The sequence below is a fragment of the Macaca nemestrina genome, chromosome 2, assembly GCF_043159975.1.
Source record: "Macaca nemestrina isolate mMacNem1 chromosome 2, mMacNem.hap1, whole genome shotgun sequence".
NCBI classification, from domain to species: domain Eukaryota; kingdom Metazoa; phylum Chordata; class Mammalia; order Primates; family Cercopithecidae; genus Macaca; species Macaca nemestrina.
Window position 1 is genome coordinate 11,316,794 of NC_092126.1, and position 142,543 is coordinate 11,459,336.

The 142,543-nt window shown below is 43.6% G+C and overlaps 4 protein-coding genes, 6 non-coding genes and 1 pseudogene across 15 annotated transcripts; 3 read left to right on the forward strand and 8 right to left on the reverse strand.

Annotated features, from left to right (window-relative positions):
* The first annotated feature begins 4,741 nt into the window (after positions 1-4,741).
* On the forward strand, positions 4,742-16,947 carry LOC105470990 (uncharacterized). The gene is made up of 4 exons (XM_071089651.1): positions 4,742-4,747; positions 13,780-14,098; positions 14,209-14,476; positions 15,117-16,947. Exons 1-4 carry the CDS (start codon positions 4,742-4,744, stop codon positions 15,196-15,198), a joined length of 675 nt encoding a protein of 224 aa, XP_070945752.1. The 3' UTR covers positions 15,199-16,947.
* A 13,565-nt stretch (positions 16,948-30,512) lies between these two features.
* Positions 30,513-46,729, forward strand: LOC105470900 (replication factor C subunit 4). 4 transcript variants are annotated; one of them, XR_011619553.1, is made up of 12 exons: positions 30,517-30,599; positions 30,681-30,734; positions 32,307-32,449; positions 35,639-35,717; positions 39,385-39,464; positions 42,256-42,375; positions 43,857-44,000; positions 44,194-44,314; positions 44,955-45,080; positions 46,226-46,306; positions 46,387-46,490; positions 46,568-46,729. XR_011619553.1 is itself a non-coding variant. In XM_011723195.3 (12 exons), exons 3-12 carry the CDS (start codon positions 32,319-32,321, stop codon positions 46,661-46,663), a joined length of 1,092 nt encoding a protein of 363 aa, XP_011721497.1. In that variant the 5' UTR covers positions 30,517-30,599; positions 30,681-30,734; positions 32,307-32,318; the 3' UTR covers positions 46,664-46,729. The 4 variants fall into 4 exon arrangements, 3 of the variants coding, with proteins under 3 accessions (XP_011721498.1, XP_011721497.1, XP_070946785.1); XM_011723195.3 differs by having other exon boundaries at positions 46,377-46,490; XM_011723196.3 differs by lacking the exon at positions 30,681-30,734 and having other exon boundaries at positions 30,513-30,599; positions 46,377-46,490.
* Positions 46,730-46,731: 2 nt separating this feature from the next.
* Positions 46,732-53,135, reverse strand: LOC105470899 (eukaryotic translation initiation factor 4A2). 3 transcript variants are annotated; one of them, XR_003015715.2, is made up of 12 exons: positions 52,996-53,085; positions 52,156-52,204; positions 51,937-52,069; positions 51,524-51,663; positions 50,573-50,741; positions 50,342-50,451; positions 49,970-50,113; positions 49,372-49,509; positions 49,056-49,145; positions 48,756-48,835; positions 48,214-48,324; positions 47,370-47,507 (listed from the first exon to the last, which is right to left on the reverse strand). XR_003015715.2 is itself a non-coding variant. In XM_011723193.2 (11 exons), exons 1-11 carry the CDS (start codon positions 53,022-53,024, stop codon positions 47,363-47,365), a joined length of 1,224 nt encoding a protein of 407 aa, XP_011721495.1. In that variant the 5' UTR covers positions 53,025-53,135; the 3' UTR covers positions 46,732-47,362. The 3 variants fall into 3 exon arrangements, 2 of the variants coding, with proteins under 2 accessions (XP_011721495.1, XP_011721494.1); XM_011723193.2 differs by lacking the exon at positions 48,214-48,324 and having other exon boundaries at positions 46,732-47,507; positions 52,156-52,201; positions 52,996-53,135; XM_011723192.2 differs by lacking the exon at positions 48,214-48,324 and having other exon boundaries at positions 46,732-47,507.
* On the reverse strand, positions 48,890-49,028 carry LOC112424799 (small nucleolar RNA SNORA4). Its single transcript, XR_003015737.1, has one exon. It is a non-coding gene; the product is annotated as a small nucleolar RNA SNORA4 (small nucleolar RNA).
* On the reverse strand, positions 49,205-49,336 carry LOC112424797 (small nucleolar RNA SNORA63). The gene has a single exon (XR_003015735.1). It is a non-coding gene; the product is annotated as a small nucleolar RNA SNORA63 (small nucleolar RNA).
* Positions 49,767-49,944, reverse strand: LOC112424807 (small nucleolar RNA SNORA81). Its single transcript, XR_003015743.1, has one exon. It is a non-coding gene; the product is annotated as a small nucleolar RNA SNORA81 (small nucleolar RNA).
* LOC112424798 (small nucleolar RNA SNORA63) lies at positions 50,170-50,296 on the reverse strand. Its single transcript, XR_003015736.2, has one exon. It is a non-coding gene; the product is annotated as a small nucleolar RNA SNORA63 (small nucleolar RNA).
* LOC112424808 (small nucleolar RNA SNORD2) lies at positions 51,764-51,832 on the reverse strand. The gene has a single exon (XR_003015744.1). It is a non-coding gene; the product is annotated as a small nucleolar RNA SNORD2 (small nucleolar RNA).
* Positions 53,136-63,842: 10,707 nt separating the features above from the next.
* Positions 63,843-63,949, forward strand: LOC112424793 (U6 spliceosomal RNA). The gene has a single exon (XR_003015732.2). It is a non-coding gene; the product is annotated as a U6 spliceosomal RNA (small nuclear RNA).
* Positions 63,950-73,261: 9,312 nt separating this feature from the next.
* Positions 73,262-73,937, reverse strand: LOC105470897 (26S proteasome non-ATPase regulatory subunit 10 pseudogene; annotated as a pseudogene).
* Positions 73,938-99,857: 25,920 nt separating this feature from the next.
* On the reverse strand, positions 99,858-124,722 carry LOC105470991 (kininogen 1). The gene is made up of 10 exons (XM_071090683.1): positions 124,331-124,722; positions 122,352-122,462; positions 120,376-120,460; positions 117,675-117,847; positions 115,801-115,908; positions 111,297-111,381; positions 110,241-110,413; positions 103,701-103,808; positions 103,494-103,580; positions 99,858-100,723 (listed from the first exon to the last, which is right to left on the reverse strand). Exons 1-10 carry the CDS (start codon positions 124,523-124,525, stop codon positions 99,914-99,916), a joined length of 1,935 nt encoding a protein of 644 aa, XP_070946784.1. The 5' UTR covers positions 124,526-124,722; the 3' UTR covers positions 99,858-99,913.
* Positions 124,723-142,543: the final 17,821 nt, after the last annotated feature.

Sequence of the window (142,543 nt, forward strand, 5' to 3'; positions counted from 1 at the left end):
ATAAAAAGTATTTTCTTTGGCTGGGCACAGTAGCTCATGCCTGTAATCCCAGCACTTTGGGAGGCTGAGGCGGGCGGATCACTTGAGGTCAGGAGTTTGAGACCAGCCTGACCAACATGGTGAAACCCCGTCTCCACTAAAAATACAAAAAAAAAATTAGCCGGGTATGGTGGCAGGCACTCGTAATCCCAGCCACTCGGGGGGGGCTGAGGCATTAGAATCGTTTGAACCCGGGAGGCGGAAGTTGTGGTGAGCTGGAGATCGCGCACTCCAATCTGGGTGACAGAGCAAGAATCCATCTCAAAAAAAAAAATTTTTTTCTTCTAACCTTATAAGAAAGGAGCTGGTTAGAGAAAGCTTTAGCTATTGCACAAGGTGGAATAACTTTAGCCCCACAATCCCATCAAGACTGTGCTGGGCCTGGCTGTCGGTCAGCGACATTGTGAAAGCCTAGCATTTTGTGAGGCCTCAGGGAAATCTGCCATACACCACAAAGGCCGTCGTATGGAAAGAAGCAGTTCTGTGGCATACTGGTTTAAAGACTGTAATTGAAAAACATTCAATCAGAAATGCCCTGAGGCTAGTCTTTTTCCCAGGACAGAATTATTACTACCTAGACCAAAAAAAACAAATAAATGCAATCTTTTCCTCCAGGGTACTGTAGCTACAGGTCAAGCCCCTGTTAGCATGTGAGTTGGGATACTGAAACAGGCCAAATCACTTAGTTTATCTTAAGTATGGTTAAGTATTGCCATATATTTTTGCCTAATTATGATTTTTAAAAACAATCTTTTTTTCTTTCTTTCTTTTTTCTTTTCTGAGACGGAGTCTCACTCTGTCCCCCAGGCTGAAGTACAGTGGCGCAATCTCGGCTCACTGCAACCTCCGCCTCCCGGGTTCACGCCATTCTCCTGCCTCAGCCTCCCGAGTAGCTAGGACTACAGGCGCCCACCACCACTCCTGGCTAATTTTTTGTATTTTCAGTAGAGACGGAGTTTCGCCGTGTTAGCCAGGATGGTCTCGATCTCCAGACCTCATGATCCACCAGCCTCGGTTTCCCAAAGTGCTGGGATTACAGGTGTGAGCCACTGCGCCCTGGCAGAAATAATCTTAACTGAAGTAACCAAGCATAAGCACTGTATTTTGAAAAATAAAAATTGGAGCAAGATGGTAGAGTGAGCATGTCCTGCAGCAATGTACGCAATCCCCAAACCCCTAGAAATGGCAAGAAACGAGAACATTTTCTTTTTCTTTTTTTCTTTTTCTTTTTTTTTTGAGACGAGGTTTCACTCTTGTTGTCCAGACTGGAGTACAATGGCATGATCTCAGCTCACCACAACCTCTGCCTCTCTGGTTCAAGCAATTCTTCTGCCTCAGCCTCCCAAGTAGCTGGGATTATGGGCATGTGCCACCATGACTGGCTAATTTTGTATTTTTAGTAGAGACGGGGTTTCTCCATGTTGGTCAGGCTGGTCTCGAACTCCCAACCTCAGGTGATCTGCCCGCCTCAGTCCCTCAAAGTGCTGGGATTACAGGTGTGAGCCACCACTCCTGGCCAGGAGAATATTTCTTTATCTCTTCTGAAGACATAGCTACAGCTGTACTTCCTCCAAAGTACCTCAGATGATAATTTAAGTATCTAGTTTACTACTGCATGCTTTGGACTGTCACCTCCTGCCACCAGCCAGAAGGCCATCATGATTCAGGCCCAGTCAATGCAGGCTGGCACCCCTGCATTCATACTTTTTAAAGCCTGTGTCCTTGGACCACTCCCGATACTAAAAAATTGTACTAGGCAAGGGATTTGTTATAATAATTTTAGAAAGGCTAGAGAAACAAAGAGAGATGGTATTGCCTAAAGACCAGGAATTGGTGACTGTCCCTGGGCCACAGCCTATGAGCCTGCACTTACTGCGTGTCTTGCTAGCTGCTCCACCATTGCCACTGAACAGGAGCCACTGTCACCGCCGTTGCCAAGGGCACCCACTGAAACACAAGAGCTCCTCTCTTCTTCCCCACTTCAATCTTTTCATGGTTGTCTCCCATGATAACAAGCTAACTGGTACCCATCTGACAAAGGAATGTAGGATGTATCATTTTAGTCATCAAGCTCCAGGAATACAAAAGGGATTATGGAGAGGTGAATGGATGGCTAAGTACTAATCGACATGATCTGGCATAGGTCACAATGTCAAAAAAAAAAAGAAGTGACACCCAAGGAAACAAAGCTAATAGAAAAAAGGGGGAAGCTTAAGAATAACTATAATTATTATATTCAAAAAGGTGTGATAGGAATAACATACATTAAAATAATTAATGTCTAGTCTGCCCACAGTAGGAGGCGAAAATAAATTTCTGACTTTTTGTCACTAAATTCGTGGTGCTTTGCTATGGCAACCTTAGGAAACCAGTACAAGGATCTAGGGCCAGTGAAGAGTTCTTATATATGACAACAAAAGCACGATCCACTAAAGAAAAAAATGAAAGATGAAATTTCAACAAAACTAAAACTTTTGCTCTGTGAAACATCCTGTTAAGAGGAGGAAAAGGCAATCTATGAATTAGAGGAAAGTATTTGCAAACCATATTTGAGACAAGAGATCTGGATCTAGATTGTATAAAGAAATCTCAAAACTAAATGGTAAAAAAAATTCAATTAGAAAATGGACAAAGGACATGAACAATTATTTCACTGAGTAGGAAACACAAATGACAAACAAGCACATGCAAAGATGTTTAGCATTATTAACCATTATGGAAGTGCAAATTAAAATCACCGTGAGATATCACTACATGCCTACTAGAATGGCTAAAATTAAAAATAGGAATACTATAATGGTAGATACGTGTGGATACATACAATCGTCAAAACCCATAGAATGTACAACACTAGGCCAGGCACGGTGGCTCATGCCTGTAATCACAGCACTTTGGGAGGCTGAGGCAGGCAGATCACTTGAGGTCAGGAGTTGGAGACCAGCCTGGCCAAAATGGTGAAACCCTATCTCTACTAAAAATACAAAATTAGCTGGGTGTGGTGGCATGCGCCTGTAATCCCAGCTACCTGGGAGGCTGAGGCAGGAGAATCACTTGAACCCAGGAGGTGACGATTTTGGTGAGCCAAGATCGCGCCATTGCACTCAGCCTGGGCAAAAAAGAGAGAAACTCCGTCTCATTAAAAAAAAAAAAAAAGAGAGAGAGAGAAATTGTAAAACACTAAGTTAATCCTAATACAAACTAGGGACTTTAGATGATTAAAAAGAACAAAAAGATGTGGAGAATAGAGAACACAAACTTTTTTTGAACTAAAAATAGTGAGACTGGCCAGGCACAGTGGTGCACGCCTGTAACCCCAGCACTTTGGGAGGCAGAGGCAGGTGGATCGGTTGAGGTCAAGAGTTTGAGACCAGCCTGGGCAACATGGTGGAACTCCACCTCTATTAAGAATACAAAAAAAATTAGCCACGGGTGGTAGCACTCACCTGTAGTCTCAGCTACTCAGGACGCTGAGATGTGAGGATCGCTTGAGCCTGGGAGTCAGGGGTTGCAGTGAGCCGAGATAGTGCCACTTCCAGCCTGGGCAACTGAACGAGACTCTGCCTAAAAAAAAAAAAAAAAAAAGGGTGAAAATACTAAATTTGGGAAAGAATGCATAAAAATAGATTACTCATATTTTGCTGATGGGAATGGAAAATAATGCAGCCACTCTGAAAAATAGTTTGGCAGTTTATTTGAAGATTAAATAGCAGTAACACTCCTGGGCATTTATCCCAAAGAACTAAAAATTATATCCATATGGCCGGGCTCGGTGGCACACGCCTGTAATCCCAGCACTTTGGGAGGCCGAGACGGGCAAATCACCTGAGGCCAGGAGTTCGAGACCAGCCTGGCCAACATGGTGAAACTCTGTCTCTACTAAAAATATAAAAACGACTCGGGTGTGGTGGTGCATGCCTGTAATCCCAGCTACTTGAGTCTGAGGCAGGAGAATTGCTTGAACCCGGGAGGCAGAGGTTGCAGTGAGCCGAGATCACGCCACTGCACTCCAGCCTGGGCGACAGAGTGAGACTCCATCTAAAAAAAAACAAAAAAAAAACCACAAAAAACTACGTCCATACAAAAATCTGTACATAAAAATCTGAACATCCCTGTACATAAATGTCTCTGCTCATTTGTAAGTAAATATTTATGATAAATTTCTAGAAGTGGCATTGCAGGGTAAAGAGATATGCACATCTTAAATTGATACTGAATCTCAAGAATCCACTGTTGATTTATATTTCTCCCAGTGTAGGATGAGAGTACACATTTCTCTATATCCTCACCAATACCCGATTCTGTCAAACTTAAATATATGGTATTCTAATAGATGTGTTAAAAGTGCCTCATTTTTATTTGTATTTCTTCTATTATATGTGATTAAATGCATCACATATTTATTGATTATTTGTATTTTTTTCCTGGAATTCTGTGTTTCTATCCTTGTCCATTTTCCTTATTGAATTATTCTTATTAATTTTGAAAATCTTTTTATTAACACATAATGTACATATTTTTGGGATACATGTAATAATTTGGCATATTCATATAATGTGTAAAGATCTAAAAAAGTCAGGTACGGTGGCTAACGCTTGTCATCCCAGCACTTTGGGAGGCCGAGGTGGGTGGATCACCTGAGATCAGGAGTTCCAGACCAGTCTGACCAACATGGTGAAACCCCATTCCTGCTAAAAATACCGGCATGGCGGTGGGCACCTGTAATCCCAGCTACTCGGGAGGGTGAGACAGGAGAATCACTGGAACCCAGGAGGCGGAGGTTGCAGTGAGCCAAAATTACACCACTGCACTTTAGCCTGGGCAACAGAATGAGACTCTGTCTGGGAAAAAATAAAAAAGTAATTAGGATATTCATCACCTGCAATATTTATCTTGTTTAATGCTAGGAACATTTGAATTGTTCTCTTCTAGCTATTTTGACAGGTACAATAGATGATCTTGAACTATGGTCACCCTACTGATCTACAAAACACTAGGTCTTATTCTTCTACCTAACTATATTTGTACCCATTTCAACCTCTCATTGAATTATTCTTATTAATTTTTAAAAGATCATTGTATACCAAGGAAATTAATTCTTTGTGATTTGTTTTGAAAATGTTTCTGTCTGTTCACTTTTAAAAATGTTTCATATAAAATTTTTGGCTTGCTATGCAGCCTAACTTATTAACATTTTACTTTTGTCTTCTGGATCTCATGTTTTGTCTGAAAAGACTCCTCCCATTGCAAGGGTTTGGTTTGTTTTTTTTTTCAACTTTTATTTTAGATTTGGGGCGGGGTACATGTGCAGGTTTGTTACAAGGGTATATTGCATGATGCTGAAGTTTGGATACGATTGGACCCATCACTCAAGTACTGAGCATAGCACCCAACAGGTAGTTTTTCAGTCCTTGTCCCCCTCCCTTCTCTTGTAGTCCCCAGTGTCTATTGTTCCCATTTTATGTCCATGTGTACTCACTTGGTTCCCACTTATAAGTGAGAACATGTGGTATTTGCTTTTCTGTTTCTGCGTTAGTTTACTTAAGATAATGGTCCTAGCTGCATCCATGTTGCTGCAAAGGCCATGATTTCATTCTTTTTTCTGACTGCGTACTATTCCATGGTGTATATGTACCACATTTTCTTTATCCACTCCTCTGTTGATTAACACCTTGGTTGTTTCCATGTATTTGCTATTGTGAATAGTGCTGTGATGAACCTACAGGTGCATGTGTCTTTTTGATAGAACAATTTATTTTCCTTTGGATGTATATCTAGTAATGGGATTGTTGGTTTGAATGATACTTTTAGTTCTTTGAGAAATCTCCTGCTTTCCACAGTAGCTAAATGAATTTACATTCCCCCCAACAGTGCATAAGCAATCCCTTTTCTCTGCAGCACTGCCAACATCTGTTATTTTTAGTAATAGCCATTTTGAATGGTGTGTGATGATGTTTCATTGTGGTTTTGACTTGCTTGTCTCTGATGATTAGTGATGATAAGCATTTTTTCATATGATCGTTTGTCACTTGGATGTCTTCTTTTGAGAATTGTCCAAAAAGTAAGCAAAGGACATAAATGGGGTTATTTGTTTTTTTGCTTGTTTATTTAAGTTCCTTATAGATTCTGAATATTAGACCTTAGTCAGATACATAGTTTGTGCATGTTGTCTTCCATTCTGTAGGTTGTCTGCTTACTCTGTTGATAGTTTCTTTTGCTGTGCAGTCAAGGTTACTTTTTAAAATATGTTTTCTTTTTCAGCAGTAAAGCTCAAACAAAAGTTTTCTTCTAGAATGTCCATGATTTCTTTTTCTTTTAATTATCTTACTTGACCAAGCTTTAATTATTTTCTTTGACAGAAAAAATAGAATTAATCAAAGGCTGTTTATTCAAAACTTGCTGTTACAAGGTAGTCAGCTACCATCACAGCAGAGGTTGGAAGGGATTTGAAAGAAGAGTAAGTTTTTTTTGTTTTATTGTTTGTTTGTTTGTTTGTTTGTTTTGAGATAGAATCTCACTCTGTTGCCCAGGCTGGAGTGCAGTGGCACGATCTCAGCTTACTACAAGCTCCGCCTCCCAGGTTGAAGCGATTCTCCTGCCTCAGCCTCCCGAGTAGCTGGGACTACAGGCGCCCACCACCACTCCCAGCTAACTTTTGTATTTTTAGTAGAGACGGGGTTTCACCATGTTTGCCAGGCTGGTCTCAAACTCCTGACCTCAGGTGATCCACCTGCCTTGGCCTCCCAAAGTGCTGGGATTACAGGCATGAGCCACTGTGCCCAATCTATAAGAGTAAGTTTTACAGACTACAAGGAGGAAGACTTAAGCCAATCTTTGGTGAGTGTTCTTTTAGGGTGAGATATTCTAGTTCCAATAGGGTAAAAGATACTTGGAATGAGGGAGTCTTTCTGGTTGCCTTTAAAGTGTATATAGTAGTCTTTGATTGCTTCACAATCTATTGGTACATAAGTGAGGGGCTTTCCAGGCTGCATGATGACTGAAAGACAATCTGCTTCTCAGCTTTGGAGTCTTGCATAAGCAATTCCTTGTTCAAGAGGAAACTGAAGGGAAATCTAGCATTATTTGATTAGTTAGTTAGTGGACCCAACACCCTCCTTTTTAATGCATATTTAGCTTTTTGGTTATATTTTTTAAATGACCCTTTTATATACCCATTTTTCAAATGCATTGGGATCTCTTTCAGGATTCTCTACTCTGTTCATCATATGTGTTAATCCCTCACCAAGAATATGTATGTTCTTGGCAAATGAAAGGAGCATCATGCAAAGCTATCAGATAATTTGGGATAGCTTTACGAAACTATCTGAACGTTTATCCACTAACAAAGCTTGATACTAGAGTAAATATGTAATTAGGGGGTTCTGTTTTGTAAGACTTTCCACTCTCATACTGACATAGAGCTTGGCACACAGGAGGACCCCATATATGTCGGCTGAACACAGTCAGTCAGTCCTCACTTAATGTCATCAATAGGTTCTTGGAAATTTGGACTTCAAGCAAAACTATGTAAGCAGGTCCTCAAATAATGTTACTTAGTTACAACACTGATGAGAAATTTCAAAATTGATTTCATTATACATGATTTCACTTAAAATTGCAGTTTCCAAGAACCTGCTGATAACATTGAGGACTTACTGTACAGAAATACTAGTGTGGTAATGGGAACTCTGAACTAGGAGTTGGAAGACCTGGCTTCTAGCCCCTGCTCTGTTGCAGGCTGCTGGGGCAACCATGATACACATTAACAGACTTGTAGCTGTCAGAAATCATGTAGAAATACCTCCCCATTAGGGACCATAATTCCTACTCCTCCTTGATAATTCCCACCCCTCCTTGAAGTGAGGAGTGGTCACATGACTAAGTTTTCACTAATGGAATGTGAGAGAAGGTGATGTGTGCCACTTCCAGGTTGAGTCTTAAAATACTGCACATGTAATCCTCAGTCTCTTTCCCCTACCTGTGAACACAGATATGCACGTAACTCAGTTTGGACCATACAGATAAAGACATTGTTCTAGGACATGATGGAAAACCCAGATGGAAGAAGTTTGCAAATCCTGAATAACTGTGTGGAGCAAGCAGCTTCCTATCTGCCCTGGACTGTGACATGAGACAGAAGTAAACTTATTATTTAAGTCATTATATGGCTGAGTCTCTGGTGTAGCACCTTACTAACATACATGCCATGTGGCATTCCACCATGATTTCTGGGTTCAAAGAGTTTGGGAAATGATGTGGTTATCATAAGTATGCAGACTTTCTTCCTGTAGAATTTCTTTGAGCCTGGGTAATTTTTTTTTTTCCTATAGAACAACTTGAGGGAGAAAACTGCTGATCTCTTGCATTATCTTGCTTGGTCTGAAAAACACTCTGGAAATGCTGATTTGGATGATTTCTACTTCCTTTAAATATTGCATAATGCACAGCTAGTGTTTAGCTTGTTTCAGAACACCACCAAATAGTACAGAATCAAAGCTGCCTTTAGTCCCACCATTCCATCCAAAGCATGGTACCTGAGCCCCTTTGGGGGACAATAGCAAAATTATAACACTATAGAGGACATGAACAATTTTTCCAAAAGTTTTTGGAGACTTTAATCTCATTATTCCGTGTTCTTTCTCATGTAAACAAGTGGAAAGATGACCAAAGCTTTACCCACAGAAGAGTCATTCTTTTTTTTTCTCATTTTCAAAGAGTTTTAAGAATGTACCACAACAATTCATTTCGCAACTATTTCCTGAGCAGCTACAGTGAACAAGGGCCTGAAGAAGAAGACACAATATCCACTGGACTGGAATGGAAAGACAGAGTAGACAGAGTAGATATGGTCCATAGCACCTGAGGACAACACCCCAGAAACATCCAGCAATGACTGGTATTGGAATGGCTCCTCTGGTCACCCACTTGCCATCTAAGATTTGCAGAGGGTTCATCCTATGAAGCCTGGGAGGTTTGGGCACTTCACACTCTGCCAGCATCATCCAGTATGGACATTTTCATAGATCCAGAAAAGGGCTGAGGTCCAAAAGGTTGAGAATGCTTTGGGCTGTGTTTCCATAGTGAGTGGCTGGCTATTCAGTGGTCAAATGTGTTTGACAGGATCCAAGTGATGTGCTTCCTGAGGCAAGTGGCTAGAACCCAGGAGACTCCTCTGTTCAGCTACAGCATGAAACATCTGAAATTCTTACATATTCTCACACAGAAATAGATTATCATAGAGAAATGGATATATTGTGATAGGATAATCAGAGATGCTGTCGTAGCCCATTTGAGCTGCTATAAGAAAATACTATAAACTGGGTGGTTTATAAACAACAGAAACTGGCCAGGCACAGTGGCTCACGCTGGTAATCCCAGCACTTTGGGAGGCCAAGGTGGGCAGACCACTTGAGATCAGGAGTTCAAGACCAGCCTGGCCAACATGGTAAAACCTTGTCTTTACTAAAAATACAAAAATTAGCCAGGCGTGGTAGCATGCACCTGTAATCCCAGCTAACTGGGAGGCTGAGGCACGAGAATCACTTGAACCCGGGAGGCAGAGGTTGCAGTGAGCCGAGATTGCACCACTGCACTCCAGCCTGGGTGATAAAGTGAGACTCAGTCTCAGAAAAAGAAAAACAAACAGGCCGGGCGCGGTGGCTCAAGCCTGTAATCCCAGCACTTTGGGAGGCCGAGACGGGCAGATCACAAGGTCAGGAGATCGAGACCATCCTGGCTAACACGGCGAAACCCCGTCTCTACTAAAAACACAAAAAATTAGCCGGGCGGGCGGGCGGCGCCTGTGGTCCCAGCTACTCGGGAGACTGAGGCAGGAGAATGGCGGGAACCCGGGAGGCGGAGCTTGCAGTGAGCTGAGATCAGCCTGGGCGACAGAGCGAGACTCCGTCTCAAAAACAAACAAACAAACAAACAAACAAACAAACAAAAACCCCAGAAACTTATTGCTTACAGTTCTGGAGGCTGGGAAGTCCAAGATCAAGACACCAGGAGATTTGGCATCTAGCAAGGGCCTTTTTTCTGGTCCATAGGTGGTGCCTTCTCACTGTGTCCTTACACAGTGGAAGGGGCAAGGGAGTCTCTCTCTCAGGCCCCCTTTATAAGGATAATAATCCCATTCATGAAATCTCTGCCCTCATGACCCGATCACCTCCCTATGTCCCCACCTTCTAACACCATCATCACCCGGGGGGTTAGGATTTCAACAAGTGAATTTGGGGGGAACATAAACAATCAGACCATAGCAGAGGCCAAAACAGAGAAGTCTGCTGGAAAACTTTTTAATGCATTGTAATGCATTCAGTGTGTTAAGTTAGTCTCACACACACACACACACACAAGACTGAATGCATAGATGTGTATTATAAAAAGTGTGAAAACATACCACCGCGGATTGTGTAGGACCATATGTGTGTGTGTGTGTGTGTGTGTGTGTGTTTACTTGGTAGACATGTCCATTGTTGTTAGTGCAGTGAAGGGCTCTGTGTGCTTTTAAAAATTCCAGTCTGTTACATTCACAAGCCTGGGTTGGATCTAAAGCAGTTTCCCCCTTTGGGAAAGGCATCCTCGTGACCTTACAATGGTTGCTGAATACAGTTGGAGGCAGTCATGGTTGGTGATGTCCGCAGCCCACTCCCCACCGTGTTGGTCTGAAGAACTTCTGCACACCATTCCCACAAGCAGGTCTCCTCTGCTCTGCTCTTCTCCACCTCCCTTTTCAGCTAAAGTCTCCTGTGCTTCACACCTTGCTGGTCTCAACCCTCCTCCATCTCTACATATGTTTAAGAAGCAGGAATCAAAAGGTGAAGGAAGGAGGAACTCATCTTCAATAGACAAATGAAAATAAGGATGGGAGAAGGAGAAAGTTGGGAAGGCGCTTAAGATATCCAGAAATGGGCCAGGCGCGGTGGCTCAAGCCTGTAATCCCAGCACTTTGGGAGGCCGAGACGGGCGGATCACGAGGTCAGGAGATCGAGACCATCCTGGTTAACACGGTGAAACCCCGTCTCTACTAAAAAATACAAAAAACTAGCCGGCCGAGGTGGCGGACGCCTGTAGTCCCAGCTACTTGGGAGGCGGAGGCAGGAGAATGGCGTGAACCCGGGAGGCGGAGCTTGCAGTGAGCTGAGATCCGGCCACTGCACTCCAGCCTGGGTGACAGCGCGAGACTCCGTCTCAAAAAAAAAAAAAAAAAAAAAAAAAGATACCCAGAAATGTAAACTGTGTTAGGAGAAGCATGGGACTCCTGAGGTTGCTCCCTACTATCTTGCAGACTTGCTGCAGGAACAAATGAGGCAGGATCTGTCAAGCAACAGGGTCAGCCCTTAAGCTTAGTGCCTTTCTGAACCCTGTGACCCAGCAGTCCCCATCAACTCGTCCCACCTGCCATGCACAGCTCCTCTGTGCCCCTGTACCTGAGCTCATGCTATTCCCTCTGCCAGGGTGCCCTTCTCCTTCTCCACCGGGAGAAGACACTTGCCTGTAAGACCCAGTTCCAGTGTCACCCCTTTCTGACTGTATCAGGAAGAGTCAGTGACGGTGTTTTGTGCTCCCAGAGAATTTGCCACATTGTGTTGTGATTCTGTTTCCACATCTGCCTCCCCCACTGGACTGAATGCTTCACTCACCTTCATACCTCCCTGGTCTCTACCTGGTGCCAGACCCATCCTCAGGGCAGGGGAGTGCTCAGGAAATAGGTGTTGAATAAAGGGAGTGCATACATACATACATACATACATATGTACATACATATGTAAATGTTCTGATGGTCAAATGGAACAATGTGGGCTGAAGGATAATGCAGGTAGAAGAACCTAAGATTACACATTATTGATTTGGGAGGAACTTTGTTTTATTGCACAAACAATCTACAGCTTCAAAACAAGAAAGGCACTGTGTAGTTAGGAAGGACAGTGGGAGAGGGTGGCCCCACAAAACAGCGTCAAGTTTTAAGAATTTGAAAGAGGAACACTCTGCAGGACACTGTTCCAAGGGCCCCTCCCTAAGAGTCTGTCGCTTAGGCTCTGCCCCTTTTTGGCCACTTTGTCAAAGGGCTTCTTTATGAACCAAGTGAAACACGTTATTTTTGTTTTCTTGAATTCTAAAGTGATCGTCTTAAGTTTCCTGGGACAGACTCCTATGGGGTGTTCGTGACCCACTCCATTCCAGAAACAAGACCAGGAGACTAAAGGCTCCGCCAGATCCCGCATGTAGTGAAAAAGTGAAATCAAATCACCCCTAACAATTCCAAAACTAACTGAATCCTAACGGAGCTCTAAGTAACTCCAAAGCTAAGTGTGCTGGATAGTTAAGCCATGGTCCTCAGCTTTTACACCCCCTACCCCCCACCCCTGCCCCTGCTCTGTGGTGCAGGGTCACGATGGGCTCCTTCTTGTGCTCCTGGGCTCCTGTCAGCATTCTTTTAGCAATGGGTCTCCAGCCTGAGAATGACAGTTGGTGTCAGTAGCAGCAGTTGGTTCCAGCTTGCCTTTTCCCAACACTTCCATAACCAGCCTGATGATGCCCATTCAGAGACACCAGCATGGGCTGGGCACGTTCCCGTCCGAGTTCTGCATCCAGCTCCCAGACCCGGGCTCTGAGCAGTGTCTCCTCCTCAGAGAACAACCCCCAGCCCTGGGCCATCTTCAGACTTCTGAGTTTTGATCATTTCAACTTCTTCTTGTTCCCTTAGCTCTTGAGGTGGTAGCTGCTTCTTGCAGTTGAAATCTTCATGACATCTCAACATCATCCTTTTCTTTTTTCTTTTTTCTCTTTTTCTTTTTTTTTTCTTTTGCCTTTTTAGTTTTCCAATAGTTGGGTAACAATTCCTTACATTAAATTTCTGTTAAAATAATTGGTGTGGAGTCCATTTCAGTGATTGGACCCTGACATTGGACCCTGACTGACAGCAATGTTAAACCTAAGAAATTCTGAAAATAAATACACCTTAAAACTACATAAGTAAAAATTAAAATCAGAAAAGTTAATTTGCAACTTAAAAAAAAAAAAAAAAGGAAACCTGACAAGTTAAGTCTGAAAATAAATAAAAAACTAAATAGGTGCAAACCTCTGACGAAAATTTCTGAAAATCGGCAGGCCCCGGTGGCTCACACCTGTAATCACAGCACTTTGGGAAGCCGAGGCGGGCGGATTACCTGAGGTCAGTAGTTCGAGACCAGCCTGGTCAACATGGTGAAACCCTGACTCTACTAAAAATACAAAAATCAGCCGGGCGTGGTGGCACATGCCTGTAATCCCAGCTTCTCGGGAGGCTGAGGCAGGAGAATTGCGTGAACATGTGAGGAGGAGGTTGCAGTGAACCAAGATCATGCCACTACACTCCAGCCTGGGCGACAGGTAGAGACTGTCTCAAAAAAAATAAACAAACAACTGGAAAACTAATTTTTAAACTAACAAATCTAAACGTAAATCTCTCAGCAGTTACCTTAGAACTACCCCCTTTGAATTAACCTGTCAGGTGCTAAGTGGCTCCCGCACCCGGTCCACTGCGAGGCTGGGCCCCGGCGCTGGAGGGTAGGAGCAGCCCCGAGCCAGCTCCGGAGCTCCGGCTCCTCCTAGGCTCGGCCGAGCCCCAGGGGGCGTGGCCTCCGCGAGCGTCTGCCTCCGCCCGCCGCGCTCGCGCAGGCGCACTGGGGGTCCCGGTCCCGCGAGGTCCTTCGCTGGCAGGTGGGCGGGGGAAGAGTGGGCTCTGCAGGCCGGAGCTAGACGAGCATCCAGCGCACCCCTCGGACTCCCGGGAGGTGGCCCTGGGCGTCCCCTTTCTGCCACCGCCGCGGCGCCGGCTGCTTTCTGCGTAGCTGGGCAGGCCCCGGGCCCCCACACCGCCTCTCCCGGGAATGCGGGCGCTCTGGAGCCGAGGAGCGGGGGCGTCCGCAAGGAGGTCAGCTCTCCGGGGCGGAGTTCCTCGGGCGCAGCGCCCTCGCCTGGAAACCAGCCGTCGCCCCCGCAGGAGCCAGCCGGCCCGTGGACGCCCCAGAGCGCTCCTTTTCGGTGCTGCCGGTAGTCCTGCAGTTCCGCGAGGAAGGTCAGAGACGCGGTGGCCCACAGAGGCGCTTAGTCTTTCCTCGCTCACACTCACGTTTCCTCCTCATCGCGTTCTTCTTTTTCTCCCTGCGTTCTTTCTCCCCTCTCCAGGAAAGCGGATTTGGAGGAACAGGTTTCGTGACTGTCATCAGACTGGAAAAGGCCCCGCGAGCTGGAAGGGAGGGGACGGGGGCACCCTCAGAGTTACTGCTGGAGGCTGTGGCCAGGCCGGGCAAGGTGGTGACTCCCGCTGGCAGGCTGCAGCCCCCCCCAACCCTCCCACCTGCGCCACGGGGCTCCAGGCGGGAACCCCAGTTATGACCGGACACCAGCGCACCGCCAAGGAGACAGCCACGTGGGGACACGCCGGGCTAGCAGGGTCAGAGCCACTTTGAGGACTTGTGACCTCGGCTCCCTGGCTTAGCCAGGTCCTTCTGGGGGAGAATCCTGAGGAGGGGGAGAGGGGTTGGGGGAGAGGGACAGGAGGCAGGAGGAGATGATGAGTAGGAAGGAGGAAGAAGATGAAAGAAACAAGAAAGAAATTACATTCAGAGCGCTGCTCACCTTTTACATGTCTTCTGCACCCTCATAACCTTCAAAGGTGTCCATGGAGCCAAACTCCCTGCGGGAGCAGCCTTGGGGAGAGAAAGGGAAGGATGGGGCCTCTGTGGGGTGGGAGCACAGCCCCTCTGCCCGTGGCAGGGTGTAGCAGGCAGTGCCTGTTGCAGGCACGGTCCTCTCTAACTCCTGCTCTCCCAGGGCCTGTACGTCCCTGGTCTGTGAAGGGGATCTGTGATTTTCAGGCTTATTCCAGCGCTGAAATGCCATAATTCACTGAGAAGAAGCGTCCACTTGCTGTTCATGGCCCTACGTCCTTGTTCCTCCAAGAAAACAGTCGTCTTTATTGCTTGCCAGTCTTCTAACCATGCCTCCTTCCTTTCTTCCTCCCCTGTCTCTTTCTCACCCTCTTCTTGCTTCACTTTCCCGTAATTAATGTCAATTTCCCATCTCCCTGGCAGCCTTTGCCAAGTGTCACTGCTCCGCTTAAGGGAAAATCAGAGGAACAAGCAAGTGCATCCATCCTGCCTCTCTCCCCAGTGAACTGATAAACCCATCAGTCTTGTCCGTGGTGCACCTGTTACATCCCCGGGCGATGTTGGAGACTGTGGGGAACAGCGGCCACTGCCAAATACTCAGCGACTGCCCTGTGCCTGGTGGGATGGTAGGCGTTTGTCAGACTTTAAGCCTCACAAGCCTGTAAGGGTCTCAGCCCCCTTTACAGTTGGGGAAACAGACAGCAATGGTCACTTGACCAAGTCTTCTTGGCCTGTGGCAGGGCAGCTGGCATCTCCAGCACCCCTGCTCTTTACCCTCGCTCTGAGTGAGATGCAGTTTCTGCACTACACGGCTCACAGGCCAGGGTAGGGAGCCGAGCATCTGCATAAAGGTGCCAGCACAGGGCAGCCCCAGACTGAGGCTCAACTGAGTCATCCACGCTGCGGGAATCGTGCAGGAGAGTGTCTGCTCAGGCGAGAATTCAGGGAGATTTGGGCAGGCCTTGAGGGGCGGGCAGAACTGGAGAGGGAGGGCATTCTGGGCAGAGGCATGGCCGGAGGGTGATAGGCGGCAGTGGAAGAAGCTGCAGTTATCTGGGTGAGCAGGCGGTGAACAAGTGATATCTCCCGGCCTGCTGCCCCAGGCCCCCCTAGAAGCCGCGTTCTGGGCCCCCAGCCCTCCCCAGAGTAGATCAGTGGGGGCTGTGTGAGCAACACGGGGGGCAATTGGGCAGCGCCTCCCTGGAGGTCCCTCTGAAATCCCGCCGGACGCTGGCAGGCTCCAAGGGGGCTGGACACCATCCTCTCAGGTTGAAGCAAGTCCTGGCTGAGTTCCTAGTCCAGGAACTCAGGAGGGGCAAGGGGTGGAGGGCAGAGGAGAAACTGCGTCAGCGATGTGCCCCCCGCCTTCATCCTCCAGACAGGACTTGGCAGCGTCTGCGGGACCCCAATAGATTCCTCTTTAGGGAAGTCATCCAGCCCTGGGGTCCCCTTATGCCAAGAGCAAACAGTGAGGACAGAAGAATGACCATCTATCTTGTTGAAAGCTCTGTGAGGGAGGAACGGAAGGAGCTGTGTCCTTGACCATCCCCTGAGTGTCCATGGCCTCTGTGCCCCGGATGATGCTGGGGCTGCCAGGGACCACAGAGCCACCCACTGGGAGGCGGGGGGGTTGGCCTGGCTCAGGGGCCTTGGTCAGCCATGGACACCCACAGCATGTGATGGGAAGGGCTGGGAGGTAACACAGGAACTGAAAAACCTGAGAAGTTCCAGCCACTCTGTAGGGTAAGTTGCTCCTGGGGTAAAATGATTATCTGGTTCCAGCCCCTCTGCAGGGTAAGTGGCACCTGGGGTAAAATAACTGCCTGGAGCGGGCAGCTGCTTTCTCTGCTCTCCCCAAGGCCCTACGGGAAGGTGGCACAGGGCTGGACCCAGAGGAGCTCTCACATGCTGAACTGGACTGTTTCAGGGGTCATCTAGTCCATTCTCTGCCTCCAGGTGAGGATTTGCCTGAGCCTGAAGGATCCTCCCAGCACTGTCAAGCCCCAGATTCCACCTCCCTGTGGGTGGACTGTCAGCGCAGGCCCTGACAACACAGAGAAAGACACAGGACCCAGCTGGGCCAGTAGCTCCTGCAGTAGCTCCTGGTGCCACAGGTGAGGGTGGGGATGCCTGGAGCACCATGGGGGTCCTTGTTTAGTCTACAGCAGGGCCTTGAAATAGGTTATAAGTGTTACATCTTGACACAGTGTACACATGCTGACACACATATTAAAACAAATTTTACACAACAGTATTATCCTGAGTATGAGTGATGCCTTTTAGTGAGTTTATATTCTATTCACTTTTTAAAATGCTGGTCTACATCCACTGAATTGATTTTATGACCTACTAATAATATGTTATAACCCACAATTAGAAAGGCATCGTTCTAGGGCAGGACAGAGGAAGATAGAAAAGAAAGAGAAGCAGAAAGGAAATAATAAGGACAAAGGGAAGGAAGAACAGAGAAAGGACAGAGTGGAGGAGGGTGTTTTGTGGGAGGTCACACAAATGCCTGCCATGATGTCCCTTCAGGCTTCTCCTAACATAAACTACATCCCATTCTGTGTCTGCCCTTAAGTCTTTTCCATTGGACCCTGGATTTATATTCTATTAATATAAAAGAACATATTTTTGGTGGAAGGGATATATAATAGAATATATAATATAGATAAGATATACATAATAGAATATATGTTTGGTGGAAGGACTATCTTTTCCACCTCTGTAAACCCACAGCTTCTAGCAGAAGAATTAGAATCAGGCAGAAAGCTTAGCGAACACCCCACCCCTAAGTCAAAAAATTCTCCATTTTGCAGGAATGGAAATTGTGACTCATAATGGTCAGCCAGACAGTCAATGATTATCCCCACCAGGCCCTGGTGCATCAAGATTTGCTAGTAGGTGGTCATAAGCATCTGTTTTTTTAAATCTAAAGTGAAGACAATGATATCTACTTTGGAGATTTGGTGGAAGGATTAGCAAAATGTACACCAAGAACAGGGTCTGGCCCGGGCAGGGTGGCTCACGCCTGTAATCCCAGCCTTGGGAGGCTGAGGCAAATGGATCACCAGAGGTTAGGAGTTCAAGACCAGCCTGGCCAACATGGTGAAACCATGTGTCTACTAAAAAAATACAAAAATTAGCTGGGCGCAGTGGTGGGAACCTATAAATCTAGCTACTTGGGAAGCTGAGACAGGAGAATCGCTTGAACCTGGGAGGTGGAGGTTGCAATGAGCCGAGATCGTGCCGTTGCACTCCAGTCTGGGAGATAGAGCGAGACTCCATCTTGGGAAAAAAAAAAAAAAAACAAAAAGCACCGGGTCTGGTACACCATAGAAGCTCAATAAATAACATTTGCTAGTAATAAGAGTAATAACCAGCCAGGTATGTTGGCTCACACCTGTAATCCTAACACTTTGGGAGGTCAAGGCAAGAGGATCTCTTGAGCCCAGGAGTTTGAGACCAGCCTGGGTAACATAGGGAGACCCCGTGTCTAAAAAAACTTTAAAAATTAGCTGGGTATGGTGGCCCATGCTGTAATCCTAGCACATTGGGAGGCCGAGCCAGGAGGATTGCTTGAGCCTGGGACGTCGAGGCTGCAGTGAGCCAAAATCATGTCATCACACTCAGCCTGGGTGACAGAGCAAGACTCTGTTTCAAAAAAAGAGTAACAGCCTCAGAATAAAACCAGTAACTTCAGGTATGCTGCTGTTATTAACTTTTCAGGGAGTTTTGGCTGCCAATGTCTTCATCCTAGACAATGGAAATCATCACAAATACCCAGATAATGTCCACGGAAATCAAAACAAAGGAAACACATGCATACATACACCAGCAAAAAATGAATTCAAGCACACAGGCCTTAACAAATGCCTTGGTTACATAAACTTTTTTGTTGAGACGAAGTCTCACTCTGTGTCACCAGACTGGAGTGCAGTGGCACGATCTCAGCTCACAGCAACCTCCGCCTCCCCGGTTCAAGTAATTCTCTTGCTTCAGCCTCCTGAGTAGCTGGGACTACAGGCATGCACCACCATGCCCAGCTAATTTTTGTATTTTTAGTAGAGACAGGGTTTCACCATGTTAGCCAGGATAGTCTCAATCTCTTGACCTTGTGATCCACCTGCCTCAGCCTCCCAAAGTGCTGGGATTACAGGCTTGAGCCACCGCACCTGGATACATCAACATTTCAAGTGAGTGTACGTTTTTGAAAAATGAATGGAATGATCTTATTCCTCCACTGATTTTGCTCAGTATTTTGGGAAAGACATAATCCTCAGGGACTTTGGGCTACTCCCAGGCTATGTGCCAAAATAAGCATAAAGAGTATGTGGAGAAATGGATAATATAAGCGGAAAAGGGAGGGGCAGGAAAATTATGATAATAAGAACTCAAGAACGTTCTCTCTTTCCTCTGCAGATCTTTGAAATTCATAGTTTATAAATATAAATATTTTGGAAAATTTAGTTTTAGTGCTTAGTGTTTAGAATACTGTGTGGTTTTTTTCTTTACAAAGTGAATCTATTAACAAGCAAATTTAGTAGATAATTTAAATTATGCTAATCAGAAAACACAGCCTGCTGCCGCGGTTCATGCCTGTAATCCCAGTGACTGGAAGGTTGAAGCGGGAGGATCACTTCAGCCCAGGAGCTCCAGGCTGTTGAGCTATGACCACGCTGCTTGCACTCCAGCCTAGGTAACAGAGCAAGACCCTAACTTTAAAACACAAAAAACAAAAGAACACACTTTTTTGTAAATTAAAGATGGAAGTATTTTGGTCTAAATTTGTCTTTTCCCTTCCACTAGATGGCAGAATGGAGCCACTCTAGATAGTGCTAGCAAGGCAGCAGCTCTTCTCCCAACATTTTTTTTTTTTTTTTTTTTTTTTTTTTTTTTTTTTTTTGTGGCGGAGTCTCGCTCTGTCGCCCAGGCTGGAGTGCAGTGGCGCGATCTCGGCTCACTGCAAGCTCCGCCTCCCGGGTTCCCGCCATTCTCCTGCCTCAGCCTCCCGAGTAGCTGGGACTACAGGCGCCGCCACCACGCCCGGCTAATTTTTTTTGTATTTTTAGTGGAGACGGGGTTTCATTGTGTTAGCCAGGATGGTCTCGATCTCCTGACCTCGTGATCCGCCCGTCTCGGCCTCCCAAAGTGCTGGGATTACAGGCTTGAGCCACCGCGCCCGGCCCCTTCTCCCAACATTTTAAATGGTCAAACTGTATTTTTGTTTTGGTTCCCTCTCTCGTTTAATGAAAAAGAAAGGTAAACATTGCGTATGCAAATTTCAGGACCATTTCATTTTCACTGAAAGAGCTGGAGTTGCCTTAAGGAAACTTCGTGGTCCACGCGGTGGCTCACGCCTGTAATCCCAGCACTTTGGGAGGCCCAGGCGGGCGGATCAGGAGGTCAGGAGAACGAGACCATCCTGGCTAACACAGTGAAACCCCGTCTCTTCTAAAAAATACAAAAAATTAGCTGGGCGTGGTGGTGGGCGCCTGTAGTCCCAGCTACTCGGGAGGCTGAGGAAGGAGAATGGCGTGAAACTGGGAGGCTGAGCTTGCAGTGAGGCTGAGCTTGCAGTGACCCGAGATTGTGCCACTGCACTCCAGCCTGGGTGTCAGAGTGAGACCGTTTCTCAAAAAGAAAAAAACTTAAATTAAAAAAAATTTAAAAATACCTTGTAGTAAGCTTAGAAAATCAGTAATCTGCTTGAACTCTCAAAACATTTTGCTGAGGCAGGAGGGTTGCCTGAGCTCAGGAGTTCGAGGCTGTAATACGCTATGATTGTATCACTGCACTGGGCAACAGAGTAAGACCCTGTCTCTAAAATGTGTGTGTGTGTGTGTACTGTCTACCCAAGCCAGCAATTTTTGCATGTTTCACACAAAGACTGATTTCAGGTTGAAAGGAAAAAATCAGCATTCAAATGGAAAACAATTTTAACTTATTTTATATATACACCTATTTGAGTAAGCAAGTATTAAAGGAATTAGGCCACCACACATAAAATGCTGTTACCACGTATTTACATGTATATATTTGGTCTTCTTTTCTCTTTCATACATTCAGAAAAAGTTGCTTCAGTCCCTGGCTCACTTGGTTCTGGCATCCTCTCCCACTTCTCCAGCCCATCCTGGTGAGTTCCCTGCATGCCTTGATTAGGGGCCAACCAAGTTTTAACAGCCAGTTCCGTTAATATTGAGTTAGGCAGTATCAGTATGCCCACCAAATTCTCCAATCTTCTATGTGGCAAAGGGAACAGAGATGAGCCCAAACCATGTAAGTTTGTGGAGGAAAACTCACACATCCCCAGAACAGTGATCATATTCTTTGTTCGCGTTTTCGTGTGTTGTCTCAGGTCTACAAAGAAAGCCATGTGTGAGCTCAGCCTCCTGCAACATTGCCTGCAACAGCACAAAAGCCAAACCCTTCAGCCCAACATTTGAGGCCTACCTGCCCCCAGTCTTATTTCCATCCACCCTATCCCTGACTCTCCCAGACTGGGCTCCAGATCATCACTGAATGTGCTCATTTCGAGGCAGCTCTGTGATTTTCAAGGTTCCTGGGCCCACCTTTTACTACCAATGTGACTGGCACGTGTTGCCCAGTTGCTAGGATGGGACAGTGGCCTTGATTTCTGCCAGGACTGGGGCTTTGCCTTGTTTCCCACCCTCTCTGCTGCCTGCCCTGCACTCTTCTGGGTGGGGTCTGACCTTTCCCCACAGTCTCCCTGCGCCTCCTGATCACAGGTAGTCATGCCACAGCTGAGGAGCTTGTCCCAAACCTCAGTGCCTGCCTCTCTCCTCGACTTCTTGTGCTGCTGTGTCTCGCCCATCAGTGACACTCTTCTCTTCCCTGCCCAAGCCCTAGCTGACTCCATACACCTGGTACAATGTCCTCTTCTGCCTGGTTGTCTCCGAGAGGCCCTCTCTCTACACCCCTCATTGGCTCCCAGTGTCCTTCTTCTCACCCATGGCCCTGAGGTCCCTGTATGCTTTGCCCAGTGATAGGATTATTATGCTTAACAATTCCCAAAGGTTAATAGGTATTGTAGAGTGGTGTAAGAATGAACTGAGGTGATAATATTTATATGTTAGAGCTTTGTAAAGTGCTAGACAGATGTGAGGTACTGCTATTCCCCGTATTTCTAATCTTGGAATCTTGGACACCACCCTCCCACCATTGCCTGGATACCCCTGAGTCTGCATTCTGCTCCTAGAGTCTCATCCCCTTTTAGGCACTGGCTCCTGCTCCCTCACCATCCACTGTGGATCCTGGCTGAGTTCTTAGAGCCCTCGCTGTTTGCATCACTCACCATGACATATCATCAGACCCTGCTAGTGCACCAGGCACAGGAGACTCAGCTCTGCTGTCAACAAGTTGTATGAAGTTGACGCCCTGTCTGCACTTCTGTAAAAGAAAGGGACTGGGACAATACCTCTGGGCCTTTTAGTTACAATGATTTATGTGCAGTAGCCCCCTCTTATCCGCAGTTCACTTTCTGCAGATTTAATTACCCTCAGTGAACTGCAGTTCAAAAATATTAAATTACAGGCAGTGGCTCATGCCTGTAATTCCAGCACTTTGGGAGGCCGAAGCGGGTGGATCATCTGAGGTCAGGAGTTCAAGACCAGCCTGGCCAACATGGTGAAACCCCATTTCTACTAAAAATACAAAAATTAGCCTGGTGTGATAGTGCACACCTGTAATTCCAGCTTCTAGGGAGGCTGAGGCAGGAGAATTTCTTGAAACCAGGAGGTAGAGGTTGCAGTGAGCCAAGGTCACGCCATTGCACTCCAGCCTGGGCAACAGAGCGAAACTCCATCTCAAAACAAACAAACAAAAAATATTAACTGGACGGTACAGTAAAGATATTTTGAGAGAGAGGCCACATTCACAGAACTTTTATTACAGGATGTTATTATGATTGTTCTGTTTTATTGTTGTTGTTAATCTGTTACTGTGCCTAATTTCTAAATTACACTTTATCAGAGGTATGTATGTATAGGAAACAACATAGCATATGCAGCGTTCAGTACTAGCCACGGTTTCAGCATCCACTGAGGGTCTTGGAACACATCCCCCACAGATAATGGGGGACTACCATGTATCGATTTTTATTTTCCTCTTCATCTAAACGTCATGCTGTTGATTTCTACCCACAACCTAGAGCACAATGCCAGGCTCACATGGGACCCTGTAAATGAGGTTCTGTGTTGGTAACGGAACAGTGGATTTGTGCAACTGATGCAGTTTGGATATTTGTCCCTGCCCACATCTGATGTTGAAATGTAATCCCCAGCGTCGGAGGTGGGGCCAGGCCGGAAGTGTCTGGGTCATGGGGGCAGATTCCTCCTGGCTTGGTGCTGTCTTCACAATAGCGAGTGAGTTCTCATAAAATCTAGTTGTGTGGCACCTCCCCCCCCAACCCAATCCCCTTGCTGCTGCTTTCACCACGTGAGATGCCAGCTTTCCCTTTGCCTTCTGCCATGAGGAAAAGCTCCCTGAGGCTTCCCCAGAAGTGAAACAAATCCTGGTGCCATGCTTCCTGTATAGCCTGCAGAACTGTGAGCCAGTTCACCTCTTTTCTTTATAAATTACTCCATCTCAGCTATTTCTTACGGCAATGCAAGCATATCACCTACTGATGTGGTGATTTTTCAACACACCTACTGATATGTAAGGTGATTTTTCAACACACCAACTGATATGATAAGGTGATTTTTCAACACACCTACTGATATGTAAGGTGATTTTTCCATTTGCCTGCACCTAACTTATATTTTCATTTTCTATCTCGTAACAACCGAATTGTTTTCTGGGAGAAATTTAGTTAGAATATTGAATAGCGTTGTGAAAGGCCACTCTCTTAGTCCATTTTGTGCTGCTATAAGAGATCAGATTCTGATTCATTTTGTCTAGGCGGGAACTGGAAATCCGCACTTGTAACAAGCCCCGGAAGTGTTCTGTTGCGGTGGCCCTAAACCATTATTTGAGAAACACTAGGAAGTGAGGATTTTTTAAAACAATCTGGAGAGCAGAATTTTGTTTTCGGAGGAAACAACTAAACTTTTCTTTCTCTGTGGAAGAGGTTGGTTGATCTCGTTGAGGGGTGATGCCACAGAGGGAGAGGAGTGCTTGTCACTGGCTTCTGTATATGTTACAATTTTCAGCAGTGAAAGTTCTTTTTTTTTTTTTTTGAGATGCTCTGTCGCCCAGGCTAGAGTTCAGTGGCGTGATCTCGGCTCACTGTGACGTCCGTCTCCTGGGTTCAGGTAATTCTCTTGCCTCAGCTTCCCTAGTGGCTGGGATTACAGGCGTGTGCTACCATGCCCAGCTAATTTTTTTTTCTTTTTTTCTTTTTTGAGACGGAGTTTCACTCTTGTTGCCCAGGCTGGAGTGCAATAACACGATCTCAGCTCACCGCAACCTTTGCTTCCCAGGTTCAAGCGATTCTCCTGCCTCAGCCTCCCGAGTAGCTGGGATTACAGGGGTCTGCCACCATACTCGGCTAATTTTGTAATTTTAGTAGGGAAGGGGTTTCTCTATGTTGGTCAGGCTGGTCTCGAACACCCAACCTCAGGTGATCCACCCACTTCAGCCTTCCAAAGTGCTGGGATTACAGGTGTGAACCATTGCACCTGACCATATTTTTGTATTTTTAGTAGAGACGGGGTTTCACCATGTTGGCCAGGCTGGTCTCAAACTCCTGACCTCAAGTGATCCACCCACCTCGGCCTCTCAAAGTTCTGGGATTGCAGGTATGAGCCACCGTGCCTGGCTAGCAGTGAAAGTTCTAACATATACAGTCTAACCTTTTGTCAGGTTAGACTATCAGTAGTGCAGTAGCTATAACAATTCATGCTGTTGGATTCATGTATAGTGTCCATCTTTGCCACCATGACTACCGTGTTCATGAACTTATTATGCCAACACTAGGGCAGCTGAGGGAAGAAGGTGGTTGAGAATAACTGGAAAAGTCATTCTGTTTCATTGCTTGATGAGTGTCTCCTTATAGGAAATGCTGTCTGCTGGGTGTTAACATATGTTACAAAGATGTTCACATTCCATTCCCGCTGCCTTAGTACACTTGCCACGCACCTCTTCCCCAGACACCTTCATCCCTGATCTTCCAATCTTCCTCCTTTCAAGTCCCTGACCAACTGGCCAAGTTACTCACTCTGCCCATAAGTCTTCTGTATGTCCTTGCCTCAGGCCCCTTCTCTGCCTTCACAAAGTGTATGAATAGATGCACTGTGTGATGCTCTGTCCATTAGGAGGACATTCCTTCACTGCTGTCCCTGAGGTCTACCCTTAAGTGAAGCTGTAGCACAGCAGCTGCCCATTTTTGTCTGATACCTACGTACCAACGGACCCATCCATGAACCAGGCTTAGCCTTTTTCTCCTCTGTCAGCCGGTCATAGGAATCCTCCATGTATTCTGCACCAGGCGGACTCTACAGTGGCTCCCATGGTCCCTACCTCCAGGTGTTCACACTTGTGGGTAATCACCTCCCCTTCAGTGGTGGTGGAGTGGAGAAGAGGGTGAAAAGATGGCAGATGACTGGAGATATGTGTTGTCTTACAAAGCAGAAGCTTGTACATATATCCTTAAGAGAGGAACATCAGCACTTAACATAGAGAAATGGGCTACTTCTGTAGATCGACAGCATTCAGAGGAATCTGGAAATTTAAGATTTTCTTTTTTTTTTTTTTTTTTTTTTTTTTTTTTTTTTTTTTTGAGACGGAGTCTCACGCTGTTGCCCAGGCTGGAGTGCAGTGGCGCGATCTCGGCTCACTGCAAGCTCCGCCTCCCGGGTTCACGCCATTCTCCTGCCTCAGCCTCCTGAGTAGCTGGGACTACAGGCGCCCGCCACCGCGCCCGGCTAATTTTTTGTATTTTTAGTAGAGACGAGGTTTCACTGTGGTCTCCATCTCCTGACCTTGTGATCCGCCCGCCTCGGCCTCCCAAAGTGCTGGGATTACAGGCTTGAGCCACCGCGCCTGGCCGAAATTTAAGATTTTCAAATGCATTGACCCAGCTGGCCCCATTTCAAATCTCAGCATCTCAGTTTTTGTTTTTTTTTTCCCCCCAATCAGGGTCTTGAACTTGGTGTGGTAGATTTACTGGAGTTGAGAATTTAACCTTCTCTCAAACCCTGCCACTAATATAATTGATTTTTGGGGTCTGGCTCATAAATTGTTTTCCCCTCTGGTTGTAGGATATGTTATTAAGTTTATATGCTGCCAAGTTTATATGCTGACTTTTTCTTTTTCTTCCTTTCTTTTTTTTTTTTTTTTTTTTCTTGAGACAGTTTCGCTCGTCGCCCAGGCTGGAGTGCAATAGCGTGATCTCGGCTCACTGCATCCTCCGCCTCCCAGGTTCTAGTGATTCTCATGCCTCAGCCTCCTGAGTAGCTGGGATTACAGGCACACGCCACCACACCAGGCTAATTTTTGTGTTTTTAGTAGAGTCAAGGTTTCACCAGGTTGGCCAGGGTGGTCTCAAACTCCTGACCTCAGGTGATCCACCCACTTCAGCCTCCCAAAGTGCTGGGATTACAAGTGTAAGCCACCACTCCTTGCCAGACCCTCTGGATTTCATCCTTGGTCTCATTGGCAATTGGTGACACTCGACCCTTCATTATCTTTAAGGAATTAATAACATCCCCACCAGCCATGTCCACCCAATTCCAAAGTTCTTATAATTACTCTTTCTTACAACCCCTGAGATATTACATCTGCTATGCATTTCCTTCCACTGGCACCCCCTTCCAGTTTGCCACTGATGAACGTTTTAACAATTGCCGTAGGATGCCAGGGGCTATGGGGGCTCTACCACCACCAGTGATGGGGTTTCCCTTGCCAACAGGTTGGGAGGGGATACAGCTTCACAAATCCCATCTTAGAGCCTTTTTCAAGGACCACTTCTGCATTGGATTCCTTAGGAAACAGATTTTGCGATTTGCCTGCAGGCTTTTAACGGTGTGGTACTCTAAGAAACAATGCATGAGAGGGATGAGGGAGGCAGGACTGGGCAGAAGTTGTATTGTGATGCAGGTGCAGTGAAGATCTGGAGCTGGAATAACGCATAAGAACGGTGCCACCTTAAGACAAGGGCTAAACCTTTATACCCCTCTGTCTTTGTCCATTTTGTCGCTATTACAGACTGTTAGGCCGGGTCATTTATTAAGAACAGAGATTTCTTTAGCTCACAATTCTGGTAGCTGCAAAGTCCAAGAGCATGGTGCCAGGCTGTTCAGCTTCTGGTGAGGGCCTCAGGCTGCCTCGTAACATGGAGGAGAAGCAGAAAGGTGAGCCGGCATGTGCTGAGTGAGGGGACCCAGGAGGCTGACCCACTTCATAACAACTTGCTTTCTCAGGAGCTAATCCATTTCCGTGAGAACGAATCCAGTCTCCCAGGAACAAGAACTCACTACCTTGAGAATGACACCAATCTATTCATGAGGGATCCACCCCAGGGAGCCAAACACCTCGCACTAGGCCCCGCCTCCAACACTACCACACTGGCCATTAAACTTCAACATGAGTTTGGGCGGGAACAAACCACATCCAAACTATAGCATCCTCCTAGACTAGCCCTTGGATGTGGGCTGCCTCCACGAAAGGAATGCAATTTTTGATAAAGTGGTTTTGTTGGCTGAAGACAGTTGCTGGACAGGGACTCGTTCAGGGGTTGTTGGCTGGCAATGCTCCCAGCAGCTGGGGGAGTGAATATGTCAGTCCTGAAAGGTAGCATACCAGAGCATCCAGTACACCTGCAGTTTCTGATTTTTTTTCTATTTTATTTATTTGTTATTTTTGTAGAGATGGGGGTCTCAGGTGTGTTGCCCAGACTGGTCTCAAACTCCTGCGCTCAAGTTATCCTCCCACCTTGGCCTATCAAAGGATTATAGGCCTGAACTACTGTACGCAGCCTGCATTTTCTGATTTCAAAATGACACTATCATCCACTATCTGATCTTTCCCACTTCTGGCAGCTCCCTTTTTTCATTTGCTACCCAAGTCTTTTCCTTTCCTAGTGACCTTATAAAATATCATCCAGGCCAGGCACAGTGGCTCAAGCCTATAATCCCAGCACTTTAGGAGGCTGAGGTGGGAGAATCACTTGAGGTCAGGAGTTTTGAGACCAGCCTGAACAACGTGGTAAAACCCTGTCTCCACTAAAAATACAAAAGTTAGCCGTGTGTGGCGGCACGTGTCTGTAATTGAGTGGCTGAGGCACGAGAATCACTTGAATCCAAAAGGTGGAGGTTGCAGTGAGCTGAGTTAGTGCCACCGCACCCAGCCTGAGCAACAGGGTGAGACTCTGTCTCAAAAAATTTTAAAGAAAACATAATCCAGGGCTGGAGGCAGTGGCTCACACCTGTAACCCCAGCACTTTGGGAGGCTGAGGTGGGCGGATCCCTTGAGCCAAGGAGTTCAAGACTAAACATAGGGAGATCTCTCTCTCTCTCTCATTCTCTCTCTCCCTTCAATTCTTCAACTACCTGGCTTAGGATGCTGCCTATAGTTGTGTACAATAACGGCGTAGTCAGCTGAGGGGGCAAGTGGAGATAGAAATCCAGCCCAATCTCTTATCAAGTCTTTCATCCCACCAAGGGCTGAATGTACCTGGAGAAAGATGGCACTTTTTAAAAACCAATTGCCAACACAAGACACCAGTCAGGTCTCTCTTTTCTATCTAACATTAAGGCATCTCTATGCCAGCCCTGAACCTGCCCAGTGACTGAGCACAAGCTATGAGTCTGGAGTCAGACAGTTCAGAGTCTGGATTATGGCTTTGCCACTTATTTGCTATTAACCTTTGTTGTAGTCTGAATGTTTGTCCCCATACCCCCAAGTTATAGTTATTGAAATTATAACTCCCAAGGTGATGATATCAGGAGGTGGAGCCTTTGGGAGGTGACTGAGTCATTAGAGTAGAACCCTCATGAATGGGAGAAATGCCTTTATAAAGGAGATAGATGGAGAAAACTAGTTAGCCCTTTCCACCACATGAGGTTACAGCAGTAAGACAGCTGTCAGTGAGGAAGTGAACCCTCACCAGTCAATGAATCTTACGGTGCCTTGATCTTGGACTTCCCAGCCACTAAAACTGTGAGAAATAAATTTATGATGTTTATAAGCCACCCAATCTATGGTATTTTGCTATAGCAGCCAAAATGGACAAAGACCACTTATCCATCAGCTTGTCTGTTTTGTTTGTTTTTGAGACGGAGTTTTGCTCTGTCACCCAGGCTGGAATGCAATGGCGCAATCTTGGCTCCACCTCCCGTGTTCAAGTGATTCTCCTGCCTCAGCCTCCCAAGTAGCTGAGATTATAGGCCCCCGCCATCATACCTGGCTAATTTTTGTATTTTTGTAGAGATGGAATTTCACCATGTTGTCCAGGCTGGTCTTGAACTCCTGACCTCAGGTGATCTGCTGGCCTTGACCTCCCAAAGTGCTGTGATTACAGGCGGGAGCCACCGCACCCAGCCCAGCTTGTCTGTTAAATGAGATCATAACATCCCCCTCTCTGTGATTGTGCTGTTCGTTCAGGTAGCAAATGAATACTATCTGTTTTCACAGATCTTTGTTTTATCAACTGTATTGTGGTATAATTTACATAAAATGTACAAGCATTAAGTATACAGTTTGATGAGTTATGGTAATGTAAACCAGTGACCAGATAGGTAACCTGTGTGCTTTTTATACTGTCCAGAGATTGTATCAGACCCTGCGGAAGTTACAAAGTAGCATAAAGCATCCTTACTCTGGTTAAACCCTTGATTGGGTTAGGCCTGGGATGTAAGTTCTCACAGCCCCCTACTTCCTCTGCATAACCACACATCACGTTGTCTGTCACTTTCCTAGTCTGTAAAGCTACTTGAGGGCATCTTCTAGCGTTTTCCCTGCTGTATCTGCAGGCATCTAGCACAGTGCGTGGACATTCCGTAAGCATTTGTTGCAAGATAAATGAAAAAAACGTGCAGTTAACAATGGATATCATGCTGAGTTTGTGCCAAACAAAACAGTCATTTGAAGAAGACCCGGATCAACCTTATGGGTTAGTAATTAGTAAAGGCCTGTAGAGAAGGCGGCCTTTGAGAAGGGTCAGGTTTCAATAGGATTAAGAAGCATTTCAGACTAAACCAAGTACTTGGAAGAGAGAAAAGCAGTGGTGTCAGACACCTGCCTAGAAGCCACAGTGCATGAACCTTGGTGGGGCTAAACATGATTATCGATCTTTTAACTTTTATTGAACGCCTGCACTTCCAGATTTCTAAGTGGGGCTCAGGAATTATAATAGATGTCCACAGCTGCATGGTCTTCCCTCTCCACAACAGGCAGACACTATTAGAAGTAAAAGCCACGTGCCCTCAAGAGGGCAAGGCAAGGCATCTTCAGATGTCTCTGCCCTTAAAGCACATGCGTTCTGCTCTGCGACGAAGCAGGACAAGGATAGGGACCTGCACCTCCGGAGGCCCGCACCTACGAAGATAGCGGGCTCGGGACCTTCGGTGGACCCGCAGGGCTCCAGAGGCCCGCGCGCCGCTGCCCCGCCCCCATTGCTGAGCCTGCCAGGTAAGCGGCCCCAGCGCCGTGCCCGCGCGACCTTCGGGGAGGGTCGCGCTCACGTCTCAAGTGGGAGCAATGCACCGGGACAGGGACACCTCTTAGGTCATGCCTGTTCCAGTCCAGTTCTCCCTGAAAGTCCGGCTGGCTCATTACCTGCTTAAATAAAACCATATACGTGCAAACTCTCCCCGAGGGCAGCGCCCCCCAGGACCGGAAGTGACGCGTTACGTGCCCGCGTATTCCTACCGGCGTATTCCCGGCCTGCTTTTCGCTTGCCGTTCCGTGGCGGGAACTGAGGCGACTGTGGGGACGGCGGTGATCGTAAGTCTCCTGGGCCCGTTATTCTCAGATTAGGGAACGGAACTAAGACTTTGAGACCATCTTGTCCTTTTTGTATCCCAGAAACCTCGGGAACTAGCCGGCGGCGGTGACCTGCACGAGAAGCCAGGCTGACCGGTAACCGGCTGGAGGAATTGCAAGCCCGCTTCGCCTTCCCCACTCCTGCTCTTGATGCCCCTGTGAGGGCTTCCACGTCCTTCGGGGCCCCAACCTAGCCGCGCTTTCATGCCCTGGCCTCGCCCTTTGGTGAAATGGTGGTTCCGGACAGCATCCTGCAGACCCCGGCTTTGGGCTGTATTCGTGTTTAACAGCCCGAGGCAGGGATGGACTAATCCAATAACGTTATAAAAACCTTGGCTGCCAATAGATATTAACAATTTATTTTATTTTATTGAGTATATCACCATATGCCAAGCAAGGAACTATGTATTTGCATACATTATTTTATTTAACTCGGTTGTCCTATGGAATAGGCCTTAGCTCCTTTAACAGAAAAGGAAACCGGGTGTCATGGATGGTAATTCATTCACCAAATATTATGGGGCATCTACCATGTACCAGGCACTGTTCTCGGCACCAGGGCTTGTAGCAATGAAAAAAAATAGAATTAACTGGGGATTTTTCAGGCAAGCTAATGATGCTTTTTATCCCTGAAAACACCCTGGAAGAATGTTTACCTGCATGTTAGAAATAGTTACCTTCTGGGTGGGATTTTGTATTACTCTTTAAAATCCCTGATGCTTTTCTGCATTGTTTTGATTTCTTCAAGTGAGTGTGTTATGAGAAAAACAGCTGTTTCTATTTTAACAACAGAGTCCCCCACCTTCCTTTCCCCACAGAAAGTCTCTGAAGGTAGGTGGGCATTGACTCTGCCATTAAAATAGGTCCCTGGCCAGGCGTGATGGCTCACACTTGTAATCCCAGCACTTTGGGAGGCCGGGGCAAGAGGATTACTTGAGCCCAGGAGTTCCAGACTAGCCTGGGCAACATGGTGAAACCCTGTCTCTACCAAAAATTAAAAAAATTAGCTGGGGATGGTGGCGTGCACCTGTTGTCCTAGCTACTGGGGAGGCTGAAATGGGAAGATCACAGGAGCCTGGGATGTCCAGGCTGCAGTGAGCCATGATTGTGACACTGCACTCCATCCTAGGCAAAACAGTGAGACCCTGTCTCAAAAAAAACAACAACCAAAAAAGGTCTTCGAGTGAGTTCTGACAAGGAAAGGAGTGAAGGTTCTCATTTGTGGTGCAAGCACAGCACTTTTAATTGCTGAAGAGTCCATTTCAGGGTCTGAGCTAAAGCTAGGCCCATGACTGTGAAAGAAGCCATGGAGGCCCATGTGGTTTGGTCATTAGCGACATCATATTTATCAATGCATTTGGAACTCATTAAACATTTTTGTGACATATGATCTTTGTTCTATAACTCCTGCACTATAAATAGATTCTAAGTTCCTTAAGGACTTTGACCACTTTTCTGTCCTCGTAGCCCTCAGTACAGTGCATTCAGAGTGTTCTAGGTCATGGGGTGATGTCCTTTATTATGTAACACCTTTGCACAAGGCTAAGTGTGTTTTCAGGCTGTACTTTCTCATAATGGTTCTCCCCCCACCCCACTTTCCTATGGTGCTGATTCTGAAAATGGTTTTGATAAAAGCTTTTTTTTTTTTTCTGTCTTGCACCTGACCAGGGTGAAGTAACCATGCAGGCATTTCTTAAAGGCACATCCATCAGTACTAAATCCCTGCTGACCAAGGATCGAGGAGTAGCTGCCACTGCGGGAAGTAGTGGAGAGAACAAGAAAGCCAAACCCGTTCCCTGGGTGGAAAAATAGTAAGAACACTTGTGTCTTTGTTAAAATAATTAATAAATTCTCTCTCTAACCAGTTCTGATCACTTTTTTTTTTAAACTTATGGAGGAATACTGTGTTCTGTTTAGAAGTTGTCTTTGAAAAAATCACCTGATTATATAAGTCATAGAACCCTGGAACTGAAGTTACTTGAGAATAATCTAGTTTAATTCCTTTATTTTGTAGATAAACTGAGATCTCTACAAGCAGAGGCTTCCATTGTAGGGACTGGGATACAAAAGTGAAGAAAACAAGTTTCAGTAAACTGGCTATAAATACTTGGTTAGGAGTTCTTTTTTTTTTGAGTCGGAGTCTCACTCTGTCACTCAGGCTGGAGTGCAATGGCACAATCTCTGGCTCAATGTAACCTCTGCCTCCCGGGTTCAAGCAGTTCTCCTGCCTCAGCCTCCTGAGTAGCTGGGATTACAGGCACCCACCACCATACCTGGCTATTTTTGTATTTTTAGTGGAGACAGGTTTTCACCATATTGGCCAGGCTGGTCTCAAACTCCTGACCTCATGATCCACCCGCCTCAGCCTCCCAAAGTGCTGGGATTACAGGCTTGAGCCACTATGCCCAGCCAGGAGTTCTACTTAAATCCAAATATGTAATCTGTTTCCCATTTTCATTACAATAGGTGGAGATTATTACTATTATTACTATTTTTGAGATGGAGTCTCACTCTGTTGCCCAGGCTGGAGTACAGTGGCATGATCTTGACTCACTGCACCCTCTGCCTCCTGGGTTCAGGCGATTATCCTGCCTCAGCCTCCCGAGTAGCTGGGATTACAGGTGCCCACCACCACACCTGGCTAATTTTTTGTATTTTTAGTAGAGAGGGGGTTTCAGCCAGCCCTGGAAATTCAGTTTTGGTTAGCTCATACATTTTTGTCCAAACAACACTTGAATTGGCATTTAAATTGTCAGTCACTACCTAGCACGGTGGCTTACGCCTGTAGTCCTGTAATCCCAGCAATTTGGGAGGCCAAGGTGGGAGGATCACTTGAGGCCAGGAGTTCCAGACCAGCCTGGCCAACATGGTGAAAGCCCCTCTCTACTAAAAAAAAAAAAAAAAAAATTAGCCAGGTGTGTTGGCAGGCACCTGTAATCCCAGCTACCTAGGAGGCTGAGGCACGAGAATCACTTGAACCTGGGAGGCAGAAATTGCAGTGAGCTGAGGTCACGCCACTGCATTCCAGCCTGGGTGACAGAGCAAGACTCTGTTTCAAATAAATAATGTCAGTCATCTAAGTGATACTACCACAAATAATTGTAACTATTGGTTGAATGTAGCCTCAGTAATTACCAATGTTTACAGATTATCTATAGGCCGAGTAAGGCCTTCCTATGTTTTTTGTGTTTTTGTTTGTTTTTTTTTTTTTCTTGAGACTGATTCTCGCTTTGTCGCCCAGGCTGGAGTGCAGCAGCGTTACCTCAGCTCACTGCAACCTCTGCCTCCCAGGTTCAAGTGATTCTCCTGCCTCAGCCTCCCGAGTAGCTGGGATTACAGACATGCGCCACCACACTGAACTAATTTTTGTATTTTTAGTAGAGATGAGGTTTTACCATGTTGGCCAGGCTGGTCTTCACTCCTGACCTCAGGTGATCTGCCTGCCTTGGCCTCCCAAAGTGCTGGGATTACAGGTGTGAGCTACGCATCCAACCAATATTAATGCTTTCTAAGCAGTTGTTCACTTTAATTTTTTTTTTTTTTTTTTTTTTTGAGATGAAGTTTCGCTCTTGTTGCCCAGGTTGGAGTGCAGTGATACGATCTCGGCTCACTGCAACCTCTGCATCTGGGATTCAAGCGATTCTCCTGCGTCAGCCTCCTGAGTAACTGGGATTACAGGCATGCGCCACCATGCCCAGCTAATTTTGTATTTTTAGTAGAGACAGGGTTTCTCCATGTTGGTCAGTCTGATCTCGAACTCCTGACCTCAGGTGATCCACCTGCTTTAGCCTCCCTAAGTGTTGGTATTACAGGTGTGAGCCATCACACTCAGCCCCACTTTAGTTTCTTTTTTTTTTTTTTTTTTTTGAGATGGAGTCTCTCTCTGTCGCCCAGGCTGGAGTGCAGTGGCGCAGTCTCGGCTCACTGCAAGCTCTGCCTCCTGGGTTCACATTGTTCTCCTGCCTCAGCCTCCTGAGTAGCTGGAACTACAGGCGCCTGCCACCATGCCCAGCTAATTTTTTTTTTTTTTTTTTTCGAGACAGAGTCTTGCTGTGTCGCCCAGGCTGGAGTGTAGTGGCGCAATCTCAGCTCACTGCAAGCTCTGGTTCCTGGGTTCACACATTCTCCTGCCTCAGCCTCCCAAGTAGCTGGGACAACAGGCACCCGCCACCACGCCCAGCTAATTTTTTGTATTTTTTAGTAGAGAAAGTTTCACCATGCTAGCCAGGATGGTCTCGATCTCCTGACCTCGTGATCCACCCGCCTCGGCCTCCCAAAGTGCTGGGATTACAGGCGTGAGCCGCCGTGCCCGGCCTGGCCTAGCTAATTTTTTATATTTTCATTAAGATGGGGTTTCAGGACGGGCGTGGTGGCTCAAGCCTGTAATCCCAGCACTTTGGGAGGCCGAGATGGGTGGATCACGAGGTCAGGAGATCGAGACCATCCTGGCTAACATGGTGAAACCGCGTCTCTACTAAAAAATGCAAAAAATTAGCCGGGCGAGGTGGCGGGCGCCTGTAGTCCCAGCTACTCGGGAGGCTGAGGCTGGAGAATGGCATGAACCCGGGAGGCGGAGCTTGCAGTGAGCTGAGATCCGGCCACTGCACTCCAGCCTGGGCGACAGAGCGAGACTCCGTCTCAAAAAAAAAAAAAAAAGATGGGGTTTCACCGTGTTAGCCAGGATGTCTCGATCCCCCACTTTAATTTCTAATTAGTGTTTGTAGTGTATAAAATAAAATCCTTTTGCTTAATTTTTGTGGGTATAACAGAGTCAAGTAATGCAGATAGGAAGTAAAACATTATTTCACTCTTTCAGGGTGTGTTTGCTTATGGTAACAACAAATGGGGTTTCCACCTATTTCCAATTATGAAAAAGTTTCTCATTTCATTGCTGATGTTTGAGAATTGTCATTAGTATTTTAGTAGAAAGAACACTTGAGAGTTTTCTGTGGTTACTATAATATGCTAAATAACCTCTTTCCTCCTCCCCACCCTGCAAGTCGCCCGAAATGTGTGGATGAAGTTGCTTTCCAGGAAGAAGTGGTTGCAGTGCTGAAAAAGTCTTTAGAAGGAGCCGACGTGAGTTGCAAATGGTGTTTAATGTCATTGGGATATTTAAGACTTAATTGATTCACCCTCTTTCTTCCTTTGTAACTTCTAGCCTTCATTAAATATCATGCTCTATGTACAGTAGGTCCTTGATAACTATGATACTTAGTACTTATGATAATTACTACAATGATAATTAGTTCAAATATTTATTGAGCATCTCCTATTTAATCTTACATAGCAGTGTTACATAGTATTCAAGTAAAAGTCATAGTAATTAAGGCAGGCTATGAAACATAGACGTAGAACAAGACATAAAACATAGAACAAGACGAACTATGCCCCTTTTTCATGGGTTTTTATTGGTAAGAGGGAATAAACAAGTAAACCAATAAATAATTCTAGGTAGTAATATGTGCTATAAAGAAGAGCCAGAGATTCCTCTAAAGTATAATTGCTTACTAACTTTAGGATTTGGATTGACCTATAATATAAAAAAAAAAAAAAACAGAGCTTTGAATTCTGCTTATAGCACTCTCTTCTGCTGTGATATGGAGGATAAAATATCCATGAATGGTTTGCACTGTAAATTATTCTGAGATAAGATAAACCCATGTGGAGAATTGGCAACTTAAAGTTGTGTTACGATGAATGCCCAAAGTGCTTCAACAGCTCAGTAAAGTGGTGAAGTGGGATGTAGTTTTTGCTTTAGTTTCAAGATTTGCTTCCTTCCTCTCAATCTGGCTGCTTTTAATTAGAGGTTCTTTTGGGTTTTGCTGCCATCATTCTCTTGCTGAAATTATATTACTACAGGACACATTTTGAAAGAAGTTAAATTTATAAAACTATTTAGAATCTTTTTCTTTACCAGTATGTGTTTTGATTTGATTGGTATACTCATACCTTTTTGGCCAGGCACAGTGGCTTACGCCTGTAATCCCAGCGCTTTGGGAGGCTGAGATGGGAAGATCACTTGAGGTCAGGAGTTTGAGACCAGCCTGGCCAACATGGTGAAACCCCATCTCTACCAAAAATTAGAAAAAGCAGCCAGGCGTGGTGGCACACACCTGTAGTCCCAGCTACTCAGGATGCTAAAGCGGGAGAATCACTTGAAACTGGGAGGCAGAGGTTGCAGTGAGCCAAGATCGTGCCACTGTATTCCAGCCTGGGTGACAGAGTGAGACTCTGGTCTCAAAAATAAATAAATAAATAATAAAAAAATAAGTAACACAAATACTCTTACACCTTTTAATTCTATCATAGTATGCCATTTTATTTTTTGATATATTCTGCTTGTATATCTTGGTAACAGTATATACCATTTTAATTGCAGTTGCGTAGTAATTACACAGATTGCAGGATAATACCTAATTTAATTACTAGTATCTTCAGCAAATGTAGTGAGATTAAGATCCAGTTCTTTTTTTTTTTTTCAATTGAGACAGAGTCTTGATCTGTCACCCAGGCTGGAGTGCAGTGGTGTGGTATCAACTCAGTGCACCCTCTGCCTCCCAGGCTCAAGTGATCCTCCCACCTCAGCCTCCCGAGTAGCTGGGACTACAGGCATGCACTACCACACACAGCTCATTTTTGTGTTTTTAATAGAGACAGTATTTAGCCATGTCAAGTGACCTGCCCACTTTGGCCTCCTAAAATGCTGGGATTACAGGTGTGAGCCATCATGCCCAACCTAAGATCTAGTTCTTGACTTTATGCCATGTAATTTATGAGGCTGAAGTAAGAACTTCAGTTTAATATTTTGTGCATCTTTTCAGACTAACTTTTGTAAAGAGGTGAAATAGTTTTTTTAATTCAAAAGAGTAAAGGAAAACAATTCATTCAATTTACTTTGAAAGGTTTTACTGTAGTCCCAGCTACTTGGGAGGCTGAGGTAGGAGAATGGCATGAACCTGGGAGGCGGAGCTTGCAGTGAGCCGAGATGGTGCCACTGCACTCCAGCCTGGGCAACAGAGCAAGACTCGTCTCAAAAAAAAAAAAAAAAAAGAAAAAGAAAGGTTTGAAAGAATTATAAGAAGATAATTTTTTCAGAAATTGATTTTCTTTTAAGAACTGGTATTCCACATACAGTTCTTGAATGTACTATATATATTAGACTAGTGTATAATGTAAGGTTTAGTAAGTTTACTCTGTTTCAAAGAATTTAAATTATTGTATCTGATAGTTAACCTGGATGAATTACTACATTGTTAAGGGACGCACAGGTCAAAATAATAGTTGTAGACCTTAATTACTAAGAAGCCTAGGAGGTTTTTAGGTTATGAATCTCATAGTTTGTACTATAAGCTATATGTTATGAATGTAACAGTAATAGTCTTCTAATTAACATATTTGTCTATGTATTGGTTTATTCATTCATTTGGCCAACATTGACTACTGTAGTAGATGCTAGGATACAGATGTGAATAGAACAAATAAGTTTCTTGGTCTTTTAATGAAGTAGGCAGGCATTTTACAATTAAGCCCCACAGTTAAATAGCAATAAACCAATGCAAAATGCAACAAATACTAATGAGATAATAGGAGAGACCTGCTTTAGACTGAATGGTTTCTGATTTGTAATGCATTAGGAGTTGGCCAGGCAGAAAGAAGAGGATCAGACTCCAGGTCATGGGAACAACATATGTTAGGGCCAGAAAGTGCCAGGCTGTTAGAGGCCATTGTAAGCTGGAGCCTGGAAGGTGAAGGGGCTGGTAGGCAGATCATGGAAGTCCTTTAGGCCGTGGTAAAAAGCTGAGGGTTTTTTTGTTTGTTTTTGTTTTTCTAAGTGGAATAGTTTTAAGTAGCAAGCAGAGTGGTATCTGATTTAGGTGAAGAATGAATGGGCGGGAAGAGGGAAGGTTAGGCAAGAGTGGAAATAAACTCTAATGCCTAGTTTCCTGTGTACAGTGATTTCCTTATGTGAAAGGACATACTGAAGAATGTACAGTTTCATAGCAGAGCTCATTAGAATTTAGTTGACTTATTAATTTTCACCTCAGATCAGTCAACTGCTTGATAGGAGCCAAACTATCTAGATATAAGGTATAAAAGAAGGTAGCTAGTTATTTAATCTTATCCTTTCCTCTTCTAATGAATTGTCCCTGATACATGCAAGCATCCTTACAGAGTACATAATCATGATGTGGGACAGTGCCTAGCACTTAATGTATGTCTAGTTTTGTATTTTTTGTTACTATTTCTGTTCTTGGTACTTCTGCTCATTCAAAGCCCTGATTATGTCTTTTTTAGTCCTTTTTCCTCAGTTTTGGCCAAATCCCATTACTCTTTTGATCTGCTTCCCCTTTGAAGCAGCTGATGTTTTGTGTAATATAAAGTCTTACCTAATCTTGAGCATAGAGGTGTGATAGGAAACTGAGATTCCCTTTAGAAATAAAAGGTTTCTCATTCCAGCTTTGAAAATTTCACCTAAGTGGATTAGCTATAGAGCAAACATAAATATTGGTTCAGCTTAAGAGATTAAAAAGACACTTGGGGAAAAAAGTGGTAGTATATGAAAAAGCAGGATTTAGATCTGTCAACACTATGATGTCAGTTATATTAAGAAATCTTTATACTTAGAAGTTACGTGCCCTATTAGAGAAGTTGTTGCACTGTTCCACAGACAGTTTTTTCAATCTTCCTTTTCATCTATTTGTGCCAGAAAACCATTTATTAAAAACAAATTTAATTTCTACAGCTTCCTAATCTCTTGTTTTATGGACCACCTGGAACTGGAAAAACATCCACTATTTTGGCAGCAGCTAGAGAACTCTTTGGGTACGTTGAAATCAGTCTGTTTTTCTTTTTTAAAAGATTTGACACCAAAATTCTCTGATACTGCTTTTTTTTCCTCTAAAAATTTGCATTTCATTTTCTGTAGGACAGTTTTCTTTCTATTTCTGATTTTTTAAAATCCCATGAGCCCATTTTGTTCCTCCCTCACTCCCCTGAAGAAATCAGCTTGCCTGCATCTTTTGTAACCTTCATTCTGAATCTTGTTCACGTGTTTGAATGTACTACAACACTGGGAGCCTATGATTTTTTCCATCACTTTCTTTAAATTTTCCATTATAATTTTGGAGTCCAGAGGGTCCAACTTAATGTTCAATTGTGCTGATAGTTTTATAACCCTCTTAATGATTGTGTTCACATCTGTGTGGCTGTATGATAGAATCTGCTGTTTCTGATGGTACTATTTGTACCATCCATTCTTGAGTCCTGCTCTAGACTTCCTAGGCTGTGACTCTGGAGTGGCCAGGCCAGCTCCTTGCCTCAGGTCTCCTGAGCATAAGTGGTATTTGATGTAGTATGATTCCAGGTACACCAGAAAATCTTCCTGTGAGTCACCTTCTTAGGTTCCTCTTCCTAGATTGACCATCTTGGCTTAACCAGCCATTCTAGAGGAGCCCTTTACCTAGAGTTGAAAGATGTGTAGTGGGCTGGGTCTGATATACATGAAACATGCACCAACATAACAAAGGCTGTCTTGAGTTTTTCCAGAATTAATATTAGACATACAACTGATAAAAATATCTGAAATCCTATATATGAAAATAGGCCAGGCGCGGTGGCTCACATCTGTAATCCCAGCACTTTGGGAGGCCAAGGTGGGTGAATCACCTAGGGTGAGGAGTTCCAATCCAGCCTGGCCAACATGGTGAAACCCCATCTCTACTAAAAATACAAAAATTTGCCAGGCATGGTGGCATGCGTCTGTAGTCCCAGCTACTCGGGAGGCTGAGGCAGGAGAATTGCTTGAACCTGGGAGGTGGAGGTTGCAGTGAGCCGAGATCACGCCACTGCACTCCAGCCTGGGTGACAGAGTGAGACTCGGTCTCAAAAAAAAAAAAAAGGATGCCACTGAAATCACCAAATGTGTAAGGATTATTAGTTATGTCAAAATGTAAAAGACAAACGGAGAAGCTGCTGTGTGCCTAATATTTTATTTGACAGCAACTTTTGATGCTCAGTAAAATTATAAAAGAACTTTTTTGATTATTCCTCAACTCAGTCAGATAGAACCAATCTGAATCAGCCTTAACAGTTGTTTATTATTACTTAGAGTAGGTCAGTCCAGATTATACAACTTTTTCTATATTCTTTGTAAAATAATGTTTGTCTTTAAAGAACTTACTTTAACAGTGAATTTCATATTTAATATTGTGATTTTAAAATAGAAAATAGATGCATGTAAATGTTTATGTCCATAAGCATGCTTAGGATACCATGCTGATTAGGAAAAATAGAGATGAAACTAAATCACAACTCTTGTTTTTTATTTAAAAATGTGTGTGTGTGTGTGTGTGTGTGTGTGTGTAAAAGACTAGAGGGAAGTTTCAAAACAGTGCTTTGACAGTGTGCCCTTTTTTTTTCTTTTGATTTATCAGATTTCTCTATAGTAAGCATATATTACTTTTAGTAATTTTTATTAAAACTCACTTTAAAAACCTGCTCATGTTTTAATCTATTAATTTTCCTTAATCTAGTAAGTTTCCTTATAGCAAACTACCCTTTGGAATTTATTTATTTGTTTGTTTGTTTATTTACTTATTTTTGAGATGGTGTCTTGCTCTGTCGCCCAGGCTGGAGTGCAGTGGTGCGATCTTGACTCACTGCAATCTCTGCATCCCGGGTTCAAGTGATTCTCTTGCCTCAGCCTCCTGAGTAGCTGGGACTGCAGGCGCCTGTCACCACGCCCAGCTAATTTTTGTATTTTTAGTAGAGACAGGGTTTCACCATGTTGGTCAGGCTGGTCTCGAACTCCTGACCTCATGATCCACCTGTTTCGGCCTCCCAAAGTGCTGGGATTACAGGCATGAGCCACTACACTCGTCTGGAAATAATTTAAAATGTGCTATATTCTAACATTGTTTAAAATTACAACATTTAAAACTGTCTAGATTCTAACAATAGAATGTTAAGTAAATGATGGTACGGTCATAAGATGGAATATCATACGACTGTTAAAATGTTATTTACAGTGGTTTTGATAATATGCCGAGATACTTATTATAAATGCGAAGTGGAAAATCGATTTAGAATTTTATATGTGGGGCCAGGTGTGGTGCCTCACACCTGTAATCCCAACATTTTGGGAGGCCAAAGTCGAAGGATCACTTGAGACCAGCATGGCAACATAATGAGTCCCTGCCTCTATAAAAAGTAAACAAAATTAGCCAGGTGTGATGGCATGTGCCTATAGTCCCAGCTAGTTGGGAGGCTAAGGTGGGAGGATCACTTGAGCCCAGGAGTGCAAGGCTGCAGTGAGCCATCATCATGCCATTGTTCTCCAGCCTGGGTGACAGAGCAAGACCTTGTCTCCAAAAAAATAAAAAGAAAAGAAATTGTATATTTTATGTAATAATGTCTACATTTTTTTAAATGCATGGAAAAAAGCCAAAATGGTAACTGCAGCACTCTACTGAGAGAGAATACAAAAGTGATTGTGTGCCTTCTATCCATATTGTTTACTAAGTGGATTTTAAACATCTGCAAAGTGTGCAAATGTTAAAATGTGATTTAAGCCTACTTGTGCTCTATGTTTCATATTTGTTTCATTTTGAGATAGACCTGAACTTTTCCGATTAAGAGTTCTTGAGTTAAATGCATCTGATGAACGTGGAATACAAGTAGTTCGAGAGAAAGTGAAAAATTTTGCTCAGTTAACTGTGTCGGGAAGTCGTTCAGAGTAAGTAAATTTGCCCTGCCTCCTCCATAGCATGTATTATCTTAAATATGTGTTTCTGCCATCGCTCCTCAGCCTTTTGGCTAAGATCAAGTGTATTTTTGCCAAATTGTCAACTCCCTTTTCATGTTAGAAGACTATCCTGCCTGAGGTAAACTGATTTAATCAACTATTTATGCTCCTTAGGTGGCAAAGGTCCAGAATTACATTGGTGGTACCTAAACATATATGTAAAATTTACATGAGCACATTTCAAAATTTATGAAAGTGAATGACTAATTTTTGATATCCACCTTGAATTGATGGTGCAGTCAGTCACAACCTCTATAGCACCTAATTTATTTTTATGTGAAATGAAGACTGGGAGGTGGACTAAAAGACTCTGAGATCCCTTCTACCATTAATACTTGAAATCTGTTTTCTTGGTATAATTTTCATATAATTATGTTAATGCCACTTTTGGTGGGAGAAAAATTTTAATGGCAGATTACCAAAAATCAATGTGCAGAAGGTCATAACCCACAAAATGGGAGAAAATACAAATCATATATCTAAAAAGTACTTGTGTCTAGAACATATGAAGAACTTTAAAAACTCAGTAATAAAAACAAATAACCCAATTAAAAAATGGGCAAAGGATCTGCATAGACATTTCTCCAAAGAATATATGCATGCCTAATAAGCACATGAGAAGATGCTCATCAACATCATTATCTATTTGGGAAATGAAAATCAAAACCACACTGAAGTACCAGGTAACTCCCACTAGGATGGCTATGATTAAAAAAAATACAGAAAATAACAAGCATTGACAAGGATGTGGAGGAATGGTAAACCTCATACATTGCTGTTTGGAATGTAAAATAAAATGGTGCAGCCTCTTGGAAAACATATCTGCTCAAAAACGTACACAAATGTTCATAGCAGCGTTAGTCCTAATAGCCAAAACATGGAGACAACCCAAATGTCCAACTGATTAATGGATGAATAAATGTGCCATATCCGTTTGCCATAGTATTTGACAATACAAAGGAATGAAGCAAACACATGCTACAACATGGATGAATCTGCCATAGTATTTGACAATGCAAAGGAATGAAGCAAACACATGCTACAACATGGATGAATCTTTAAAATATGTTAAGTGAAAGAAGTCAGCCACAGAAGACTGCATATTATATGGTTCCATTCATACAATGTCCAGAATAGGCAAATCTATAGAGACGAAAGTAGACTAGTGATTGCCTAGAGCTGGGAAAGACTGGGGGAAGAAGAGTGACTCCTAATAGGTACAAAGTTTCTTTTAGTGATAAAAATGTTCTAAAATTAGATTGTGGTAGTGGTTGCACAACTTCGTGAATATACAGAAAAACACTGAATTGTACATTTTAAATGGGTGAATTGTATGGTATGTATATTTCAACAAAGCTGTTGAAACCAATAGACCTATTAATGTTCAACTCTTACGTGTTTCTCTGAATCAGTGGGAAGCCGTGTCCACCTTTTAAGATTGTGATTCTGGATGAAGCAGATTCTATGACCTCAGCTGCTCAGGCAGCTTTAAGACGTACCATGGAGAAGGAGTCTAAAACCACCCGATTCTGTCTTATCTGTAACTATGTCAGTCGGTATGTATATTGCCCTGAAGACAGATGCTAGGCAGCCTCATTTTCATAACCCAATTAGGGGAAGGAAATTTAGAATTTTCAAGGCTACGTTAATTTTTCCTCCATCAAATCTTGATTTGTTCTTGATAAAAATGAGTTCTTTTGGGGAAATTCTTTCTTTAGACACCAACTTGGTTTTTCTCATCTTCCACAGAATAATTGAACCTCTGACCTCTAGATGTTCAAAATTCCGCTTCAAGCCTCTGTCAGATAAAATTCAACAGCAGCGATTACTAGACATTGCTGAGAAGGAAAATGTCAAAATTAGTGATGAGGTAATTACTAATTATTACAATTATTAGAGTTACTAATTCCTTCAATGAATGCATCTAAAGAGACCCTGAAGGATTTAAATATGTGTTGCCTCAATCCTGATGCCAGTTCTTCAGACAAACTTAAGCTAAAGGGGCAACAATTGAAATGTGTAGGAATTACAACGTTTAGCTTTTCTATTACTTTTTGAGTTAATTACTTTTAATATATCAAAGACCCAAAACTGAGGTGGATTTCATACATATAATGCAAATTCTGCAATATAAATCTCTGCATGCTGACAAGATTTTAGTCTTCTAGCTCATACTTCAGTACTTCCCTAAAATTGATAGAAACATAAGGCCCTTATTAATTATAACAGAATTTAAGCATAATTTGAATTTGCTCTATGTGAGCAAGAAAATGGGATAAATATGGAACATTTTTTCATCTCTGCAGATTTATTTCAGAAGCAAGACATCTCTATCCTTCCATCGTACCCGGCCTCTAGACTGATCAGATTTTATTCCAAAACACACATGGGTGTTCTCATTAACTCTAGACTAAAACATAGGGCTTTTCACTTTTATTAAACACTTTAAAATTAAAGTTATAAATTCTTAATTGGCCATGATAGGTTAAAAACAACTTTTTTGTCTTCAGGGAATAGCTTATCTTGTTAAAGTGTCAGAAGGAGACTTAAGAAAAGCCATTACATTTCTTCAAAGCGCTACTCGATTAACAGGTGGAAAGGAGATCACAGAGAGAGTGATCACAGACATTGCTGGGGTAAGAGTACTGGATATTCCAAATTTCTTTTTAGTTGGCTTTTTTGTGGCTTTTAGGAAATTTTCATCCAACAAATACTGAATGTTTAGTAAGTGCCAAGTACTGCACTAGGAAGTATAAGGGAATAACCTGGGAGTATCAGAGTGTTTCAGGTGAGGAGATGACACTTTTCAGTTTGTCAGGCATGTAATAGACATTTCAGGAAAGAAAAGGACACTTTCAGTCCTTAGATTTTCTTTTTTTTTTTTTGAGACGGAGTCTTGATCTGTCGCCCAGGCTGGAGTGCAGTGACGCAATACTAGCTCACTGCAACCTCTGCCTCCCACCTCACCCTCCCAAGTAGCTGGGATTACAGGCACCTGCCACCATGCCCAGCTAATTTTTGTATTTTTAATAGAGATGGGGTTTCACGATGTTGGTTGGCCAGGCTGGTCTTGAATTCCTGACCTTAGGTGATCTGCCCCCCTTAGCCTTCCAAAGTGCTGGGATTACAGGTGGGAGCCACAGTGCCCAGCCTTCAGTTTTTAGATTTTTTTAAGAGATGCCTTTGGCAGTTACATCAATTTTAGCAGATGTTCTTATACATGAAAACTATTTTGCCAGTTGTATATAAACAAAAGGCATATCCAACTTACAGTAATCATTAAAGAGAATGGAGTACCCCACCTGTCTTTGGATACTCCCATGTCAAAACTCACCTCAGAACCACTACTACTTAAAAACATAGGCCTTCCATATGACAAGACTGGTACCACTAATCATCTTAAATTTTCTGGATATTGTGGACTTTTTAAACCAATCTCATTAGTGGCATATTTACATGGATTTTTAGAGAAAAGGCACTTCCCCTTTAAAGAAATCAGTCTCTTTGGCTGATCTTGGCCACTAGTCTTCATCCACTGACCAGAACAAGCTATAACCCATGTGTGTCCAAACTTGGGCTTTAAAAGCACAACTGTTAGCACCTTGGTTACTTCAGTGGTGACTGGAGTTACTCTGGCTGTTCTCCCAAAGCCTTCCCAACTTTACAGGGTTATCACATTAGCTAAGTATGGAACTTAGCTGTGGAACAGAAAGGACTGGGGGGACTGTATGTGTTAGTCTCACCTAGAAACATCTTTAATACTGAACGTTCAATTACCTAGGTAATACCAGCTGAGAAAATTGATGGAGTATTTGCTGCCTGTCAGAGTGGCTCTTTTGACAAACTAGAAGCTGTGGTCAAGGTAAAGTCAGCTTACTAACTTTGGGGAAAGGAATATTAAATGATCATACCAAAAGTTTTTTTTTTAATAGGACTTAATAGATGAGGGTCATGCAGCAACTCAGTTCGTCAGTCAACTCCATGATGTGGTTGTAGAGAATAATTTATCTGATAAACAGAAGTCCATTATTACAGAAAAACTTGCCGTAAGTAGGTACTTTGCACATGTCAATTAAACATTTAACTACCTGAAGGATGCTAATTTCTTAAATTTTTCTTGTAGGAAGTTGACAAATGCCTAGCAGATGGTGCTGATGAACATTTGCAACTCATCAGCCTTTGTGCAACTCTGATGCAGCAATTATCTCAGAATTGTTAAAAAGTGAATATATTTTGATGTGGGGTTTTGTAAATAAGGGGGTTGTAATAAAAATGACCAAAAGCACCTTTAAAGTGAATATACAATTTATTTAACATTCAAACTTCATTAAGACATGTGCAATATGGCAATTTTACTGGGGATTAAACCCTACCTAGGATGATTGCTTGCTGGGGCTTAGCAACAGGGTCCAGTTCACACTTAGCACTAATTAAATACTTTATTGAATAAATACAATACCAAACAAAATGCATTCAAATGCTTTCTAAAAAAATTTTAAAGGCCTTTCTACTCAGGCTAATGACAAACACAATAAAGGCAGATATGCTAGTTTAACATAATTGGCTGATTTTATACAGCACTTATATCTTTTAGTCCACAAGTATATTATTAAATGATAGAGAACATCTAATACAACCATTTCTACAGAACTAGGAAATAAATTTCTAAGAAAGAAAGATTTTACAGACCCCATCTTTTATACCCACCCCAACAGTCTAACTCTAAAGAGGATAAAGCCAATGACTTTCCTCACAAGAGCTCACGACTAATGTCGCTTTGCTATCAAAATCTGTATTTCTGATCCGTTATGAGCATTGAGACAAGATTCAAATATTCCCAAAGAAAGAAGCACAATGCACGTTGTGATCGCCTATTCAGCAACAGCGAGCACTGCATCCAAAACTCTCATCCCAGGAATTAAATAAGGTCAGCCACATTCATGGGCATCTCCTCCACTGTAGTATTGTAGAAAGTCTCAATGTCACGAAGAATCCTCTTGTCTTCTTCAGTAACAAAGTTTATAGCCACACCTTTCCTCCCAAATCGACCCCCTCTGCCAATTCTGTGTAAGAAAAAAACAATCAGAATGTTACTTCTCACATAATTTATGAACTACTGAACATGACGATCCACTTGTTAACCATCAGCTGCTGTTTACTTATCAAGGTTATAGTTCGTGCTTCTAACTGGAGCACTAGCTGCTAATGCATATCTAGAGAAAAAAATCTTCCTTTGCAGTTAGTGCCAAAAGGATTCAAGGCTTGTCTGGCTGCAAAATGAGATTTTTATCAGGCATCTTGAGCATTATTATAAAGCAGATGACAGTATTGTGTTTGGGGTAGTGAAATTAAAGCCCATACCAAAGTGGGCCAGCCAAGAGCAGGTGTCAGCCTGGGACAGATGTAAACACCAGGAATAAAACAGCAGTTATGTAATCCATTTCGACGCACTTCTGGAACTGTAAACTGTAAACAAATGCTGCAGCAAAGGTTAACTATTTTCTAAAACTTACTTTTTTCCAGTGGGAAAACAAATATTTGGTATGGTAACCCAAACTTATCACTGCTTTTTTGCTCAGTTTCACACGTTGTAACTCAAATTACTCAAAACGTGTTTAACCGCCAAACAGCTACCTTCATGTTAGAAACCAGACAATACAAACCACCTAGTAAGAAAAGTTCCCTAACAGAAATACTAATACGAAAGATGCCTCAGCTGGAGCAACTTAAAATAAATAATCATGACAAAAGAAAAACAAATATAAATACCGACTCGCTCTTTATTCAAACAGTGTGCTGTTTCGCTTATGATTCCACGTCCTAAATTACGTCAACGCCGTTTCTGAGTGCCATCTCGTCATCAACTGCTGCTATCGACTCCTGTATTTTTTAAAAAGTCTTTTTTTACATCACATAACAAAGTACGATTCAATTTATTTAGGGATAAAGCCACTATAACCAAACCAGGGTTCACTCAAATTGCTACCAGGCGACACCAAGAAAATCCCAACTATGGAAAAAATCAAGAAAAAGCACATGGACACAAGAACATCACTAAAAGCTCAAGCATAAGCTAAGACCAACAATTGCAGGGGAAAAAAAAACCTATGCCCACAATCTGAGCAATGTTTACAAGTTTTCCCACTTTGTTCTCGTCAGCCTTCCCCTAGTACAAATTTAATTACATCATCTTACTGAACACTACTGACTTGACTGAATCTATTCCTTGATTTGATGTTACCTTTCATACAAATCACAGTAGAAAAATGTATGAATTTTTTTTCAATACATCCAAGATGCTGGCTTCTCACCTGTGAATATAGTTTTCACGATTGGTAGGTAGATCATAATTTATAACCAAAGACACTTGTTGCACATCAATCCCGCGAGCCTGAAACACAATGGCATATGTTAAAAATTCTAATTCAAAAAACATGGTACCTGTCATGTAGGCCACAAAATAGTAGCGAACTATACTAAGTGGTATAGCCCACTGTGGAGTGTGGTCCTTTTACTCTTCCAAATAGCCCAAGCTGGCAAAGGTTACTTAAAAACCTTCCCCCCAAAAAGCTAACTTTTGGTAGATTTTTAAAAAGCATTAAGAGACTTACCAACAAGTCAGTAGTGATCAGAACACGACTTGACCCTGACCGGAATTCCCTCATGATAACATCTCTCTCCTTCTGGTCCATGTCACCATGCTGCAAATTAATAAACCTTAATTCAAGAATCACCAGTCAGGTCAGTAATTTTAATCAACATGTATGAGACCAAGCGTCCCTGGCTGCTACAGGAATATAGCAGACAGGTATAGTTAAGAAACAACTTTATTTTGAGCAGGGGGAACGACAACACAGCACTTAGCAGCTATATTGTAGTCTGAATCCTGCTTTAGTGGAAATCCAGACATTTTAGAACACCTCTTACCAGAGCAGAAACTGTGAAGTCTCTGGCATGCATTTTCTCAGTCAGCCAGTCCACCTTGCGCCTTGTATTGAGAAAAATAACAGCTTGCGTAATGGTCAGTGTCTCGTACAAGTCACAAAGTGTATCCAACTTCCATTCCTATAATGTTTAGAAGAGAAAGTTAACAGTCATTTAGCTTTTCCAACTTTCTTCAGTTAAAAATACATTCTGGGCCAGGCACAGTGCTTATGCCCATAATCCCAGCACTTCGGGATCCCAACACTTGAGCCCAGGAGTTCCAACCAGTTTCCGATAGTGAAACCCTGTCTCTACCCAAAATACCAAAATTGGCCCCTCTTAGCCAGTCTCAAAACGTAGAAATTATAAAAATTAACTTCATTCTATTAGGTCTAATGAGATATTGCACCAAATCTTAAGACAAAGGACATTGGACATTAAGAAAGAGGTCCATCCCAGTCTTTACAATCTAGTGCTGTTACTTTTCTTCTTGTGTGTACTCTGCTAGCATTATTGCAAAAACCAAGACATAGTCCTAGTGTCTGCAATTTTAGCACAGTGCTTATACAAGAAGGTAAAATAACGTCTAACAATCAGTTACCTCTCTCTCAACATTAATATAAAACTGTTTGATTCCTTCAAGGGTCAATTCTTCCTTTTTCACCAGAATTCGAATTGGATCTCTCATGAATTTTTTGGTCACTTCCAACACATCAGTTGGCATTGTGGCAGAAAGCAACACAACCTTGAAAAGAGAAAATTATGTTGTAGAACAACTTACACAGTAATACCCAAGGGAAAATGTTTGAAGCCAAGCGTCTCTGTCTCACTACAGAATGGAGTTAGACAGAGATAGTTATGCATCAAGTGCTTTAAGCAGGGGGAACGACAATAGAACACATCAGTTGTATTGTAACAGTACCTGCATTAAACCCCATCTGTACCTTTAAGAGGGGAGTGAAGTAATGCTTACCTGAATACTTGTGTTTAGTTTTTGGAAAATCTCATAGATTTGATCCTTAAACCCACGGCTCAACATTTCATCTGCTTCATCCAAAACAAACATTTTGATCCATTTTGGAGCTGTTAGAAACAAAGTCATACTGTCACTTCTAGATCTACTCAGTAATATGATGACTTTTCAACAGTTAAAAAAAAAAAAAAAAAAAAAAAAAAAAAAAACTCTTTTAAAGACAATACTTACAAAGATATCTTCTGTTTAACATATCAAAAACTCTCCCAGGTGTACCAACAACAATATGTGGTGCTTCGGCCTGCAGTTTTTGCATTTCATTTCGAACATTTGTTCCACCAATGCAGGCATGACAAGTTGCTCCCATATAGTCTCCAAGTGCCAGAATTACCTTTTGGATCTAAAAACCAAGCCTTAATTATTATCCTGAAGAACTCCAGGATCAATGACTACTTTTTAAAGCATAATGGCAAATTTAAACTGGTCTGCCAACAGCTTTTATGCATGCACAGCACGAAACTACTTCCAAGCTTAAAACGCAGACTGACCTAACTGCTTCAAGGTAAAACTCCCTTAATGTCTTTCTTCTGCCTTGTCAAACTTGGGATGCTGCTGCCCCACGCATCAGCTAGACAATTCAAGAATAACATTTCCTACATTATTCTTCACTGTGTGTAGGGAGTACATAGTGAAATATATGTTCTGTAATTACAGCTAGGGCAAATAATTTTTTTCCCCCAGAGGGTATTGTGCTTTATATAATCTTGACCTCAATAAAGCCTCCAGCTTTATTAGGAAGGTTTACTTCAAAGCCAATATAGCAGTGAGCTTTGAAAACATAGCATGCAACAGATGCATCACAAACTACGGAGACAGTCAAATGGTAACATGTCACTGCAGTTTTCATGTTGCACAACTGCATTCAAACTTAAAAAATGGGGACAGATCTAGTACATCCAAGAGAGTGTTTCGGATTCTCAATCTATTAGTATACAACCCTACAAACCATACCTGCATACCCAGTTCTTTTAAAGCTTTCAACAAAAACTCCCTGCATGCATGGACAATTAAAAGGAAGGATCTGGTAGGACCAATTTATACTAAGTTTTAAATTCTTCACAGTTGTGAAACCTGAAACCTATGCAACACGCAAGCAGTTTTTTTGAACTACACTATCAATACCTGTTGAGCCAGTTCTCTGGTGGGGGCCAATACTAGTGCTTGGGTCTCCTTGAACTCAATCTCCAACTGTTGCAGGATGGAAATAGCAAATGTGGCTGTCTTGCCAGTACCTGACTGAGCTTGAGCAATCACATCATACCCTAAAAAAAGTAGGATACATATTTACCGATCCCACATCAAATTGTCACTTCTACTTTACACCATGTATTCCATTTGGAACATGAATTATGCCCAAATAATAAGTGATCAGCAATGAGTATTCTCTTCATTTCAGGTCAGTCCCGAAAGATGATTGCCATCATTTCACTTTAAGGAATACAAACAGGTGCTAGTCCCCCAGAGGTTACTTTCCCTTTTACGGTCCATGACTATGTAGAATAAAGTCATTTCCTAAAAATTCCAGTTTCTTTTACCTTTAATACAGGGAATAATAGCTCTCTGCTGAATAGCGGAAGGCTTCTCAAAACCGTAAGCATAGATGCCACGAAGAAGAGACTCCTTTAAATTCATATCATCAAAGTTATCAACAATCTCATTCCAGTTGCTCTGTAAGTTAGAAAAAATAATGCACGCATGAATGAGATGAACACATTCACCTTTTCAAAGCTTCAACATCCACAACCGTTTCTTACCTCGATGACACCATCGGGGTCCATTCCCTCTGGGCCGCCATGTTCTCTGCTGACAAGAATACTGCAGTCAGACATCCCTTCCAAGCCACCTTAACTGCATCTTAAAGGGATAGCCCTTTGCAACCCGTCTCAGCACATTAGCCTCCCCTGCACAAGTTAAAGCAGCAGCTGCAGGACGAATATCACACTGCGCGCCTTCCCTAAAGGTTGGGGGCCGCGGATGTCCGGAAAGGCAGCCCCCCAGGCCCCAGCGCACGGGGATCCCATTTCGGCGGCGGAGCGTCTCGCGAGAGCTCGGGGCGACGAGCTCCGCCCCCAACAATGCGCAAGCCGAGTGATTGACGCGGGCGGAGCGGCCTGGCGAGAGCGATGCCAACGGTTCGCCGGCACCCGTGCCGGTCCGGTCCCATCGCCTCCGCGCCGTGGCCGAGTGGAGACCGCTGCCTCCAACCCTTCCCCAACTGAAGCCAAGGACCCCCAACTCCTGTGGTTGACCAAAAATAAAGCTTCGGGTCCTGGTTACACTGTACCGAACGCGGACTGCGCCACGGCTGTTTACTGCATGTTTCCCGTGCTCTACACTGGGAGGGGAAGCAGCCAAAATTCCGTAATGTCTTAGGGAGGAGAAACGCCCTTTAGCCACTGCTTTCGCACCATCGTCCTGTCTCCCCACAATCCGGGCCCTACCCATCATGGAAGCTTCTGGAAGGGCACAGGGGTGCTGTACCCTAAGGAAACGTGCACTAAGTTGGAGTTTTTGCCTCCATGCCATCCACTATAATCTCTCCTGGCGCCCTACGACCTTCACTACAGACCGCGACCGCCAACAGAGCGCCATACCTGTTATAATCCGCGGAGCCACCAGACATGATCCGAAAAACCACTCAGCGCCCGACTGAAAAGACAGCAGAGCCCCGCCACCCGTTTTTTATAGGCTCGTGGCCGGAACCCGTTTCTTGCGGAGGAATTTTCTCTCCGTGCTTCGGTCAGCCACAAAATTGTGATCCTGGGGTCGTTACGTCGGATAAAATCCTAAGCAAGACGGTTGGAAAATCCAAATGTGGTAATTTCTCGATATTATAGGGTCGCTGGAAATCCTAGGGCCCGGGGTTGGGTTGGGATTCTTTACCTCGCGGCGGAAGAATATCGCTGCGGCGTTAGTCAAACACCACTTTCCCCGCCCGCCCTGCTCCTACGGGGTTTCCGCGTCCCTGACGCAGAGGCGGGCCGGGGGAGTGGAGCCGGAGCCGGAGCCGGAGGCGGAAGCCGGAGACGCTGCCCGCTGGGCGTCTGGGTCTTCCCGCGTGCGAGGGGTCCCGACTCGCGGCTCGCTGCCGGCGCTCAAGTGCGGGAGGGGAACTCGGTTATTCCACTTGCTCCCACCGCTGTTTAATTTGACAGTGAAGACCTGCCTGGCATTTAGCCCGACCATTAACATCCATTCAGATCTTGGAAACGTAAAATTCCTGCTAGGGAAAATGTCGGCCACCCAGCGAGTCCCGGAAAGTTTGGTTTACCGCTACATTTTGCAGCGAGAAAAAAAAAATGGAGTGTCATTTGCAGATGTCTCTGGAGTAGCCAGTTCTATTCTCATATCGTTTCCGGTCTCTCGCTTTCTTTTTAAAAGAGTGTTAATGATTTTAACCTAACAGGTGTGAGGAATGCCTGAAAAAAATCATAAACTTTTGCAAATGGATAGAAGCTAAGGACCTGTAATTTTCCGTGGAACGCACGAATTTAAATGGACGCTTTGGCAGATACAGCTCTGTGCCGCTTTGGGACTACATCGGTGTTGATTCCGTCTATATTGGTCATTTTTTAAGGGCTTTGAGCTTTACCGATATATAGTGAAATGTTGATTTATTGAAATTCAGAGCAATAATATCCTTGCTGCGTAAACTGCACGAGTCTTTAAGCTCCAGATGTTTTCAATTAGCCCCATCTCAGGTCCCTTCACAGCAACAAAAAAACAATATATGTAGTCATTTAACTTTAAAATACAACCCTACCCATGATGCAAAATATCATCGAGAATATCTGGAAACATTTTATCATATTTCAGAAGGCCAACTTAAAGAATCATTACTGGGAAAGCTGACTCAATTTTCTGTATTATTGAAGATATTTGGTTCTAAATACTATTTTAATACGAAAATTATTTATTCATTTGAAAATTCTTATCGTGCCAGGAATTGGGACAAAGATGAAGAATACCAAAATGGCAAAGTGGGCCTGGCCCTCAGTCTATTGGTACTGCTCCTCATTCATTCCTCTGTAATGTTCGAAAGCCATATTTGAGGTGATGCCAGACATTTTCTGAGAATGATGGTTGTCAGAGATCCTTGTTGTCTCATCCAAAATATACTAAAACTATCCTGAGATCTAAGAAGTTGAAAAATATACTAAATCAAAAAAGTGACCAACCGTTTGGTTTCACTTGGGTGAAAACAGTTGGTCACAGGGTGATACCAATCAACAATTAACACTTAATTGTTGGTTGTTTTCTTTAGGATTAGCACTACACTAGATGCTGTGGAGGATTTTCAAGCCTCTTAAGAAGAAGTCTATCCTGGCTAACATGGTGAAACCCCGTCTCTACTAAAAATACAAAAAACTAGCCGGGCGTGGTGGCGGGCGCCTGTAGTCTCAGCTACTTGGGAGGCTGAGGCGGGAGAATGGCGTGAACCCGGGAGGCGGAGTTTGCAGTGAGCCGAGATCACGCCACTGCACTCCAGTCTGGGAGACACAGCGAGACTCCGTCTCAAAAAAAAAAAAAAAAAAAAAAAAAAAAAAAAGAAGAAGTAAGGGCTAAACTCTGTGGTATAGGTTTGCAAGTGCTGAGTAAGTTTCAAGGTAAGAAAACTTCAAATACAGTCAAAGTCCACACCCACACTGCCTGTAACCTTACAGTGTATTCTTAATAAGTGCAGTGCTTACCACATTTGCCTGTGCTTACTAAATAGTAAACATTAGTAACAAATGAATTAAAGATCAAAATGTATACTTTAACAAAGTTTTGCGTATCAACACAGAGCGTGCTCTTTTAAATTTAAGTGATTCTGCTTACCTGGAATCTGAAATTAGATAGCCTTCTCAGTGGACTATAAATGCTTCTTTGTCAAACTTTAGTGTTTGAAACCATTTATACTGCAAATAATCCTAAAGCTCAGATTATTTCCATATCTAAGCCAACTAAGGTAGTTTCGTTTTGCTCTTCAAGAGCATCAGCTAACAATTCTAAAGCCAATTAGCAACCAGAGAAGCAAAGAATTAGTACAAATCTGTCAGTGCTACATGGAAAAACAATAACAAAACCTTAAAAGAATATGCATTCAACCAGGCACGGTGGTTCATGCCTGTAATCCCAGCACTTTGGGAGGCCGAGATGGGCAGATCACGAGGTCAGGAGATCGAGATCATCCTGGCCAACATGGTGAAACCCTGTCTCTACTGAAAGTACAAAAATTAGCCGGGTGTGGTGGCGGGCACCTGTAGTCCCAGCTACTCTGGAGGCTGAGGCAGGAGAATCGCTTGAACACGGGAGGTGGAGATTGCACTCCAGCCTGAACCCGGGAGGCGGAGGTTGCCGTGAGCAGAGATGGTGCCACTGCACTCCAGCCTGGGTGACAGAGCAAGACTCCACCGGGAGGAAGGAAGGAAGGAAGGGAGGGAGGGAGGAAAAAAAAAAAAAGAAAGAAAAACAAAAGAAAAAAGAACTGCCTGGAGCTGGATAGAGATGTTGGTGCTACTCACCTCTTTTTTTTTTTTTCTTTTCCTTTTTGGCAAACCCAGGATAATCTCTGTAACTTCTTTTTATTACACAGTTTTTGAGGAAATTAGAGGCTAGGTTCTGCTTGCCTGTGACCCCTGACGCAATTTGGAGGGTGGCATTTACTGCCGTGTTCTTACACTATAACTTAGAAAACATTTGTGGTTGGGTGTGATGGCTCACGCCTGTGATCCCAGCACTTTAGAAGGCCGAGGTGAGCCGAACAACCGAGATTAGGAGTTCGTGACCAGCCTGGCATACATGGAGAAATCCAGTCTCTACTAAAAATATAAAAATTACGCCAGGCGTGGTGGCTCACACCTAATCCCAACACTTTGGGAGGCCAAGGCGGGCAGGTCACTTGAGGTCAGGAGTTCGTGGCCAGCCTGGCCAACCCGGTGAAACTCCCTCTCTAGTAAAAATACAAAAATCAATCTGACGTGGTGGCGTACGCCTGTAATCCCAGCTACTTGGGAGGCTGAGGCAGGAGAATTGCTTGAACCCGGGAGGCGGAGGTTGCGGTGAGCCGAGATTGTGCCACTGCACTCTAGCCTGGGTGACAGAGCGAGACTCCGTCTCGGGGGAAAAAAAATATATATGTATATACAAAAATTAGCCAGTTGTGGCAGCGCACACCTGTAATCCCAAGTACTCAGGCAAGAGAATCACTTGAATTCGGGAGGCGGAGGTTGCAGTGAGCTGGGATCCCACCACTGCACTCCAACCTAGGCGACAGAGAAAGATTATGTCTCAAAATAATAATAATAATAATTTGCATGAAGATAGGTAAAGATATTAACAGAGTTGAAGAAAATAGAGAAAACTGAGGAGGACCACGGAAGGACTTTTAAACTAGCTAAGAACTAGGTTTGAATCCACTGATCCAAGGTTATTAAACTCTATTGTGTAGCCAAGATACAGAAGTTTTTCTACCTTTATAGAGGAAGACTGAAATAAAAGTACATTGCTGTACTTCAAATCAGGTGATCAGAAACTGTGGTATGCATAAAAATCAATGGGAACATCTATTTGAAATGCAGATACTTGTGGACTCTGCCCTCTCACCCAGATTCACTGGATCTGAACTGAGGTGGGGCCAGCTTTTTATTTTGAAAAATTAAGGTTGGGAGCAGTGGCTCATGCCTGTAATTCCAGCCCTCTGGGAGGCCGAGGTGGGCGGATCACTTGAGATTAGTAGTTTGAGACCAGCGAGGCCAACATGGTGAAACCCCATCTCTCCAAAAATACAAAAATTAGCTGGGCATGGTGGCACACACCTGTGGTCCCAGCTACTCGGGAGGCTGAGGCAGGAAAGCAGGATAATCACTTGAATCTGGGAGACAGAGGGTACAATGGCATGATGGTGGCACTCCAGCCTGGGCAACATCTTTATTTTACCTCAAAGATTCAATATTTTGGCCAGGCATGGTGACTCACACCTGTAATCCCAGCACTTTGGGAGGCCAAATGGCTTGAACTCAGGAGGTGGAGGTTGCAGTTTGAGGAGATCACGCCACTGCATTCCAGCCTGGGTGACAGAGCAAGACTCTGTCTCAAAGAAAAAAAAAATCACTGTTTTTCATCAATTTGCATGTCTCTTCTAGATTACATGAAGTCTCCAGGATTAAGTTTGTCCTCAGGACAAACCTACACCTCTGTGAGGGATGGAAGAAAGACCTTGATTGGCAATCTCACCCCTAAAATGTAGGCCTGGTATCTGGAATCCCACTCCTATGCCCCATTACCTGGGGCTCTATACTGCCCTCTTCATGTGACACAACCAACTCACCTTTCATGCTTGTTTGTTTTCTTTTTGAGACAGTTTCGCTCTTGTTGCCCAGGCTGGAGTACAGTGGTGCAATTTCGGCTCACCTCAGCCTCTGCCTCCCGGGTTCAAGTGATTCTCCTGCCTCAGCCTCCCGAGTAGCTATGATTACAGGCATCCACCACCATGCCCAGCTAATTTTGTATTTTTAGTACAGACGGGGTTTCTCCATGTTGGTCAGACTGGTCTCAAACTCCTGACCTCAGGTGATCTGCCTGCCTCAGCCTCCCAAAGTGCTGCAATTATAGGCGTGAGTCACCATGCCCGGTCAAGAATTTATCTCTTTTAATTCTCATCACACGCCTGGCCTCATCTTTCATCTTTACCATATATATGAGATAAAGTTTATATATATATATAAACTATATATATTCCTATATAGTTCATTAAAAGTAATAGTTATATTGTTTTTTGGAAATGACAAAAAAGAAAACAATCACCAATCCCAAGAATGTCTGTTTATTTTTAAACATAATGGAAATCATACTTTAGGTAAAAAGTTTTTCCTCTATTTTTTTTTCTTTTCTCTTTTTGTTTGTTTGTTTGTTTTTGTTGTTTGAGGCAGAGTCTCTCTCTGTTGCCCAGGCTGGAGTGCAAATGGTGCGATTTGGCTCACTGCAACCTCCACCTCCCAGATTCAAGTGGTTCTCCTGTTTCATCCTCCCAGGTAGCTGGGATTACAGGTGCACGCCACCACACCCAGCTAATTTTTGTATTTTAGTAGAGATGGGGTTGCACCATGTCGGCCGGGCTGGTCTCGAACTCCTGACTTCAGGTGATCCACCTGCCTTGGCCTCCCAAAGTGCTGGGATTATAGGCATGAGTCACCGCACCCAGCCCTTCATTATTTTAGTAGGAAAAAAAAGCTATTGAAATAATAAAACTATAAACAACCTAAATGGCTGTCAAAAGGAGATGGGTTAGTAAATTGTATGCTGTGTATTAGTCATTAAAAACAATGAGGTCTACTTCTACTTCTAGAAAGATGGAGTAGACAAAATTTTTCCTGTTCCTCCTACTAAGTGCAACTAAACACCCTGGACATTACATTATAAAGCAAACACGAGAAGACTCTGGGAGGTGGGGAAAAGAAGGCAGATAGGTAGGAACCTCAAGATACACATGATAGTGAATTCCCTGGGTTTTCTTCTTGCTTCACCCATCCTGAGTTGAAACTGAAGAAGCTAGCAACCCAGAAAAGCCAACAGGCATAGACAAGAAAAGCCCCAGCAAAGGGCTGCTTTGTCTACCCAGGACAGAGGCATTCTAGGAAGATAGAAAAGTTTTAGACAGTAATTCCATTATTTCAGCTAAATACCACAGAAACAGCTGTGGTCCTACCCACACCCATGCCAGCAAAAGCCAACTGAAGAGCCCATGATTCTACCCTTAGGAGGCTGTAATGAGGTTCTCTGACAACCTCCACCTCCAGAGCCCCGCCACTACCACTACCACATTGTCAGAGGAGACCACGGAGTAGCTTCAACTTCCAGGCCCACCGGGCAGGAACAAAGGCGATCCTTCAGATCCCACTAAGGTGGTGTCATAGAAGGCCTGCTGGGAAATCAGGACTTTATCGCACAGTCGTCATGAGACCACCTCATTGTAGTGTCGGTGGAGACCACATGAGGAACTCCAGCCCCCACCCAGCAGTAACAAGGATCATCCCCTCTGGTGTGAGTGAGAAATCTGGACTTCCACCCCCTGCTGGCAGTAGGGAGGCTGTGCTGTCCTTCCCCTGCCAGAGCGGCATCAGAGAAAGCCAGCAAGAGCCAGAGATTGAAGTAAGATCTAATGAGCATGTGAAAAATGCTCAGTACCACTAATCATTAGAGGAATGCAAATCAAAACCACGATGAGATACCACTTCACACCCATTAAGATGGCTATTATTATTTTAAATAGAGAAGGGGTGGGAAGGGTTGGGAGGCGAGTCTCAATATGTTGCTCAGGCTGATCGTGAACTCCTAGGCTTAAGCGATCCTCCTGCCTCGGCCTCCCAAAGTGCTGGGATTACAGGGGCGAGCCAGCTTGGCTGACCAAAATGACTATTTTTTTTTTTTTAAATAGAAAATAACAATTATTAGTGTGGATGTGGAAAACCAAAATCCTTGTCCATTGCTGGTAGAAATGTAAAATGTAGCCACTATGAACAGTATGGCAGTGACTCCAAAAATTACAAAATTACCATATGATCTACCAATTCCACTTCTGAGTATATACCTAAAATAATTGAGAGCAGGGATGCAAACAGATATTTGTACACCAGTGTTCATAGCAGCATTATTCACAATAGCCAAAAGGTGACAGCAACCCAAGCATCCATTGATGGATTAGTAGATAAAACAAATGTGGCTGGGCGCGGTGGTTCACGCCTGTAATTTCAGCACTCTGGGAGGCTGAGACATGAAGATCCATTGAACCCGGAAGTTTGAGACCAGCCTGGGCGATGTAGGAAGACCCCATCTCTACAAAAACATCAAATAATTAGCCAGGTGTGGTGGCATGTGCCTGGGGTCCCAGCTACTCAGGGAAGGCTGAGGCAGGAGGCTTGCTTGAGCCTGGGAGGTGAAGGCAGCAGTGAGCCATGATCACGCCACTGCACTCAAGCCTGGGGGCAACAGAACAATATCCTGTCTCCAAAAAACAAACAACACAAAAAATCAAATTGTGCTTTATACATCAATGGAATATTATTCAGCCTTAAAAAGGAATGAAATTCTGATCAATCCTACAGTACGAATGCACCTTTGAAGACATTATGCTAACTGAAATAAGCCACACACAGAAGGACAAGTAGTATATGATTCCATTTATATGAGCATAGAAACAGAAAGTAGGAGGGTTACCAGGGACTGGGGGAGGAGGAATGGGGAGTTACTGTTTAATGTGTATAGAGTTCCAGTTTGGGGAGAAAGGTTTGCAGATGAATACCCGTCATGGTTGTATCATATCATGAATGTGCGGAATGCTACTGATATCTACACTTAAAAATGGTTAAAATGGGCCGGGCGCGGTGGCTCATGCCTGTAATCCCAGCACTTTGGGAGGCCGAGGTAGGCAGATCACAAGGCCAGGAGATCAAGACCATCCTGGCTAAAACGGTGAAACCCTGTCTCTACTAAAAATACAAAAAATTAGCGCAGTGTGGTGGCGGGCACCTGTAGTCCCAGCTACTCGGGAGGCTGAGGCAGGAGAATGGCGTGAACCCAGCAGGCAGAGCTTGCAGTGAGCCGAGATCGCGCCGCTGCACTCCAGCCTGGACAACAGAGTGATACTCCATCTCAAAAAAAAAAAAAAAAAAAAAAAAAAAAGAGATTAAAATGGTACCTTTTATGTGTTATGCCTATTTTACCAAAATAAAAATATATTCCTAGCCAGATAATCTAGTTAGAATGAAGTTAATCCATTAGAATATTTTCCCACCTACTTGTAGTTGTTAGTCTACTGATTTAAAAAACAGGCTGGGCACGGTGGTGGTAGTTCACGCCTGTAATCCCAAGACTTTGGGAGGCTGAGGTGGGTGGACCACTTGAGGTCAGGAGTTCGAGACCAGCCTGGCCAACATGGTGAAATCCCATCTTCACTAAAAATACAAAAATTATCCGGGCTTGATGTCACGCCCCTGTAATCCCAGCTAGTTGGGAGGCTGAGGCAGGAGAATCACTTGAACCCAGGAGGCGGAGGTTGCAGTGAGTTGAGATCGCACCATTGCACTCCAGACTGGGTGACTGAGTGAGACTCCATCTCAAAAAACAAAGAGAAGAGAAGAGAATAGAAGAGAAGAGAAGAGAAGAAGGAGGGAGGGAGGGAAGAAAGAAACACAGAGAGAAAAAAAGATCTTGAGTCACATAACAATACAGAAGTCTCCAGAGTTCAATAGAAAATTACTTAAGCCAAAAATTGTGGCCGGGCGTGGTGTTTCACACCTGTAATGTCAGCACTTTGGGAAACCGAAGTGGGAGGATCACCTGAGGTCAGGAGTTGAAGACCAGCCTAGCCAACGTGGTGAAACCCTATCTCCACAAAAATACCAAAAAAATTAGCCGGACATGATGCCTGGTGCCTGTAATCCCAGCTACTCGGGAGGCTGAGGTGGGAGAATCGCTTGAACCCAGGAGGTGGAAGTTGCAGTGAGCCGAGATTGTGCCATTGCACTCCAGTCTGGGTGACAGAGGGAGACTCCGTCTCAAAAACAAAACAAAACAAAAGAAAACAAAACAAAACAAAACGTGAAGATTTCAAACTGAATGAAAAAGACAATGGATGCCAACTCTGAGATAGAAATGTTGGAATTATGTGGTCAAGGTTGTAAAGCAGCCATAACGAAAATTCTTCGGTGACCAATTATGAACATGCTTGAGACAAATGAAAAAATAAAAAGGAAAAATTGATAAATTGGACTTATCCTGAAAACCCTTTGCTCTCTTGTTCATTCCTCCTCCTTCTCCATCTCCTCCTTTTCCTTCTACTTCTCCCAATGGCAAGTAGATTATATTGGCCTTGGACTGGGACACTCGGGGGGAACCCACACCCATGGTGCGTGTGTGGGCAGGGCGAGATTGAAGCTATCTCATGGTCACTTGCAGCCTAACAGGTTCTGGCTGTGCTGGATGATGAGTCGCTGAGGGCCTGGTTGGTTGATAGCTGCAAAGCCCAGACGTTCCTGCTGGCGGCATCTTCACGGGAGCTGGGATTAGGCAAGGAGTCTAGGGCCTGGATGCAGAGGCTGGGGATGTATGGGGGTCAGGGAGGATGGACCAGAGAAACCCGTGTGCTGGTTAGCATGGTCTATCCACCAGAGGAGGAACCCTGTTTGGGTGTGCTGAAAGTGGCCCAGCAGATCATAAGGCTGTAGCTGGGACATTTATGCACCTCAGGGAGCACTGAACTGCTCTGAGCTGCTGACTAGGGCCATAGGCTAGCTATGTGGGTCCGTACTGAGGTGGGGGGGCTGAGCAGTCCCAGCGGCACCGCCCAGGCTGCCTGCTCTGGGGTCCCTGCAAAAGCCGCCGCTGAGCCCACGGACTTCCGGGTCGCAAGTACGTGGGGTCTGAAAATCTGCTTGGCTGGGTCAGCTGCTATGACAATGCCCGGGCGATCGTGCCCTCCAGCGCTGCCTGCTGCCCGCACGCGGAGGAGGAGGCGAGTCCCCGCCTGAATAATCGGGCTCTGCCGGCCCACAGCGGATGTGAGAGGTCAGGTCGCTCTGCTCCTTTCGCCTCGGTTTTTCTTCCTCATGGAAACTTTCTAGAGCTGCAGAAAAAGCTGGTCCTTCTCTTTCTGCCGGGCCCACAGCTTCTCCTGCAGCGTCAGAATTTGTTCCTTCCGTCTCCTCTGGTGACATTCTCCCTTCCATCTCCTTTCTCTTCCTTCGTCTGCTCTTCCTCCATCTTCTCGCCATCACCTTATCCGCCTCCTCCTCTTCCTCCTCGCCCCGCAGCCTGCGCTCCCGCTGGGGGCGCTCCGGGCACACTGCCTGCGCGGCCCCCCGCTGGACCCGGCGCAGGCCAGCTCGTCCCGTCGGCCACAGGGCCTGGGGGCACCCGCCACCAGCCCAGCTGGCAGCCACAGCTCCTCCGAGTGCACAGGAAAACCTTGGCTTTTGAAAGACCCTGTTAAAATAAGGATGAAAAGATAAGCTATAGAGGAGAAAATATGTGCAAACCACATATCTGGCAAAGTACTGGTATCTAGAATAGATAAAAACTCGCACAAAACTCAACAGTAAAAAAACAACAGTTTTGGCCGGGCGCGGTGGCTCACGCCTCTAATCCCAGCACTTTGGGAGCCTGAGGTGGGCAGATGGCCTGAGGTTTGGGAGTTCGAGACCAGCCTGGCCAGCATGGTGAAATCCCGTCTCTAATAAAAATACAAAAATTAGCCGGGCATGGTGGCAGACGCCTGTAATCCCAGCTACTGGGGAAGCCGAGGCAGGAGAATCTCTTGAACCCGGGAGACGGAAGTTGCAATGAGCCCAGATCCAGCCACTGCAGTCCTGCCTGGGCAACAGAGCGAGAGACTCTGTCTCAAAAACAAAAACAAAAACAAAACAGTCCTAATACAGCATGAGTGAAAGATTTGAAAAACAGTCTGTGCTCACTTCTGCACACATACACTAAAAAATCGGAACCATAGAGAGGTTAGCATGGGCCCTGCACATAGATGACACACAAATTCATGAAGTGTTGCATATTTTTAACAAATTAAACAAAATTTAAAAAGGAAAACAAACATTTCGCTGAGGAGGATATACAGATGGCAAACAAGCACACAAAAAGATGTTTAACACTATTAGCCATTTGAGAAATGCAAATAAAAACCATAATGAAATATTGCTATACACCTATTAGAATGGCTAAAATAACAGTGACAACAAATTCTGACAAGGAAGCAGAGAAACTGAATCTGTCGTCCTCTGCTGGTGGAAATGTAAAATGAAGTGTAGCCACCTGGAAAGCAGTAATAGTTTCGTTTCGTTTCTTTTCTATTTATTATTACATATCACAACTTGCATGAATCTCCAGAATTATGCTGAATTTTAAGTCCATGCTAAAAAGTTACCCCCTGGCCGGGCGCGGTACCTCATGCCTGTAATCCCAGCACTTTGGGAGGCCTAGGCAGGTTGATCACTTGAGGTCAAGAGTTCGAGACCAGCCTGGCCAACATGGGGAAACCCCATTTCTACTAAAAATACAAAAATTAGCCGGGCATGGTGGCACATGACTGTAATCCCAGCTACTCTGGAGGCTGAGGCAAGAGAATTGCTTGAACCCAGGAGGTGGAGGTTGCAGTGAGCCAAGATCATGCCACTGCACTCCAGCCTGGGTGATAGAGTGAGACTCCGTCTCTAAATAAATAAATAAATAGTTACCTCCTGCATGATATAACATTTTTGAAAAGACAAAATTATAGAAATAGAAAACAGTAGTGGTTGTTAGGGGTTAAGGAGAGATTGGGGGCAGGAGAGAGATGAACTGTGGCTATTAAAGGGCAACATGGGCCAGGCCCGGTGGCTCACGCCTGTAATCCCAACACTTTGGGAGGCTGAGGCAGGTGGATCACCTGAGGTCAGGAGTTTGAGGCCAGCCTGACCAACATGTTGAAACCTGGTCTCTACTAAAAATATAAAAATTAGCTGGGCATGGTGCTGTGCACCTGTAGTCCCAAACACTCGGGAGGCTGAGGCAGGAGAGTCACTTGAACCCAGGAGGGGGAGTTTGCAGGGAGCCGAGATCACACCACTGCACTCCAGCCTGCGTGACAGAGCAAGACTCCATCTCAATAATAATAATAATAAAAAATAAAAGTTAATACATAAAAATTTAAAAATAAAAAATTATCTGAGTGTAATAGTGCACGCCTGTAGTCCCAGCCTCTTGAGAAACTGAGGTGGGAGGATTGCTTGAACCCAGGAGTCCGAGTGAGCAGTGAGCTGCGATCGTGCCACTGCACTCCAGCCTGGGTGACAGAATGAGACTGTCTCCAAAAAAAATAAAGAGAGAGAATGATTGTTAAATGTAAAATGGTCTCCTAGAGTGAATCCTGGTACAATAGAATTGCCAGAGGCGTTCTAAATAGACTCCATCTTGTGCGAGGGCTAGGAAAATGAGGCTGGAACTTGCTGGGCTGCTTTACCAGAACGGTATTCCTAGCCTCTAGGTGTTTACTCAAGGAATAAATTGATAATGTTTACTAAACAGCCCCAGATGTGGGAGTGTCCTAATATCCCAATATCTTGAGAACAAAGGCATTCCTAATTTTGCTTTAAAGATAATAAGATCATTCTTACAAAATAAAGTAATTAAGAAAATTAATCCTTTATCACAAACCCTTGAGCACAGCACATCTTCCCATGATCTTTTTTTATTCTACATATACAAGTATTGTACCTAGGGTGGACGCGTTTCTCCTCTTACTTTTGGGAACGTCATACTCTGTCTATGGAATAGCTGTACTTTCACTACTTTACTTTCTTAATGAAGTTGCTTCTACTTTGCACGGTGAGCTCATCCTGAATTCTTTCTTTTGTGAGATCCAAGAACCCTCTCTTGGGGTCTGGATCGGGAACCCCTTCCTGTAACAAAATGACATTAGTGAAAAACAACAGTGACAATGAAGTCACTAGATCTCTGTGTACCAATATACAAAGATGTTTACATATTGTAAATGCTCAAAGATCATTATATTTTGCAAGATCCTGTTTGTGTGAAAAAATGGAGGAGTAGGCCAGGTGCAGTGGCTCACGCCTGTAATCCCAGCACTTTGGGAGGCTGAGGCAGGCGAATCACCTGAGCTCAGGAGTTCAAGACCAGCCTGGCCAACATGGCGAAATCCTGTCTCTACTAAAAATACAAAAATGAGCCGGACACCTGTATGGTGGTGCACACCTGTAATCCCAGCTACTCAGGAGGCTGAGGTAGGAGAATCGCTTGAACCTAGGAGGCAGAGGATGCAGTGAGCCAAGACTGTGTCACTGCAGTCCAGCCTGGGCAACAGAGCTAGACTCTGTCTCAAAAATAGTAATAATTAAAAAAATGGATGGTAAGCAGGGCATAGTGACTCGTGCCTGTAATCCCAGCACTTTGGGAGGCTGAGGTGGGAGGATTGCTTCAGCCCAGGAGTTTGAGACAAGCCTGGGCAACATAGTAAGACCCTATATCTATATTTTAAAAAAATGGATGGGTACATGTGTAGGTTTATGCAAAGAAACATATATTGTACGTAATTATTTCAATCAAACATTTCTAGAAGGAAACAGTGATTTCCTCTAATAGGGAGTGCAAATGGGAAACAGACAGGAAAAACTTACTTTTTTTTGAGACAGACTCGCTCTGTCACTCAGGTTGGAGTGCATTGGCAGGTTCTCAGCTCACTGCAACTTCTGCCTCCCAGGTTCCAGCTATTCTCCTGCCTCACCCTCCTAAGTAGCTGGGATTACAGGCGTGCACCACCATGCCTGGCTAATTTTTGTATTTTTAGTAGAGATGGGGTTTCACCATGTTGGCGAGGCTGGTCTTGAACTCCTGACCTCAGGTGATCCGCCCCCACTTGGCGTCCCAAAGTGCTGAGATTGCAGACATGAGCCACCGCACCTGGCCAGAAAACTTACCTTTTGCTTGACACACTACTGTTCTGTTTGTATTTTTTTAGTACCATGAGCATATATTACAACCATATATATATATGGTTATATATATATATATAAATTATTTTTTTTTTAGACAAAGTCAGCCTCTGTTGCCGGGCTGAAGTACAGTGGCTCAATCATAGCTCACTGCTACCTCAAACTCCTGGGCTCAAACCATCCTTCCACCGCAGCTTCCCAAGTAGCTGGGACTACAGGCAGGTGCCACCATGCCTGGTGATTTTTTCATTTTTATTTTTGTGGAGATAAGGCCTTGCCCTGTCACCCAGGCTGGTCTTGAACTCTTGGCCTCAAGTAATCCTCTCACCTCCGCCTCCCAAACTGCTGGGATTACAGGCATAAGCCACCGGACCCAGTGACATTTATAATTTTTAAAACTGTAATTACAATGCTGTCATCATTTAGGTCCAAGCAAATCTAATTGTGTCTTCCTTAGAACAGAAGATATATTATGGCATGATTATTTTTTATTATAGGAGTATTTCCTTTATCAATGACTAATAATAGGTTTATTTAAAAATGCCTTATATTGTGATTTAATTTGTAAAAGTGTGCCACTTTGTCCACCTTTTTTTGTTTGTCTCTTAAAATTTACTTATTGGCTGGGCGCGGTGGCTCACGCCTGTAATCCCAGCACTTTGGGAGGCTGAGGCGGGTGGATCACAGGTCAAGAGATCGAGACCATCCTGGCCAACATGGTGAAACCCTGTCTCTACTAAAAATACAAAAAATTAGCTGGGTGTGGTGGCACGTGCCTGTAGTCCCAGCTACTCAGGAGGCTGAGGCAGGAGAATCACTTGAACCCAGGAGGCAGAGGTTGCAGTGAGCCGAGATGGCGCCACTGCGCCCCAGCCTGGGCGACAGAGACTCCATTAAAAAAAAAAAAAAAAATTACTTATCTTGCCTGGGTGCAGTGGCTCACATTTGTAGTCCAAACTACTCAGGAGGCTGAGGTGAGTGGATAACTTGAGCTCAGGAGGCGGAGGCTGCAGTGAGCCGAGATCTGGGTGGATAACTTGAACCCAGGAGGTGGAGGCTGCAGTGAGCCGAGATCACGCCACTGCACTCCAGCTTGGGTGACAGAGCGAGACCATGTCCCCAAAAAGAAAAAGAAAATTTACATTATCCTTTTAAGATCAGCTCAAAAACCTCCTCCTCCACTATGAATAACCCTAGAAACAGTGATTTCTTTCCTTTGGACTCCGACAGCCATTCTTTCTGCTGCTTTTATGATATTCATCATGTTCTAGCTTATTTAGTAATGTGTTTCGTCTCTTCTAAATTGTATCCACCTTGAGAGGGTAGATTATGTTTTATTAATCTTTGTGTCTCTCACAATATAAAGCCCAGTGCCTTGGTGCTTGTATTAGTTTTCTGTTGCTGCTGTAACTAAAACTGCTAACTCAGTGACTTAAAAACAACACAAATTTAGTATCTTTTTTTTTTTTTTTTTTTTTGAGATGGAGTTTCACTCTGTCACCTAGGCTGGAGTGCAGTGGCATGATCTCGGCTCACTGCAACCTCTGCCTCCCGGGTTCAAGCGATTCTTCTGCCTCAGCCTCCCAAATAGCTGAGATTACAGGCGCCCGACACCACGGCCGGCTAATTTTTGTTTTTTTAGTAGAGACGGGGTTTCACCATGTTGGTCTCGAACTCCTGACCTCAGGTGATCCACCCGCCTTGGCCTCCCAAAGGGCTGGGATTACAGGTGTGAGCCACTGCACCCGGCCGCAAATTTAGTATCTTACAGCTCTGGATATTAAAAATCTGAAATGGTCTCCTTGAAGTCTGAATATTTAGTTAAAGAAACCCGAAGATCTGAAATGGGTCTCACAGCTGAAATCAAGCAGCAGGCAGAGATGTGTTCCTTCTGGAGACTCCAGGGCAGGCCTTTTTCATTATCTAGAGACTGCCTGCATTTCTTGGCTCGTAGCCACATCACTCTGACCTCTGCTTTCATCATTGTTACACCTTTGACTCTGACCCTCCTGCCTCCTTCTTTTTTTTTTTTTTTTTTTTTGAGACGGAGTCTTGCTTTGTCACCCAGGTTGGAGTACGGTGATGCGATCTCAGCTCACTGCAAGCTACGCTTCCTGGTTCATGCCATTCTCCTGACTCAGCCTCCTAAGTAACCAGGACTAGCGGGCACCCGCCACCACGCCCGGCTAATTTTTTGTATTTTTAGTAGAGACAGGGTTTCTCTGTGTTAGCCAGGCTGGCCTCAATCTCCTGACCTCACGATCCGCCTGCCTCGGCCTCCCAATGTCCTGCCTCCCTCTTATAAGGACTTTGTGATTCCACTGGGCCCACTTGAATAATCCAGGATAATCTTTCCATCTCAAGATCGGTTTTTTTTTTTTTTTTTTGAGACAGAGTCTCACTCTGTTACACAGGCTGGAGTGCACTGGCACCATCTCGGCTCACTGCAACCTCTGCTTTCTGGGCTTGAGTGATCCTCCTGCCTCAGCCCCGCAAGTAGCAGGGAGGCACAAGCCACCATGCCTGGCTAATTTTTGTACTTTTAGTAGAGATGGGGTTTTACCATGTTGGCCAGGCTGGTCTCGAACTCCTGACCTCAAGCAATCCACCTACCTCAGACTCCCAAAGTGCTGGGATTACAGGTGTGAGCCACCGCGCCCAGCCTGTGTGTGGTTTTTTTTTTTTTTTTTTTTGAGACAGGGTCTTGCTCTGTCGCCCAGGCTGGAGTTCAGTGGCACCATTTTCACTCACTGCTACCTCTGCCTCCTACTATATTAAGGAACCAGGCTCAGGGTGACAGAATAGTTCGTCCTATTTACTCCCACATGAGTTGTTTTGTTTGTTACTTCTGCTGATACTATCTGTAGACTTTGTATGGTGTTTGCCCAAATTCAAAGCTGAGCCTATGTCATGGGTTGGTAAGGGTGCCCCTTAAATGTAGTCCCTGCGTCTAAGGCTGAGGTGCAGCCAACTCAGAAGCAAAGCAGCAGTTTACAGACCTTATTTTTGTTGGTATAAATCCAGTCATTCTTCAGTTATTCAGGCTTCATAATTTTTGCTATACCTGAATACTCTTTGACATATTTACCTAATTTTTCTTTCCTTTTTTTTTTTTTTTTTTTTTTTTTTTAAGAGATGCGGTCTTACCCAGGCTGGTCTCAAACTCCTGGCCTCAAGCAGTCCTCCCACCTCAGCCTCCCAAAGTGCTGGGATGGCTAATTTTTCTTAACAAATTATTGTAACTATAAGTTACAATTTGCATTTACTTAGCTTCAGTGAAATCACAGTTTTAATTTGTTATCTTTTTTCAATGCTGATTAAAATAATCAGATAAGTATCAAAATGAATACTCTATCTGAAATCTTCTGACTGTTTGGGATATGCTGGTACTGACAGATTGTAGCCTACTGGAATCTGTAGTCATTAGCCAAATCATGGCAGAGCCAAAGGTAAATTTTTTTTTTTTTTTTGAGACAGAGCCTCGCTCTGTCTCCCAGGCTAGAGTGCAATGGCGCGATCCTAGCTCACTGCAACCTCCACCTCCCAGGTTTAAGCAATTCTCCTGCCTCAGCCTCCCTAGTAGCTGAGATTACAGGCACCCACCACCATGCCTGGCTAAATTTTTGTATTTTTAGTAGAGACGGGGTTTCTCCATGTTAGCCAGGCTGGTCTCAAACTCCCGACCTCAGGTGATCTGCCTGCCTCGGCCTCCCAAAGTGCTGGGATTATAGGCATGAGCCACCTCACCCAGCTAGATATTGTTTTCTAAATAGTGGGACTGCTGAAGTCTGTAACTAGCCACATAAGTATTTTCAGTTGTTGCTGGTGAAGATTATTTTTGATTATGCTACTAGGATTTGGGGGAAAAAATATCTCCTAGAACCACCACTATGCCACTTTCCTGTCTGTCCCCATTGAAACACTTGAAGTGATGTATAAGTTGCTGGTACTTTCTGATACTATCTCCTAGAAGATCTTTGAGTCTTCCCTAAAGAGAGAAAAGAGTCAGGGGTAGTGCCCTTTCATTTTTATTTTCCTTTAAAATTTTGGGCTTAGCCTTGATCTAAACGAAAGAAACTGTAAGTTAAAATATCACTTAATATGTGTTGTAAGAAAGCTATTATGTCAAGTACTTCAAATTTTCAAAGTATTCACCATTACTTTGTTATCCTCCACTGCACTCCAGCCTGGGTGACAGAGTGAGACCCTGTCTCAAAAAATAAATAAACAAAACAATACATAAATAAAATAAAATAAATAAAAAGAAGGGGTGAGGAATATGTACAGTCTGGTGAGATCAGGATTAAAGGAAACAGATTGGTGAAGAAAAACTTCATTATAATTTATCAGGCTTGGGATTTTTTTTCTTTTAACATTTTATTTTTTAGTTTCCGAAATACAAATCAAAATACATTTTTGTTACATATCATTTTAACAAGCTTAACATTCTTTTCAATAGAAGATTACTCGATATAGGTATTTTAAAACTTCCTTTTTAAAAAAGTCATACATTTTATTTTAGAGTAAATAGCTCATCAAAAAAATACGTGGGTACATGGGCTATTATTGTTTATTATTTTAGAGCACTCCCTCCAACTTAAAATTTGGTCCACTAAAATGTGTAAATGTTCATCTGGGCACAGTGGCTCACACCTGTAATCCCAGCACTTTGGGAAACCAAGGCAGGTGGATCACCTGAAGTCAGGAGTTCAAGACCAGCCTGGCCAACACGGTGAAACTCCGTCTCTACTAAAAATACAAAAAAAGATTAGCCATGCATGGTGGCACATGCTTGTAGTCCCAGCTACCTGGGAGGCTGAGGCAGGAGAATCACTTGAACCCGGGAGGCAGAGGTTTCAGTGAGCTGAGATCACGCCATTGCACTCCAGCCTGGGTGACAAGAGTGAAACTCCATCTCAAAAAAAAGAAATGTTCCTCCTATCACAGAAATAAATTAAATCTCATGGCTGAACAAAACAGAAATGTGGCCGGGCACAGTGGCTCACATCTGTAATCCCAGCACTTTGGGAGGCGGAGGCTGGCAGATCATGAGGTCAGGAGTTCAAGACCAGCCTGACCAACGTGGTGAAAAACCATCTCTACTAAAAATACAAAAACTAGCCAGGCGTGGTGGCACGCGCCTATAATTCCAGCTACTTAGCAGGCTAAGGCAAGAGAATTGTTTGAACCCGGGAGGAAGGGTTGCAGTGAGCCGAGATCACGCCACTGCACTCCTGCCTGGGTGACAGAGCGAGACTCCGTCTCAAAAAAACAAAACAATAGCCGGGCGCGGTGGCTCACGCCTGTAATCCCAGCACTTTGGGAGGCCGAGGCAGGCGGATCACCTGAGGTCAGGAGTTCGAGACCAGCCTGACCAATATGATGAAACCCCGTCTCTACTTAAAATACAAAAATTAGCTGGGCGTGGTGTCATGTGCCTGTAATCCCAGCTACTTAGGAGGTTGAGACAGGAGAATTGCTTGAACCCAGGAGGCAGAGGTTGCAATGAGCTGAGATCGCACCATTGCACTCTAGCCTGGGCAACAAACGTGAAACTCCATCTCAAAAAAAAAAAACAAAAACAAAAAACCCAAAAAAACAAAAACAAAAACAAAAGAACAAAACCAGAAATGTTGGCGTAGGCCTGAGTAAGAGTGAACAACAAGTTACAGTGTTTTAACTGTATGGAGGCACATTACAGAATCCACATAGAAACATCTGGCAGAACCGCTGGCTTATTTCTATTGGAGCTGTTTCAAAAAGGGATATAAGGTACATGGGAGGGTGCTGAAAACCCACAACAGCCACAGAATTAGTTACTCAAAATTAACCAGAATTCAATACACAAGAATATATGACAGCAGTAGAGCAATCTCAACAGTTACTCGATGCCTGGAAAGCAGGCTGTAAGCTTAGAACAAGTAACTCAGCAGGTCAACGTGTTTATACGACTTTGAAGGTGAGAAAACTTTATCGTTCATAGATGATGTCTTGTGCACAAGTACTTTAGTTTCCAGGACACTGGGAACAACAACAACACAACATACAAAGTAAGAATAGGGCCGGGCACGGTGGCTCATGCCTGTAATCCCAGCACTTTGGGAGGCCGAGGCAGCCAGATCACTTGAGGTCAGGAGTTCGAGACCAGCCTGGCCAAGATGGTGCAAGCCCGTCTCTACTAAAAATACAAAAAATTAGCCGGGCGTGGTGGCACATGCCTGTAGTCCCAGCTACTCAGGAGGCTGAGGCAGGAGAATTGCTTGAACCCGGGAGGCGGAGGTTGCAGTGAGCCGAGATTGTGCCACTGCACTCCAGTCTGGGTGACAGAGCAAGACACTGTCTCAAAAAAAAAAAAAAAAAAAAAGTTAAGAATAAATCCAAGCTGTTTAACCTTCCACCATTCTCTTGAGTATTAAACCCAGGCCACCTTTGGCCGCTCGCAGGGGTGTCTTTTCTTCTTCTCAGTGTAAATACTCGCTCCTTGGGACACCAGTAGTTTTGCTTCTTCCACTCTCTCCTCATCACAGGCTAAGTGTAGAGGAGTGTTACCCTCAGTGTCTGGATGTTCGTGGATGTTCTGTAGTACAGAAGGATGGGAATCATCTTCAAGTTACCTTTGGCTGCTGCCTGGTGCATTGCTGTAGCCTCACAACGGTCCTCAGCAGCTGGATCAGCCCCGCCTTCTAGTAACACGCCAGCAATCTCATGCCTGTGTTTGGAAGCTGTATAATGTAGGGGAGTACAGCCATTTTGACTGACAGCATTTACTTGAGCACATTTTCCCAGAAGGGCTTTTACAATCTCATCCTGCCCAGCGGAAGCCGCAGTATGAAGAGGAGACCAACCTGCATCGCCTTTATCATTCACTGGCACTCCAAGTTGCAACAAAAATTCAGCAATTTCTGCCTGTCTGGCTGAGCATGCCCAGTGCAATGCAGTTCTGCTGTTCTGTTCAGTTCTACTAGCCAGGAATTAATAGCCCAGAATACTCTCCTTCAACTCTTCCAGCTTCCTCTGTAGGCCAGGTTGCAGACCATTAGGTTAGACACACACCCATCCATTTTGCTTTCCCAGGAACTTGTGATACTAGTGTGTGTGTGTGTGTGTGTGTGTATGTGTGTGTTTTATTTACTTATTTATTTATTTGTAGAGATGAGGTCTCACTATGTTACCCAGGCTGTTCTAGAACTCCTGAGCTCGAGTGATCCTCCCACCTCAGCCTCCCAAAGTGCTATAGGATTACAGTTGTGAGCCACAGCACCTGGCCAATATATGCGTTTTCATCCGTGGTTCGTGACTTATAACTCCCATAGCCCATGTCACAGTAAACAGACTCTCTCTCTTTGACCTTCTCTTGCCTTCTTTCACTTGCCTGACACAGGACTCTAATTGTCAGTCATAAAACTCTCCATTCCAGAGGAAGTTCTGCCTCATAACCTGGAGGTAAGAATGCTGCACTGAAGAGCCAAGAAGAATCTGAACAGACAGGCCTTGCTGGGTTTAGATCATTCCCTTTTTGTCCAATCACATTTCAACATGGTTGTCCATGCTTCGGTCATGCCTATCCAAGAAGTCTCCATGAAAGGCCCAAGAGGACAGGGTTTAGGGAGTTCTGGAGACCTGAACACATGGAGGCTGACAGGAAGGTGAATAAGAACTCGTTGAACAGCCAGGCGCGGTGGCTCGTGCCCTTAATCCCAACACTTTCGGAGGCCGAGGCGGGTGTATCACCTGAGGTGGGGGTTCGAGACCAGCATGGAGAAACCCCGTCTCTACTAAAAATACAAAATTAGCTGGGCGTGGTGGCGGGTGCCTGTAATCCCATCTACTCAGGAGGCTGAGACAGGAGAATCGCCTGAACCTGGGAGGCAGAGGTTGCAGTGAGCTGAAATCACGCCATTGCACTCCAGTCTGGGCAACAAGAGCGAAACTCCATCTCAAAAAAAATAAAAAGAACTATTTCAACCAACTCTTCAGGCACAGAAGTTCCTGTGCTCAGGACCCTTCCAGACCTCTCAGTATGTAGGTATGTATCAATATCTCTTCATCTGTTTATTCATATTTTTAAAAAATCCTTATAATAAACCAGTAAACTTAAATGTTTCCTTGAGTTGTATGAGCCACTTTAGCAAATTAATCAAACCCAAAGAGGAGTTTGTGGGAACCCCAACCTGAAGCCTGTTGGTCAGAAGTTCCTGAGGCATGGACTTGTGAATGGTGAGAAGGGGTGGCGCAGACTTGCAGGACTGAGCCCTCAACCTGTGGTTTCTGAGGCTATCCAGGAAGAGAACGTCAGAATTGAATTAAACTGGAAGACACTCAGCTGGTGTCCTCTGCTTGGTGTGTGGGGGGACATCTCCACATGTCTGGTGAGAGAAGTCTTCTGTGTTGATTGTTGTAGTGAGACATTAGAGAAAAAAAGTTTTGTTTGTTTGTTTGTTTTCTAACACAAGGCTCTGTCTCTCATTATATATAATAAGAAATACTGAAACTTTTCCTGAGCTGTTCCCTCTGCCCCCTGGGCTCAAGTGATCCTCTCACGTCAGCCTCCCAAGAAGTTGGGATTACAGGCACATGCCACCATGTCCAGTCTTTTTTTTTTTTTTTCTTTTTTCTTTTTTGAAGACAGGGTCTCACTCTGTGGCCCAGGTTGGAGTGCAGTGGCATGATCGTGGCTCACTGTAGCCTCAACCTCCTGGGCTCAAGCCATCCTCCTGCCTCAGCACCCCTGCCCCCCAGTAGCTGGGACTACAGGCACGTACTACCACACCCAGCTAATTTTGGTATTTTGTGTAGAGACAGGGTTTTTGCCACATTGTCCAGGCTGGTCTCAAACTCCTGGTCTTAAGCTGCCTGGCCCAGGGTGCTTCTAATATGAACACAGCTCAAAACTTGGTTTTCGGATAAGGCTGGTGCTGTGATAAACTCAGTTGGCAAACTCCCTGCAGAAAGCAAAGGAGATGCTCCCTGTCTGAACTCCCTCATTCCAGAATAAGTAAAAGGCAAAAGATCCTTTGGAGTTCTTCAACAGGAACTTCATGATTTTCCTGCCTTCAACTGTTGAATCTATTAGATTCACTGAAGTAGATATTGAAAGGAAAATCTATTGAAAGTGAACTAAGTATGGCCTGGCACAGTGGCTCACGCCTGTAATCCCAGCACTTTGGGAGGCTGAGGCGGGCGGATCACCTGAGGTCAGGAGTTCAAGACCAGCCTGACCACATGGAGAAACACTGTCTCTACCAAAAATACAAAAAATTAGCCAGGCATGGTGACACATGCCTGTAATCCCAGCTACTCAGGAGACTGAGGCAGGAGAATCACTTGAATCCGGGAGGCGGAGGTTGCGGTGAGCTGAGATCGCACCATCGTACTCCATCCTGGGCAACAAGAGCGGAACCCCATCTCAAAAAATAAAAAAATAAAGTGAACTGAGTAGGCCAGGCACGGTGGCTCACGCCTGTAATCCCAGCACTCTAGGAGTCCAAAGTGGGTGGAGCACTGGAGGCCGGAGTTCGAGACCAGCCTGGCCAACATAGCGAAACCCTGGCTCCACTGAAAATACAAAAAAGTTAGCCAGGTGTGGTGGCAGGCGCCTGTAATCCTAGTTACTCTGGAGGCTGAGGTGCAAACATTGCTTGAATCCAGGAATTGAAGGTTTCAGTGAACCGAGATCGCAGCATTGCACTCCAGCTTGGGCAACAGAGTGAAACCCTGTTTCAAAAAAAAAGAAAGAGAACCTAGTGATGTTCCAGGTTTCAAAAGCAGAGTCAGGGCATGTATTTCTGTAAGTATATGGGAATTTAGATTAATCAGATCTAAGTCAGTCTGATAAAATAGAGGTACTCAATCTCTATCTGATGTCTCAGCTGTGTTCGTAGACAGTGAGGAATCATTAGGAATGGATGTTCAACAGGGTACACCTGAGGCATAATTACTAACTATGCCTTTGGGGCACCTATTTTCCAACTTTGGCCGCTTTCTTTGCAGTCCCCTTGGTTCTTATAAGTAAAAGGCCTGGAAAGGGTTGGATTGTATGGATATTAAAGGATTTATCTCAAGATAGTTGCTTAAGTGCTGTGCTTGAGTGAACCGAAATGTGAGTTCCCCAGGGCAATCCTGTAGGCTAATTAGTGAGAACTGAGGTTTCAGGGCTTCCCAGGGAACTCTGAATAGTGTGTGGATCTAGGTGGATTTCGAGGCTCCCAGGGGCTCCCATGGCCCTACCTTCGCTCCTTCTTGCCCTTCCTCTTCAAACGGAATTTCGTCTCTATGGATTACAGTCTTGAATTTTGGTTAAAATCGGAATATTGCTATTTAACTTCTACTCTCTCCTGAAAGCTCACTAAAGTACAGTAAAAAGTGTTATTAAAAAGGACTTAAAGGCCGGGCATGGTGGCTCACATCTGTAATCCCAGCACTTTGGGAGGCTGATGCAGGTGGATGCCTTGAGCCCAGGAGTTTGAAACTAGCCTAGGCAACATGACGAAACCCCACCTCTACAAACAAACAAAAAAAAAAACAAAAACAAAAAAAAACAAAAAATGAGCTGGGTGTGGTATTACAGGTGGGAAGATCACCTGAGTCCGGGGAGGTGGAGGCTGCTGTCAGTCAAGATCATGCCACTGCATTCCTGCCTGGGTGACAGAGAAAAACCCTGTCTCAAAAAAAAAAAAATTGGAAAAGAGACAACAGCCCACAAAGCTGCTTAAATTGGAAAGCAAATGGGAAAACGATGACGAAATTAGCAGATGGGAGAAAGCTGAGTCCTAAAAGGGAAGTGAGGAAAGCCGATAAGCAACTTCATCTAAGCTGCGGAAAGACCCAAAGACCAGGAACTGGTGGCACCAGGCGCCTTTGGACGTGGGGACGTGAGAGTAAAACACAGACCCGGGTTGAAAATCTGTTGAAAATGCAGTGGAACTTAACAGGAATTTCTCCCCCTGCCCCAGGTAATTAGGCAACTTTCCCTTCTCCACTCTGGCTAGAGGTTTATTCTCCAAAAATAGTGAATAAAAAGACCTCTGGATTGAGGGCCCTCGTGAAGGTACACCTGACATTTGGTGATCATGTAGAGAACTGTTTTTTTTTTTTCTGTGTCATATTGTTAGACTTGGGGAGGGCCATGTGTGCACTCAAAAGCCTACCTAGGCCGGGCGCGGTGGCTCACGCCTGTAATCCCAGCACTTTGGGAGGCCGAGGCGGGCGGATCACAAGGTCAGGAGATCGAGACCATGATGAAACCCCGTCTCTACTAAAAATAGAAAAAATTAGCCGGGCGCAGTGGCGGGCGCCTGTAGTCCCAGCTACTCGGGAGGCTGAGGCAGGAGAATGGCGGGAACCCGGGAGGCGGAGCTTGCAGTGAGCCGAGATTGTGCCACTGCACTCCAGCCTGGGCGAGAGAGCAAGACTCCGTCTCAAAAAAACAAAAACAAAAACAAAAAGCCTACCTAGTATCCCACGAAGAGGTTTTTGCTATGCCATAGTGATTTACTTCTCCCTTCTGTTTGCTGCTATTGTTGACACCAAACTGAGAATTTTGTTTGGGTCATATTAAGTCTGACACTCAAACAGGGATGTTGAGTGGGCAGTTATATAAAGTTGTATATGTAAGCCTGCAGGAGGGATTGGGAGTGAGAAATCAGGTTGGAAGATCTCAGTGTGGGAGTCATTGACATATATATGGCATTGAAAATCACTGGACTGGATGGGATCAAATAGAGAATGAGCATAGAATTATGAGACTGGATAGAGGACTGAGTCCAGAAATATTCAACATTTATTTTTACTTATTTAATTTTTTTGAGATGCAGTTTCACTCTTGTTGCCCAGGCTGGAGTGCGATGGCAAGGTCTTGGCTCACTGCATCCTCCGCCTCTGGGGTTCAAGTGATTCTCTTGCCTCAGCCTCTCGAGTAGCTGGGATTACAGGTGCCTACGACCATGCCCGGCTAATTTTTGTATTTTTAGTAGAGACAGGGTTTCACCTTATTGGCCAGACTGGTCTCGAACTCCTGACCTCAGGTGATCCGCCCATCTCGGCCTCCCAAAGTGCAGGGATTACAGGCGTGAGCCAACGCGCCCGGCCATATTCAACATTTAAAGGTCAGCAAAGGAGTATGAGTCCACAGAGAAGACTGAGGAGAGGTAGGAAAAAGAAGAGAGTGTGACAAACCAAGAGAATATGGAGTTTCAAGGAGGGATTTCTCAAAGGTTTAAATGCTGATGAAATATTAATATGACTACTAAGAAATGACCACTGGGCCGGGCGCGGTGGCTCACGCCTGTAATCCCAGCACTTTGGGAGGCCGAGGCGGGCGGATCACAAGGTCAGGAGATCGAGACCACGGTGAAACCCCGTCTCTACTAAAAATACAAAAAATTAGCCGGGCGCAGTTGTGGGCGCCTGTAGTCCCAGCTACTCGGGAGGCTGAGGCAGGAGAATGGCGTGAACCCGGGAGGCGGAGCTTGCAGTGAGCCGAGATCGCGCCACTGCACTCCAGCCTGGGCGACAGAGCGAGACTCCGTCTCAAAAAAAAAAAAAAAAAAAAAAAAAAAAAAAAAAAAAAAAGAAATGACCACTGGATTTGCAAGATGGATGCTATTGGTAATGTTAACTAGAACAAATTCAGTGGTAGGGATGAAAGCTTGATTAGTGCCGGTTAAAGAGAAAATGTGGAATTAAGGCTATGTGTAGTGAATTAACATGACCTGATAACTTTCACAAATACTAGATAAATTATGACACAATTTTTCTTTTTCAGAGGCAAGGTCTTGGCCTGTTGCCCAGGTTGGAGTACAGTGGTGCAATCGTAGCTCACCACAGCCTCAAACTCCTGGGCTCAAGCTATAGTCTCACCTTAGTCTCCTGAGTAGCTGGGACTACAGACGTGTGCCACCACACCTGGCTAATTTTTTAAGAAATGGGGATCTTGCTATATTGCCTAGACTGGTCTTGAATTCCTGATCTCAACCAATCCTCCTGTCTCAGCCTCCTGAGTCACTGATATTACAGATGTGAGCCACTGAACCTGGTGAACACAAATTATTTTAAATTCATAGCTGAGCGTGCAAGGCAAAAGGACTATTGGCAGATATATCAAATGAGGAGGAAAGTGAAGACCAACAAGGATATAAGCTGACTCTGACTACTGTAAGCCAAAAGGTATCTGAGACAGGTCTCATTCAATTTAGAAACTTTATTTTGTCAAGGTTAAGGATGCACCTGTGACACAGCCTCAGGACATCCTGACAACAGGTGCCCCAAGGTGGTTTGGGCACAGTTTGGCTTTATACACTTTAGGGAGGCATGAGACATGTCAGATGTACATTGTAAGATGTACATTGTAAGATGTACATTGGTTCAGTCCAGAAAGGCGGGACAACTCGAAGCAAGGAGGAGGTTTTCAGGTCATAGGTAGATAAGAGACAAATGTTTTCTTTTGAGTTTCTGATTAGCCTTTCACTGAAGGCACAATTTACCAGAATAGTCAGTTATGTCTTAGTCTGGCTTGGTGAAACAGCAGGGCAAAGGAAGCAATCAGATATGCATTTGTCTCATGTGAGCAGAGCGATGACTTTGAGTTCAGCCTGTACTTTGTCCGCAGGGAATTTCCTGGTGGGCAGATTGCGAGGGAGGTATATAGCTTTTTAAACTCTTTGTAGCTATCTTATTTAGGAATGGAATGGGAGGCAGGTTTGCCCTACGCAGTTCCCAGCTTGACTTTGATTTTGGGGAGATTTATTTTCCTTCCAAACGACCTAAGGGTTGAATTGGCTTTAGTAATCTAGGGGCTTCGTTAAAAAAAAAAAAAAAAAAATATATATATATATATATATATATATGTGTGTGTGTGTGTGTGTGTGTGTACATATGCATACATATATGAGACAGAGTCTCACTTTGTCGCCCCAGCTGAAGTGCAGTGGCACAATCTCAGCTCCCTGCAACCTTTGCCTCCCAGGTTCAAGCAATTCTCCTGTCTCAGCCTCCCGAGTAGCTGGGATTACAGGCATGCGCCATCACACCCGGCTAATTTTTGTATTTTTAGTAGAGACGGGGTTTCGCCATGGTGGCCAGGCTGGTCTCAAACTCCGGATCTCAAGTGGTTCACCCTCCTCGGCCTCCCGAAGTGCTGGGATTACAGGCATGAGCCACTGTGCCCGGCCTAAAAAATACTTTTTATTTTGGAATAACTGTAAGTTTGCAGAAAAGCTACAGGTAGTACACAGAGTTTCTCCATATTCGTTTCACCCGTGTTCCCTCACTGTTAACATCTCAGAGTTTAGTTTCTCATAGGCGTTTAGAGTTTGAATTTTTTTTACCTATGTGGTACCCCAAACTCTAATATGAGAACTTATAGAAATGTGTACAAGCCCAGTGACGTTCCAAGACTCTCGGCAGAAGTCAACAGAGAACAGACGTGCCAGGACTCTTTCTCACGATGAATTCTCTCAGGAAAAAGCAAGCCCTGCTACCGATGAACTTGTGCTCCAGACATACATGGAAACTGCTCACCATGCCTGTGAGTCAGTCCCAACAAAAAACAGCCAGGTGCGTGGTCGTGAATTTCGGATTATGGAAAGATTATCTAAAAGAGAACATGCAATGAGCACATTTAAAATGACTAAAATACGCTGGGCACAGTGGCTCATGCCTGTAATCCCAGCACTCTGGGAGGCTGAGGCAGGAGGATTTCCTGAACTCAGGAGTTAGAGACCAGCCTGAGCAATACGGCAAAAACCCATCTCTGTTAAAAAAATAATAAAAATAAAAAATAATAAAAAAAGACTAAGACATAGAAGAATTGAATCCCTAAGATAGTAATTATATACTACACAAAAAAGAAAACGTGGGCCAGGTGCGGTGGCTCACACCTGTAATCCTAGCGCTTTGGAAGGCCAAGGTGGGCAGATCACCTGAGGTTGGGAGTTTGAGACCAGCCTGACCAACATGGAGACACCCCATCTCTACTAAAAATACAAAATTAGCCGGTCGTGGTGGCGCATGCCTGTAATCCCAGCTACTCAGGAGGCTGAGGCAGGAGAATCGCTTGAACCCGGGAGGCAAAGGTTGCAGTGAGCTGAAATTGTGCCATTGCACTCCAACCTGGGCAACAAGAGTGACACTCTGTCTAAAAAAAAAAAAAAATTGAGCCCAAGCATGATGACTCAAGCCTGTAATCCCCACACTTTGGGATACCCAGGTGACCAGATTACTTAAGGCCAAGAGTTTGAGACTAGCCTGGGCAACATAGCAGAGACCTCGTCTCTACTAAAATACAAAAATTAGCCAGGCATGGTGGCACATGTCTGTAGCCCCAACTACTCAGGAGGCTAAGATGGGAGGATCGCTTGAGCCCAGGAGAGGTCACGGCTCCAGAATGAGACCCTGTCTCAAGAGAAGAAGAAAGAAAAAAAATGGAAGCGAGAGTCTTCCCCTTTCTCTCTCCTTTCTCCTCCACTTCCTTCTTTTTAACCAACATAAATGTGAGAGAAGCACCAAAAATCCTTTGCTGGCTTAATTAAGAAAATTCACAAGTATTTCTATGTTTTAGAAAAAAGACAACGATTTAAATATTATTATAAGATCAATTACTTATTAAGAATGTCAACCAAGAGGACACAAAACTTTAGAGGATAAAGGTAATGCATATAAGACACAACAATTTCTGAACTAACACATTCCCAATTTAATATAAAATTTGTCAACCCCTAATTCCCTGAAAACCTATTGATCTAGGTCCCAGCTCTCTGGGTAGTACAATTTGACAACTTATTTTTGCTTACAAGGTTTTATCTTTTGTGTTTTCAATGCTATGACATCTGAGGGATCTCTTCAATGTGAAGTTTTTGTGGAGACATCACTTTATCTGGGACATCTTTATCCTTTTTTTCACAATCATGTTCCACATTTATGTCAATAAATTCCCCTTCACAAAATTCCTCTGGCTTCATATCTTATCTCAAGAATGACAGCAGGATCAACATTTCCCAAGTGGGGTATCTTGTACTCACATCCAATTCCACTTCTAACAATATCACTTTTTCTTTCTTTGCTTCACTTTCATCTTCATTGAGCAATTCCCTCTCTCTCTTTTTTTTTTTTTTTGAGACAGAATCTCACTCTGTCATCCAGGCTGGAGTGCAGTGGTGCAATCTTGGCTCACTGCAACCTCTGCCTCCCGGTTCAAGTGATTCTCCTGCCTCAGCCTCCTGAGTAGCTGGGATTACAGGTGCACGCCACCATTCCTGGCTAATGAGCAGTACCCTCTTTTTAAATTAAATTTTTTTTTTTTTTTTTTTTTTTTTTTGCAGTCAGGGTTTCACTGTATTGCCCAGGCTGCTCTCTAACTCGGGCTCAAGCGATCCTCCCACCTCAGCCTCCCCAGTAGCTGGGATTACAGGTGCTAGCCACTACCCAGCTCCTCCCTTTTTTGATGACCTATTTTTGCAAACTGTCATGTGGATTTATCACTTGGAGACAAAGAAGCAACTACATACTCTGCTAGACTGTGGATGAACCAAATAACAAGTGCACAGTGACTCATCAATACACTTTGAAAGAATTGATGTGACTGGTAACTGCTCACAACACATATCTGTTATTTGAAGACAGTGAAATTTGTACTTTATGTAAGTGGTTACAGATAAATGTACTTTGGTAACTGCAATTTGCACTGTGTTGTGGGAGGACTGGTCATATCTACGTGAAATTTTTGCATATTGGAACCATGCAAAGAGAAGATTGCCTATATTGATTTCTTTTTTCTTTCTTTCTTTCTTTCTTTCTTTTTTTTTTTTTTTTTGTGAGACGTAGTCTAGCTGTGCCACCCAGGCTGGACTGCAGTGGCACGATCTCGGCTCACTGCAAGCTCCACCTTCCCAGGTTGACGCCATTCTCCTGCCTCAGCCTCCCAAGTAGCTGGGACTACAGGCACCCACCACCATGCCCGGCTAATTTTTTGTATTTTTAGTAGAGACAGGGTTTCACCGTGTTAGTTAGGATGGTCTTGATCTACCTTGTGATCTGCCCACCTCGGCCTCCCAAAGTGCTGGGATTACAGGCGTGATCCACTGCGCCCGACCTGCCTACATTGATTTCTTGACAAGAGAATGATCAAATTGGTTTCTGGCAGAAGAGGCTATCAATATATTAGGTGTATGTAAATTGTTTTGTAGTTTTTGGAAACAGTTCACTCAGGTCAAAGGTGGCCAAGTCCAAACCTTGCTGTGTCACAAAGGTGAGTCTGTACTTACGAGAAACAAACTGCAATCTAATTTTTTTTTTCATTTTTTAAAATTTTCTGAGACAAAGTCTCACTCTGTTGCCCACACTGGAGTGCCGTGGTGCGATCTCGGCTCACTGCAACCTCTGCCTCCTGGGTTCAAGCAGTTCTTCTGTCTCAGCCTCCCAAGTAGTTGGGACTACAGGCACATGCCACCACGCCTAGCTAATTTTTGTATTTTCAGTAGAGGTGGAGTTTCACCATGTTGGCCAGGATGGTCTCGAACTCCTGACCTTGTGATCCACCTGTCTCCAGCTGCACTCCAACCTGGGCGACAGAGCGAGACTCCATCTCAGAAAAATAAAAGAAATCAATGTAGGCAATCCTCTCTTTGCATGGTTCCAATATGCAAAAATGTCAGGTAGACATGACCAGTCCTCCCACAACACAGTGCAAATTTCAGTTACCAAAGTACATTTATCTGTAACGACTTACATAAAGTACAAATTACACTGTCCTCAAAGTGCTGGGATTACAGGCGTGAGTCACCGCGGCCAGCCGGTACAATCTAAGTTATTAAAAACAAAGTCTGAAACAAGACCTTCCTGTTAACAGTCAGCTTGAATGTCCCATTGGAATTTTGTTTTTTTTTTTTGAGATGGAGTCTCACTCTGGCACCCAGGCTGGAGTACAGTGGCGTGATCAAGGCTCACTGCAACCTTCACCTCCTGGGTTCAAGTGATTCTTCTGCCTCAGCCTCCTGAGTAACTGGGACTATAGGTGCGTGCCACCACGCCCAGCTAGTTTTTGTATTTTTTTTTTTTTTTTTTTGAGACGGAGTCTCGCTCTGTCGCCCAGGCTGGAGTGCAGTGGCCTGATCTCAGCTCACTGCAAGCTCCGCCTCCTGGGTTCACGCCATTCTCCTGCCTCAGCCTCCTGAGTAGGTGGGACTACAGGCGCCCGCCACCTCGCCTGGCCAGTTTTTTGTATTTTTTTAGTAGAGACGGGGTTTCACCGTGTTAGCCAGGATGGTCTCGATCTCCTGACCTCGTGATCCGCCCGTCTCGGCCTCCCAAAGTGCTGGGATTACAGGCTTGAGCCACTGCGCCCGGCCTAGTTTTTGTATTTTTAGTAGAGACGGTGTTTCACCATGTTGGTCTCGAACTCCTGGCCTTGTGATCTGCCCGCCTCGACCTCCCAAAGTGCTGGGATTACAGGCGTGAGCCACCGCCCCCTGCCAGTACAATCTAAATTCTTAAAAACAAAGTGTGAAACAGACCTTCCTGTTAACAGTCAGGTTGAATGTCCCATTGGAATTTTTTTCTCTTTTAGTCTCTTCTTCCCCTCACCTCCTTTTGTCATCAAGACAAACTCTTTAAATCAGAAATTCTTAAATTTTCGCCTTCAGAATCATCCAATTCTGTTAAAACATAGGTTGCTGGGAATTTGCGTTTCTAACAAGTTCCCAGATAATGCTGGTGCTGCTGATCTGAGGACTACACTTTGAGAACCACTGTTTTTGATGAGAGACTTAGGAATGGAATCTTTACAATTAAGTGGATAATTATAGTTTCTTACTTTCAAAACCTGTGATTGGCCGGGCACAGCAGCTCACGCCTTTAATCCCAACACTTTGGGAGACCAACATGGTAGGATCACTTGAGGCCAGGAGTTCAAGACCAGCCTGGATAACAGAGTGAGACTCTGTTTCTACAAAAAAAAAAAAAAAAAAAAAAAAAAAAAAAAAAAAAAAATTAGCTGGACACAGTGGCACTTGCCTGTAGTCCCAGTTGCTTGGGAGGCTGAAGTAGGAAGATCAAGTTTGGGACTGCAGTGAGCTATTGTCACACCACTGTAATCCAGCCTGGGCCGCAGACTGAGATCTTGTCTCTGAAAACAAAAAAAGAAAAAGAAAAAAACCCACCTTGTGATCAAGTGACAAAACAGATAAAAGTCTTTCTCAGGTGATAATCTAAGGGATCCTTTAAGCCAAACTCCTAATTTTATAACGTGCCACTTTTTCCAATATAAATTGTATGTTTTATTGTTTACATATATGAAAATTTAAAAATCTTCAGAATATCATCTAGTATTTTAAACATTTGCAAAAATATTTGTGACAGAAAGTTAAAATTTAAATACAAAATCACTGCTGTACAGCTCCAACCTCCGGTGATCTGCCTCCCTCGGCCTTCCACAGGGCTGGGATTACAGGCATGAGCCACTGCACCCAACCAAGTAGGTTTTAAAACATAACTTAAAAGCTCACAGGAAATTAGGTGTGTGTGGTGGTGCACACCTGTAATCCCAGCTACTCCAGAGGCTGAGGCACGAAAATCACTTGAACCCAGGAGGCAGAGGTTGGAGTGTGCCAAGATCGTAGCACTTCAGCCAGCCTGGGTGACAGAGCGAGACTCTGTCTCAAAAATAAAAATAAAAATAGGCTGGGCACTGTGGCTTATGCCTGTAATTCCAACACTTTGGGAGAACGAGGTGGGCGGATCACTTGAGGTCAGGAATTCGAGACCAGCCTAGCCAACATGGTGAAACCCTGTCTCTACTAAAATTACAAAAATTAGCTGGGCATGGTGGCACACACCTGTAGTTCCAGCTACTCAGGAGGCTGAGGCGGGAGAATCCCTTGAACCTGGGAGGTGGAGGTTGCATTAAGCCGAGATGGCGCCACTGCACTCCGCCTGGGTAACAAAGCAAGACACTGTCTCAATAATAATAATAATAAAATAAAATGAATAAAAGCTCACTGGGAACCAGAATAAAATCTGTAGTTTTGTTAATAGCATTGCGCCAATGTTAATATCTTAGTTTTGATCATTGTACTCTGATCCTGTAAGGTGTTAACATTAAGAGAAGCTGCTGGGGGAGGTGAGGAGGGAGGATTACTTGAACCTGGGAGGTCGAGGCTGTGGTCAGGCTGGTCTCTAACTCCCGACCTCAGGTGATCCACCCACCTTGGCCACCCAAAGTGCTGGGATTGCAGGTGTGAGCCACCGTGCCCAGCCAATTTATATCTTTTAAATATTATTTTGGTCACATATAGTTTTTACTCTCATCTGAATTTAAGTTTTTCCTCTTGGAAATAATGTTTTCCTAGTCAAAATTTTTGTTTGCTTTTCCACCACAGGTTCTAAAGTAATCTTTAGATTATTTTAAAAAGAAAAAATATACATTTAAAAAAAGTTTTTAAAATTTTTTTTACTTTTTATTTATTTATTTATTTGAGATAGAGTCTCTCGGTGACGCCCAGGCTGGAGTGCAATGGTGCGATCTCGGCTCACTATAATCCCCGCCTCCTGGGTTCAAGAGATTCTCTTGCCTCAGCCTTTCGAGTAGCTGAGACTACCGGTGCCCGCCACCACACCTGGCTAATTTTTGTATTTTTGGTAGAGATGGGGTTTCACCATATTGGCCAGGCTGGTCTTGAACTCCTAACCTTAAGTTATCTGCCTGCCTCAGCCTCCCAAAGTGCTGGAATTAACAGGCGTGAGCCATAGCGCCTGGCCTAAATAAAGTTTTTTAAAGTTTTCATCTTCTGAAGACGAGCATGTACTGGATGCATTTCCATAAGGCATAGAGTGTAATTTTACTGCTGGGCACCTATAGACAAGGTAACAGAAGAGCATTTACCTTTTCCTTTCAGGTTTTATTATTCACCTTTTTTTTTTTTTTTTTTTTTTGAGATGGGGTCTTGCTCTGTCGCCCAGGCTGGAGTGCAGTGGTGCAATCTTGGCTCACTGCAAACTCCCCCTACCAGGTTCAAGCGATTCTCCTCCTGCCTCAGCCTCCTGAGTAGCTGGGATGATAGACGTGCATTACCATGCCCGGCTAGTTTTTGTGCTTTTAAGTAGAGATGGGGTTTCGTCATGTTGGCCAGTCTGGTCTTGAACTCCTGACCTCAAGTGATCCACCTGCCTCAGCCTCCCAAAGTGTTGGGACTAGAGGCATGAGCCACCATGCCTGGCCAATGACTCACTCTTCTTGGTAATCTTTTTTTTTTTTTTTTTTTTGAGACAGAGTCTCCCTCCGTCACCCAGGCTGCAGTGCAATGATGCTATCTTGGCTCACTGCAGCCTCCACCTCCCAGGTTCAAGCAATTCTCCTGCCTCAGCTTCCCAGGTAGCTGGGATTACAGGTGCCCGCCACCACGCCCAGCTTATTTATTTATTTATTTATTGTATTTTATTAGAGACGGGGTTTCACCATATTGGCCAGCCTGGTCTCAAACTCCTGACCTCAGGTGATCCACCTGCCTCAGCCTCCCGAAGTGCTGGGATTACAGGCATGAGCCACCATGCCCGGCCTCTTCTTGATAATCTTTACGACTGTTTTTCTTAGATATGTGTAATGTCTTAATGGTCTTTTGAAAGCAATTGTAAAAGCCCCCTCGAATTTAGGTACTTTACTGGACTTGACTTTCTCATTTTTCCATGGGTGAGTTATTCTATATTTAAGTCAAAGGCCTCTCTCGAAGGAGGCTCCTGCCTCTGTTATTTGTGACATATCCACAGCAATTCTCCAGGAATAGAAAGATTTTACTACTGAAGTCTTCAGAAAGGGTGGAGTCCCTTTTGGAGTCACAGGTCCTCCCAGATACATATGGGCTTCAGGAAAAAAAAAAAAAAAATCACAGGCAGATAACAAAAGAAATTAGAAAACTCTTGGGTAAACTGAAATTACACAGAAACCCTGTAAGAACAAGAAAAAGAAAGGAGGGAAATGCATTCATTAAGAAGGGAAACACATTCAGTGGCCACGGGCTTCGCATTAACACCTTCACTGTGCATTTATCCTCTGGGAGGCAGCAGTTCCCTGCGAAGGAGGAAAGGTAACCTTGGGAAGGGAGTTCTGCATTGAGTCCCTCCATTTCCTATTTTACTAGCAACGAGGAAAAACACTCTACCAGTGCTCCAAGTTCACAATCCTTACTCGAACAAGATTAAAAATGTAAGTTGAATCACCTCACAAATGTAGAAACACCTATTCAGAGAGTAAACATTGTTGGTTCCTCTTGAGTCAGCTACTAATGACTCACAGATGAGTCTCCACCTATTTTATGGATCCACACTTCATGACGGCAGCGTCAGGACAGTACAATAATAACAATGACAAATACCATACAGACTGACTTTTCTTACCCACTGCAGTTTTCCGGCAGTGCATCATTATTAAAAGGTATTCACGGCCGGGCGCGGTGGCTCACACCTGTAATCCCAGCACTTTGGGAGGCCGAGGCAGGTGGATCACAAGGTCAGGAGATCGAGACCATCCTGGCTAACATGGTGAAACCCTGTCTCTACTAAAAATACAAAAAATTAGCTGGGCTTGGTGGCGGGCGCCTGTAGTCCCAGTTACTCAGGAGAGTGAAACAGAAGAATGGTGTGAAGCCAGGAGGCAGAGCTTGCGGTAAGCCGAGATCGTGCCACTGCACTCCAGCCTGGGCAACAGAGCGAGACTCCATCTCAAAAAAAAAAAACAAAAGTATTCACATATTTATAATTATAAAATAATTTATAGGAGTTAAATCTAAAGACTTAAAAAAGATCACAATATATCAAGTAAAAAATAGAGATTACATATTGTATTTACAGCCTGATTTCGTTTTTGGAATACATACATACACTTGGAGAAAACATTTCTGAAAGTCATAACCAAAATTTATTTTTTTTAATTTAGTTTTTAATTTTTTTATTTATTTTTTTTTTTGAGATGGAGTTTCACCCTTGGTATCCAGGCTGAAGTGCAATGGCATGATCTCCGCTCACTGAACCTCCTCCTTCCAGGTTCAAATGATTCTCCTGCCTCAGCCTCCTGAGTAGCTGGGATTATAGGTGCTCACCACCACACCCAACTAATTTTTGTATTTTTAGTAGAAACGGGGTTTCACCATGTTGGCCAGGCTGATCTTGAACTCCTGACCTCAGTTGATCCACATGCCTCAGCCTCCCAAAGTGCTGGGATTACAGGTGTGAGCCACCATGCCTGGCCTTATTTATTTATTTATTTAATTAGAGGTGAGGTCTCAGTGTGTTGTCCAGGCTGGTCTTGAGCTCTTGAGCTCAAGTGATCCTCCCACCTCAGCCTCCCAAAGTGCTAGGATTATAGCCATGAGCTGCCACACCCAGCCCAAAATTTCAACAGTAGTTTCCTTTGGCCAGTGAGATTACAATAGTTTTTATTTCCTTCTTTGCATTATTCTGTATTTTCTAAATTTTCCACATTAAACACTAAAGTGTATAATATAAACTAGCATATGAAAAGAAAGAATACACGTATCAGGAAACCTGGAGAAAAATTAATCATGATTTTAACACTTAAATGAATAAATATGGTAGCCTCTGTCCTACATTTTCCTGGCTCTTATCTGTGAATATTTATAGAGCATGATAACTAGCATAAAGTTGTTTTTGGATGGATAAGATTTCAGGACCAAGCAGTAGATGTTCAAAAAAGAACTAAATGCTGTAAATGAGCATATGCTCATTATTCTTTGAGGGCAACTCTGAGCAAATGTCAGCGCTCCTATTTTTCTCCTTTTCCTCTTGAAAGGTTTCTACAAATAAAGCAGCCATCAGGTTCTAGATTGCCTCATTCTACAATTCTAGGCTCTTGGAGGAAGGTGGGCCACAGTGATCATCTCATCCTGCCCTCCTACCTAGCTCAGAAATCCCTCCTAGTATACCTCTAACTTCCTGCCTCTCCTTTGGCATCTCCAGAGGTGTGGAGCTCAGTATTTAAATGCTTTTCCTCCTTTGCCTGCCTGGAGAACTTCTACTCACCATTCAATATTCAAATCAGGGGCAGTGTTTCTGTGAGGCCCATGTGGTGCTGACATATGATGGTTATAAGCATGGACTCTGTTGTCAGAGATACCTGGGTTCAATCCCTCCTCCCCTACTAATGCTTGCTTATTATGAGTATTTATTTTTTTATTTTTTATTTTTTTAGATGGAGGCTCGCTCTGTCACCCAGACTGGAGTGCAGTGGTGTGATCTCGGCTCACTGCAACCTCTGCCTCCCGGGTTCAAGTGATTCTCCTGCCTCAGCCACCCGGCTAATTGTTTATAGTTTTAGTAGAGACGGGGTTTCACCGTGTTAGCCAGGATGGTCTCGATCTCCTGACTTTGTGATCCACTTGCCTCGGCCCCCGAAGTGCTGGGATTACAGGTGTGAGCCACTGCGCCTAGGATGCTCTTTTTTTTTTTTTTAGATAGGATCTTGCTCTGTCACTCAGGCTGGAGTGCAGTAGTACAATCAAGGCTCACTATTGCCTCAACCTCCTGGAATCAAGCAATCTTCTCACTTCAGCCTCCCGAGTAGCTGGGACTACAGGTAAACACCTGTACTATACTGTATATCATGCCTGGCTAATTTTTTTTTTTTTTTTTTGAGACAGGGTCTCACTCCATTGCCCACACCTTAATGCAGTGACACACTCTTGGCTCACTGGAACCTCTGCCTCACAGGCTCAAGTGATCCTCCCATCTCAGCCTCCTGAGTAGCTGGGACCATAGGCACATGCCACCATGCCTGGCTAATTTTTTGTATTTTTTAGTAGAAATGGGTTAAAAAAAAAGAACTCTACATTTTTTAGTAGAGATGTTGCCCAGGCTGGTCTCGAACTCCTGAGTTCAGACGATCTATCTGCCTTGGCCTCTCAAAGTACTGGGATTACAGGCATGAGCCACTGCACCCAACCAGCACCTTGCTAGTTAATTTTTTTTTTGTAGAGACAGGGTCTCCCTATATTGCCCAGGCTGGTCTTGAACTACTGAGCTCAAGTGATCTTTCCACCTTGTCCTTCCAAAGTACTGGAATTACAGGTGTGACCCACTGTGCTGGCCTTATATGATCTCAGCCAGTTTATCTCACTTCTCTGAGCCTCAGTTTTCTCATCTGTAAAATGGGGTTCCTAAATGTCATAATATGTATTAGATCTTCAAGTGGTGTCTGTTACATAGCAAGCAAGCAAATAATATTAACTACTCCTATTTGTCATATCAGTGGTTTCAGTGCTGACCTGCACATTAAAATTACCTTTAATAGGTTTGGGCTGATGCTCCTAGCAGGGTATTTTTTAAAGTTAGGCAAGTGATTCCAGTGTGTAGCCAGTGTTGAGAACTATTGCACTTGACCGGTAGCTCTGAAAGTATGCAACCCAGACCAATAGCACCAACATTTCCTGGGAAACTGTCAGAAATACCAATTCTAGGGCCCCACCACAGACCTGCTGAATGGGAAACTCTGAAAATGGGCTCCAGCAATTGGGGTTTTAATAAGTTTTCTTTTTTTCTTTTTCTTTTTTGGGACAGAGTTTTGCTCTTGTTGCCCAGGCTGGAGTGCAATTCGCAATCTCTGCTTACTGCAACCTCCGGCTCCCAGGTTCAAGCAATTCTCCTACCTCAGCCTACCTAGTAGCTGGAATTACAGGCATGCACCACCACGTCCAGCTAATTTTTGTATTTTTAGTAGAGATGGGGTTTCCCCTTGTTGGTCAGGCTGGTCTTGAACTCCTGACCTCAGGTAATCCGCCTGCCTCAACCTCCCAAAGTGCTGGGATCACAGGCGTGAGCCACTGCACCTGGCCAGTTTTCATAAGTTTTCTAGAAGATTCTGATGGGTGCTAAAATTTGTGAAGAACTGCACTAGATTGTAAGCTGAGCAAAGGTGTGAACTGTCTGGTTTTTCGTTTTCATTTTTGTTTCTTTTCAGAGACAGGGTCTTGCTCTGTCACCCAGGCTGGAGTGCAGTGGTATAATCATGTCTCTTTGCAGCCTTGCACTCCCGAGCTCAAGCAGTCTTCTCTTCTCGGCCTGCTGAGTAGCTAGGAGTATAGGCACATGCCACCACATCTGGGGTTTTTTTTTTGTTGTTATTTTTTGTAGAGATGGGATCTTGCTATGTTGCCCAGGCAGGTCTTGAACTCCTGACCTCAAGTTATTCTCCTGCCTTGGCATCCCAAAGTGCTGGGATTACAGGTGTGAGTCACTGCACCCGGCTTGTGTTGTTAATGCCGCATTCCTAGGGCTAAACACTGTGTTGTGAACAAATTCAGTTTAACTCAATTCAACTCAAGAAATATTTATTGAGCACTAATTTTTTGTTAGGCATTGTGCCTGGGCCCTGGGAATATGATGCTGTGTGAGATAGGTCTTTGCCCTCTTAGCTTCTTCCAGCTTTTCAGACTTGATTCTTCCTTCTCTACGCTTTCACTGCAGCTTAAACACTCTACCATTGGAATTTTTATGCTGATTTATGTATTTTTTAATGTGTCTGTACTTCTCCTTAAAGTGTGATATTGAGGGCAGGAACAGCCTTTAATCCTTTTCTTTCTCTCTCTCTTTCTTTCTTTCTTTCTTTCTTTCTTTCTTTCTTTCTTTCTTTCTTTCTTTCTTTCTTTCTTTCTTTCTTTCTTTCTTTCTTTCTTTCTGTCTCTCTCTCTCTCTCTTTCTTTCTTTTTTTTTTTTTTTTTTTTTAAATGGAGTTTTGCCCAGTTGCCTGGACCGGAGAGCAATGGCGCGATCTCGGCTCACTGCAGCCTCTGGCTCCTGGGCCTCCCGGGTTCAAGTGATTCTCCCACCTCAGTCTCCTGAGTAGCTAGGATTACAGGCACCCGCCATCATGCCCAGCTAATTTTTGTATTTTTAGTAGAGACAGGGTTTCACCATGTTGGCCAGGCTGGTCTTGAACTCCTGACCTCAGATGATCCACCCACCTTGGCCTCCTGAAGTTCTGGGATTACAGGCGTGAGTCATCGCACCCTGCCAGCCTTTAATCATTTTCTTAGAAGATGCTCAGATGCAGTTGCATTGCCGGACCTGGTCGTGCGTTTGAAAGCAATAGGATGTGTTCTCCTAATATACCTCTGAAACTGGTCCAATTGTCCCATAGAACTGATATTTATGGCTTCTTTTGAATAAACATGGAAATTGACCTTCCCAGTTTTGAAACTTGAGGAAGTTACATTGATCTTTTCTCAGTTTCTTCCTCAGGCATCCAACCATCAGGCCTCCTAGATAGTGTCAATAAACTGAAACTTACCAGATCACTGCATCCAGACAATAAGACATCAGACCCCTCACCTACCATGGTTGCCTAAGTGACTACCTGCTTCCTGTTGAACAGCTCCTCTTCCTTACCCCCCCAATTCCTGTTTTCCTGTATGTAGTTACATTTCTTCCCTGCTATATAATCCCCTAATTTTAGCCAGTCAGGGAGATGGATTTGAGACTAATCTCCCATCTCCTTGGCTGCAGCACCCAATTAAAGCCTTCTCAACTGGCAACACTCGTGTCAGTGATTGGCTTTTTGTGTGGCAAGCAGCAGAACCTAGACCTAAGCCTTGGTGTTTTGGTAACAAATTGATAGGGTGAAAAAAAGGCTGGTTCATCAGTCAAGGTTTCGTCAAGGAAGCAGAACCACTGTGAATCCTATGGCGTAGGGGATTTATCTAAATCTAATGCCATTGTGGGAGGAGCTAGGAAAATAATGTCCAGGGAAAGGGAGTTGGAGGATCTGAGGAAGGTTACTAATAGGCCTTCCAAAAGCATTGGTGCTCCTGGACAAGTCAGAGCTTTTAGGGAAAACTGGACAGGCACATATAGCTGCCAAGGGACTGCACAGGGGAGTTAGTGGAGAAATCTGTGGAAGGCCCTTGCCCTGTTAGGTGTACTATGGCTATGCCAGCAGTGGAAGAAGAATTGAGTGTCAAACAGGGGCGAGGGAGAACAGGCTGGAACCCTTTGGCATCCCTGCATCCATCTCTCACTGCAGCTTTTCTTTTCTTTGTTCTTTTTTTTTTTTGAGATGGAGTCTCGCTCTGTCATCCAGGCTGGAGTGCAGTGGCGCAATCTTGGCTCACTGCAACCTCCACCTTCCAGGTTCAAGCTGGGATTTACAGGCGCCTGTCACCATGCCCGGCTAATTTTTGTGCTTTTTAGTAGAGACGGGGTTTCGCCATACTGACTAGGCTAGTCTCAAACTCCTGACCTCGGGTGATTCGTCCGTCTCAGCCTCCCAAAGTGCTGGAATTACTGGCATGAGCAACTGTGTCCAGCCCTCTCACTGCATGTTACCCCGATGACTTTCAGAGAATAGTGGCTGCTGCTTTGTTCGTCTTCCAAATCTCACACAAATTTCTTCTTTGGCTAACTCTAACCCAGACCCATGTAGGAAAGGGGCTCCTTAAAAGCATAATTCCTGCTGAGTTGAGTTGGCACAGAGCAAAATGACCCAGCTGGTAAATACCGCTTACCTAAAAAGCTGCTACCTATGTATTTTTTTCCAAGACTACTATTTTATCCATTTTTAATGGATGCATTGAATCGTGTTATTTCTATACACTCAATGTGGTACCGTCTCTAATTGCCATAAAGAGAAAGACAATTAGAGACCAAAGACTTTTGCTAGAATCATATTTCTAATTCAGTAGTAGAGACAGAAGTGAAGATTATTTTCAGAGAATAATTTCTTTACTTTCTGTTCTTTTTGATATGATGAGGATTCTTGTAATGCAGTTTCCCACGTTTTCCACAAGGTTAGTTCACGAATATCTAAGGATACTATCCTGTTTGTATGGCAAGTGCCATGGATATTAGAGTTAATGACATGACTCTAATCATTAGACTTCGATTATTTGAGCTGGGATGTAGTAGTGTTTTACACTCCATTTGTGTATTGATTTTGTATGTTTATGCATGCAGCTATTGAAATGTTTTAAATTATGTGCATTTTAAGTCAGTCTGTTACTTTATGAGCTACTAGAAAGCACAGTTTCCTTGTTTGTGTCAATGTCATCATTCCTGTAGGCACCGGACTGAAAAATATATTGTCCTCTTCAATTTATTCCTCTCTTTCATTCTTCATACTCAGTAAGTGATTTATGTCTTTTATTTATTATTATTATTATTATTATTATTATTATTTTTTTGAGACGGAGTCTCATGCTGTTGCCCAGGCTGGAGTGCAGTGGCGCGATCTCGGCTCACTGCAAGCTCCGCCTCCCGGGTTCCCGCCATTCTCCTGCCTCAGCCTCCTGAGTAGCTGGGACTACAGGCGCCCGCCACCGCGCCCGGCTAATTTTTTGTATTTTTAGTAGAGACGGGGTTTCACTGTGGTCTCGATCTCCTGACCTTGTGATCCGCCCGCCTCGGCCTCCCAAAGTGCTGGGATTACAGGCTTGAGCCACCGCGCCCGGCCACTTATTTATTATTATTATTTCTTGAGACAGAGTCTTGCTCTGTCACCCAGGCTGGAGTGTAGTGGCGTGATCTCGGCTCACTGCAACCTCCCCCTCCCAGGTTCAAGCGATTCCCCTGCCTCAGCCTGCCAAGTAGCTGGGACTACAGGCACACGCCACCATGCCCAGCTAATTTTTGTAATTTTGGTAGAGACGGGATTTCATTATATTGGTCAGGCTGGTCTTGAACTCCTGACCTCAGGTGATCCGCCTGTCTTGGCCTCCCAAAGTGCTGGGCTTACAGACGTTAGCCACCATGTCCCGCTGGTATAGATATTTAAAAAATAAGAAAGTTAGTTTCTGGGTCGCAGGAAACTCATGTTTATGTTACCTAACAAAGGCCTGAAGTGGAAATACTACATGTTGTTGAGTAAACTGAGAGGTATAGGCTTTATATATCAGCCCTTAGTCATTATTTTTCTGCTAAAACATGATCGTCAGGAAATACCCAGAGCAGCACCCTGACTCCATTCTCTTCTCATTCTGGTCCACCCTACGCAGAACCTTCAGAATCATCTATCTCAAATACTCTCTGAGTATGGTGAAGACTGTAGAAGGAACTCGACTGCATATTTCAGCCTAAACTCCCAATTGGGCTACATGCTACCTTTCACAGCTGATTCCTCTACCTTGTCAACTTCTTCCAATCACATTGGTTGCATTCACTCGCTGTTCCACAAAAGACTGCAGCCGGATCAAGTCTTCATTCCATATGCTTTCATCTTGACTTACCAATGGGATTGCAAGATCTTTGAGGGAAAGGATTTATGTCTTTTAAAATTTATTTCTTTTCCTCTCAGGACCTCATGTGAAGCATATGGTAAATAGTTAGTGACTGCTGCTTAACTCAGTTTATCCTGACCAATACTTAGAACAGCACCAGCCACAATTAGGTATTTAATAAGGATATTTTGGATTGAGACAAGAATCCTCTCAGAGTCAGAAATTATCTTGGCGTGTCTTTTTTTTTTTTTAATTGGGTCTCTGTGACTGTAGTCAGTGACTTGGTGTGTCTTTTGTAATGACAGCATTAATAATAAAGCCTTCAGATGACATGGTATAATGGAGTTCAAAAGGTCTAAGTCTGAATGCCAGCCCTGTCACTTATTAACTATGTGACCCTGGGCCGGGCACTGTGAACTACAGTTTCCTTGTAAAAGAATGATGACCACGAGGGCCTTAGAGTGGTTGTGAGGATTAAGTTATATGCCAAAAGTAAATTATCTAGCACAGCAAATGGCTGTAATAGATGTTCAATAAATGTGTTTTTTTTTTTTTCCTTTTTTTTTGAGCCTGAGTTTTGTTTCATTTTGTCACCCAGGTGGAGTGCAGTAGTTCAACTTCTGCAAGTGCAACCTCTGCCTCTCAGGCTAAAGTGATTCTCCTGCTTCAGCCTCTGGAGTAGCTTGGATTACAGACATGTGCCACCACGCCCGGCTAATTTTGTATTTTTATTAGACATGGGGTTTTGCCATGTGGCCAGGCTGGTCTCAAACTCCTGACCCCGGGTCATCCCCCCACTTTGGCCTCCCAAAGTGCTGGGATTACACGCGTGAGCGACCATGCCCAGCCCAATAAATGTTTTTATTACAGAAAATTTAAAATGTCTGTCACTTTTTATTTTATTGATTTTCTATTTGCTTCTTTACCTGGATCAGAAAGATAATTTCAAATTTCTTTGGAGGTTAGGTATTTTCTGATAATGAGAAGTTGGTAGACATCATATTAACAGAGATGATTTTAAAAATTATTTTTGGTAATTAACTGGACTATAAGAAAACAATACTAAACAAGCCAAATTACTCTTAGCTAAGGCTTGGAAATCTGGATAAAGAGGAAGAAGAGAAGGTAGAGAGAGTCCTTAGATTAGTAGCATGACCTACTAACTCTTCTTTTAGCACCCATGGTGCTAAAAGGAAGTCCTGCCAAAGCACTTCTGCCTTGGTTAGAGAATGTTCCAGTGTTGGGTTATGAACCTCCATGGCAGAGCCACAGCACTGACTCTCTGACCAGCTGGAATTTGCTGCAGGATGGGTATGGCCGAAAGGAGACCACTGTGAATTAACCAGGAGTAAGAACATCAAGACTGATCTTTATTTCACCCAGAGGCAGAGTGATAAAATGGCATTCTTCTCTATTTAAATTCTATCCCATCTTTCTTCTTGTCCTTCCTCTCAAGGTTGCTGGCAGAGGTGGTTGGGGCTATGTGCCTGGAGTGAAGATTCTGCCCATTGGTCAAGAGACCTCCCTCTCAGATGCTGGCTCTGCCCCTGCCTTTGGGGGTCGACCCTTGTACTCGCAGGACCTTAGGTGACTCTGTAAGTATAGTAAAATGCAGTTAATCTGATGTTATCATTCAATCTTTTTTAAAAAGTGGAGCAACCAGTTGACAAGGTAAGACTTTTTCCTGACATCTGTGGTTGTTTATTTAAAAGAACAGACAATATTTAAAATGAAAGACAAACTCAGAGGTTCAAATGCATCCAAAAAGTTGAAGCAGCAGTGACATATACATCCAAAGATGATTGTAGCTATTTAAAGCCATATCTTGTTTCTCTAGGCAAAAAGACAACATTGGTTATAAAGCATATACCTTCTTTGCAGTATAAGGCAATGAAAGATAATCCTATTATTCTCTTTCTCAAAAGTCAGTGGTCTTCAAAGTCATAGCAAAAAGATTATAAAGTGAGACTAGAGAATAATTTCCTCATAAAAGTTCTGAACAAACTTTGCATCACATTCCATGATATTCCCTTGTCAATTATTTAAAAAGTTTTCTTAGCAAGCCTGCTTCTGTGTTGCTCCCTCTGCTTTTCATCCTTATCATTAAGCTCGGAGCTTCTGTAAACTAAGAATTACTCAATCTAGGTTCAGCAAAAATAAACAGAATACTCCTCTATGAAAGCCTGTTGCAAAGTGTAGTTAATGAGTAAACAGAAGTTACTGACTTGTGAGAAACACTCTCACTCAGAAAGGGAAGTGGGAGTACTTATTTGATATAACTAGCCCATTTTGGGAACAGAAAGTCAATTAATTGATGTCCCCCCTTTTCTCCCTTTGGCCAACCTGTCTTTCTTTCTTGTCACTTCTCTTTGACATCTGGAAGCTTTTCTTATTTCTATTGCATTAATAAGTTCACCATTTAATCTCTTGACTTCCCTTATTTTCACACACATTCAAAGACCAGGTGCCACAGTTTATTAAGAATGTCAAGAATCTTCATATGAAAATTCATGACATATGTTGCAAGGTACATAATTGTTATCAGAGAAGCCAACTGCAGCGGGCCATAAGGCACATTAGTTTGTTCATTTACTGTGCTAGTTTAGAAAACTTGGGGAGAAGATTCAGAAAAGATTCAGAACTGTGGCATACAATTTTATGCAGTCCATGGAGACTGATGGTGTCTCCACCGAGAGTCTCACCACTTCTCTTTAGATTGCTCTGAAGCTGCACAGTTTTTGGTGCATTATATCAGGATATTTTCATTTGGACAATGGAGAGAGGGATATTGATACTTTAATAAAGTATTAAAGAAATACCCATAGCTGCATACATTAATAAAGGGCATCAGCAAGATTGAAATCATAAGATTCTTTCATTTTTGTGGTTGGGTTATTTTCACTAACTGACTTCCAGGGGCGTCCAGGACATTTGGGGGAGGTTGTGTCTGGAAAATCTGATATTGGGTTAAATGAAAGCCCATTTGGTTCTATCTGGATGTCAGGGATCCAATCGTCATCACTCTCTGTGGGAGTTGGTGGTATAGGAGGCATCATAGTTACAATGAGATCAGAGTCCTGAAAGTCAGAAAAGGTATCTGCTACACCTGGCTGGGCTAGGGAAGGGATGGGTGTTGGCCCTTCTGTCTTCTCTTGTATCTGTGCAGAAGGTGTAGTACTGTCTTCAGAAGAGCTTGCCAAATGCTCTGTTTTCCAACCATTGTGCTTTCCATTCTTTTTGCCTTTATTTTTATGTTTTCCATGGCCATGACCATGCTTATGCTTATGTCCATGGTCAAGGACATGGCCCCCTTGGTGTTCAAGATCATCATCAAGTTTGAACTTATGTCCATGACCAAGACCATGCTGTTGTTGGTGTCCACGGCCGAGGCCATGTCCCCTTTGATGCCCATGCCCTTGGTCACATTCATGTTTATGGCCATGGCCGAGATTACATTTTCTTTGTTTTTCATGGCCCCAGTCATGTCTATGAGTACGCCCTTGTTCTTTTCCTGACTCCCGCTCTTCATCTTGTGCAGGTGCCATGGAAGTGTGGGGTGGACTTACAGTTGTTTCTTCTTTTATTTCCCCTACTTGTGTTGATCGGAAAGGTGAAAAACCTGGAGGCCTTTTCATCAATGAGATCTAAACAGAAAATATTAAGATGAAAGTATTACTGCAAAAATCATGCTATCAATGAAGGAAAGAAACACTGAGATCTGGCAGTGCTATCTTTTTTTTTTTTTTTTTTTTTTTGAGATGGAGTCTCGCTCTGTCGCCCAGGCTGGAGTGCATTGGCCAGATCTCAGCTCACTGCAAGCTCCACCTCCCGGATTTACGCCATTCTCCTGCCTCAGCCTCCCGAGTAGCTGGGACTACAGGCGCCCACCACCTCGCCCGGCTAAGTTTTTGTATTTTTTTTAGTAGAGACGGGGTTTCACCGTGTCAGCCAGGATGGTCTCGATCTCCTGACCTCGTGATCCGCCCGTCTCGGCCTCCCAAAGTGCTGGGATTACAGGCTTGAGCCACCGTGCCCGGCCTGGCAGTGCTATCTTAGTTTACAATGGGGGAGGTGTTTTCCAGAGTTTAAATACTGTATTAATATTCCAGAAAGGATGAATAATATTTTTTTGTCTTTTGATTGACCTTAAAATTTGTGGACATTGATTATTGTTCTTAATAATACTGTAAAATGGCCAGGCACAGTGGCTCACGCCTGTAATCTAAGCACTTTGGGAGGCCAAGGCGGGCAGATCACTTGAGGTCAGGAGTTTGAGACCAGCCTGGCCAACATAGTGAAACCCCAACTCTACTAAAAATACAAAAATTAGCTGGGTGTGGTGGCACATGCCTGTAATCCCAGCTACTCAGGAGGTTGAGGTAGGAGAATCACTTGAACCCAGTACGTGGAGGTTGCGGTGGGCTGAGATGGTACCACTGCACTCCAGCCTAGATGACAGTGACTCTATCAAAAAAAAAAAAAAAACCCAAGACAAACCAAACCAACCAAACAAACAAAAACCAAACAACAAAAAACACTGTAAAATAAGCTGAGCATTTTTTCTTCATCTGGAAAAACTGGGTGGTTAAGCTAGCTAATCTCTAGGGTATCTTCTTCTTTTTATTTTTTTTTTTGAGATGGAGTCTCACTCTGTTGCCCAGGCTGGAGTGCAGTGGCGCAATCTTGGCTCACTGCAAGCTCCGCCTCCCGGGTTCACGCCATTCTCCTGCCTCAGCCTCCCGAGGAGCTGGGACTACAGGTGCCCACCACCACGCCCGGCTAATTTTTTTGTAGTTTTTAGTGGAGACGGGGTTTCACCGTGTTAGCCAGGATGGTCTCAATCTCCTGACCTCGTGATCCGCCTGCCTAAAGTGCTGGGATTACAGGCGTGAGCCATGACGCCCGGCCATCTCTAGGGTATCTTCTAGGCCTATGTTTATGCAAGCACAGTATTTAATTGGTGATACTACTGTTATTACCACCATCACTGCTTTTATCCTAAAAGGCCCTAAGTGGCTTTATGAACTGAATATATGGGGAGCATGTATCCATGATCACTTTGTTGTACTGAAGTACACTGAGACATATTTGCAAACTTGAAATGCAGCCTTAGTACAATGTTTGTGTTAGACTATCTACATACTTATGCACAACAAAAGACCAAATCAGAAGAGAGGGAGAAGAGGCAACTTGCATCAAAGAAGTTGATTTGTGGATTGATTCTACCTACACTTTTGCTACCTGTGAGGATGTGTTAATTGGAGGCAGTGTTTGGTGATGCAAAGAACATGGTCATTGCAGTCAAGCCAGACCCTACTGGTAATCAGCATCGTGATGAAAAGGGTAGACTCTGAATTGACCAAGATTTGAATCCAAGTGCCACCAGCTTCACTTTTGTCTTCTGTAAAATAGAAATAATAGCAGCACCTGCCTCACAGAGTTATAAGGAGGACTGGAAAATGTAGGTGAAGCCTTCAGTATAGTGCCTGGGACAGAGGAAGCATTTGATAATGTCATTATTCACTCAGGACCTCAGAGTCTTTCTAATTTTTAGTGTCTCATCCTTGACAATAAGGAAAGTGTTACTATGTCCCAGAGTTCTTTTAAGACTTAAAATAGAAAAATGACATCAAGAATGCTTCTCAAACTTGATTCATGCATATGAATCCCCCGGGGATCTCGTTAAAATTCAGTAGCTGTGAAGTGGGGTTTGCAAGTCTGAATTTTTCTTTTCTTTTCTTTTCTTTTCTTTTCTTTCTTTCTTTTTTTTCTTTGAAGACACAGTTTCGCTCTTTGTTGCCCAGGCTGGAGTGCAGTGGCAGGATCTCGGCTCACTGCAACCTCCACCTCCTGGGTTCAAGAGATTCTCCTGCCTCAGCCTCCCGAGTAGCTGGGATTACATGCGTGCGCCACCACACCCGGCTAATTTTTGTAGTTTTAGTAGAGACAGGGTTTTCACCATGTTGGCCAGGTTAGTCTTGAACTCCTGACCTCAGGTGATCTGCCTGCCTTGGCCTCCCAAAGTGCTGGGATTACAGGAATGAGCCACCGCTCCTGGCCATGCATTTTTCGCATGGTCCTTGCATGTCAGCAGAATGCAGTGGAGTGCTGTATCTGGCCTCAGGTACACCTGGCATAGCCAATGATGCTCCCTCACAGCAGGACTGCAATGCACTCGGAGAGAGTCTATAGAAGCTTCACTGAGACACTGACAATGTGTGAGAAGTGATCAGGAGGATTGTTACTCTCCTTTCTCGCCATTAAACAGATGTCAGCACAGAAATGTGAGAGTTACTCCCCATTTAAAAAGATAGCTCCCCAATTCATTTCAGTAACAGTTCATTTTCAACCCCCAAATATGGATTTTCAGAATGAGCAGAACCGCCCCCACGCTGACTGTAATTAGAATCATACCATTCCCAGTGGTTGACAGTTGACAGTAGGGTAAATTTTCTTCTCCCAGGGTACCACATAAACTTCAGCATTGCAATCTAGGCTTTGCTATCCATAAAAACAGAAGTCAAAAGAGAGACAGTGTTATTTATGAGATACTTGAACAAATGATTCAAAAACATCCAATAGGCTTCCAGTGAAAAAGTAGACAGGTGCATGACTACTCACACCAAGTTTTTTGGTCTCACAGCTTTCGGTCAACTCTTCATTACTTTCCTTGGAACATGTGGTTTCCCTGGCCACAAAGTCAATAAAATATTTCTTGCCAGCCACCACCTGAAAAATTAATTAGTACAAAGTAAACACTTAAAAATATTTGCATAATAAATCATTTATCTTCAAGAAATTTTAAGGGAGAATCTTGAAATTTTAATTGACCAACTTAGAGAGTTACATAAAAAAAGTACAAATGTTTGGCATTAAATCTTGGCATGCATATTTAAAATATTTGGCTGTCGGTTGCTCCCATTTCCTTTTCTAAATGGGGGAAGAAATAAGCAAGCTATAATTTTTTTTTTCTTTTTTTGAGACAGTTTGGCTCTTGTTGCCCAGGCTGGAGTGCAGTGGCATGATCTTGGCTCACCGCAACCGCTACCTCCTGGATTCAAGAAATTCTCCTGCCTCAGCCTCCTGAGTAGCTGGGATTATAGTTGCCTGCCACCACGCCTGGCTAATTTTGTATTTTTAGTAGAGATGGGGTTTCTCCATGTTGGTCAGGCTGGTCTCGAACTCCCGAGCTCAGGTGATCCACCCGCCTCGGCCTCCCAAAGTGCTGGGATTACAGGCATGAGCCACCATGCCTGGCCTATAATCTTTATTTATTTATGTATTTATTTGAGTTTTATTGTCCAACAGCTGTTAAATTCACTAGTAATTCAAGGGCTCAAGTTGTAATATCTAAGAATCGAACAGGAATAGGAAGAAAAACTTAAAATGTTTTTAAACATGCCTTATTGTCCTGCCAAATCTTGAATTGGTGAAATACTGAGTTAGTACTATTATAGAAATTATGTGGATTAAATTTTGTAATTAGAAAAATTATTTGGGGTTTTTATTGTTCTCTTACTATTTTTAATATTAAGAAATTATTTTAGGCTGGGCGTGGTGGTTCGTGCCTGTAATTCCAGCACTTTGGGAGGCTGAGGCAGGTGGATCACTTAAAGCAGGCTGTTCAAGACCAGCCTGACCAACATGGTGAAACCCCACCTCTACTAAAAATATGAAAATTAGATGGGCATCGTGGTGCACACCTGTAATCCCAGCTATTTGACAGGCTGAGGCAGGGGAGTTACTGGAACCCAGGAGGCGGAGGTTGCGGTAAGCCGAGATCATGCCACTGCACTCCAACCTGGGTGACAGAGTGAGACTCCTTCTCAAAAAGAAAAAAAATTATTTTAATCTCTAGCAACAGTTTTAATCACTACTCAATGCTATCTTCCATTAAATATTTTGTGGCCCAATTTCTCAACCAAATTATTTAGTATTAAATTGTAGTATTTAAACAGTGACTCCTGCCTGTAATCCCAAGCACCTTGGGGGCCTGAGGTGTGTAGATCACCTGAGGTCAGGGGTTTGAGACCATCCTGGCCAACATATAGTGAATCCCTGTCTCTACTAAAAATACTAAAACTTAGCCAGGCATGGTGGCAGGCATCTGTAATCCCGGCTACTTGGGAGGCTGAGGCAGGAGAATTGCTTGAACCTGGGTGGCAGAGGTTACGGTGAGCCAAGATTGTGCCACTATACTCCAGCCTGGGTGACAGAGTGAGACTCTGTTTCGGGAAACAAAACAAAACAAAAACAAACAAACAACAAAAACACAACTAAACTAAAACAAATAAATAAATATTCACCAAAACTCAGTATGAGGAAGACCTTTCTTAGATGAAAAGCAGAGGAAAGAAATCTAAAGGAAGGGGAAAATATTAAAACTTGACTAGAGAAAAATGAGAACCGCTTCTGAAAAATCACAATAAGCAAAATAGAAAGGCAAGCTGGGAAAACTATGATATAGAATCAATATCTGTATGCATATAAAGCCCAACACTAAAAAATGGACAAAAACCATGAGCAGGTATTTCAGAGAAGAAGTTAAAATGGTCATTAAGCCAGAAAAAAAGTTTAACTTCATTAATAAACAAAAACATGCACATTAAAAAAGCAATGAGACATCATTGTTAGCCTTCCATGCAGGCAAAGATGAAAACAAAAATTGATGATACGTGGCATTGGCCAGGCATAGGAATCAAGCAGCCTCAGTCACTGCTGGTAGGAAGAGAATTTAAATTAAGAACCTCAAATGGTGTCTTTTTGCTTTTATTTTTTGAGACGGAGTCTCACTCTGTCATCCAGGCTGGAGTGCGGTGACACCATCTTGGCTCACTGCAACCTCCGCCTCCTGAGTTCAGGTGATTCTCCTGCCTCAACCCCCGCAAGTAGCTGAGATTACAGGCAAGTAGCACCATGACCAGCTAATTTTTGTATTTTTTGTAGAATGTAGAATGTATTTTTTGTAGAATGTTGGCCAGACTGGTCCCAAACTCCTGACCTCAGGTGATCCACCCGCCTCTGCCCCCGAAAGTGCTGGGATTACAGGCGTGAGCTACCACACCTGGCCTCAACTGGTGTCTTATACCCAGGTGATGTGAGTGTAAATTGGCATCATTGCAAATATTTAGTGATTTTGGCAATTTGCATCAAGTCTTAGATATATACGTATTCTTTGACATTTCTAGGACTTTGTCAAAGGAAAAATTTCTCCATGTGCACACATAGATCTTGGAAGTTTATTCATCTCCGCAGAGGCAGACAGGAGCATCAACAGCCTTGGGGATAGCAGCAGTGGTGGCAGGGCAAAATAAAACGTATATGAAACTGCAATCACTAACGTGTGAAAATGGAAGATTCAGAAAGTGTTTGGTATCTGAAATGTGAACCCAACATGGAATCAACATGCATCCAAACAGGACTAAATGTGCAAACCCAGGGCAAGATTAAAACTATAAAATATATATTTAGCAATTTGGCAAATTGGTCATTTGGAGACTAGCTTTTAGCAAATTCATCATATGTTTAATTGATTTCCAGTCAATTGGCTGCTTCCACCAAGGCTGCCTTGGGTGACTATGTCCAAGCAGCCAAATTGCTCTCTTTAAATGCAAAAATCAGTTAAGATTCATCTCTCTAAAGTAAGTTTGAAATTCTCACAATATTCAGATTCACTTGGCAACTAACTGATGGGTTACCTCTTTGTGTCTTCCTGGCATCCTTAATGTAGACACACACACATACTAGAATGTTGATTTGTTAATCTACAGAAAAAACTGTAACTACTAAGAAGACTAGATATTCATGCTTGAGAATGAGTGGTTCTGTTTTTGATGGCAAACCTCTGACATACAACACGTGGTGGCCTATTCCTACAACATTCAGAATAGAGAATAAGGGAGCTGGGAGCAGTGGTGTGCGCCTGTAATCCTAGCTACTTGGGAGGTTGAGATGGGCACATTGCTTGCTCCCAGGAGTTCGAGTCCAGCCTGGGCATCACAGTGAGACCCCCATCTCTCTCTCACACTCTCTCTCTTTTTTTGTTTGCCCTGTTGCCCAAAGGGTCTTGCTCTGTCACCTAGGCTGGAGTGCAGTGGCATGATCACAGCTCACTGCAGTCTTGACCTCCCAGTCTCAAGCAATCCTCCCACTTCAGCTTCCCAAAGTAGTTGGGACTACAGGCACATGCCACCATACCCAGCTAATTTTTTAATTCTTTTTTTTTTAATTATTTTTTGAGATGGAGTTTCACTCTTGTCACCCAGGCTAGAGTGCAATGGTGTGATCTCGGCTCACTTCACCTCCGCTTCTCGAGTTCAAGTGATTCTCCTGCCTCAGCCTCCTGAGTAGCTGGGATTATAGGCACCCACCACCATGCCCAGCTGATTTTTGTATTTTTAGTAGAGATAGTTTTTTATCATGTTGGTCAGGCTGGTCTTGAACTCCTGATCTCAGGTGATCCACCTGCCTTGGCCTCCCAAAGTGCTGGGATTACAGGCATGAGCCACTACGTCTGGCCTTTAATTCTTTTCTTGTAGAGACAGGGTCTTGCTATGTTGCTTAGGCTGGTCTCGCTCCTGGGCTCAAGTGATCCTCCTGTCTTGACCTCCCAAAGTACTGGGATCACAGGCATGAGCTACCACGTCTGGCCCCTGTCTCTCTTAAAAAACAACAATGAGAAAAACAAAAAAAGAATTTCACAAAAAAGCAAAAATATAAAGTGAGAATTAAAAGCTGACAAGAGCATGAATAGCATAGATTGGCATTCCTTTCAAGTAAACCTAACGTGGCCATGTGGCAATGAAATCAGAGAGAGAGGGTGGTCGTGTCTGGGATAGAAACCAGTGCTCAAGTAGCAGAGAGATCAAAGTGTCAGTATTGATTTACTTTAATCTAGTTTGTTTACTTTTTTCAGTTACAAAAGTAACACAGAAAATTAGAAAGTTTAAAGTAGCCTGTTATTCCATTATCTAAAAATCTCCCCTATGACTATGAGACATTTGTTTTTTTGTTTGTTTCCAGACGGAGTCTGACTCTGTCGCCCAGGCTGAAGTGCAGTGGCATGATCTCGACCCACTGCAACCTCCGCCTTCCGGGTCCAAGCCATTCTTGTGCCTTAGCCTCCTGAGTAGCTGGGATTGCAGGTGTGTACCATCACACCCTGCTAATTTTGGAATTTTTATTAGGTTGATGCAAAAGTAATTGTGATTTTGCCATTACTTTGGCAAAAACCACAACTACTTTTGCACCAACCTAATAGTGTAGATGGAGTTGCACCATGTTGCCCAGGCTGGTCTCAAACTCCTGACCTCAAGCAACCCACCCACTTCGGCCTCCCAAAGTGTTGGGATTACAGGCGTGAGCCACCTTTTTTTTTAACATTATTTTCTGTCCTTTAAAATAACACAACTGATAACATCGTGTATATTCAATTTTATGACTCCTTTTTTTATTGAATATTGTAACACAAGACATTCCCCATATCAAGAGCTCCTCACAAAGATACTTTTAAATTGCTGCTTAACACTCTATTCTGAAGATATGCCAGGCATGATCTAATCATTCTCATATTAATCATTTTGACAGTTTACTATTTTTGCTGTTATACTTAAAACTGCAGTGAATATCATTGTATATAAAGACTCCTATTTTAGATTCCTAGAAATTCAATTCTGAGCCAAAAGCATGAACTTTTTAGTGAGAATTTTTTCACCAGATTATGAGGATTATGTTGGCTTGCTGTAACAATTTGGTTCTATTTTGATTATTTTTCTTTAGCTTGTATTTAGGGAAGCCAATTTTGGGTCCCCAAAACAGGGATATGTCCATAATCATATCAGTTAGAGATTATTGGAGTTGCTAGAAATGTAGGCTCTTCTCTTTTTTTGAGACGGAGTTTTGCTCTTGTTGCCCAGGCTGGAGAGCAATGGCGCAATCTCAGCTCATTGCAACCTCCACCTCCCGGATTCAAGTGATTCTCTTGCCTTAGCCTCCCGAGTAGCTGAGATTAAGGCATGCATCACCATGCCCGGCTAGTTTTGTATTTTTAGTAGAGACGAGGTTTCTCCACGGTCAGGTTGGTCTCGAATTCACCTGACCTCAGGTGATTTGCCTACCTCGGCCTCCCAGAGTGCTGGGATTACAGGCATGAGCCACTATGCCCGGCAAATGTAGTCTCTTCTAATATAGTTACTTATTTTACAAATGGGGCCACAAAGGCTTAGAACATTTGAATGACCACCCAGAGTGATCTGGCATGTGAGTGGCAGATGCTATGGTGGAACTGAGTCTCCTGACTCCCAGGAGACACTCCTGTCAATCTTCTTTTGACAGGGCATGAAAGGAAGATGAATCCCCAGAGGGTACATTTGCAGGAGAGCGGGATCCCAGGCAGAGAGAACAGTGGGTGAAAGACATGGAGGCAAGAGAGTTTGGAGCCTGGGCAGCGATAGATTGCCTGATGTGGCCGAGCCCAAGGCATTATGTGGTATTATAATGAGAGATGAGTCTAGAAAGACATAGAGTAAGTCTTGCTGGCCCTAGCCCTGAATTTTATTAATTGTATCACTGTTGCTATTGTATTTATTTATTTATTTAGACAGAGTCTCACTGTGTTGCCAGGCTGCAGTGCAGTGGTGCAATCTTGGCTCACTGAAACCTCTGCCTCCCAGGTTCAAACGATTCTCCTGCCTCAGCCTCCTGAGTAGCTGGGACTATAGGTGCACACCACCACGCCCAGCTAATTTTTGTATTTTTAGTAGAGACAGGGTTTCACCATGTTGGCCAGGACGGTCTCGATCTCTTGACCTTGTGATCCACCCGCCTCGACCTCCCAAAGTGCTGGTATTACAGGTGTGAGCCACCGCGCCCAGCCGCTATTGAATTTATATAGCGTTTTACAGTTTGAAAAAGTAATATGACATATATTAACTTATTTGATCCTCACCTCAGTCCTTCACATATAGAAAACAGAGAGAATGTTGTAAAACACTTGCCCAGGATCAAGCATACAGGGAGACTGGCACTTAATTAAATCTAATGCACCAAATCACATTATCAAATGTATCATTTCCTAATCCAGAGCCAAGATCAGTGGCAAAATTAGTAAGCAATTTGCACATAGACTATAGTGTTACTGCTTTTGTAGCATAATTTACAAACCTGTACTCTTGCTTTTTTCACATTGTCAATCTTGAAATAGAAAGTTGCGTTATTCTCCGCATTAAGCTTTGTGATGGTGTGAGTCAGTGTCTCCTCCAGCTCTGGGCTGTTGGTGGGTATATCTCTGGGGCAGCCCACGCAAATCTTGGAAGGTGGTTGTACAAAATCCTCCCCTGAAAGGATCAGGTTTTAAGTCAGCATGTACACTGAAGTAGCAGCCTGGCCTAGCATCCCTCCTGCACAAGAACCAGCATCCACATGTATAAAGGGCCACATGGGAGCCCAGGCCCAGTAGTGAGTGGGTGAAGGTTGTCTGTCTGACTTTCACGTCCTGCCTCTCTTCTTTTCCCCTCCTCAGAGCACAGTGTATTTAGGGAAACATTTTCAATAGGAAGGTGCGAGTAACTCAATCAAAATGCTACACTTTTCCTGAATTTTTGCATTTTTGATGGAAACCGTAAAAAGCAATGCTTAATTTAAAGGAGTGACTCTCATGAGAAAAATTTAAGTGCTGTGGTTCTGGTGAACAGGCAGCTTCAGACTACTCATGGTGGAACACATACAAGTGTTTTCCAAGTATAAGAAAAACACACCCTTGTTATCAGAAACACTGACCTGACCACAAACTCAACACTATCTCCATTTCCTCCCATTATAACATGCAGGGAAAAAAAACCCTTAATTGAAAGGGTTTTATTCTGAGTGCTAAGAAATAAAATACAGGTCTCTCCAACTTACAACATCTGACTTAAGGACAACTTGTAGAGAAGAGAGACCAGTTGGCATTGTACCCAAAGGCCAACTTTACCCAGGAGTCACAAATTTCCCTTCTATCTTCATAACCCGTTCTGGCCACTTGCAGAACAGTCTGAGCTGCAGCACAACTGGGCAGGGAAGGGGTCCAGTGTTCTCATCAAGGGGTGCATCTGTGTCTGCAGGTTACACAGACTTTGGAGTATATCATGGGAACTAAAACACAACTTACAGGAAAAGACCCAGCTAGTTGTCTGGGACCGCTATTCCTCTATTGTGGTGCCGACGTGTGTTACTCCTTACCTGGATAAATGTCACACTTCTGTGAGAAGGAAGCAATTTGTAGCTGAGTATCGACGTATGCATTATCTGTACATTCACCGGTATCCTGGTTTTTAAAAAGCATATAAGTGCTCAGTTAAAAACATTTTTTAGAGCCTTTAAAGCAAACAACTAGTAAAATTGAAAAACAGGGATGTGTACTTTCCAAATCATTGCGTAGCAAAGAAAGAAAGAAACAAAACATAGTCTTACTGCGAAAGAGATACTAAAATACAGTTCGGCATTAGTATCAATAGCATCAACAAATACATGCATATACACAAGCACATGGAAAGCAGGAAATAAGATAATAAGAAGATCTAGTATAGACATAACAGCCATGTAAGTAAAAAGGTAAATTTCTAAAAAAAGAAGGTAAGACTTTCAGACTGTTAAAACACCAAATCAATGTATTACGGTTTCAAGAATCATCTTATAATAGAAACAATGTATAGAGCTTAAAAATAAAAGATGAACAAAGCTACATGGGACAAATATAAACATAGCAGGAACTAGAGTATTAGTAATATTGGACAAAGTAAAATTCATGATAACGAAAACACTCATAAAGGTAGCAAAAATGATAATTTTATTTTTCAAAAGCATGGACCGGAAGGCATGGAATCAAAATACATAAAGTAGATAAAATTACACATGTGAAGAGAAGTGGATAGAAATAATTATGGTGGGGAAATTTAGTATGCAATTACAAATCTAAGAAAGGGTAAGAGAAAAAATAATAAGACCATAGAAGATTTGAATAACTTAATAAAGATTTATTTAAATGGTATTTTCATATGCTACATATGATTTAAAATACTTTCATAAGTATCATAAAATTTGTATGTATTTGTGTGTGTGTGTGTATATATATATATATTTTTTTGAGATATTGTCTCTGTCACCAAGGCTGGAGTGCAGTGGTGCAATCTTGGCTCATTGCAACCTCTGCCTCCTGGATTCAAGTGATTCTCCTGCCTCAGCCTCCCAAGTATCTGGGATTACAGGTGTGTGCAACCACACCCAGCTTTTTTTTTGTTTTTGTTTTTTTAGTAGAGATGAGGTTTTGCCATGTTGGCCAGGCTGGTCTCGAACTTCTGATCTCAAGTGATCCACCCACCTCGGCCTCCCAAACTGCTGGGATTACAGGCATGAGCTATTGTGCCCAGCCAGTATCATACAAATATTGTTCATTGTTTTTACACCAGGTCACAAAAAGATTCAATAAATTTTACAAAGCATAAACAATACAGAACATGTTCTTTCACCTCAGCACCAAAAAGAAAAAATAATCTGTAAAAATTAATAGCATGTTTAAACAAACAAAAATGATATACTTGGAAATAAAAACATGCTTGCCAGTAAAGTTAGGGTCTTTCTTGGATAAGGAAAAATAAAACAACCAAAATAACAAAAATGAGAATTCCATATAATGTTATCAGAACAGCATTTTAAGTTAATTTTTGACTTGACATGAGTTCATAGTTTAAAAACAGCGGGAGAAAAACAAATAGAAAAACCTATGCCTAGGTCCCCAGAAGTGAGGAGAAAAAAGAATAATAAACAAACATAGCCAAGTGCTGTGTGATAAATGTGATAAAACATGTATAGTATAAAATCTGCAATTTTAACCGTTGTAAAGGATATAGTTCAGTGGCACTAATTCCATTCACAATGTCATGCAACCCATCACCATTTCCAAAAGTTTTCATCACCCCAAACAGAAATTCTCTACCCACTGAGCAATACACCCCCATTCTCTCCTCCTCTCCACTCACAAATTCACATCTACTCACTGTCTCTATGAATTTGCTTATTCTAGATGTTTCATGTAAGTGGAATCATACAATATTTTGTGTGTGTGTCTGGCTTATTTCACTTAACATCATATTTTCAAGCTTCATCCACATTGTAGCATGTATCAGAATTTCATTGTTTTTAAAGGGTGAACAGTGTTTCATTGTGTATATATATGATAGCACATTTTCTTTTTTTTTTTTTTTTGAGACGGAGCCTGGCTCAGTCACCCAGGCTGGAGGTGCAGTGGCGCGATCTTGGCTCACTGCAAGCTCCGCCTCCCGGGTTCACGCCATTCTCCTGCCTCAGCCTCCGGAGTAGCTGGGACTACAGGCGCCCGCCATCATGTCCGGCTAATTTTTTGTATTTTTAGTAGAGACGGGGTTTCACTGTGTTAGCCAGAATGGTCTCGATCTCCTGACCTCGTGATCCGCCCGCCTCGACCTCCCAAAGTGCTGGGACTACAGGCGTGAGCCACCGCGCCCGGCCTGATAGCACATTTTCTTTATCCATTCACCTGTTGATGGACACTTGGGTTGTTTCGACTTTCTGGCTATTATGAATTTTGCTGCTATAAATATTCACGTGTAAGCATGTGTTTGAATATGCGTTTCCATTTCTTTGGGCATATACCTAAGAGAGCAACTTCTGGATCATATAGTAATTCTATAGTTAAGTTTTTCAGAAATTGCCAAATTATTTTCTATAATGGTTGCAGCATTTTACAGTCCTACTGGCAATGCACAGAAGTTCTAATTTCTCCATGCCCTTTCTAATACTTGTTATTTTGTGAACAAAAAGAGGTTTTTTATATATTCTGCATGTTAAACTCTTGTCAGATACATGATTTGCAAATATTTTCTCTCATTCTGTGAGTTGTATTTTTACTCCCTTGATAGCGTTCTTTTTACTTTTTTCTCAATAAAATAAATGCATGCTCAATTAGAAAACTCGGGAAGTATCAAAAAGTTCCAAAAAATATAAAGAATCAGAAAAAGCGGCTGGGCGTGGTGGCTCGCACCTGTAATACCAGCACTTTGGAAGGCCAAGGTGGCTGGATCACCTGACGTCAGGAGTTCGAACCCAGCCTGGCCAACACGGCGAAACCCCCATCTGTACTAAAAATACAAAAATTTGCCGGGCATGGCAGCGGGCGCCTGTAATCCCAGCTACTCAGGGAGGCTGAGGCATGAGAATCACTTGAACTCTGGAGGTGGAGGTTGCAGTGAGCTGAGATTGCACCACTGCACTCCAGCCTGGGTGACAGAGCAAGACCCCTTCTCAAAAAAAAAAAAAAAAAAAAAAAAAAAAAAGAAAGAAAGAAAAGAAAAAGCACCCAAAATTCCAAATGAAAGTTAACTACATTCTATATTTTGTCGTAATTTGTTTTCCACCACTTTTTATATTTATATTTATTTTACATATTTAAATAAATCTGCATGTATAGCTTTGTATCCCACTTTTTTTGTTTTTTACTTAACATTGTAACCATTTCACTATGTCACTAAAAATTAAAAATTTTTGATAGCTGTATCATGTTAAACTCTTGCAAATATTTTCTCTCATTCTGTGGGTTGTATTTTTACTCTGTATGGATATACTGTAATTTACTTAACCATTCTCTAATGTTGCATAAACAATTTATTTACAATATTTTTCTATTAAAAAGCAACTGAAATTAACATCTTATGGTCTGGATTTCCCATATAAAAGAATTAGCAGCAGAATTACTAGATCAAAGGACTTGTAGCAATTCCTTGCCTAAAGCACAGTCTTCTGCTCACATGCAAACATCCCTGGGCACATATCATGTCTTAGCCATCTTAACATTCACTGGCTACTACTACCTTGAGAGACACCATTTTAATATAATTTTGGTTCAGATAACAAGATATGATGCTAGGAAGGACCACTAAGGGCTAGAGACTCAGGGTCTGTTTATTAAAGATAAAGGTAGGGAAGAGAAGATGAGAAAACAAGCAGAGGAAAGTTTGACATGAAGAATAACCCTGGGGAGAGCAAGGGAATACCATATGGGCATTGAGCACACGGGGAAGAAAAGGAAATAGGAAAGTGTGGAGACATAATGAAGATACACTTGACAGTTCAAGCATTTTGTCTATTCGTCGTCCCTGGTTACACTCTGTAAATACTTACTGCTGGCCAGGCGCGGTGGCTCTCGCCTGTAATTCCAGCACTTTGGGAGACCAAGGTGGGCGGATCACCTGAGATCAGGAGTTCCAGACCACCCTGGCCAACACGGTAAAACCCTGTCTCTACTATAAACACAAAAATTAGCCATGCATGGTGGTTGGCGCCTGTAGTCCTAGCTACTTGGGAGGCTGAGGCAGGAGAATAGCTTGAACCTGGGAGGTGGAGGCTGCAGTGAGACGAGATTGCACCACTGCACTCCAGCATGGGGAACAGAGTGAGACTCTGTCTCAAAAAATAAATAAAATAAAATAAAGTTATAAAAAAATACTTAATGCTAGCTGTGCAGATTTTTTGGCCAGGTAGGTAAGGCAGCTTGACCAGTGATGTGAGCTTTAGGCTTCCCGAGTGAATGTGAATATGAATTGCTGAATGTCATCTAAAATTTTCGTGACGGTCTTCCCACTCAGCTTGATAGTTACCATCAAAATGTAAACAAAATGCTAAGAACTTTATCATTAAATTTTTGCCCACTTACACCATTCCAAAGGGACTTGCAGTCTGGAGTTAAGAACAGAAAATTCTCTTTGGAACAATTCGTTTGCACAATTGAGTAGGTAATTAGAAAGTTCCATCCAGCCACCACCTGAAACAATTTCAGATTGAATATTTAAAGGGCGGTTTAAACATTATTCGCTGTGGGATATGAATGTTATGAGGAGGTTAGAAAACTGTGTGGCAATATAAAAAGTGCTCAAGAAATATAAATTATTATTATTACTAGGCAAAAAAATGCTGAATAAACATTGAGCACCTTAACACTCACATCTCTCACACAAACACACATACACTATACACACACACACACACACACCACTAGCCATCTGAAAATGACAAGCTATTTATATATATTTTGCTATTTTTCAGCCAGGTTTGGAACATGGATTTCTTTAAGTAAATCCTAACAATGGTCCCCCTGCCAGGCTGCAGAGAGAAATGTTTACTGAATTTCATAAAATAATAATGCCCTTCTAGATGGACAAAGAAAACTTTGGAGGGGAGTGGTCTTTACTGCTGGGTCCTCAGGCTCCCAGGTTACCAAGTAGTAAGATTTCTCCTACTTTACTCTGGGCCTCTCCCACCCTGATAGCTCTATATGGACATCATTGAGTAAAGCATGCTCACATGAAAGCAAGTTGTAAGGTTTATTAAATGCAGAGAATGTTGCTGACCAAAGGGAATCACTCATAATAAGAGGCTGAAATATAAGCGACCCAGTCAACTATCAGAAAAGTCTGCGTGGGCCAGGCGTGGTGGCTCATGCCTGTAATCCTAGCACTTTGGGAGACCGAGACAGGTGGATCACCTGAGGTCAGGAGTTCAAGACCAGCCTGGCCAACTTGGGGAAACCTTGTCTCTACCGAAAATACAAAAATTAGCCGAGTGTGGTGGCGGGTGCCTGTAAGCCCAGCTATTCGGGAGGCTGAGGCAGGAGATCTCTTAAACTTGGGAGGTGGAGGTTGCAGTGAACTGAGATAGCACCACTGTACTCCAGCCTGGGCAAAAGAACAAGACTCTGTCTCAAAAAAAAAAAAAAAAGGAAGAAATTCTGGTTGTACTGAATCATTAAGAAGATTTGTAGCTGAGCACAGTGGCTCAGGCCTGTAATCCCAGCACTTTGGGAGGCCGAGGTGGGAGGATGACTTGAGGTTGGGAGTTCGAGACCAGCCTGGCCAACATGGTGACCCCTCATGTACTAAAAGTACAAAAATTAGCCAGATGTGGTGACGCGTGCCTGTAATCCCAGTTCCTCGGGAGGCTGAGGCAGGAGAATCACTTGAACCTGGGAGGCAGAGGTTACAGTGAGCCAAGATCGTACCATTGCTCCAGCCTAGGCAACAGAGTGAGACTGTCAAAAAAAAAAAAAAAAAAAAAAAAAAAAACCACACACAAAAAAAACAAAAAAACAAAACAAAAAACAGATTTATGGATATTTACTTTTTTTTTTTTCTGTTGATATGGGAACTGTAACTTAGTGGGTAGCCAGAAAGCCATGCCGACCATTGTAGACACAATGTAATATTTTGGAGCTGTGTTAACTCATGATGGCTAGGTGATAGTAGAGTTTTCTGAAAATCCTAAGGCCACTATGACTTTCCTTTTCACTGTCTCTAGGAAGAGCCTGTAATGACGATTACCCATTTGTTAAAATCAAACGTCAAAGGAAGGGAGTCTGATTAGACATCTTTTCTCACTTTACATGTATCCAACTCACTTTGACTAAGGAGAAAGCCCTTTGCTTCCTGTGCTAGTCACATGAAAACACCACCAGCCATGCAATCATACATTTTAAACGTAAAGATCTAACACATTTTAGTAATACTAGGTGACCTAGAGAATTAAAGAACAAACCTGTCTTTGGGCCCGTTTTACTTCACTAAGCGTGAAGAGGGAGGAATGTTGAGTATTGTTGTTAAAGTACTGAACGCCGTGTCTCAGAATGGGCTCCAGGTCTGGGCTCTGCGTTGATATAGGATGCACACAGCCAAGGCAGTTATACTGGGCTGTCACCACAGGGCCCTCGGCTTAACAAAGAACAGACAAAAACGCAGCATTAATGATTACAATCAGCATTCACATACATTGCCCTAAACAAAGAAGAGGCTGGGCATGGTGGCTCACTCCTGTAAAACCAGCACTTTAGGAGGCAGAGGCGGGTAGATCACCTGAGGTCAGGAGTTCAAAACCAGCCTGGCCAACATGATGAAACCCCATCTCTCCTAAAAATACAAAAATTAGCCGGGTGTGGTGGCGTATGCCTGTAGTCAAAGCTACACGGGACGCTGAGGCAGGAGTATTGCTTGAACCCAGGAGATGGAGGTTGCAGTGAGCCGAGATCATGCCACTGCACTCCAGCCTGGGAGACAGAGCAAGACTCTGTCTCAAAAGAAAAAAAAATTTTTTGCAAACCATTCATCCCACAAGGGACTAACATCCAGCATATACAAGGAATTTAATTAACTCACCAATTAAAAAACCAAGTAGTCCCATTAAAAAGTGGGCAAAGGATCTCAGTAGGCATTTCTCAAAAGAAGACATACAAATGGCCAACAGATATGTGAAAAAATGCCCAATATCACTAAGCATTAGGGAAATGCAAATCGAAACCATTATGAGATGAGATATCATCTTACCCATTAGAATGGCTATTATTAAAAAGAGTTTGTATTAAATTACCAAGTAATGTTCATAACAGATAGCCCTAACCTACTGGTCAATAGAGGCAAAGTCCATAAAAAGGTAACGTAGCTGAAGAGTGAGCGGCACACCTGGAGGGACCCCCTGGGAGCCTGGGCTTCTTCACCCACCAAGCTCTCGCTGCTTGCTGTGTAAGCGGCAAACACAGCTAGGAGGGTATGGAGAAAAGGGAACGCTTATGCACTGTTGGTAAGAATGTAAATTAGTACAACCACTATGGAAAATAGTGTGGAGATTTCTCAAGAAATGAAAACACCAAATACCATATATCCAGTAGTCCAGCTACTGGGCATCTACCCAGACGAAAAGAAATCAGTCTATCAAAGGGGTACTTCCATTCCCAGGTTGGTCGCAGCAGTATTCACAATAGCAAAGATATGAAATCAACTTAAGTGTCCATCAAAAGGTTAATGAATAAAGAAAATGTGGGGGACCAGGTGCGGTGGCTCACACCTGTAATCCCAGCAGTATGGGAGGCTAAGGTGGGCAGATCACCTGAGGTCAGAAGTTCGAGACCGGCCTGGCCAACATGGTGAAACCCCATCTCTACTAAAAATACAAAAATTATCTGGGCGTGGTGGCGGGTGCCCATAATCCTAGCTATTCAGGAGGCTGAGGCTGGAGAATTGCTTGAACCCCAGAGGTTGCAGTGAGCCAAGATCGTGCCACTGTACCCCAGCCTGGGTGACAGTGCGAGACTCCATCTCAAAAAGAAAAAAAAAGAAAATGTGGTATATATGCATAATGAAATACTATTTGACCATAAACAAAGAATGAAATCATATCATTTAAAGCCACATGGACAGAACTGGAGGTTGTTCAGTGAAACAACCGAAGCACAGAAAGACAAACTGCACATTGTTCTCGCTCATATTTGGAAGGTAAAACACTTAATCACATGGAGATAGAGGAGAGAAGAGAATGACGGATACCAGAGGCTGAGCAGGGCAGGGAAGTAGAAGGGGGAAATGAAGAGCTTGGTAAAATAGGTACTGAATTATAGTTAGATAGAAGAAATACGTTCTAATGTTATATAGCAGACTAGGGTGACTATAGTTAGCAACAATATATTGTATATTTCAAAGTAGCTAGAAGAGAGGACTTGAAATATCACCAATTCATAGACATGATAAATATTCCAGGTGATGGGTACCCCAAATACTCTGACTTGATCATTACATGTTCAAGGCATGTAAAAAACACTTACATGTACCTCATAAATATGTAAAATATAATGTATGAGTAAAAGAAAAAAAGAAGGAGAAGTTAATACATGTAAGGAGCTTCGAGTCATGGCTGGGACATAAGGACTCAATACATGTTAGCTATTATCTTTATCCTGATTGTTGCTAATATGTTATTATGATTAATATGTTAGTATGTTGATTGTACCTCCAGACATATCATCTCATTTCAGCCTCACGACAGTCCTGTGAGGTGGGAAGTACTGTTACCTCCCTTTGCTAGACAACGAAAAGGACAGCCAAGAAGGTGAGGAGCTCTGAAAGATTCCAGGCCAGGGCTGCCCTCAAAGCCTATGCAGTCCTCACTCTGGGATGCTGCCTACAATAGAGGGCAGGCAGGTCTTGTGCCTCCTGGTCCTTCTGCAGAGCCCTTGCACATACTGGGTACAATGCAGCACACGGGAAGAGTTGGGATAGTCCTAAGGGGATGATGGTCACAAGCCTGGCCCACCCTCCGGGCTCTGCCGCTCCACCCAATGCTCCCTAATTGTGCAAATGGCTTTACTACTGCCGCCCTCTGGGAGCAAGCAGAGCCTGGTCAAGGTTGTGTTCCTGGCACACAGAAGCGGTTAATTTCCCACCAGGGCAGTGCCAGAGGATAAACCAGCTACCTGGAGTAATCTGGCAGGTCTGGGTAGCCACAGAGAATTTCATACTCGCCCTCTTCCCCACGGTTGCCGTGCATTCTCCAGTGGCCTAAAAAGAAAAGAAAGAGATCATTTATCCTAATCTTTCAGATGGGAAAGTCTACCTAGTACTGTTGCTAGATGTGGCTTTCCTTAAAAAAACAAAACAAAACAGAACTTGTGAAGATTTTATCCAAAAGAGTTTTGAGACATGAGAATAAATGTTTTTTTTTATAGCCTAATGATTACATAAGCCTCTGATATTCATAAGATGTTGGAGGAAAGACAGTGTAAAAAGGTTTTAAAGGTTGAGTCTTTGTTTTGAGCCCTGGAGGTATTTCTTTTTTCTTTTTCTTTTCTTTTTTATTTTTATTTTTTGAGACAGAGTGTCACTCTTGTTACCCAGACTGGAGTGCAATAGTGCGATCTCGGCTCACTGCAACCTCTGCCTCCCAGATTCAAGCGATTCTTCTGCCTCAGCCTCCCAAGTAGCTGAGATTACATGTGCATGCCACCACGCCCAGCTAATTTTGTATTTTTAGTAGAGACGGGGTTTCACTACGTTGGTCAGGCTGGTCTCAAACCCCTGACCTCAAATGATCCAATAACCTCGGCCTCCCAAAGTGTTAGGATTGCAGGCGTGAACCACTGTGCCTGGCTGAGCCCTGGAGCTATTTCTTTCTAACCAAGATGGGTGCAGAGGTCTAGTACCAGCCTGGTAAACACTCCTGTTATCTACCTCTCAACTTTAGTGAGTTAATACTGTTCATATAAACTTCATTTTAGTTTAATAGAAAGGGCAAGGACCTTGGCATCAAAATGTTTTTCAGTTCCAGCCTTGTCACTTGCTAGCTGTTACCTATGTCATGTCCCGTTGACTCTCGGAGTCTCAGTTTACCCATCTTGTAGGAGATAGGACACATCTATCTCTTAGAGTTGTTGTGAACAGTATGTGTGCAAACACACGCTGTGTTTGCCTACTAGAGGCCCACCACAGAGCAGGCACTTAACAATAGGCAGTTGTTTAATTGTTATTGTTGAACACTGTTTTTGTTTTGTTTTGTCTTGTCATTCTTCAGTCATATCCATTGGATTCTAAGTGACAGATATTATTCCATCAGGATAGAGCACACCTCCCTTTATCCACACAGCTCCTAGAAGCAGGCAGCACAGGGCACAGCAGCTACTTATCCCCACCTTGCAGATGAGACGATTGAGAAGGGAGAACCAGCACTGCAAACTCCTAGACTCCTGACTTGGAGTTCAGTGCTGTTCGGTAACCGCAGATGACTTGACAGTCATCTTTTACGTTCTGACATAAAAGAAGGGAATCAATCCATGAAAAACGAGGCTTGCTTCGGAGGCAGATACTGTCTGAAGTCTTCCTTAATTAAAGCAAAACAACCGGCTACGGTGTGCCAGGCCTATATGTTAGGCATTTGGTTAAGATAGGCATTGTTATCAAAGTTATTTGCATAATTCATCTAATTTCATCCTCCGACAACCTGATGAGGTCAGTATTATCTCCCATATACAGTGGAGAGTGCCAGTTCTGAGAGGTCACAGCTCACCCACTATCACACAGCTAATGGAAGGCAGAGTCAAGATTTGCACTCAAGGTTGTGCAATGGAAGCACCCAGGCCCTCCCCTCGCCAGCCCTTCGGCTTGGCCCAAATGTCCATCTGTTGTCTCTCTGGAGTCTGAGCCACATGTTCCGACTGGACACTAGAGCTCCCTTCTCATGGAAAGGCTTTCTCCATGTTTAACTGCTGGCTTCTCCATAATTTTTCTGTCTATACAAGAACACAGATACAAAGCATCTGACTTTTCTACACATTAGAATGTTTATTTGCATTTCTCATAAACAGGCTCACCAGTAGTCATCATTTCTGCAGGAGTAAAAAAATCTGGCAGAGTCAACGGAGAAAACAGAAGGCCCAAGAATGGCCAATACACTTACCGCTTCTGCAGCATCCTTGTAGTCACAGTCCTGCCAGGTTTTGCCACTTTGAACAGGACAATCCCCCTCCTTGATTTCGTACTTGAAGGAATAAAATGTGTCAGAGCGAACCTGAAAAGCAGCCAAAGATACTTAGGGTTCATCCAACTGACCCGATAGCAAATAATTCTAGTGGGTTCCAGTAAAGTTAGGAATATTGATCTTTGACTTGAGAGCAAAGCATTCACTTAAAATATATTTATATTTGTATCATAAACATTTATGTGAAAGAATGTTTATAACATACTCACAATGTCGTTTTAAAGGTTACAAAGCAGTATGCATAGTATTAGCCCATTTTTGTAAAAACTGGTTTATATATAAATCTATGTTTTTTAAAAGTCTGGAAAGATGCACAGCAAGCTGTTAAAATGTTTGTCTGTCAGTGGTGAGATTATAATTATCTTTCACATTCTTCTTCAAGCAAACATTTCTAAGTGACCTTTTTCCCCTAATGAACATATGTGACTTTTACGAATTAGAAAAAGCAAACAAGAAAACCTTAAACAAATGTTAACAGTTATCTCTGTATGGTGGCATTAATTATGGGTGATTTTAGTACTTTTATTTGGTTTGTTTTGTTTCCTACTTTTTCTTTTTTAAACAGCTTTATTGAGATATAATTTACATGCCATAAAATTTACCCTCTAAAGGAATGCAGTTTAATGTTTTTTGTATATTTACAACCGTACCCACCACAATCTACTGGGTACCACACCACAAATAAACTGTTGCTTGAGATTACCATGAAGCAGAATTTCTCACATGACTGTACTAGATTGTGAAACAAAATGGCTCAATTTTATTTTCAGAAAAAATAACATGTCCACTGTGTTTATTTTCTTTTATCCCCATGTTGTCACATGGTTAGTTTTTTTTTTTTTTTCCTGCTAAAGTAACCAATTGCTTAGCTGTCCCAGAGAGGTAGTCTTTTATAGTGAAATTTGTTTAAACATACTCTTGAAAGATTGGTATTTCTTTGAACCATGCATCTTGCAAGGATTTATCTCCTACTGGAGTACATCATTACAATAATATCAAAAACAAACATTGCTGTTAAAGCTGGTACATTCAGCCATACAGACTTCTGTCTAATTCCGTAGAATTGCACTAAACTCATTCCTGACTCCTCTTAGACATGACCCATTAAGTATCCCCTCCCATTTAAGATTTGGAGGTCTATATTTTTTAGCCTAGGGCCAGAGACCCAGTGAATTCTTTTGCTGCAGTCTAACTAAATTCCTAAATTCTCCCACTCTAGTTGGTCCTGTTCAGATTTCTCCATTTACTTTTGTTTCATTTCACCCTACATTCTACTTCTCTGATCAGGAAGCCCATCTGCCTGAGGATGAGTCGTACTCTGCCCTCCCACCCCAGGCCAGAGACTGGTATCGGTCTTTCCACAAGTTGTAAACTTCTGCCTTTGATGATCACATCTTTGGTGGTGGTGGTGGTGGGGTGGTGGTGCTGGGTAGTGGTGGTGGTGGGTGGTGGTGGTGTGGGGTGGTGGTGGTGGTGGTGGGTGGTGGTGTGGGGTGGTGGTGGTGGTGGTGGGTGGTGGTGTGGGGGGGTGGTGGTGGTGGTGGGGAGTGGTGGGTGGTGGTGATGTTGGGGGGTGGTGGTGATAGGTGGTGGTGGTGGGTGGTGCTGGGTAGTGGTGGTGGTGGGTGGGTGGTGGTGTGGGGTGGTGGTGGTGGTGGTGGGTGGTGGTGTGGGGGGGTGGTGGTGGTGGTGGGGAGTGGTGGGTGGTGGTGATGTTGGGGAGTGGTGGTGATAGGTGGTGGTGGTGGGTGGTGGTGGTGGGGGGTGTGGTGGTGATGGTGCGGGGTGGTGGTGGTGGTGGTGGTGGGGTGTGTGTGTGTGTGTGTGTGTGTGAGGCCTGGGCTCCTAGTGACAGTACAAATCCCAAGTGACTTCAAGGTTAAACACAGTTCACTCACCATCTTAGTGGCTTCAGTTATGCGGTACAGTACGAACTGGTTGTTACTTTGGTTTTGGCTGTTATATTTCTTCAGAGCAGCATCCACAGCTTTAAATAAATCCTTATCATTGCAGTCAATTTCCTCGGACTGTGATTCCTGGGTTAAACTTAGTAGCAGCCTGGAGCAGAGGAAAAGGATGATAATTAGTTTCATGATCTAACAGTCTCCCTCTAGGAGCTGAGGGATGGTTTCACCAAGAATCAAGAGCCAACTGGGATACTGAATTTGACAATCTCCAGCCTCTCGTTTTCTGTCCTCCTCTCTGCCTCAGCACTCAGGGCACTGGTTGGATTCCTGCTGCCATACGCTAGTTGCCCTGTTCCCAAAGGTTAAATGGCTCTGCTGGGTTATCCAAACATATTTACGGCTAGAACATTGCAACACTGGGGTTGTTAACCTGCTCATTTGCATTTGAAAATCACGAGGGAGCACAGTGCATATTTCCAGGTGATTATACAACTTTATGTAGCAAATCAGAGCAGAATCTGATGAAGGAGGGGAATAAAGTACTTACTAACTCGGTTATTCCCCTGTGACTTTCACAAAGCCATTTGTGAAGGTCACTACATGGGTAAACAATGCAAGAATGAGTACAATGTGCAGACGTGTTTCCTGCAGAATCTCTTGGCAGGATACCTACCTGCACAGAAGCAGACTGCTATTAATTCTATTACATGCCTAAGAAGCTCATGCACAGGGGCAGCCAGTGAGTTCCGGGAGTCTCATACAGGATGTTGACACAACTGAAAATAAAACATGGGTGTCCTATCTGGTCTCTGGACAGGCCAGCTTTTTTCTGCTCAATTGCATTAGTTCTGTAAAAGAAAATTGCTCCCAGGGTGGAGGCGATAGAGGAGAAGCATAGGAAGAGACGGGTTGGGTGAAGCCCTGGATTCCCTCTGCTTGCTTCTTTCTGGTTTGGTGGTGTTGGTTTGGCGCAGAAAAAGATAGCCCCAAATATGGCTTTTTGGCATGCCGAGTACTTCGAACTGAAGGACGTTAAAAAGGCTGCAAAAACAAAGCCTCTTTCTTGCTTTCTCCTGCCTGTCTTTCTCCTGCTCCACTTCTTCCCTCAAGCAGGCCACGGAAGCTAGAATTTCTCTTCCCCAAGGCGGGTCATAGAACCCTTCTCCCTCAAAATCAGCAATAAAACTTTATTATTCTTATTTTCCTCACATCAACACAGAGTGGGGAAACTATATTACAGAATGGCCCCCATCTGTAGGCCAACATTGGAAAACTACAGTTGATCATCTCAACAGACGTGTGAGGCTTGATGGTATCAACATCCTTACTCCTGAAGGATAAAAACTGGCCGGGTGCGGTGGCTCACGCCTGTAATCCCAGCACTTTGGGAGGCCGAGGCGGGTGGATCACCTGAGATCAGGAGTTCGAGGCCAGCCTGACCAACATGGAGGAAGTCCATCTCCACTAAAAATACAAAATTAGCCGGGCGTAGTGGCACATGCCTGTAATCCCAGCTGCTTGGGAAGCTGAGGCAGGAGAATTGCTGGAACCTGGGAGGTGGAGATTGCAGTGAGCTGAGATGACACCATTGCACTCCAGCCTGGACAAAAAGAGCAAAACTCTGTCCAAAAAAAAAAAAAAAAAAAAAAAAAAAAAAAAAAAAAAAATCGGCCTATTCGCTCTGCTCCTTGTTTAGACTTTAATTTTTAAAAAAATCTGTAGAGCCATGTTCATGATGACAAACCTACTTTTTCTTTCTTTTTTCCTTTTTCCTTTTTTTTTTTTTTTGACATAGGACGTAGATGTTTGGACTATTTTTAATCTTTTTTTTTCTGATAAAAAAATTCTGTAAAGAAAATCTTTATGCTCACCTATAAAATAGAACAAAGATTTCTTGGAGAGATGTAAAACATGGCTGTGCATCTTATTTTATATACACTTATATAATAAATTTCAGGTTAATTTATTCTTAGATTCTATGCCTAATTTTTTTTTTTTTTGAGACAGAGTCTTGCTCTGTGGCCCAGGCTGGGGTGCAGTGGTGCAGTCTCAGCTCATTGGACCTCCCAGGCTCAAGCAATTCTTCTGCCTCAGCCTCCCAAGTAGCTGGGATTACAGGGACTTGCCACCACACCCAGCTAATTTTTGTATTTTTAGTAGAGATGGGGTTTCACCATGTTGGCAGGCTGGTCTTGAACTCCTGACCTCCAGTGATCTCCCTGCCTTGGCCTCCCAAAGTGCTGGAATTACAGGTGTGAGCCACTGCACCCGAATGCTGTGCCTAATATTAAAAGCTAGCAATGACTAAGCCTCAGCCTTGGAGTCCTAACTACAGGGAGCATCTTTAAATTCATTCAAGGTTGATTGAACTGGATATGACTTTACTTTTCTGCCAAATCATATTACTCCCTAATTCTTGGAAAAGTTTTCATACTTTTTGTGTGATACTAGCAATTGCACTCTTTTCCCCAGGAATGTTGTATCTCTCCCCCTGCTTCTTCCTCACACACACACACACACACACACACACCCACACACACACCCCCAGAGCCATAAGAACGAAATACACTATGTGTGTGCAAATACCACTTAGTCTGGTACTGCTCATAACAAAGCGTACTAGAAAACCCACCTGAGGGTTGAAGACTTCACAGTTTATTACATCGTAGGACAAATCTGCTCTGCAGAATCCAAAGACTTTCAAAGAAGAGAGAAGCCTGTGTGTGTGTGTGTGTGTGTGTGTGTGTGTGCACGTGGGGAACTGAAGATGCCCAGCCAGAGTTGTGAGCGTCCAGTCATTCAGCAAAGGAAGAGGAGCTTTAGAAAAATCAGAGTAATATGATCAGATAGCCCCACCAGTGGGTCACCAGTCTCCCCTCATGTACACGCTGATGAAAGCCCAGGTGGTGAAGGGTGTCATTTAAGTTGTTGTGGTTTTCTTCCACGGAGGAAAGTGTTGAACAAAAGGGAACCTGTATAGCATAAAGATGGATTTTCATGGACCCTGCCAAGATAAGTGTCTGCTGGCTCTACCCTGTGTACAAGGGCTACAATTGGCTGGCACGCCTGTGCTCCAGAGGCCCCTAAACCCAGCTGTGAAAGATAAACTGAGACAGGAGGATGGCTGCCTGCTAGACATGAGCAGGCACCAGCACTGGGCTTCCCCATGAGTGGTGGTGAGAAAAACCACATCAGCCCTTCTGCACTGGAGACCTCAGTTGCCTGTGCTTCAACACTATTCTTCATTCTGCCTTTCACAAAATGTGCCACCTAAGTGATAAGGTGAATACTATTTCACTGAAAAGGTTCAAATGATATGAACATAAGCAGAGTGTGAAAAATCACCCGTCCCGCACCTCAGCTTCTTCTCAGAGGTACCACTGTCATTCATTTTATATGCTTCTCCTTCTAGCCTTCTATTCACTTCACAGCTTGTATACACTGCAGTCTATTTAACTTTGCATTTTCTTTTCTTTCTTTCTTTCTTTTTTTTTTTTGAGATGGAGTCTCACTCTGCCGCCCAAGCTGGAGTGCAGTGGCGCGATCTCGACTAACTGCAACTTTCACCCCTGAGGGTCAAGCGATTCTTCTGCCTCAGCCTCCCAAGTAGCTGGGTGTACAGGTGCACACCACCACACTTGGTTAATTTTTTTTTGTATTTTTAGTAGAAACGGGGTTTCACCATGTTGCCCTGGGTGGTCTTGAACTCCTGACCTCAGGCAACCTTGGCCTCCCAAAGTGCTGCGATTACAGGCATAAGCCACCGTGCCTGGTCTGGCTTTGCATTTTCTAAATGCATGACAAACATCAACCAACTGGCAATATCTCTCATGTCTATTCCTCATTCTCATTGCCCTAATTCCCACTGCTCGGGTCTGGCCCTCATTCCTGCGTACATAAGATAACTTCCAAGTTCATGTCCCTGTCTCCTGCCTCAGTTTCCTCAGGCACACTGGGGCCTCTCCCGCTCACCCACTCTGTGTGCTAGCTCTCAGAGGTAGCTCTGTGCTGACGCATGCTGTGCTATAACCTGGAGCAGAGTCTGGGATGGGAGTAAGGGTCACTGAATGGAATCCTAAATTCCAGCACTCCTGTTCTCTGCAACTTGCAGCGCTCCCTCTGTGATACATTAAGAAGGGTACATTGCTTTGCAGTACTCCTGCAGTACTCTGTAGTACTCCTGGTCTGTCCTCCTGATTTCAGTTGTTTCACCAAAGAGGGAGTAGTTTATTTTGGGAGAGAGGACGGAGGCTTCATGTCTTTCCATAGTGTCTATCAGCCACTCAGTCCACTCCAGGTAAGCAAATAATCGAAGTGAAAACAGTAGCCTTGCTTTGCCTTAAGATGAGCCCGGAGGCTCATCTCCCAAATAATGACAGCTCCAGAGCCCACTAAGAACTTCTGGAACCCCCCTGCTTATATTCACTTGTTCCCCAACACCCTTCTTTCTGATTCCCTACTCACCTAGAAGTAGTGGTGCCAGGAATTCACCAAGAATGCCTTTACCCAGACCCTCTTCCTATGCAAATCCTACCCATGTATGGCTACCAAGCTGAAGCCTCCCCACATGCAATCCTTTTTTTTTTTTTTGAGAACGGAGTCTCGCTTTCTCGTCCAGCCTGGAGTGCAGTGGCACAATCTTGGCTCACTGCAAGCTGTGCCTCCCAGGTTCACGCCATTCTCCTGCCTCAGCCTCCCAAGTAGCTGGGACTACAGGTGCCCGCCACCGCGCCCAGCTAATTTTTTTTGTATTTTTGGTAGAGACGGGGTTTCACCATGTTTGGCAGGATGGTCTCAAATTCCTGACCTTGTGATCCGCCCGCCTCGGCCTCCCAAAGTGCTGGTATTACAGGCGTGAGCCACCGCTCCCGTCCCCCATGCAATCCTAATAGATACCCCTTTATTACATAGCCCTAGGACATTTACCACTCCCATGTTCACTCGAATATTGTTGGGACCCAGAACACAATATTCCAGACTATGGTGCCTTGATATGCTGAGTCCTTTGAACTGAAGGAAACCAAAAGGGCCTCAGAAGCGAGATCTGTTTGACCTTTTCCCACTCCACTTTCTCCTGCTCTCCTTTCTCTCTTAAGGCAACATAGAAACTAGAATTCTTCTTCCCCCAGGCAGGTCACAGAAAGTGAAATACCTCTGCCCCCAAATAACCATAAAACCTAAAATATAGCTCTACCCTCCCCGCTGCGTCTGTCTTTGTAGGGGCTGGCTGTAAAGAAATTCTAGGATTTACTGTCTGATAATAGGTCCTCAGATCCACATTCCAGAGGGTTTGGGCCCCTATACCCAGGAGCAAGAACTGCCACACAGAGGGGCCACGGAGAACTCAAACTGAAGCCCTGGCTGCGTTTCCCCTGACAGTCTATTACTATGGGATCTTTCCCTATTTATCCAATCACATTTTATACTGTTGTACAGTCTTCATCGACTTAAGCCTAACGACCAACAGTGTCACTTGTGTGTTTGGGTCTTCATTCTGAAGATTTCCACCCTATAAAAACTTGGATTAAATGAATATGCTATGCTTTCCTCTGTTAACCCTTTTTGTTGTTGTAAGAGGCCCAGCTGTGACCCTTATGGTGGGTAAGGAAAGGCATCACACCTATTTGCCCCTACAGTGGATATCGTGTTTTACATTCACAAAACCTAAGCAAACTTTTAAATAAATTTAGACTATTCAGAGAGAGCAGTTTTTTTTTTTTTTTGAGACGGAGTCTCGCTCTGTCGCCCAGGCTGGAGTGCAGTGGCCTGATCTCAGTTCACTGCAAGCTCCGCCTCCCGGGTTCCCGCCATTCTCCTGCCTCAACCTCCTGAGTAGCTGGGACTACAGGCGCCCGCCACCTCGCCCGGCTAGTTTTTTTGTGTTTTTAGTGGAGACGGGGTTTCACCGTGTTAGCCAGGATGGTCTCCATCTCCTGACCTCGTGATCCGCCCACCTCGGCCTCCCAAAGTGCTGGGATTACAGGCGTGAGGCCCCGCGCCGGTATCTTCAAGTCTTACAAACATAAAGGTTGAAGTTTCCTTGTGTTAGGATCTCTAACTTGTCAGTTGATTCTCTCTGGAGTCCCTGGAGAAGGGTCAGTGGGAGCAAATGGGACTATTGTAGGGGTGGGGCAGGAACATGAGCTTGCGGTCAGTCCAACCTGGATTCCAATCTAGCTCTGCTACTTATCTATGTGACCGCAAGCAAGACAGGGTCACATAACCTTTCTGACCTTAAGTTTCTCACCTGTAAATGGTAGAAAATCATAATATTTTACCAGGGTGTTTTTGAGAAGTGATGAGGTAATATTAATATATGTGCAGGGCGTGGTGATTAGTTCTTATATTAGTTCTCCAATGCTAGGGAAAGGTGTCTAAGAATCCCTGCCTGACTGAAATAGGTTCAAGTGCATTGTCACGGGAGAAGGCAGATTTCAACGGGGACTTGTGTGGAAAATATGAAAAATGGAAGCGATTTTGCGAAGTTCCGAGGCAGAGAGGAAGGAGGAGAAGTAGAGATGCAGAAGCTGGAGACTGGGAGGATGGGGAAATGCATGAGGATCTCTGTCCAGGGGGAAGTGGACAGGAGTGGTCGAGGCTGACCAGCAAGTGTGTTTCCAGTGAAGGCTCACGAACAGGCCGGGCGTGGTGGCTCACACCTGTAATCCCAGCACTTTGGGAGACAGAGGTGGGCGAATCCCTTGGGGTCAGGAGTGTGAGACAACATGGCCTGGCCAACATGTCTACTAAAAATACAAAAATTAGCTGGGCTTGGTGGCGAGTGCCTGGAATTGCAGCTACTTGGGAAGCTGAGGCAGGAGAATCTCTTGAACCCAGGAAGGGGGAGGTTGCAGTGAGCCAAGATCACACCACTGCACTCCAGCCTGGGTGACAAGGGGGAAACTCCATCTCAAAACAACAACAACAACAGCAACAAAAGAAACAGGCCTGGGCAGCGTCTGCCGGCAGTGTCAGCAAGAAGACAGCGTGTGGCAGTGGTGGAGGCCAGTCAAGGTTCTAATCCCAGTCCCACTTTTCTGACTGTAAGCCTAAGCAAGTAATTCAACCTCTTTGGTTCTCCTCTTTCTTCCCTAAGAAATGGTGATCATGCAGCCCATTTTCCCACCTATGTCCCTTTCCTCCTTGAAGTACAGGCAGACTTCATTTCCCCATCTCCCTTGCGTTAGGTGTGGCCATATGACTGAGTTCTAGCCAGTGAAATGTGAGCATGAATCATGCATGTGCCTTCCAGGCCTGGCCCACAGAAACCACCTTTCTGATCCTCCAGTCTCTCCCGATGTGGGCTGGATGCAGAGGATCCAAGAGACAATTCTGAGGCCAAGGGGAAGGCAGAGCCACAGACAAAAGGGGCCTGGCACCCCAAATCACCATGTGGATGACCGCCTGCTGATAACCCATATTGACCTGTAACATGAGAGAGAAATCAAATTCTCCATCCTTAGGCCACTGAGTTTGTTTGTTCCAGCAACTGACCTATTTTGATACAATGATATTTTCTGTATAAGGGACTTGTTGGTAAAGATGAAATTACAAAACAAAAAAAATTCAGAATCATAATAAATTTTTACTGTACCAGGTCATTAAATAAACATTTCTTGAACCCTTAGTGTTTGGGAGGCGCTTTAGTGAACAAACCAGACAACGTCTGTGCTGTTATAGGGATGAAGAAGAAGAGAGAATCAAGAAGTATTTCTCTGCTATAGGACGTAAAGAATAGTTGTGCCACTGACAGCAAGAGTGATGGTAGAAGTGGGAGAAATTTTCTAGAGAAGAGTGAGGCGATTGGGCTTTAGACATTTGAGGAGGCAGTTGTATTCCCTCTATGAACATCACCTGTGAAAGTTTACAGAATATTTGCAAAGATTCATAGCCTTGTTAGCCATGATGACATATAAAGTCTAGAAAGGCAAGGATACATGGTGTATTGTCTAAAGCCTCTAGTAGAACATATGCTCTCAGGGTGGGAATGGTTTCTTATCTCGTTATTCCCCTGCAGTATTGGGTGTGCATGTGAAGAATGCATTTAATTGAAATGAATTGAGAACTTCAACTCCTCTGTATTCAAGGTAATACTGTCATTAATTCAAGCAATGTTTATGAAAGTACTTTGTAAATTATTGAACCCTACTAGTGCTTCTGCAGGAGGATACATTCCGAGTTATTAACTTCTGTATCTTTTGTCCTCCCTGGTTCTCACCTTTCTCTTCTGCCCATTCAAGCAGCTGACCTGGTGTCCATGCCTCTAGGAGGAATGTAATTTTACAGGGCCACATTCAGCTGCATCTGTCAGAGTGGCCACACTGGTTGTTTATGGATGGCAGCTATTCTGATTCGTTGTTTTGTCTGGTCTGATTGGTCAGTGCTTGTTTCATATTGGTTATGCAATACTTTGAGTATCACCATTGTACTTGGAAGGCATAGAGAATCTGAATTCTTTTAGTTTGTTTCAAATGATTGAGCCCTGATTTGAGAAGAAGATGAATATTTCAGCATGGAAAAAGAGTCTTCTGGCCCTAAAAATAAATAAAGTGAAGTTACCTGAGACTAGAAAGACAGCCCTTAGCCGAGGAAGAAGATATAAGAAGAGCAGCGAGGTCTGGGGTCTTTGAAGCAGAGAACACCTCTGCCCTGCTTTCTGGGCCTGTAGCCAGGAAGGCAGCAAGAAGCCAGGAGAGAATAGTAACATGCCTTACCTTAGCAGTCACGTCCATTGCTAGTTACAGACGCTCCTGTATCCACACTTTGCTACCGAAGTAGCAGATAAACAAGACTCAGATAGTCACCACTCAGGGTGGTGGAGTGGTGACTATCCCTCAACAGGGGCAACTGTTGGGCTCATGATCAAGGATCAGACCTCCTTCTGGTGGTCACTACCCAGACAGCTTGGCACTGTGTGAGATTCTAGAACTGTGGCCCAACTTTGTGCGGAAAATTGCAGGGCAGGGCAAGGAGAATCCAAGAAGGCCTGGGGTTAAATTTCCCACTAGGCTAGTAGGATGGCAACCTGAAATTGAAATAAATTTGTTCTGAACATAAAGTGATATTTCTTGTGAACATGAATTTATGATCATGATTTATGCCAGCAAACTTCTTTGGAATTTATAGCCAGAGGTTTGTTTGCTTCATGATTGAGTTCAGAACTTATTTTTCCAAGAGGAAATTTATATAACTAGAAATAATCACTAGGAGAGAATTTGCATCACTTTTATAACAATAATAATCATCATCATCACTATCATCTTCCATCCTTTAAGTACCATCCTTTCTTGGTATGCCCACATGTAGCCCAAGCAGTAATAGAGACTGTAGAATTAGAGTTAAGTCCAAAAGAGAAAGAAATTTGAAAGGTCATAGATTTGCCTCCAGTGATGTAGTGGAGAGTGACAGAATTAACTACTGATTGGCAGCACTGAGCTCTTTCCTTTTCATTTGATATCTCGCTCATGTGATCTCCTTTCCCATCCATATTTTGCTGCATCTTGAGTAAGCATGTAAGGTGAGAGGAACTGAGATTTTCATTATTACTGGTCATTTCATTTGTGGTTCTAGTTCAAAATATTTTAATATTTTTCCCATCTAAGGAATCACATTTTATTTTGGAAATCTACGTGCAAAAACTTGGAAACTTGTGGAAACTCACTCTTGAACTTCCCTGGACATGATTCAGAGGCGGATTGAGGGAGGGCTGAAAGTTTGGCTTTAGAGGGTTTTTGTTGTGCAGCTATAGGAAGCTGGGAAAATTGACTTCAGGAAGACTCAGCACCTCTCCTTCCTTTAGAAGGGAGTGGGAACGCAGATACGACAGTTTGTCTGGCAATGGAAGGGAAAGTGTCCTTTACCTGGATCTCATCCTTCTGAGTGCCCAGGTGGTGGGCCATGGCTATGGCGATGGTGACCTTGGGAACCTTGGCTATGGGGTGGTGGGTCATAGAGTCCATCCTCATGGAAGTGATGGCCATGGTGATGATGTGCATAGGGGTGGTGTCCATGCAGATGGTGTCCTTGGGGATGACGGTCATGAAGATGGACCTCTCTGTAATTATGATTATGAGGGTGATTTTGGGTCCTGTTTGTGCCAGAAGGGGTGTGATGACCTGTTGACCAAGAAGAGGGCAATTGTGAAGGAGTCCTTTTGTTGAAGTAGAGGTCTGTCCAAGTGATCTTTTTCATCTAGGAGAGGTGGGAATCCAAGTTCTTGTAGCTTGTGGGGATGATGATGATCTCTGGACCCATGGGGCTTAAATGGAAGTTTAGCAGTAGGAGAATGCTCATGCCCACCAGAGTGAAAGGGATAACCCAAATGGGGGTTACATCATTGATGATTCTATATTCCTGGTATGGAACACAGAAAAGTGAATATCATCATGTAACATGCAATGAGAGGTTAGACGTTTAACTACATTTAGACCAATGGTGCCCAGATCTTGGGTTCCACAAATGAATTTGAAAAGTAGAATTTAAAAAGGTGTTCTGAAATTGTCATTTAACCCAGTTGATATTTAAAATATAAACCACAACTGTTATCTTCCATCATCATTTCACAAAAGAGTCAGAAATACAACTTTGGAGTAAAAGATAGTCCTACAGATGGATAATTGTTAGATACGAAAAACATTGTTATCAGCCAGATATGGTGGCTCATGCCTGTAATCCCAGCACTTTGGGAGGTCCAGGTGGGCAGATCACTTGAGCTCAGGAGTTCGAGACCAGCCTGGGCAACACGGCAAGACCTCATCTCTATGAAAACAAAAACAAAAACAAAAAACATTATTATCCTCATTTTTCTCATTTTAACAGAGAGTGGTGAAACTATATTATGGCCTGGAAACCATGTGTGGACCAACACTGGGGAGCTAGTGCCTTATAATTGATATTCTTGATAGAGGTCTGAGGCTTAATGGTATCGATATCCCTTACTCCCCAAGGCTGAACACTTAACCTGTTCCCCCTCTTTCTTGTTTAGAGTTTAATTTTTAAAAATATCTACAGAGTTATGTTCATGGTGACAACCCTGCCCTTTGTTTCTCTTTCTTTCTTTTTTTAATTTGGGATATGGATGTTTGGAATATTTTCAGTTTTGTTTCTGATATAAAAAATTCCATGAAGCAAATCTTTGTACTCATGTAAAAAATAGAACTAAGATTTCTGGGACAGAAGTAAAATATAGTTTTGCATCTTATTTTATGTACATTTATATAATAAATTTGAGGTTAATTTATTCCCCTTGGATTCTGTGCCTAATAATAAAAGCTAGGAATGACTAAGTCTCAGTACTGGAGTCCTGACTGCAAGGAGCATTTTCAAATTCATTCAAGGTTGAGTGAATTGGACATGATTTTACTTTTCTTCCAAATCTTGTTCCTCCCCAATTCTTGGAAAAGTATTTGTACTTTTTGTGTGATAATAGCCATTGCACTCCTTTCCCCAGTATGGGGCACTCTCTGTAACTCTTTTCTTGTGTTTCTCTCTCTCTCACACACACGTGCACGCACAATCTCTGTTACAGAGCCATAAGAACCAATTACACTATGTGTGTGCAAATGTCACTTAGTCTGGCACTGCTCGTGACAAAGTCTGCTTAGACAAGTCACCTGAGGGTTGAATACTTTGCACATTATGACAAGGTCTTTTGCGCTTTTCAAGTCCAAGCCTCCTGCATCATAGGACAAATATACTCTGCAGACTCCATAGACTTTCAAAGGAGAGATAAACCCGTTAGTGTGTGTGTGTATGTGTGGTGTATATGTGCGCACATGGGGAAGTGAAGATGCCCAGCCAGAGGTGTGAACTTCCAGACATTCAGGAAAGGAAGAAGAGCTTTAGAGAAAATACGAGTAATGGGATCAGATAGCCCCACCAGTTGTTCAGCAGTCTTTCCTTGTTAACACTTTGAGGAAAGTGCAGGTGGCAAAGGGTATCGCTTAAGTTGCTATGGTTTTTTTCATGAGCAGGCACCAGCACTGGGCTTCCCCATGGGTGATGGTGAGGAAAACCACATCATTGCTGCCTTGCCTTTAGGCCAACCCTTCTGCCCTGGAGACCTGAGTTGCCCGTGCCTAGAAACAATGAAGAATGGTATTGAAGAGGGATTTTTGCAACTGCAGCTGGTGCCTTGGAGGAAAGTGTTGGACAGGAGGGAACCTGCATAGCATAAAGATGGGTTTTCATGGACACTGTCAAGGCAAGTGTCTGCTGGTTCCACCATAGGTACAAGCGCTACAACTGGGTGGCACTCCTGTGCTCCAGAGGTCCCTAACCCCAGCTGTGAAAGATCGCCTAGGACAAGAGGATGGCTGTCTGCTAGAAGAAACTGTTAAGCATTGAGGTTCCGAGTACAGTTTGGGAATCAGAGAGACCTACATTAATCCTGGCTTCTCCATTTCCTAGTTGTGAGTTTGGGAAAGTTACACAAAATTTCTGAAAGCCAGCCATTGTAAAATGGGTATAATATATACTCACAGGTGTAGGAAGGCCCTATTATTATTATTATTATTATTGAGACAGAATCTCACTCTGTCACCCAGGCTGGAGTGCAATGGTGAGATCTCAGTTTACTGCAAACTCCGCCTCCTGGGTTCAAGCGATTATCTCACCTCAGCCTCCCAAGTACTTGGGACTACAGGAGCCTGTCACCATGCCCTGCTAATTTTTGTATTTTTTGGTAGAGACAGGGTTTTACCATGTTGGCCAGGCTGGTCTCGAACTCCTGACCTCAAGTGATCTGCCTGCCTCTGCCTCCCAAAGTGCTGGGATTACAGGCGTCACACCCAGCACCAGAGGGCTCAGTTAAATGAGAGTATGCTATAAAACACTTAGCCCCGAGCCTCTTCTCCGGCTTCCATGGTTCGCCACTGGGCTTATGTTACCCACACCAAACCCATGAAGAGTTAGTTGGGGATGGGGATGGGGGAAGGAGGTGTCTTTTCTGGTGGCCACTAAGCAGAATGCTACAATTGGTTCAGGTTGAAAATTTCCACAGCCTGTAAAGGAACTAATATATGATTCATTCCTTCTAGCTATGAATGATATGTTGTCAAACCTTAGAAAAATCCTCAACGTGAAATCAGAATTAAAATTCTGTGTCCTAAAACGTTCTAGATAATTGCCCTTTGGTAGGTGTTTAAAACTCTAGGCCACCTTTTCCCAAGAAAGAGGAGGCAGACACTTGCTTTTCCTTGTCAGTGGCATTATCGTGAGGTTCTGAAATGGCAGTAATATATGTGACAGTGTTTTGTAAACTGTAGGTCACCATGCAAATACCAGTTATTATTAGCAACATTTCCCCACAGGTACATGGGTATCAATTTGTAAATAATCAGGGGAAAAATCCCACAGGACTTTCCATTGCATGGAAAGAAATGGATTTTAACCTCAGTTCAATTGTGAATATTGGCAAGACCCTTCATTTGTTGAGCATCAGTTACCTCCTCATTTATCAAATGGGATCTTTGTGGGTATCAATCAGTTGGAATTAATAAAAATACTTGCTGTGTAGGGTCTTATAAAAGTTGGTTATAAACATAGGGAAAAAGCTCAATATCACGAATCATTAGAGAAATGCAAATCAAAACCACAATGAGATACCGTCTCATGCCAGTCAGAATGCCAATTATTAAAAAGTCAAGAAGTAACAGATGCTGGCAAAGTTGTGAAGAAATAGGAACACTTTTACACTGTTGGTGGGAATGTAAATTAGTTCAACCATTGTGGAAGACAGTGTGGTGATTCCTCAAAGACCTGGAACCAGAAATACCATTTGACCCAGCCATCCCATTACTGGGTATATATTCAAAGGAATATAAATCTTCTTTTATAAAGATACATGCATGCATATATTCATTGGAGTACTATTCACAATAGCAAAGACATGGGAATCGACCCAAATGCCCATCAGTGATAGACTGGATAAAGAAAATATGGTACATATACACCATGGAATACTATGCAGCCATAGAAAGGAACAAGATTATGTCCTTGCAGGGACATGGATGGAGCTGGAAGCCATTATCCTCAGCAAACTAACACAGGAACAGAAAACCAAACACCACGTGTTCTCACTTATAAGTGGGAGCTGAACAATAAGAACACATGGACACAGGGAGGGGGACAACACACACTGGGGCCTCTGGGGAGTGTGGGGGCAGGGAGAGCATCAGGAAAAATAGCTAATGCATGCCGGACTTAATACTTAGGTGATGGGTTGATAGGTAAAACAAATCACCATGGCACACATGTACCTGTGTAACCTGCACATTCTGCACATGTACCCAGAACTTAAAATTTAAAAAAATTAAAAAAAAGTTGGTTATTAGTTTTAGCTAAGCCTTTAATCTGATTTATGTGATATATGACATTATATGAAAATTATATGATTTAAAAATATATATGATATATACCTAAACTTAAAACTGAGTTTTTTTTTTTTTTTTTTTCTTTCCTTAGAAGGGAGGAAGGATGATTCACAACTTCTCTGGCCTCAGGTTTCCCATCTGCAAACGGGATAAAAATAGTACCTATCTCAGTATCTTGGCTGATCACGGTGGCTCACACCTGTAATACCAGCACTTTGGGAGGCTGAGGTGGCTGGATCAAAAGGTTAGGAATTCAAGACCATCCTGGCCAACATGGTGAAACCTCATCTCTACTAAAAATACAAAAAAAAAAAAAAAAAAAAAAAAAAAAAAGCCGGGCTCAGTGGCTCATGCCTGTAATCCCAGCACTTTGGGAGGCTGAGGCGGGCGGATCACCTGAGGTCGGGAGTTCAAGACCAGCCTGACCAACATGGAGAAACCCCGTCTCTACTAAAAGTACAAAATTAGGCGAGTGTGGTGGTGGGGATCTGTAATCCCAGCTACTAGGGAGGCCGAGGCAGGAGAATCGCTTGTACCTGGGAGGCGGAGGTTGCGGTGAGCCGAGATCGCGCCATTGCACTCTAGCCTGGGCAACAAGAGCGAAACTCCATCTCAAAAAAAAAAAAAAAAAAAAAAAAAAAATTAGCTGGGCATGGTGGCACACGCCTGTAATCCCAGCTACTCAGGAGGCGGAGGCAGGAGAATTGCTTGAACCCGAGTGGCGGAGGTTGCAGTGAGCTGAGATCACACCATTGTATCCAGCCTGGGTGACAGAGAGAGACTCATCTCAAAAAAAAAAAAAAAAAAAAAAGTATCTATCTCATAGGGTGGTGGGAGGGCTAATAATTTACCATACGTGTAAAGCACTCATAAGAATGCCTGGCAGATAATAAGTGCTCTCACGATAATTTTTTGGCTGAGACATTTTTACACTGACATTGGGGTGTCTGGGAAAATGGTGCCTGGAGCAGTTCCTCACAGAGAAGTCCACATAGTAATTGGCTCGTTTCCCTCCTCTCTAGAACAGGTGGGAACAAAACAGTTTCAGGAACAAAACAGTTTTCAGTGAGAAGGAAAAAATAAAGCAGCAGATACCTACCATCCAACATATTGTAAAGCACTAGGAGGATTCAAAACCACCAATATGTGCCATTTTTCTTATGGATTCTGCCTTCTAAAAATATATCACCTAAGTGACAAGGTGAACACCTGAACACCATTTCAGTGAAAAGGTTCAAATAATATGAACACAATGAAGCAGGATGTGAAAAAAAAAAAAAAACCCTTCCTGCACCCCAACTTCTGCTTTTCAGAGATTTCACTCATTTGGTTCATGTGTTTTTCCTTCTAGACTTTTCCTAGATATGTAGCACACATACAGGTAAACCTAAGTAATTACTATAAATGGGTTAATTTTCTAAATATTGTTCTGTAACCCTTTCCCATAACAATATGTCTTGAAACTCTTTCAAATGCACATGAGTTCAAACATTCTTTGAGCAACTTCACTTGAGCATGTTATTTAATTCTAACAAGAATTCAAAAAGCTAATGTTGTTGCTATCCTGATTTTACAAGTGAGAAAAGGTTAAAAAGTGTAAGTAACTTCTGCCTTGTGTAGTTTTATGTAACTCCTAAGTGATGAGGTTCAGATTCAAACTAAAGCAAGTCTGGCTCTGGAGCCTATGTCTCTGTGGCACTATCCGACCTCTCATAAATCTCTATTTTTATGTCTTGAATGTCTTTAGAGGACGATGTACCAGTACCAGGGGAATCTGTCTCCCTTCTATTCTCTGGAGGGTGAGTCATGAAGTCCACGAGGGCAGGGACCCTTTCTTTCATGTACCTCATGGCATTATGAGATGATACCACTGTATGATTGAATTTATATTAATCAAGAATTAATTAGCAATTTAACAGATTACCATACCACAACCTGTGGTGCAGTCAAAGTCAATCACTCTGAGATCCTGAGATTGATGGGAATGTCTTGTAGCTATTACCTTACATTGTCTGATCACCTGTAAGAAAGAGATTCTTGAGTCTGGGCGTGGTGGCTCACGCCTGTAATTCCAGCACTTTGGGAGGCCAAGGCAGGCAGATCACCTGAGGTCAGGAGTTTGAGACCAGCTGGGCCAACACGGTGAAACCCCATCTCTACTAAAAATACAAAAATTCGCCAGGCATGGTGGCATGGCCTGTAATCCCAGTTACTCTGGGGGCTGAGGCAGGAGAATTGATTGAGCCTGGAAGGTGGAGGTTGCAGTGAGCTGACATCAGGTCACTGCACTCCAGCCGGGGTGACATAGCAAGGCTCCATCTCCAAAAAATCTAAAATTAAAACAAAAAAGAAAAAATAAAGAGGCTCTTGCGGCTTTGCTGAGTCACTGTGTCCTGCCTTCCTCAGGTCAAATATGAGAGAGCAAAAAGAAGCAACATCCTCCTACTGTCCATTTAAAATGCATTTGGGGTTTTCTTCATCAAAGCTTGTCTCAAAACCTGCATTTTCTTAGTCAGTTTCTGTGTGCTGCATCCTGTTGGCACCAAAAATGCTCAGGAGAACCAGTGAGAAACTATTTAAAGCATCATGACCATACCCCAAACATTTTCAAGGGAAAAAGTGATGAAACTCCCAGCAGTGCGAACCTCTCATTTTCTGGAAATGAAGTCTTGAATCTGAGCGTATTCGTCTTCATGTTCTCCACCTGTGTCAGAGAGCCTGGCATTTGAGTACCCACCTCCCACTTGCACAATGAAACCCTCTTCCTCAGTGTATGTGCAAGGCACAGAAGCAGACCCGAGAACTCATGTGTCCCCTCGTAATTCGCAACTTACTCATTTGGCCATTCCTCAAAACAGGACCAGTGTTCAAAGGACACAATTACAAGTTCATAGACTTTTTTTTTTTTTTTGATTTAAAAGATATCATCAATCATTTATTTAACTAAGCACTGGCCTTCATTTTGAATGATAAATTCAAGTTGGAACTTCCTACTCAAGAATTAAATTCCAAACCCAACACGGCAGGGATCTTTTGCTGAAGATTGGGTTTTACTACCACAGAATGCTCTTGATTTTTAACTCAATCGGCTCCTTGATTAGAGAGATCACAGTCCTTTAGCCTCCAGTTGTGATCAGTGCCTAAGAAAACCAAGGCCCAGATGGACAAACAGTATTAAGACACCGCAGCCATGCTCCTCTCAATTTCCGTTCAGTAATGAACAGGAGTTAGGAGCCTGTGGCAAGAGACAACATGTCACATGGGACACTCTGCCTCCAGATGGGAGGTGCTAGAAGTGGACATGATGAACAATGCTGTGTTCTTGCTGAAAACACTTAGCTGAGTTTTATCAGGAGGCAATCATCACACATGTGAGGAATTGAGAACATTGAACAGGACAACTGATCTGTCTCCTTCAAATGGTCAATGTCACCAGGCATAAGAAAACGAAAAGGAGAAGAGACATTTTGGATTCAAAGACAGTAAAAAGATTATGTAGCTATACTCCTTTAGTCATTTTTGAACCCGAAATATCTCCTTCTCTTTTTGTTGTTGTCATTGATTTTGGTGACGTTGACTTGTTTGTGAAGGAAAGTTCAGGTGTCTGGCTCAATGGTCTACATTCTGAAGTTGTTTGATAATTTCCTCATAATTAAATTCAGCCTGAACATCTTGCCAAGAACATTACATAGTTAATGTTCACCCATCACCATTATCGTGATACTAGGACTGGTTACTTGGTTAAGGAGGTGTCTAGGAGAGCTGTCCATTGTAAAGATATCTTATTCATAATTGTGAAGTAGCTTGGGAAGTGCTACTTTGAAAATGTATA

Coding starts and splice junctions, on each gene's coding strand:
- LOC105470990 (XM_071089651.1), top strand. Junction 14,099..14,208: donor CCTGCAGTTCCGCGAGGAAG/GTCAGAGACGCG, acceptor TCCCCTCTCCAG/GAAAGCGGATTTGGAGGAAC. Junction 14,477..15,116: donor GGACACGCCGGGCTAGCAGG/GTCAGAGCCACT, acceptor TCTCCCTGGCAG/CCTTTGCCAAGTGTCACTGC.
- LOC105470900 (XM_011723196.3), top strand. CDS start 32,319: ATGCAGGCATTTCTTAAAGGCACATCCATCAGTACTAAATCCCTGCTG. Junction 35,718..39,384: donor AGTCTTTAGAAGGAGCCGAC/GTGAGTTGCAAA, acceptor TAATTTCTACAG/CTTCCTAATCTCTTGTTTTA. Junction 44,001..44,193: donor ATCTGTAACTATGTCAGTCG/GTATGTATATTG, acceptor CATCTTCCACAG/AATAATTGAACCTCTGACCT.
- LOC105470899 (XM_011723192.2), bottom strand. CDS start 53,024: ATGTCTGGTGGCTCCGCGGATTATAACAG. Junction 49,510..49,969: donor ATATTAATGTTGAGAGAGAG/GTAACTGATTGT, acceptor TAAACATTATAG/GAATGGAAGTTGGATACACT. Junction 47,508..48,755: donor CGTGAAAACTATATTCACAG/GTGAGAAGCCAG, acceptor TTTCTTACACAG/AATTGGCAGAGGGGGTCGAT.
- LOC105470991 (XM_071090683.1), bottom strand. CDS start 124,525: ATGAAACTAATTATCATCCTTTTCCTCTGCTCCAGGCTGCTACTAAGT. Junction 122,463..124,330: donor TAACTGAAGCCACTAAGATG/GTGAGTGAACTG, acceptor GCTGCTTTTCAG/GTTCGCTCTGACACATTTTA. Junction 111,382..115,800: donor GCAAGTCCCTTTGGAATGGT/GTAAGTGGGCAA, acceptor TTTAAAAACCAG/GATACCGGTGAATGTACAGA.